This window comes from Anomaloglossus baeobatrachus, chromosome 1 (genome assembly GCF_048569485.1).
Source record: "Anomaloglossus baeobatrachus isolate aAnoBae1 chromosome 1, aAnoBae1.hap1, whole genome shotgun sequence".
Classification (NCBI taxonomy): Eukaryota; Metazoa; Chordata; class Amphibia; order Anura; family Aromobatidae; genus Anomaloglossus; species Anomaloglossus baeobatrachus.
Window position 1 is genome coordinate 509,262,395 of NC_134353.1, and position 144,179 is coordinate 509,406,573.

General features: G+C 44.6%; 1 protein-coding gene across 3 annotated transcripts; it reads right to left on the reverse strand.

Moving 5' to 3' along the window:
• Positions 1-42,136: 42,136 nt before the first annotated feature.
• ANP32B (acidic nuclear phosphoprotein 32 family member B) lies at positions 42,137-109,607 on the reverse strand. 3 transcript variants are annotated; one of them, XM_075316083.1, is made up of 7 exons: positions 109,265-109,603; positions 56,928-57,077; positions 53,607-53,729; positions 50,832-51,027; positions 46,296-46,432; positions 45,843-45,906; positions 42,137-42,844 (listed from the first exon to the last, which is right to left on the reverse strand). In XM_075316083.1, the coding sequence occupies exons 1-7, from the start codon at positions 109,316-109,318 to the stop codon at positions 42,771-42,773; spliced, it is 798 nt and encodes a 265-aa protein (XP_075172198.1). In that variant the 5' UTR covers positions 109,319-109,603; the 3' UTR covers positions 42,137-42,770. The 3 variants fall into 3 exon arrangements, with proteins under 3 accessions (XP_075172198.1, XP_075172193.1, XP_075172202.1); XM_075316078.1 differs by having other exon boundaries at positions 42,137-42,847; XM_075316087.1 differs by lacking the exon at positions 46,296-46,432 and having other exon boundaries at positions 42,137-42,847; positions 45,843-45,854; positions 109,265-109,607.
• Between the last annotated feature and the right edge of the window lie 34,572 nt (positions 109,608-144,179).

Consider the following 144,179-nt stretch of genomic DNA (forward strand, 5'->3'; position numbering starts at 1 on the left):
CTTATATATATATATATATATATATATATATATATATATATATATATATAGATATATATCTTTTTAAGTAGTTACAGCAGCTTTTTCTCCACTGTTCTCCTTGTGAGGGCCGGGGAGGACTGGCCTTCCCAGGAGGTGGATCCACTGGACGGAGCACCCCACCTGGAGGGCAGGGTACACAGTAGCTGGAGCACTAGCGTGGCAGGAACGGGAAGAACCAGGTCACCAGGGTCATGGAGTCCTATAGGACAGTACAGGAACAGGTGCAGGTATCAGGAAGCAAAGACAGGACCAGGTCACTAGGGTCACAGCGTACTTTAAGGCAGTAATACAGGAAACAGGAACAAAAGGACCTGAGCACCTAGCTAACAAGACAAAGCAAAGAAACACAAGCAATGATCAGGCCCCGCCCACATGGAAAGGCCAGTCTTATATACCCAGCACAGCCTCAGGTCATTTCCTGTTGCAGCAGTGCTGGGCCTATGAGACCAGGTGAGTGGGCGCGGCCCGGTCCTTTACAGAGGCATCAGTCAGAGTCAGACTCCTGAGACCTGGAACAGGACTCAGGGGAGCAAGAGCGGGAGCGGCAGGCATGACCGGTGGACGCATTGATTGGATTAGTGAGCAAGGAGCGGTGGTGCGATGGCAAGACTGGATCAGGTGAGCACGGAGCGGTGCAATGCAGGTGCGACCGGATCAGTGGGTACGGAGCGATGCTGGGACACTGGGAGCGTGACACTCCTACACTGCTTTTAATCATTTTTAATGTGTATAAATTATGTGTTTTTCTACAGTTACTTTTCCCTGTCACCTTGAGGAGAACTCTGTTTGTGAATCTGATCCCTATGGAATTCTGCTTGCCACCCGGAGACATCCTGATCTATATGAAAACAGTCACTATGATTGTGTGCAATTTTGGACATATAGTGCATTTTATTGTATATGCACATCTGTATACGTCGGTATTAATGTGATGATATGTAGAACATTGGATTATGTCCCCTCAAAAGGACATATTGAGTCCCAGGTGCATCCCTGTGCGCGTGTGCGCTGTTCTCCGCCTGCTCTCCTGGACGACGCTGCTGTCACAGGCGACGCATGTACGCATTGGCGTCACAGCCATTGATCACGCACGTGTGACGCCGACGAGCGGCGCTTCCAAGAGAGTGGTGGATGGCATTGCGCATGCGCCGGTGTGGGATCGCAGGTGGGACCTGACGCCGACGCATGTGCGCATTGGCGTCACAGCCATTGAGAAAGCACGTGCAGCGGCATCGCACATGCATCTGCGTGGGACCTGATTAAATCACAGCAGTATAAAAGGTGTGGGTGCATAGATTAATGGCAGCCCCCTGAGGAAGCGTTTTTCTGCGAAATGTACATTGGGATGGAGGTCTTACTGAGCTGATTCACCTATCCACAATGGGTAATATTATTTTGCTATGCTAGACTGAGTTATTTGGACCACATGTGCTATAATGTCGATCATACAATGTAAATCTGAATAATGACAGTGGACTTACATGTGTGGATCCATATTTGCCCAGCAATTATCCCTATGTTCAATCTGGAGATGTATTAACCTACACTGGTTCATATAAATGGTGATTGTATTTTTCTATATCCTTTTTTTTACCAGATACTGTGACTATATTCACTCTATAGGCAACATAGCAATTATTAACCTGTTGTTTGCATTAAGCACTTTAATTGTATCATCTAGGTGATTTGTATATATCTGTTGCTTTGTATTAGCAGGAAGAATAGACCTACTGTATGTAGGCCCTTCCTGTTTGTTACATCAATTACTTTACTGCAACGGAGATTCAGCCTGTATTTTTGTCCTCTGCATCTATGTGTGTTTTGAACACTGTTACACTTCATTTTTTAATGTTCATGTATGGTTTTATTATTGTCAGTATATATGTGTAATAAAATTTTGTACTATTGAAATGCACAATTACTCCGGTGTCCCCTCTATTTAAAAATATTGTAGTAGAGTTAGCATATTATTCTTCATAATGCAAATCTGGATATATGTATTAACTGACCTTTTTGGGACTGTGGTGTGGAGGAGTGTCCGAGGGCACTGTATCCAGAAGTTCATTTTGGTGGCGACCCTGAACTACCTGTATGAGGTCATGGTGACCGGTCTCAAAGCCTTTAACAATACACACATACCAGAGGTGACAAAGACAGAAGGATGGAGCTAATCTACAGCTGTAAGATTGACTTTAATAAAGAAAACCTGTTTAAGTTGCCTGGTTATCTTGGACGATTCCTTGTTGCTAAGGACGGTGCCGGTGATCAGGAGAGGACCAATGTGCTGGAGAAACCAGGTATTTCCCTGTGGGATGATCCCCAGCTCTCCATATTCCCCTTACTGCTTGCTCCATGTGCTCCCGTGTTTTCTGTGACGGCCGCGACTGGGGTGCGCTTGGTGCCCTCCGGGCACGGGACTACGACTACTGCTGAGGCGCCCCCTGCCCACCGTTACACTGACATCATGTGTTTAATTGCTTTTCATCCATGGAGAGAGCTCACTGACAATCTTTGAACTAACTTCTGAATGTCCTTTTTTTTTTCCAAACAATTTTTATTGATTTTACAAATTCTATACAATATCGTATCATAAGAAGTATGATTTTCAGGTTACATTGACATAAAATAAGTCAAAATTATAAAATTCGAACATAACATACATGAAACAAACCCTTGAGCCCCTGTGCCATTCTTTAATATTTCTAATGTTGTTGCCGTGCCTTGATCATGCCATACCATCTTATCTTTGTCCTTCACCTTAGTCCCCGCTAAGTAATCCTCAACTTTCCCAAGCTGCCCTGGATTTCATTCAGAAGGTACCACTCCGTATGCCTAAAAGGTGCCACTAAATGGTTTATTTCTTCCTGTTTGAAATAAACTTCAATAAAAGTTTTCCACCTCCTAAAAAACTTGGTAGTCTTATTGTCTTTGTCCCTTTCTGCTTCTAGTTTCTCCATCCTCAAAAGATTATGTAGTTCGCCAATGACTTCCCCTGTGGATGGAGCCTCCTCCTGTATCCAGTGCCTTAGGATGCACCTTTTAGCTATCATGGCTATGTCATGTATGATTGCAAATGTCTTTTTGTCCTGAGGATTCAGTCCCCCTCTAACTCCACCCTTAAAGAAGTGAAAAATCCACACCATTAACTCTGATTTGCAGGAAATTCTCCATGTTGTCTGGGCTAGTGCTCTGACTTGATTCCAGAACCTCTTTATCGTCCTGCATTCCCACAAGCCATGTAACATGTCTGTTTTTTCTTTGTGGCACTTAGGGCACCGTGCCTCTCTGCCCGGTATGTTGAAACCCAAAACTGCCCTGTGTAATATCCTAAATTGGGTGTCTCTCCAGCTCTCATTGGTGACTTGTTTCCGCATCTGAACCCATCCTTTCAGTATGACCTCCACCACTTCTTGCCCTTTCAGTTGTTTTTTCCATGCTAAAAGTGTACAACTATCTTCCCGGGATATTAACACACCTCTAAATGTTCGGTATATTCGAGAGACATTTAAATTTGTTGCATTGCCTTCCATAAGCTCGTCAATCATACTCTTGTTCAGTTCCCTTCCAATCTCACTCAGCCCTCTAATTATTCCATGTTTCAATTGTTCGTACTGAATAATGTGGAAGCCATTGAGGTTGTATTTATCAAGCACTTCCCGACCTGTCATCCACCTTCTCTCTTCCACATTCATAACATCTATCATTCTCCTAAAGCCCTTCTCTTTCCATTTGAGGAATAGTTTATTCTCTCTCCCCTGTGGGAAGTTTGGTGATGCCCAAGGATTTAGGTATTTTGATACCTTCCATGAAAGTCCCAATTTCCGTCTTACCAATCTCCAGGCCAACATGGTGTCTCGGAATATAACGGAGTTTCTTATGTGACCTTCAACCTTGGACAATGGGGAGTGAAGAATAGACGTCAGATCCCATGGTTCTACGTACTTGAGTTCCGTACCATAATCTGAGTGTCTACTCGTTCCTCTCAGCCAATCAATCACGTGTCTCATGATGCACACAACGTTATACCCTCTGACGTCCGGGAAATTTATCAATCCCTCCTCCACAGACTTCATCAGCGTACGTAGCTTTATTCTGGGTTTCCTTCCCCTCCAAATAAAATCTGCATACGCTGAGTTGAGTCTGTTGACATCCTTTAGTGTTAACAATAATGGAATCGTTTGGAAGGGGTACAGCAGCCTAGGGAAGCTCATCATTTTTATGAGGTGACATCTTGCCAATAATGGCAGAAGTAGTCCCTTCCAGCCCTTTAATTGATTTATGATTTTTCTGATCAGTGGACCATAGTTCATTTTATAAATTGATTGCACTGTCCTTCCTACATGCACTCCCAGGTATTTGACTGATGATTGTGCTACCGGAATTCCATTCACATGCCCCTCACTTAAGATATCCCCAGCTGGCCCTTGATCCCCGCTCAGGAATAGCAGCTCACATTTCTTTTTATTTAATTTAAAACCTGAAAAGGCGCCAAATTTTTCTATCATGCTAAGTGTCCGGGGCAAGTCCGCACCAGGGTCCTCCATAAATAGAATCACGTCATCAGCAAAAAGCGCTATCTTCATTTCTGCTCCCCTTATGTTGATCCCTTTAAAACTATTATGACCCTGCAGCACTCTTGATAGGGGTTCAATTGCCAGGTTAAATAATAGGGGGGATAGCGGGCATCCCTGTCTCGTCCCTTTCATCAGGGGGAACACGTCGGACAAAAAACCCGGGGTGTGGATCCTTGCTCCTGAGTTGGCATATAGGCTGTTAATATAGAGTCTCATCTTACCCAAGATCCCTGCGGCCTCCATCACCTTGTCTAACCAGCTAAAGTTAACATTGTCGAACGCTTTCTCAGCGTCGAGTGTGACTAATTCAGGACTTGCCCTCCCCTTCATGCGCCCCAATCTAACTGTGTCAACCACTAAAATCGTCTTCCTAATGTTGGTCACCGCATTTCTCCCTTTTATAAACCCTACCTGATGTTCTGAAATTAACCTAGGTAAGACCGTGGCCAATCTATCAGCCATGATTTTAGACATTATTTTTAAGTCCTGGTTGATGAGCGAGATGGGCCGATAGCTCGAAGGGTCGTCCAGGTCCTTGGTTCCCTTAGGTATTAATTTAATGTATGCTATATTGGCATTTTTAGGGATTTCTGTTCCCCCCAGAATAGCATTAAAGACTGAAGTTAGGTCCGGTGAGATCAGATCCTTGAGGGCTTTATAGAATTCGCTGTTGAAACCATCCGGCCCTGGAGCCTTATTAGTACTAAGTTCCCAAATTGTTTTTGAAACCTCCTCCTCTGTAATATCTGCGTTTAAGGCTTCCAGTTCCTTCTCCGTTAAGCTGGGTAGTTGGGCTTGTCTTAGCCACTCCGCCTCATCAGTCATGTCGTTATGTCCTGGCCCGTACAACTTTCTGTAATATTCTCCCAGCACCTTATTAATTTCCTTGGGATCCGATGTCACCCCTCCACCCTTTGTTTTCATTTTAGAGATTACCGTCATCTTTCTGTTGCCCCTTGCTAAATTTGCCAGCATCCTCCCCGCCTTATTCCCAAATCTATGAAGATAAGCCTCTTTATGTGACCAAAGTAATTGTTCCTTTTTTTTGCCCACTCGTCAAAGTCTCTCTTGGCCGCCAACCACCTATCTTTTGCCGTGGTAGATCTGACTGCCAGATAATTAGTATACGCTAGTCGCACTGCCTCACTGTGAAAGTTGTATTTCACGTTCGTCTTTCGTTTGACCATGGCCGCATACCCCACCAGACGCCTTCTCAGGACCGCTTTCGCCGTTTCCCAGAATAATACTGGGGTTGCCCTATGCTCCTTATTATTTTCTGAGAACTCTTCCCACCATTCCCTTATTATCTTGTGAAAATTGTCCTGTCTGAGGAGAAACGACGGGAATCTCCATATAATGTCTGATCCTCTCTTGAATTTCTCTCTAAGGCCCACTCTCACCGGACTGTGGTCTGAGATCACCATGCTCTCGATCATGCAGTTTTGCACACCGTTTGCCAGTTCCAAAGACAACCAAATCTGATCTATACGAGACCAACTGTTATGTGGATGAGAGAAGTGTGTATACTCTCTGTCATGTGGGTGAGTTAGTCTCCAAATGTCTTTTAGTCCTACATCCTCCAATGAAACCTCTCTGTGGGCTGAGCCCTTGTCCCCGTGTCCCATCTCACCCTCTCCCTTGCTTCTGTCCTCCGCTGAGTCTGGCACTGCATTGAAGTCCCCCGCCACTATGATGTTAGGTTCCTTGTCTGAGAGAATTATGGTTTTTATGGTGTCATGGAACTGATTCTGTTTCGAGTTTGGACCATAAACATTATATATACTGAGTGTTCCCGCTGGACTGGTAATTGTTAAATGCTGCCATCTTCCTTGATCATCCTCTTCCTGAGCCACCACTTCATGGCTAAGCTGTTTGTTTATCAAAATCATTGTGCCCGCCTTCCTTCCCTGTGCCGCTGCCCCATATACTGAACCCACCCAGTATTTTTTCATGCGGAAAAAATCTTCCCTGCCTAAGTGGGTTTCTTGTAATAGAGCAATATCAGTTTTTAGTCTTTTCAAGTGTCTTAGTATCATTGCTCGCTTGTTAGGTGATCTTAGGCCCTTAACATTCCACGTTGTTAGTTGCACCATGTTTTTCTAAATGGTTTGCTCTTGTCGATACTGCCCTTCAAGACCTCGACTGTAAGAGAGACACGACTGTCAACAATGCCCTCACAAGTGGTTCCTCCAGAATGACATTTCTTTTCCCCAACTCGTAAATAAACCCCTATACAACATATGAAAAATATAAATCCTATAACGACAGAACAGGTTTTCCCTTTAAAGGAACTTTCGGCTCTTTTTGCCATGTTAGTGACTTCCCTTCTTCCTGGCCAAAATATGAGTCTCCCTAATCACCCCCCTGATAAACAAATTCTATGTTTATTCCCCCGAGTAAATCACAACAACCTTAAGTATTATGCAAGGATTAAAACAATATGTCGTATATAGTAGAACCTTAGCGAGAGTTCATCTGCTGGATTAGTCCTGGTTTTGTGGGACCTTCCTTTCAACCCGTTCGGATCCGCTATATTTAGATCTGAAAAACAATCCAGAGAGAGAGAAGCAGAGCAGAGCAGAGAAAAGAGAGAAGAAGAAGAGAGAGAAGAGTAAAAAGAGATTTGGAGAGGAAGAAAAGAGAGAAGAAGAAGAGGAGAGCAGAAGAAGAGAGAGAGCAGAAGAAGAAGAGAGGAGAAGAAGAAGAAAAGAAGGCAGAAGAAGAAGAGAGAGGAGAAAAAGAAGGAGAGAGAGAAGAAGAAAAAGAGATAGGAGAAGAAGAAGAGGAGAGAAGAGAAGAAAAAGAGAGAGGAGAAGAAGAAGAGAGGGAAGAAGAAGAAGAGAGAGGAGAAGAAGAAGAGAGAAGAGAAGAAAAAGAGAGAGGAGAAGAAGAAGAGAGAGAAGAAGATGAAGAGAGAGGAGAGGAAAAAGAGAGAGGAGGAGGAGAAGGAGGGGGAGGAGAAGAAGCAGAAGGAGAAAGAGAAGCAGAAGGAGAAGAAGAAAGAAGAAGAAGAAGAAGGAGAAGAATAAGAAAAAGAAGAAGGAGAAGAGGAAGGAGAAGAAAGAGAGGAAGTAGAAGAAGAATCTCTCATCCTCTCCTTTCCCCCGCCACCGAAGGTAGGAAAAACGATTGGTTCTCTCTCCGTCCCCCTCACACCGGCCCTCCCCTCTCGGCCCGCTCTCCCTCTTTGGTCAAGGGGAACAGATAAGAACCAGTAAAAGTCAGTTCAAGAGTCATCACGTGTCTTGGTGGCTCTCAAGAATACTGCTCCCTGAAGCCCGGTCTGGGGCTGGGTTGCTGAGCTGGACTCCGATTCCCCTCTCCGTTGGTCTCAGGTTGTGTTTGCCTGCTGTGTTGTCCACCCTCTCTTCCTGGACCTGTAGGGGAGCCTTTTCTGTAATTTCCTCCTTCATTAGATCTCCTCTCCTGAGCCTCTATCCGGCTTCTGTCGTGTTCTGACATAAGGATGTTTTCCGCTTCCTTGTGGTCTTTATAATATGAGAATGATCCATTGGAGTTCCTAACCTTTAGTATGGATGGATAAAGTAGTTGGCATTTTACTCTTTTGCTGTACAGAAATGTGCACAGTTTGCTGAAGTCCTTCCTCCGCTTTGATACATCAACCGAATAGTCCCCAAAGATCAGCAGTCGATTTCCTTGGTATTGTAGGGGCCGTTTACGTTCTCTAAAAGCCTTCAATATTTCTTCTTTGTGCTTGTAGTCGAGGTACTTGACTATCACCTGTCTGGCTCTTGGCGGGGATTTACTGCATGGGCTTTGTCCTTCTCCTTTGTTCATCTCTTGTTGCCTCAATGGTCCCACTCTGTGGGCCCTTTCCACTCTAAATTTCGCTTTTATACCCAACGCCTGTGGTAGTTCCACCTCACAAATACTGTCTAGCTGTCCCAGTGATACCGATTCTGGCAGCCCCACAATACGAAGATTGTTTCGTCTCGACCTGTTTTCTAGATCCTCTGCCTTGTCTTTCAGGTATTCATTAGATTTTATTAAAGTTGCTATTTGTTCTTGCATGGTCGAGATTGCCTCCTCAGAATAAGAGATTCTCTGCTCTGTTTCTGTCAGTCTATTTGAGTGATCAGTCAATTGCTTCTGCATGGCGGCTAGTGAAGTTTGTATGGCTGCCTCTATGGCTATTTTTATTTCCTTAGACAGATGAGATGTCACTTCTATTGCCAATTTTTTATAATCCACATGGATCTCTTGTACTTGCTTATTTTGGCCAGCAGGTGGTGCTGTTTTCTTAGACCTTCTTGTTTGTGTGGAGCCTCTGCCTCCCTCTGCCGTCTTATAGGGCTGAGGTGGCAGTGGGTCTTGCTGCTTTTTGCTTCCTTTACCAGGAATGGCAGAGGATGAACTCCTCCTGTAGTGAGGTTGTCCCCATTTGCCTCCTCTCTCCCTCCTTTGCTGGCATGCATCTTCCTCCGGCCCTCCTGATCCTTCACTGCCCCCCTCCATATCGCCGGCCTCCTCCTCTCTCAGCTCTCCCTCCATATCTCCCTCATCCTCCCACTGTGAGCTGCCCTCCTCTGACCCCTGCATCCACCTCTCTCCCGCTCCGGATTCCTCTGCCTCCTCAGCCGTGTCCTCCGTTACTTTGCCGCTCCGGCATGAATCCATCTTGTCTCTCCCCTGCACCTCTGGCTCCGCCCCCGACAGGCTCGCTGGCGCCATGTTCATTACTTCCACTCCTTTCCCAGCCGCAGCATCGCCGCTCCTCCCGGGTCCCTCACCGCAGCCAGCGCTTCTCAGCAGGTAACGGTCCATCGCTGCTGACCTCTGCTTTCCTGCTGTGTGACTTTCGTCTTGTTCCCGGATGCGGGGGGGCTTCTTTCAGACTGTTTTTTCCAGGGGGTGGCGGGAGCTTCTCCCTCAAGCCTCCACCTCAGCCAGGACCGGATCCGGAAGCTGAATGTCCTTTTTAAAATGTGGAACCCAAAACCGGATCCCATATTCTAGATGTGGCCTTACAACTGATTTATAGAAGGGTAACAATATGTTGGGATCATTGGATCTCATAATACTTTTTATACACCCTAAAATCTCATTTGCTTCTGCCTGACATTGAGTGCTGCTGCTCAGCATTCTTGTAACCAGAATAAACAAGTCTTTCTCCTGTTCCCAAGTTTACTTCCATTTGATGTATAAGCAGTTATAGGATTACTCCATCCTAGGTGCATTGCTTTACATTTTTCAACATTAAATCTCATTTGCCAAGTGTCTGCCCATTCTGTCATCTTATCCAGATCGTTTTGTAATATTGTACTATCAAAGTCCATTTTTAATATCCTACATAGTTTGGTGTCATCAGCAAAGACTGACACTTTACTATCAATCCCATCCACAAGGTCATTAATAAAAGGGATTAAAAAGAATCGGTCCTAGCACAGATCCCTGCGGCACCCCACTGCTGACTATAGCCCATTTAGAGAATGTACTATTTATGACTACTCTTTGTTTTCCTATCTTTTAGCCAATTCCTTACCCAGTTGCATATAGTTTCCCCTAGTCCCTGCTTCTGGAGCTTCAGTATAAGGATATTATGTGGTACAGTATCAAATGCCTTTGCAAAGTCCAAATAAATCACATCAGCTGCATTACCAATATCCAGGTTTGCACTTACCCCCTCATAGAACCCCAACAGGTTGGTTAGACACGACTTATTTTTCATGAATACATGCTGTCAGTCAGTTATTATATTATTTTCTGCAATATAGTTTTGCATGTCATCCCTTAAAATGCCCTCAAAAACTTTGCACACGACTGATGTCAGGCTTACTGGACGGTAGTTACCTGGATCTACCCTTAGCTTTTTTAAATATCGGTATCACAGCAGCAATTTTCCAATTCTGAGGCACCAAACCTGTTACAAGAGAAAATCCTATATTAGACCAATTAGTAAGTGAGTGGCTCCACTCATAAATGACAAAAACCTACAGAACATACTGTATAACATGAGTGTATAAGCCATTTGATTACAAATATTTATCTTTATTCAAAGAAATCATTAAAAAGACATACATATAAAAACAAGGTCACTAGCAGGTCGCTTCAGGTTATAAAAAAAAGTTTTTTTTAAATTTAACATAGAAAGGTATGAAAAAGTATCCAAAAATGGTAAAGGATGTACATAGATTTACTCCAGATGGTATAAGGCCTGAAAACAGGGGCTGAAGAAAAATCCTCGTGTGTAAGAAGATGAAAAGATATGGACCCGATTATAATGGGCTGCTCAAGATCAAACAAGTAAAATTATCCCTATATAGGTTAAAAGAAAGAGAGAATGAGCTTGCAAATGACCAACCTGGCAACCTCCTAAGATAGAAAAAAGCTAGATATTAAGTCGCAGTGATAGAATAGACAAAATTATGAATGGAACAAAAACAAACTGCACCAAAAGGAGCTGGTATAATAAACAACACATTCAAAAATAAGTACAATAAGCCACAGATCTCTGCAGTAATGTGGAGGAAATATATGCCAATGGGCAGAGCACCCCGCAAAGGGTTTAGATATAAACAGAAGGTCCCATCAATTCCACATAAAGGTACAATGCATCAAAGGAAAAACAACGTACAAAATTTACAAGAATAATGTATACCAGAGCTAAATTAACTCAAGGGAGCCATGGAGGGTAGAAAGGAACACACAGGGAAAACACAGCCAAAAAGGACAACCTGAAGGTAAAAGAAGGTACCCCTACGCGCGTTTCGCATTTGCTTCTTCCAGGTGGTGTCTTAGTAGCGTATACCCAGGGTTTTTAAACCCCTACTCACCCACCATTTTCGGATACTTTTTCCTACCTTTGTATGTTAAATTTAAAAAAAACTTTTTTTTGATAACCTGAAGCGAGCAGTTAGTGACCTTGTTTTTATATGTATGTCTTTTTAATGATTTGTTTGAATAAAGATAAATATTTTTAATCAAATGGCTTATACACTCATGTGTTCTGTAGGTTTTTGTCATTTATGAGTGGAGCCACTCACTTACTAATTGGTCTAATATAGGATTTTCATGATTTTTTCTGTGTTTACAGATTGACCTAAATATGGATATTAAATCCTGTGACAAGACATGGTTGTCCAATATTGATTCGCTATTTAATGACGAGGTCACTACCAGCGATTTCACAGGAACTGGACATTCCTCTGAGATTAAAAATACTCTCAAATACCTTCTCAAGAAGTGGCTTATGATATGGTGGGGTAAGGCCATCTTAGAAAAATACTTAAGCAAAAATCTGATACCCAGGGGCCTCAGGGTCAGAATCTTACCCTCGTTTCCTGTGGAGGACTTAGATTTCAGAACAAAATGGGAACAAGTTTGTGATACTTGCTCTAAAGACCTCATTCGACTCTTAATTGAGATCAACCAAAAAAGTTTACTGTCTGTTGAGAACGAGATTGAAATCAATCAAACCAAACTTAATGAGATTTTATCTACATTAAGTATGGAATCTTTCAAATTAGAGATTGCTAAACAATTTTTGAATAGGGAAAAAGAAGTACAGGAAGAAAAGGTTAAAAAGTTTCAAAGAGACCTTCAAGATTATCAAACCAAGAGAGTATATAGATGACAGATGACAACGCATAAGAAAGGATCTTCCAGACGGCCTATGGCTTCCACCTCCATCTCTTCCACTGAAGTAGACTCAGAACCGTATAATTTAAGGAGCAATATCAACAATAGGGTTGGTAAACGAAAATATAACATCAAGAATGTCAGATATAACAAAAAAAAACCCAATACCTCGGGCACACCTAAACTAAAGGTAATTAATTTATCTAATGTATCCCTTACTGAGGATCAGGTTGACGTTTTGAGTTTGAGTTTGAGTTTTTCTCCTGCCTCTTCTTTTGATCCTTTTCTAGCAATAAAACACTTACATCTTTTCGCCCGTAAACTTGTTCTGAAGAAAATCCATGAGAAATCTGACTGCAGGTCTGGTGAAGCATTGCAAGCAATAGAAATCCTCAATGAGCTTGGTGGAGAACAAGATGCTCCAGCTGAACAACGTAGGTTTCTGGTTCCTAAACCCCAAATATTTCCCCCTCTTACCATGTACCCAGACATTGACGTCTTTGTACGTCTTGTTACTGAAGAATTCAGCAAGATTTCAACTAGGGTACAGAATAATAATTTGTCATCGGCTCAGAGAAAAGCGTTACAAGATCTTAAAAAGCTTCAAGACGTAGTCATCAAACCTGCTGATAAAGGGGGAAATATTGTGGTATGGCCCTTAGCAGTGTACGAAAAGGAGGCATTCAGACAGCTGAATGACAGTACTTGCTATAAAAAACTTACGTTTAACCCTACATCTTCCTATCATACACAGCTCTCTTCAATTTTGGAGGAAGCTTTTGAAGGAGTCATCATCAACATGGACACCAAGGAGGGCCTCATTCCGAAATTTCCCAGGACCGCCTGCTTATATCTGCTACCAAAAGTGCATAAGGATGTGACGTCACCCCCTGGTCGTCCCATCGTATTCGGGAATGAGAGCCTATGTGAAACTATAGGTAAATATATTGACTTTCATCTCAAACCTATCGTTGAAAATCTTCCATCTATTCTTAAGGACACCAACGATTTCCTTAAAAAAATTGAAAATATTCAAATGGACACAGACATGTCCTTGGTAACTTGTGATATTGAATCACTGTATACATCCGTACGACATCAGGATGGAATAAGAGCGGTGGAGACGTTTCTCAATATGACTATGATGGATCAGGGAGAGATTCATTTTCTTCTCTCCCTAACTGACTTTGCCCTCACACATAATTATTTTTTGTTCAAGGGCGCCCTCTACCTGCAGCTCCAGGGTGCTGCAATGGGAGCGGCCTTTGTGCCCTCCTATGCAAATCTGTTCCTGGGGCTGTGGGAAAGGGGTGTCTTCTTTTCTTCTGAGTATGCTGGGTATATTGAGCAAATCCTGTTATGGACAGGTTACATCGATGATGTTTTTATGATTTGGCAGGGTTCGGAAGAAGATTTCACATCGTTTCTGCACCAACTTAACCTGAATACCATGAACATCAAGGTAACCTACAGTTACAATCAATCCAATATTGAATTTCTAGATGTGCTCATTTCTAAGGATATGAATGGATTCCTGCAGACTGAAGTCTACAGGAAACCCACCTCCGTGAATGCATTTTTACATGCTACCTCCTCACACCCCTCTCCTCTCATCTCTGGTATTCCTACAGGACAATTCCTGAGAACCCGTCGCATTTGTTCTTTGGATGATACATTCTACAAACAAGCAGAAGATTTAAAAGATCGCTTTAGAGATCGAGGCTACTCTGGAAGAAGCATTAAAAAAAAAGGTTTTTTGAAAGCCAAGACCACTAGGAGGGAGACACTACTATACTCACGGAGGCAGCCTGGAAATGAACAATAGGTAAGATTCATTGCCACCTATAATAACAGATGGCAGGAGGTAAAAACAGTGCTTGAAAAATTTTGGCCAATTCTTCGGGCTGATTCCATTTTATCCAAATGTATTCCACCAAAACCCGCTATTACCTATAGAAGATCTCCCAACTTGAAGGATCTTCTTATCCATAGTTGTTATGATGGACCTGAAAAAAATTTATTTGGAACAACAGGCCCCAAGTGGTGTTTCTATCCAAGTCGCAGCTGTATCGCATGTCTGAATATCATCAGAGCTACCAATTTTAAATCCAGTGATGGCACTCGTGATTTTCTGTTCACCCAACATATAACCTGCAATAACACACATGTGGTTTACTATGTAATGTGTCCGTACAACTTGGTTTATGTTGGTCTAACTTCGAGACAACTCAAAACACGTATTAGGGAACACATATGCGACATTGGGAATCCATCAGCAATCCAAGATACCTCCATCTTGAAACCGATACCAAGACACTTTAAGTCCAAACATGGCTGTGATGGTAGCAGCCTGCGGGCTTTTGGAATTGATCGAGTAATCTTGGACAAGAGAGGATGGAATTTCAAAAAACGGCTAGCTCAATTAGAAACCCGTTGGATCTCAAAGATTGGCTGTGTCTGTCCACAGGGTCTTAATGATGTGATCAGTTTTGTCCCGCTCCTGTAGTTTTTTTTAGTGTTATTTTAGGGTATAAACTTTGGTATATAATATTCTTTTAACTATTTTAACAATGAAAAAAAATTCTGATCTTCATTTTTTGTTTTTCTCTTCTTTTAGCTTTTTTCTTCTGGTGGCATTCCTATCAAGTGGATCCTGTACTACCCAGCGCTTATGCACTTGTCACTTTTATGCACTTTATTTATTCCCTATGGTATATGTTTACATAAATTGTAAGCTTTCGAGCAGGGCCTTCATTCCTACTGTAGCTGTTGAATTATGTACTATTTTGTTTTTTTCTATACAACCCCCCACCAGATTGTAAAGTGCTGCTGAATATGTTGGCGCTATATAAATAAACTTTATTATTATTATGATTATTATTATTATATTTATTACATCATATTTGCATTTTAATATTTTTTTGCACTGTTATGTTTTTATTTTTTCTCTCTTTCTTTAGCTTATTTTCAGTATATATCTATGTGATTTTTATTTATATATATACACACACACATGCATCCCTCTTTCCTGTTTATTTTTGTTTTTTTAATTCACTTTATTCAAATATGTGTTTTTCCTATTTTTTCCATTTTTTTCTTTTCCCCCTTTTTATAATTTTTTTACTATCTTTAATGTTATCAGTAGGCATGTCATATCTATCAACACTATGTGATCGATTTTATTCTGGCTCACTATTAGTTATCATCCTTCTTGTCATCATTATTCATTTTCATTTCCATTTATTTTTTATTTTTCATCATTTTTTATTTTTATTTCTATATTTTGTTTTTCTTTTTATTATTTTTTCATCCACTTTTTATTTTCATTTACCTCTTATTTTTTCTCTGTATTTTCTGTATTGGCATATATCACTCCCCCTTATTCCATTATTTATTATTTTTTATCCATATCTGTATATTCATAAAATGGTGTCACATATCCATATATTTTTGAAATTATATATTCTATATATATATTTATATTTTTATATTGCATATATTGTATTTTTTTATTGTTCCTTTCACACTTCTGGCACTGTATTATGTTCATGCTATTTGGACATCGTCCTTCACACTATCAGCTTACTCACTGTTTACTTCTTATTTAATGGATTCCACGTCCTTATGCCATCTCTCACCGCCTTGATGTGCGCTCCCTCGTCCCACCCACTTTCCCGTCGTCTTGTTTACGCGTCGTTCCACCTTGCTGCTCCCCTCCCATGCGATGACGCGTCTGACATGGGCGGACCGCGGTGACGTCAGACGCTGGAAGTGATGCCGGAGGTAGGAGCGCCGACAGTAACATGGCGATTGGTGAGTAGGGGTTTAAAAACCCTGGGTATACGCTACTAAGACACCACATGGAAGAAGCAAATGCGAAACGCGCGTAGGGGTACCTTCTTTTACCTTCAGGTTGTCCTTTTTGGCTGTGTTTTCCCTGTGTGTTCCTATCTGCCCTTTATGTGGAATTAATGGGACCTTCTGTTTATATCTAAACCCTTTGCTGGGTGCTCTGCCCATTGGCATATATTTCCTCCACATTACTACAGAGATCTGTGGCTTATTGTACTTATTTTTGAATGAGTTCTTTATTATACTAACTCCTTTTGGTGCAGTTTGTTTGTTTTTGTTCCATTCATAATTTTGTCTGTTCTATCACTGCCACTTAATATCTAGATTTTTTCTATCTTAAGAGGTTGCCATGTTGGTCATTTGCAAGCTCATTCTCTCTTTCTTTTAACCTATATAGGGATAATTTTACTTGTTTGCTCTTAAGCTGCGCATTATAATCAGGTCCATATCTTTTCATCTTCTTACACACGAGGATTTTTCTTCAGCCCCTGTTTTCAGGCCTTATACCATCTGGAGTAAATCTATGTACATCCTTTACCATTTTTGGATACCTTTTCATACCTTTGCATGTTAAATTTAAAAAAAACTTTTTTTGATAGCCTGAAGCGACCTGCTAGTGACCTTGTTTTTATATGTATGTCTTTTTAATGATTTGTTTGAATAAAGATAAATATTTTTAATCAAATGGCTTATACACAAATATGTTCTGTAGGTTTCTGTTACAAGAGAGTCTAAGAAGATGAGATACAGTGGTCAGTCGATTACTGAGCTCAATTCTCTCAATATTTGTGGATGAATGCCATCTAGTCCGGGGGATTTGTCAATGTTTAATTTAGCATAAAGACTTCATATCTACATACATAATTGCCAGTTGTGGATGTAACCGTATTCCACAATGCACTGTGGCACTGTCAGTTGCGCAGCCGCAGTTCGCGCTCACATCATAGCCATGGTAACCAGGGACAACACTGCAGGCGGAACTCAGATTGTGGGCTGAGTAAGCACAATTCAGAGACCGTGCACAGGAGTGAAAGAGGTCAAATGACGCAACACATACAATACACAAATGCAGAGGGATGACATACAACAGATATATTGGAAAGCGCAAACAGTGTGACATATGTCCACTGCTCCTGTCAGCACCACTAAGCATAGACAGATTTTCATTTCACCGCACTCCCGATGCGATAGAGATAACTATTTCTAGTTTAAGGATAAAAATGAGTTTTGATTAAATAGAAAGGTTGATTCGCTCACAATGTTTAATTTAATCAGACGCAGGCGTACTTCTATTTGTGTTAGATTAATTATATCTGATGGTGAACTTTTCATTTTTGACTTGTTGAATGATTCCTGGAACAGTCAGTTCCTTGGGAAACACGGATGAGAAGGGCCTGTTTAATATCTCAGTCTTTTGTGTATCCTCTGTAATTACCTTGTTATTTTAATTTAAGGGGCTGATACCATCCTTTGTTTTCCTTTTGGCATTAATGTATTTATAAAAAAATGTGGGGATTTATTTATTGTCCTTGGTGATTTTTGTTTTTTGTTTCAGTAGCTAATTTTTGCTTGCGTGATTTCTTTTTTTGCATTTCCTATTGATATCTTTATACTTCTGAAATGCTATGTCTGTATTCTCAGCCTTTAAGATTTTAAACACCCTTTGTTTTTGTTTTATTATACTTTGTACTGTCTTATTTATCCATAGTGGTTTCTTTTTATTCCTGGACATTTTATTACCAGAGGGTATACGTTTTTTTACAGGATTCTAGTATTATTATAGCGCCATTTATTCCATGGTGCTTTACAAGTGAAAGAGGGTATACGTACAACAATCATTAACAGTACAAAACAGACTGGCATAGGAGGAGAGAGGACCCTGCCCGCGAGGATTCACAGTCTACAGGGAATGGGTGATGGTACAATAGGTGAGGACAGAGCTGGTTGCGCAGTGGTGTACTGGACTGATGGTTATTGTAGGTTGTAGGTGTGTTGGAAGAGATGGGTCTTGATGTTCCTCTTGAAGATTTCCACGGTAGGGGAGAGTCTGATATGCTGAGGTAGAGTACCGTATTTTTCGGACTATATGACGCACCTGACCATAAGACGCACCCTGGTTTTAGAGGAGGAAAATAGGAAAATAAAATTTTAACCAAAAAATATGGTCATGACACACTGTTATGGGGCGAGGATCTGCTGCTGGTACTGTTATGGGGGTAATGTCCCCAAATTCTCTACTAAGGTACCCCATTCTGATAAGGATCCTCCTGCCTTGTATATGATCCTGCTCATATACCCCCCATCCTGCTAATAATATACCCCCCATCCATCCTGCTCATGATATACCCCCATCCATCCTGCTCATGATATGCCCCCATCCATCCTGCTCATGATATGCCCCCATCCATCCTGCTCATGATATGCCCCCATCCATCCTGCTCATGAAATGCCCCCATCCATCCTGCTCATGAAATGCCCCCATCCATCCTGCTCATGAAATGCCCCCATCCATCCTGCTCATGAAATGCCCCCATCCATCCTGCTCAAGATATGCCCCCATCCATCCTGCTCATGATATGCCCCCATCCATCCTGCTCATGATATGCCCCCATCCATCCTGCTCATGAAATGCCCCCATCCATCCTGCTCATGAAATGCCCCCATCCATCCTGCTTATGAAATGCCCCCATCCATCCTGCTCATGATATGCCCCCATCCATCCTGCTCATGAAATGCCCCCATCCATCCTGCTCATGATATGCCCCCATCCATCCTGCTCATGAAATGCCCCCATCCATCCTGCTCATGATATGCCCCCATCCATCCTGCTCATGAAATGCCCCGACCCATCCTGCTCATGAAATGCCCCCATCCATCCTGCTCATGAAATGCCCCCATCCATCCTGCTCATGAAATGCCCCCATCCATCCTGCTCATGATATGCCCCCATCCATCCTGCTCATGAAATGCCCCCATCCATCCTGCTCATGATATGCCCCCATCCATCCTGCTCATGAAATGCCCCCATCCATCCTGCTCATGAAATGCCCCCATCCATCCTACTCATGAAATGCCCCCATCCTGGTAAATGGCGTGTATCCTGTGGCACAGGAAAAAAAAATAAACGTTTATACTTACCCTTCCTCACTCCCTGAAGCACCGATCTCTGTCTCAGCTGCAGCGCCGCTGTGTGGAGCCGTCACCGGTGTCTGCAGCATCGCGTCTTTCTGTCTGTGCCGGCGGTAAGCTGATCGATTCTGGTGGATACTAGTGGCGCCCACAGCGATGACGTCATCGCGGTGCGCGCCGCTAGTGTCCAGATCACCTGACCGCCGGCACAGACAGGAAGACGCGATGCTGCAGGGGGGCGGCTCCACACACGGTGACGGGTGAGTACACTGATTCACTGCACCCCGCGCTGATAATGATGCATGGGGGCAGTGAATACAGCCGCACATGATCACTCCAGGCTGTAGTTGCCAGGGGTGATCACGGCCGGCTGCTAATTATGCACGCACCTCCCCCCGCCCATCACCCCGCCCACCTGTCAGCGCCGGTTTCGCTGAGAGATGATGGGCGGGAGGATGGGCGTGCATATGTAATGAGCGGGCCCACGTGGTCACGGCAGGCTGTTACAGCCTGCTCGTGCCGCCGATGACCCGCGGCACCCTCATTCCCGCAGCCTTATAGTCAGACCATAAGACGCACCCCCCACTTTCCCCGAACATTTGGGGGGAAAAAAGTGCGTCTTATGGTCCGAAAAATACGGTATATCCTTAAACGTACCCCATTTATGTTCGGTATCCTCAGTTACCATAACATTGTCCCAATCTACACAATTAAGCTTTTCCCTTAATTTGTTGAAATCAGCTTTCCTAACATTCCAGGTTTTAGCATTTCCCCTTTTAAAAGATCTATGGAATATTACTTTGAAGCTTACCATATTATGATCGCTGGTGCCCAAGTGCTCCCAGACCTGTAGATCGGAAATTGTATCTGGTCTTTTTGACAGGACCAGATCTAGCAAATTATCTCCCCTGGTCGGTTCACCTACCATCTGAGAGAGGAAATTGTCTTGAATTGTAGATAAGAACTTATAACTTTTTTTGAAGATTCTATGTCCCACTGAATATCTGGATAGTTGAAATCCCCCATATTAAGGACCCAATTATTATTTACTGCCTTTTAAATTTGTTGCAGCATTTGTTTCAGCATTTCACCCTCTACCTGTTCAGGTACTATATGTTAGGAGGCTTATAACAAACTCAAATTAGCAGCTTTCCATTATTTCCCTTCCCATGTACATTTACCCATACTGACTTTACATTGTCACAACTCCCCCCTACGCGGTCATTGAGCACAGGTCTTAGGTTAGATTTGATAAATATACACACCCCACCACCTTTTTTTGTCTTTCCTGTCCTTTCTGAATGTGGTGTAACCCTCTACATTTGTCATCCAGTCAAGGCTCTCATCCAGCCAGGTTTCCGTAATGCCCACCACATGATAATCCATGGTTGACATAAGGGTCTCAATTCATTCATTTTGTTTGCAAGACTTCTTGCATTTGCCAGTAGACATTTAATACTATTAACACATTCCTTATGTGACGCCCTGACAAAATCAGGTTGTCACAGAACACTGCATCCATCTTCCAGATGCAGGATTCCCTCCTCCTTGGCATTCCAAAACAACCCCACACAGAGGTACATACACCAGCCACAAAGCCTAGTCACCCCCCCGGACAATAAGGACACACCAGTGGGCGGGGCCAAGCAGATGGTGACGCCCACCTAGGGGTCCTGAGGTGTCAGGGGAGGGAACAAGTCAGTCTGAGTCAGACAGAGTAGAGTGGAGGAGACAGAGAAACAGGCAGTCTAGTGCTGACAGTGGAAGTGAGAGGAGTGAAGTGGTAGTCGGAGGTTGTAGCTCCTGGACTACCTGAGCTGACTAGGTGGAAGACGGCAGAGCAGGGCCACAGGCGATGGAGATCCGGTTGCGGGAAACCTTAAGTGGATCGGGGCAGGGTTGTAGCCCACCGGTGCCGACAGCGGGAATCCGGTCCGGAGGCCGTGCACAGTCGGGGTACCTGGACCCTAGGGTGAGGACAGCTGCAAGCACCTTGTCAATTATCCAGCAGGGGACAAGATTCCAGGTCTTGTCCCACCAGCAGCCCAGATAGAGTGAGACGGAAGCCCAACGCGGGGGATAGAGCGTCTGCAAGTGCCTGCAAAGATCCCAAGGGTCAGATCTCGCAGGCCACAGCTCCCACAGCAAAGACACTGGGAGTGGACTTTTCCCGTTCCATGCGGACTAGTCAACACAGGAGACAGCAAATTAGAGTGCAGGAGGAAGGGCCCCTGTTCTGTTCACTGGTGTGTGGGACCTGAGCACACCCCTCCGGAGGCTACCGGTATCCGGCACTTGGTTTATTATCTGGACTCTGTGTGACTTTATTCACAGTGAGTACACCGGTATCATCCGGTCCAATGCTGCAAACTGCGTCCCAGCACTCCACCTACACCTGGGGCCCAGGACAACACCTCCCCTACCTGTGGAGGGGATACTATCCTGCTGCCCCGCTCCATCAGCCCCAGGCACCCCATACCAAGGCAGCGGTGGTGTCACTCTCCCCTGTAAATAGCCCCTTTATTAAGTTGTGGGCGATGGGCTGCTGCATGAGCCCAGGATCCGCCTGCCACTCGAGCCACAGCCACGATCCCGGATCTGAGCGTCTCGAGTAGCCCCCCTGCCGTGATCTGCGCCCCCGCCCGCGACACTTACTCCTAGCCTCCCTACTTTACTTGCATGTCCCAGCCCCCCCTAATCCTTCATTGACCCCTACAGTCTCACTGTCTCTATCTATCCCCTTATTTACTCCACTATCCTCTCTGCCCCCAGATCCTAGTTTAAAAGCTCCTCCAGCCGTCTGACCATTTTCTCCCCCAGCACAGCTGCACCCTCCTCATTGAAGTGAAGCCCGTCCCTAATGTAGAGCCTGTAGCAGACTGAGAAGTCGGCCCAGTTCTCCATGAATCCAAACCCTTCCTTCCTGCACCAATTTCTAAGCCATGTATTTATCTCCCTAAGCTCCCTCTGTGTTTCTAGTAACGCTCATGGCACCAGTAGCATTTCTGAAAACATCACCTTGGAGGTCCTGGAGTTCAGCTTCATCCTAATTCCCTGTAATCATTTTTAAGGACCTTCCACCTGCCTATAACTTTGTCACTAGTGCACCATGCCTGCTGGGTTTTACCCAGCCCCACCCAGTAATCTATCTAGCCAATCTGCAATATGCCAAACCCGAGCACCCGGCAGACAACACACTGTTCGGCATTCACGGTCTCGGCGACAGATGACTCTGTCTGTCTGCCTAAATATAGAGTCCCCTATCACCAACATCCGTCTGGCCTTTGCTGCACTCCTATTTCCCTCCTTCCTACAGCAGTCGTTTTCCCGGTTGCTAGGAGCAATGTCCTGCTGTAGTGATCCTAGTCCTGGGCCCACACTCCTAATATCAGCCAAACAGTCATATTTACTACGTTGTGCCAGATCAGGACTAGGCTCACTGACACTTTTCCCTCTACCTCTTCTTCTAACGGGCATCAAGCTACCTAAGTCTGGGTCCTGACCTTCCCCACCTCCACCTTTTTCCATATCACTCACTCAGTGAGCTCTAAACTCCTCTCCAGGTTTGCAATGCTCCTGAGTGTTGGAAGCAACATATTTAGATCAGATACCTGGGCTTCCAAATATGTAACATGTTAGCATCGAGTGCAAACATATTCACCCTCGAACGGCTTTTAAGGTATGAAGACATCCCACAAGATGCATTGGTAGCATTGTCCATGGAGCACCTATTAATTGGGGATAAACAGCAGAGATAAAAGTAGAAAAACAAAGAAAAATAATGGGAAACTTGTAAGGATAACTTCAAACTATGCTCGTGTCAAACTATGATATTGTGCTTAAACTATGGACTTACCTGCACTATGATATTGTGCTTAAACTATGGACTTACCTTCACGGTTGGACTTCATTGCACCCTCGCAAGGTCAGTCACCCTTGCTTACTGTGGCTGGAATATGTAGCTCAGGAACAATCTAGAAAGAGGTGGGTCTACTACAAACAATTAAGTCATAAGAAAGATCACAAGCACTTTTTTTTCTCTTTCACAGTAGCACAGACAAACAATACCCTATCAAACATTAAAGAATTACAAGTGATTAAGTGGTTCTGTGAACAATATTTTATATAATAGTATGTTTACTCCATTGATCAGGATGAAGCAAACTGAAGATTCTCACTCCACATATTTCCAATCTGAGGATAGATGATGAAGGGAACCAATCATCAAGATTTTCATATATAAAGTAAAGCCATTGCTATACTGGTGCAAGGATGCTGAATGTAACCATACCTTTTGTTCTGAGGTTGGAGGTTTAATTTCAGAAATATGTGCAAGTAAAGTTCCAGCAATGCACTGCTATTTGATTGACAGGTGCAACAAGAAGGGACTATGTGGGCTGGGTATTGCTATCTATTTCCGACCCTGCCTATTGCCTGTGCCGGAATTAACGTCTATGATGGCGACAGAGGGATGAAGGACAGGCAGGCAGACAGGGGTGGGAATAGAAAGCAAGATTAATTTAGGGGTGCAGTGAGCATATTGACACCACATGTGTCAAATGTTTTACTACTGGGCGGTGAAGAAAAAATAATTATATTTTTACAACTAAAATGTTTTTTAACCCCACATTTCCAATTTTCACAAGTAGAATGAAAAAAGTCCTTATAGTGTTGTTATACAATTTCTCCTGAACGTGGCACCCACAGGTGACTGTACAGTACTTTTTGGCCACACCGCAGGGCCTGGGATGGAAGGAGCGCCATTTGATTTTTGGAGCACAAATTTTCCTAGAATAGTTTGTGGACTCCATTTGCAGAGCCTAACAACCATAACTGTAGAAAACCCACAAGTGACCAGATTTTGGAAATTATACCTCTCTAGGAATTCATCTATGGGTGTAGTGATTTTGTCCCTAGAAAACACCCAAAAAGTCAACTGCAGTGAAATTTGCAGAATTAAGAATTGCAAATAAGCCCTTGTAGTGACCAGTACATTGTAATGCCTGTACATTGTGCCTAGCTCATGCTTTTAGAGACACACACCCCATAAATTAAGTGGTCTTCCTCACTACATCAGTGCCAAACACGTGAAAATTGTCGTTTAGATACATTGTGGTGCTCAGAAGGGAGGGGTGCTTTTAGATTTGGGAGTGCAGATTGTGCTGGTTTTCTTTTTTTGGGGGAGGCATATTGTTTTTACAGAGCCTTTGTGCTACCAGCAACAAGGAAGCAGTAATGTGGAGGTCACCTATATTTCTGTTAAAAGATGAAAGACCTGAGTGGGGACTTGTTTTTTTGTGGGTTGACTTGAATGCTATTCGTAGAAATTTGGGGTACATAATATTTTGCATAAGTTCACATTTATCCTGTGCTCTATGTAGAGCATTTACATTGAGGTTTCCATCTACATAATACGAGATTCAGGTGAAACCTCTGATGGATAGATTCACTATAGTGAGGCAGCAGAGTTACTTCGGACTCCTTTTGGCCTCTGGTCAGCGGTGTCCTGCTTTCCAAAGCTGCACAAAACTGTTGTTGATCACCCAGTTGTGCACAGCTAAAAAGACACGTAAAAAGATGGCCAACGCCAGGTCATGGGCCAAACGGGAGTTCAAAGTGACTCCCTCAGAGTGAAATTTGCGTTGGGAAATTTGTCTGAAACATGTTTTTTAGATATTTACACGTAATCCCGGGCGTAAGTGCTCAGGGTAGAGTACAGTATAAATGTGAGCTGTGCCATACTGCGATCTTTGGGATGTAAAATAAACAAATCAGCAGTTGAAGAATTGGCTTTATCTTTTACGCCGTTCACCGTCTGGTATGTGATTATACGTCTTTATTCCTCAGGTCAGTGCAATTACAGCGATACCAGGCTTATTTTGTGTTTTTAGATTTGTCTATCACACTAAAAAATGTTTTGTGTTATTTTACAAAATGAAGGTTTATTGGATCACTTAACTTTGAAGGTTATAGTTTTTTTTTAATTTTTCTGCTTAGTTATATGAGGGCTTGTTTTTGCAGGATGAGTTGGAGTTTTTATTAGTACCATTTTGGGCCACATAATATTTTATGATCTCTTACTATTCTACTTTTTGTGAGATAGAATGATGAAGAAACAGCAAATCAGGATTTTTTTTTCACGCCGTTAACCGTGTCATAAAAGTTATAAAACTGCTTTATTATTCAGGTCAGTGCGATTCAAGCGATACCACATTTATATAGGGTTTTTTTTTTAATGTTTTGCCACTTTTACAGCATAAAAATTATTTTATATAAAAAACTGCTGTATTCTGAGAGCTATAGCTTTTTTATATTTTGGTTGACGGAGGTGTATGGTGGCTTGTTTTTTTGCGGTTCAAGATAATGTTTTCAGCTGTACTATTTTGATTTACATATAACTTTTTAATCACATTTTATTTCACTTTTGTCAGCTGTATAATGAAAAGACAGTTTTGCTACGTTATTTTTTTTAATGTGTTCACTGAAGTGGTTAACTAGTGTGACAGTTTTATAGATCAGCTTGTTGCGAATGCGATACCAAACATGTACTTTTACTTTATTTTTTTACATAAATATACATGTTAATTGGAATATTTAATTTTTCTATTCTTTATTTTCAGATTTTTTTGCAATATAGTATAGCTGTCACTGCAGCACTTACAGCAGCATCTGGGATCATGGTCCTGACATGATCCCAGATGATTTCCATAGCTGGTGACCCGGAGGTCATCATGACCACATCACAATGGCAATGATTGGGCCCACGTGATTACATCACAGGAGCACCAATGAAAGGGGAGAAGGAGCGTGCTAATGCTCCCCTAAATGCTGCGATTGATATTGGGTTAAAGGGTTAAACAGCCAGGGACGGCGTGGGCACCATCTCTGGCTGTGAGAGCCGGGGCTCAGCTGGTAGATAAGCAGAGTTCCCAGTGGAGATCACAGAAGCCCAGCAACTGTGCCTCTGCAATTGCTAGTTCGTACTGGGTACGTCCTTGGTAGAGAAGTACCCGACTAGCAGGATGTACCCAAGTATGTCTAATGTCGGGAAGGGGTTAAGTACTAAAGACGCCTATTATGCAGGGGTTGAATAATTCTGAGACTGCAGTATTCAGTAAAAAGGACATTTTTGTGTACTCACTGTAAAATGTCTTTCTTGGAGCCTTTCATTGGGGGACACAGACAGTGGGTTATATGGTGTCTCCAGGGGAGGCTTGACACTAGGTTTGAAAAAAATGTTAGCTCCTCCTCCCACAGCATATAACCCTAGCTAGGCGGGAACTAGCTCAGTTTGGTGTAAAAGCAGTAGGAGAAGGACAACCAAAACCACAAGGACGGGAGCTGTGTCCCCCAATGAAAGGCTGCAAGAAAGACATTTTACGGTGAGTACACAAAAATGTCCTTTCTTTTCTCGCCTTTTCATTGGGGGACACAGACAGTGGGACGTCCCAAAGCAGTCCCTGGGTGGGAACTGAACTATTAACAGTGTAGAACATCAGCCTAAGAGCTGACTAACAACTGCAACTGCAGGGAATACATATCAAAACACTGTCAAGAACCGAGCAGTGGCCACTTATAAATGGGCCACTGCCGCCTGAAGGACTTGTCTTCCAAGAGCAGCATCCGCGGATGCATGCGTATGCACTCTGTAGAATTTTGTAAACGTGTGCACACTGGACCAGGTAGCGGCCTTGCAAAGTTGGGCCGCCGAAGTCTAATGGCAGATAGCCCAGGAGGCACCCACTGCTCGTGTAGAGTGGGCCTGCGCAGATTGAGGAGGAACAACACCTCGTGTTTTGTAAGTTTCACACATGGCAGTCCTGATCCATCGAGAAATCGTGGATTTAGAAGCCCGGTCGCCCTAATTGTGTCCTTCTGAGAGGACGAAAAGGGCATCGGACTTGCGCAACGCCGCTGTTCTGGAGATGTAGATCCGCAGAGCCCTGACAAGATCGAGAGTGTGAAGGGCTTTCTCAAAGGAGTGGACCGGGCCGGGCAGAATGACGGCAACACAATGTCCTCGTTCAGGTGGAAAGAGGATACGACCTTCGGAAGGAAGGCGGGGGAAGGCCGAAGGACCACCTTATCATGATGGAATATCAGGTAAGGTGAGCGACAGGAAAGAGCTGCCAGTTCGGACACTCGCCTGATAGAGGCAATAGCGACTAAAAAGGCAACTTTCCAAGACAGCCATTGAAGAGAGATTTCTCTCAAGGGTTTGAAAGGAGGAAGCTGAAGTGCTCCGAGAACCAAATTCAGATCCCAGGGATCTAAGGGGTGACGATAAGGGGGGACCAAATGCGCCACCCCTTGAAGAAAAGTACGGACCTGAGGGCGAGAAGCCAGCTGCTTCTGGAAAAAAATTGACAAGGCAGAAACATGTCCTGTAAGGGTATTGAGAGCAAGACCCGAGTCGATACCGTCTTGCAAAAAGGCAAGAACATTAGGGATTGGAAAGGTCAGGGGCGACCGATTATGACGGTCACACCAGGACAGATAGGTCTTCCAGGTCCTGTGATAAATGCTGGCGGAGGAAGGCTTGCGAGCATTAAGCATGGTATGAACTACCCTGGAAGAAAGATGAGACTTGGCTAGAATCAAAGATTCAAGCGCCACGCCGTCAAATGCAGCTGTGCTGTATTCTGGTGGAATATTGGACCTTGCGACAGAATATCCGGGCCGTCGGGAAGACGCCAGGGAGTGTCGCCGAGAAGGTGGAGGAGCTCTGGAACCAGGCTCTTCTGGGCCAGTCCGGGGCCACGAGGATCACCGGGATTCCCTCCGCTTTGATTTTCTTGAGTACTCTTGGAATGAGAGGGAACGGAAGGAAAACGTATGGCAGGCGAAACAGCGACCACGGGAGGACTAGAGCGTCGGAGCCGAGCGCTAGCGGGTCTCTCGACCGGGATAGAAAGGGATGTACTTTGGCGTTTAGCCGAGACGCCATGAGGTCCACAGCTGGGAGCCCCCAACGAAGAGTGATCTGATGGAACACCTCGTCGTGGAGGGACCATTCCCCTGCCGCTAGACCTTGCCTGCGGAGAAAGTCTGTGGCCCAGTTGTCTATCCCCGGAATATGGACAGCTGAAAAAATAGGGATGTGCTTCTCTGCCCAAAGAAGAATCCTGGAGACTTCTTTCATCGCTGCCCTGCTGCGAGTTCCTCCCTGACAGTTGACGTAAGCCACAGCCGTGGCATTGTCTGACTGGATCCAAACCGGGAGGCGCAGAAGCAACGGTTGAAAGGTCTGAAGGGCCAGAAATATGGCCCTGATCTCCAGAACGTTGATATGAAGGGATCGCTCGGGGTGAGACCAGCGTCCGTGAGCAGTGTGGTGGAGAAACACCGCCCCCCAGCCTAACAGGCTGGCATCTGTCATGACTACGTGTCAGTGAACAGGGCGGAAGGACTTCCCCTGAGATAGGGATGAGACCTGAGTCCACCAGACGAGGGAGCTGAGGGCAGTCCGAGATAAGCGGACTGACCGGTCTAGAGAGACTGCATTCTTGTCTCAAGAGGACCGAAGATCCAATTGCAGAGGGCGCAAATGGAATTGGGCAAATGACACGGCTTCCATGACTGCTACCATCTTGCCTAACACTCTCATCCCACTCCGGAGGGATGTGTAACGGTGGGAGCAGAGGGATTGGGCGGCCTGGATCAGGGAAGACCTCTTGTCTTCTGGAAGAAAAACCCCGGGCCTGAACCGTGTCTATCAGCATACCTAAAAAGGTGATGCGCTGATGAGGAATGAGGGATGACTTGTTGAAGTTGAGAAGCCACCCTAGCCTTGAGAGCGTGTCTGGGCAAATTTGCACGCTTTCTGAGCAAACTTGAGGAGAGCTCCCCTTGACAAGTAGGTCGTCCAAATAGGGAACGACCAGAACGCCTCTGGGGTGCAAAATGGACATGACGGCCGCCATGACATTTGTGAAGACTCGAGGCGCAGTAGCTAGTCCAAAGGGAAGGGCCCTGAATTGGAAATGACGGTGTCCTACAGCAAAACGAAGGAACCGTTGATGCGATACACATATGGGAATGTGTAAATAAGCATCTTGAATGTCTATGGAAGCTAGGAATTCTCCTGGTTCCATAGCAGCTAGTATGGCTCGCAATGATTCCATTCGGAAGGTCCAAATCCGTACGGACCTGTTTAGCCTTTTGAGGTCCAGGATAGGACGGACAGAGCCATCTTTTTTGGGGACGACAAAGAGGTTTGAATAGAAACCTTTGCCGCGCTGTTCCAGGAGCACTGGAATGATAACGTTTGCTTTCTGTAAAGAGGCTATGGCCTGAAATAAGGCCTGGCTTTGCGTTGTGGACTTTGGAGCCAAGAACGCAGAAACCTGTTGGCCGGTAGGGAATGGAAATCGATCTTGTAACCTGAGGTGACGATTTCTCGAACCCAAGCATCGTGAGTATGGTCTAGCCAGATATCCCGAAAAAGCAGAAGCCGCGCTCCAACAGGAGTCGGCTCTGAGGGGTACTCGGCGTCATGCTGAAGGGGCCTTCGCGGGGCGAGGTCCCTTGGGTTTAGATTGTCTGGAGTGGGAACGCCAGGAAGAGTCCCTTGAGGGACCGGATCCCCGATCTGAGCGTTGCGACGACCCCTGTGATGGTTTTTTGGGGGCGGGACGAAAGGACTGCCTGCGCCAAGAAGATTTTTTAAAATTTTTTGATACAAGCCGCTTTTGTGGTGGAATGGTACTTTTACCACCCGTTGTCTCAGATATAAGCTTGTCCAGGGATTCTCCAAACAGACGAAGACCCTGGAAGGGGAGTGTGGACAGGGACTTCTTGGAGGCACTGTCTGCGTTCCATATCTTTAGCCACAGGACTCTGCGGGCAAAAACAGCGTTGGCTGCCGTTAGGGCTGACAAACTAGCTGCATCTGAGGAGCCGTGAAGCAAGTAATTAGAGGCTAGAGAGAACAAATCTCAAGATCTCAAGAGCCTCTGAAGGAATAATACAAGAGCGAAGCAACTTGCGCAAGTTCCTACTCCACACACTCATAGCTCTCGCCACCCATGTCAAGGCAAACAGGGGGCACAGAGAGGAGCTGGAAGCCTGGAAAATAGATTTGACCGCAGCATCAATTGACCGGTCAGACGAGTCCTTGAGAGACGCGGTGTCTGAGACAGACATAACCGTGTGTTTAGCCAGCCTGGATACTGGCAGATCCACAACGGGGGGTACTGCCAGAGCTTAACCAGTTCCGATGGAAAGGGATAAGCGAATGAAGAGGAGGATTTTTTATTAAACCTCCTATCAGGGTGATCCCACCGTTTTAGATATGATTTGATGAAAAATCGGATCCTGGGCAAAGAACTTAGGAGGCTTCTTGCCCGCTTGATTGCCGACTGAGAAGTCGGGTCCGAAGGCTGATCAGAAATCGACAGAGAGTGATTGACAGCCGAAATTAATGTGTCTTCCATATGTCTAGACTCAGAAGGGACATCTGAATCAGAGTCAGAGTCTTGGGAATCGTGACTACTAAAGGTCACGGAGCCTGAGTCAGACTGATCATCGTCCGAGTCGGACGAGACGTAACGGTCACAATGGCGCCTTTTGGAGACAGCCTTTTTACGTACTGGGAACGAGACACCAGACGAAGGCGGGCTCTCCTGGGGGAGCTGAGCCGGGGGGAGGCTGTGAGCCTGTGGAAGGCTGGGATATCTGAGCGGCCAGGTCATCTAACCTCTTAGACATTAGAAGAGCCCAGGCAGGAATAACGTCATCAGACTGGGGTACTGCCTGGATAGTGGCCGCAGCCAAATCCACAGACTGCACGACCTCCTGGTCCGGCAGCGGAGGCTGTTGTGACATGGTAGTAGGGGCATCGCAGCCCTGGCATAGTGGATAGCTTCGGCCATTACAAAAACGAGTGTCCACAGGTGGTACAAGCATAGTACAGGTCCATAGAGGATGCCTGGGAAGCTTTATCACCCTTGCGGTTACGCATGTCAGCAACAGTTCCACAATAAGTACAGTGAGCCTCTAGCAGTATTATAAAGGGACTGCTGTGGGTGAGGAGCTGCTAGCAGTATTATAAATGACTGCTATGCAGAGCCGGTATATACCGAGTAAAGTAGCACACCCTGTCAAACAGTCGGTATATACCTACAGGCACAGTTAGTATATACTGCTAAAAGCTGATATACACCGCCAGCCAGCAGACACACACCGCTAGAAAGACAGCGATATATCACTGAGCAGAGCGGTATATAGTGCTGCAGAATCGCAGAGCCAAGGAGGCGATCTCACCCATGTCTGCTCCCCACATGTAATGGCGTCCAGTGTTCTCTGGCAGCATGGAGGGGAGAGACGGCCCACTTGAGGGAGCAGCTTCTAGAGCAGTGGAGGGGGCGTTGCTAGAATGCAGGCCGACGCGGAAGGTAAATTAATGATGCTTCCCCGGGATCATGGCCTGCATCGCCCCACCGGCGCCTTTCCAGGCGGCGGTTTGGATGCAGGGGACTGACTCATTGTCTCCCTACCTGCTCCTGGCTCCGTCTGAAGATGCGTCGGTCCTGGGATGCGGGGATCTCGGGGACGCATCTTCGGCTCAAGGCTGAAGCAGGTTCTCGGCTCTGCTAGCCCTCTGGAGCTACCTTTGTGAGGTGCTTCCAGGGAGCCTGGAGGGGTACGCAGACCCGACCACTTGGGCGCGAGGGAAGACTGACGGCTTGTGCACGCCAGGTTTCCTCTGCCCGTACACGGGGGGAACGGGGGTGGCAAGGCACCCTAGTATTGCCCCTATCAAAAATAGAATGAATAAGAAAAGAAAAAGAAAATAAAAAGTAAAAATAAGCTGGCCTGAGGCACCTCTAGTGGAGCTCAGTCCAGCCTCCCTGCTGACACTAGGAAAAAACTGAGCCTAGCTGGGGTTATATGCTGTGGGAGGAGGAGCTAACATTTTTTTCAAACCTAGTGTCAAGCCTCCCCTGGAGACACCATATAACCCACTGTCTGTGTCCCCCAATGAAAAGGCGAGAAAGGAAGTGGTATATTGTGTTGATTGTGGAGCAACCATTTGTCATATTGGCTGCCATTAGTTGCTATGGCCTAGTTAAATAGGTCTTTATTAAAGTTGAGCGAGTACCTAACTATTTGTACTCGCTATACTTAGTCATAACGAGCACAGTCTAATACTCGTGTATTCATCCTGAATAGCGTGTGCAATGCAAGTCAATGGGGAAAACTCACAATGTAACGAGTAACCCGAATGTCATACTATTCATGCGAGTAGCGAATAGTGCAGAATTCGGGTCACTCGTTACATTGCGAGTATTTCCCATTGACTTACATTGCACATGCTATTTGGAATGAATATGTGAGTATTAGACAGTACTCGTTATGAGTATAGCGAGTACAAATAGTTAGGTACTCACTCAAATCTAGTCTTGAATGATTGCTCTATTGTAAATAGTAGAACATTTGTAAATTTTGCTGATAAACCTAATTTGCACTGGAGGTTGAATACATTTGATTGCAATGGTATCCTACATCAATCTGAGGCATACACAGTACAGATTCTTAAACCCTCCTGATAAAGATTAAATGATTCCTAACTAGAGATGAACCACCCCCCTAGTGTTCAAGTTCGGTTCGGTTCGTCGAACAGCGGGTGTGTTCGGCGAACACCTTCGAACCCCATTGAAAACAATGGCAGGCAAACAGAAACACATACAAACACATAGAAACACCTTCTAAGCTATCGAAAAGGTGACAAACAACTCACAAGACACCACAAACACATGGAAAAGTGACAAGTACATATACTCGTGCTGAAACAAAAGAGCTGGACGAGTAAAATGATGAGGAGACACAGATATAGGAGTATCTGCAAGTGAACATCGATGCCTTTACTGTGCAACTTGAGCCTTTCTCATTCTGGGCTTCCAATCTGGAAAAATGGCCTGAGCTCGCCACTTACGCCTTGGGGATCTTGTCATGTCCCGCAGCCAGCGTTCTCTCGGAACGTGTCTTCAGTGCTGCTGGGTGTGTGCTGACAGATAGGCACACGCGTCTGTCCACTGACAATGTGGACAGACTAACGTTCATCAAGATGAACAAATCATGGATCCGCAAGGACTTTTCTACCTCTGTGTTATCCTGGGGAGAGTAAAGACTTGTGTATTTTTGAATGTGCTTCATGCAAATCAACATTTTAAGTTTGCAACTGTGGGACAATTGATGTTACTTAAGTGGTGTCTGTGGCCAAATTTTTGGAAAACATGAGTCTTGTTGGAGTCCCCTTGCTGTGTTTTACATTTTAGAAGGGCATGACATGCCTAAGAGGTTGACTTTCAGCATCTGCAAGCTGTTGGCTACAGAAATGCTGCCTTTCTGCCCGGTGGACAAAGAGGATTTTCGAAACCTTATGTCCATCGCAGTGCCCCAAGAGCAGATGTCCAGTCGCCACTACTTCTCCAAGAAAGGTGTGCCTGTGCTACACCAGCATGTCGCACACAACATCACCGCTTCCTTGAGAAACTCTGTGTGTGACAGGGTGCATTTCACCACAGATACTTGGACCAGTAAGCATGGACAGGGGCATTACATGTCGCTGACTAGACACTGGGTAACTATGGTGAGAGATGGAGAAGGGTCTGCTGTACAAGTCTTGCCATCCCCACGAGTTGTGCGTCAATCCTCTGTATGTAGAAGTTCCACCACTGCTTCTGCCTCGTCAACCTCGTCTGAGTCCTCCACCTCCACCCAAATCCTGCCTGGTAAGGCCACCCGCGTAGTAACTGTGTACAAGGAATCCCGCACACCTCCTTACTATGCTGGCAGCAGAGATAAACAGCATCAGGCAGTCGACTCTTTTCTTTGAAATGTATGGGAAATGTGAGTCACACCGCTGAGGAGTTGTGGACGGTTAGCTCTGGAGACCGATTTGCATCAATGGTTGTCTCCACTCAACCTGCAGCCAGGGAAGGCCATGTGCGATAAAGATGCAAAACTGGGTGCAGCCCTTCGCCAGGGCAATGTGACACACGTGCCTTGTATGGCTCACGTGTTGAACCTGGTTGTCCAGCAATTTTTAAACCACTATCCCGGCCTACATGGCCTTCTGCAGAGGGCACGCTCGCTATGTGCTCACTTCCACCATTCACACCCCACAGCTGAACGACTTGCATCGCTCCAGAGCTCTTTCGGCCTGCCGGTTCACCCCCTGAAATGCGATGTGCAGACAAGAAAGAATTTGAATCTGCACATGTTGCAGCATCAGTGGCAGCACCGCCGAGCCCTTCTGCAATACGTTATGACGTATAGCCTGGGCTAACGAGATCCAGAGGTGGGGCAGATCACTCTGCTGGAGTGGTTTCAGATCAAGGACCTATGCACCCTTCTTCACAGTTTCGAAATGGCGACGAAGATGTTTAGCGCTGACGATGCCATCATCAGAATGACAATTCCGGTCATCTACATGCTGGAGCACACTCTAAACATTATTCGGAGTCAGGTGGTGGGACAAGAGGAAGGGGAGGAAGTACAGGAGGAGTCATATGCGGAAGGGATAACAAGATCTTCAAGGTCCAGACGGTCAGCAGCACCAAGGCGGCAGGCATGGGACGGTGGGGGAGAGGAATTTTCAAGGACGCATGGTAGCAGCTAAACCGTTGAGAAAGGTGCAGGAGCCCAGAAAGAAATGGAGGATAAACTGGCGATGGGCATGGAAGATTCAGCAGATGAGGGACACCTTGATCACATTTCTGTTGTGCGAGGTTGGGGGGAGAAGGCAGAGGAAGGAAGCCTAATTCTCACCTTGCCGCCAACAACACAGCAAGGACTTGCACCTTCTTGCTGCACTACCTACAACATGACCCTAGGATTGTCGGAATTAGAAGTAATGCTGACTAATGGGTTGCCACACTCTTAGATCCCCGGTACATGTCAAAATTTGGCGAAATAATTCCTGCTATAGAAAGGGACGCACGTATGCAGGAGTATCAGCAAAAGCTGGTACGCAATCTTAGATCGGCTTTTCCACTAAACACCAGTGGTGCACAGAATGAATCTCACCGCTTTGTCATGGCTAGGAGGAAATGGTCTTTTACTTGTCCACATCTGAGGGACTGAGGGCTGGCTGCTGTGCTGAGACGGCGTTGAGTAGGGTGTCCCTGCAGACCTGCAAATTTGGTCATATACAAAATGAGTGGAAAAAGGCCAGATGCTGGTGGAAAGGGGAACAGGCGTGTTGGAAAGGGAAAAAAAAAGTTTGTGTCCGTGGGGTTGGTGGTAAAGCAATAGTAACATCTGCTGAAGAAACACCATCTGTTACGGGGGGACTGGCAGATTAGAATAAGGTGGTATATTTCCCAATCGCCAGTCGGGGTCCACCGTGCTACCAGATGGAAAAGGAGATGCTGGCAACCCGAAGATTAGGCGGAGGATACAGAGCTGGGTGGCTCTGAAACTAATAGGAGCCTGACCCGAGTTAGACGACACTTGGATCAGGAGACTGTGAACCCTGTTAGCATCACAGGGTCCACACACCCAGCCCACGAACTCCCTGTTAACAACACAGGGGTTATTTGGTACGCTGTCCGTGTGCGTAGGGGGCACACCTGTGGACAGCAGGCGCAGCAGCAGCCCAGTTAATGCCACTGGGCTGCACAAGCAGGACTGGTAGGACAGGAGCTGGCCGTAACCGTGTCGCGTTACCAAGTGTGGTGGCATCCAGCACAGACGCCCTATCCCTGCCTCTGTCCTAAAGCCGCAATAGGTTCAAAACATGGAGGTGTGCTCTGTCTGAGCATAATAGAAGACTGCGCACCTCCATGTTGTCTGCAGCCCCTTTTATAACCTGTGTCCGCCCCAAACCAGGGTGGACCACAATGCACCTCCAGGAGCCAATAGCAGAGTGCCACGTCATAAGTGACATAACCAGCGGCCTAGCCGTTACCGCCACTTCACTGATGACCTCATGGCAGCCACGCCCCAAATACCTCACCAGTCATCATCTGAAGAACAATGATGAGGTGCCAAGTCATAGGGGCGAGCCTCTACGAGCCAGTCCGGAGTGGCCACATCATCAGGACAACTGATGCCCTCTGGCCTATCAGGGCCTGCCACCTCACGGACATGGCCAGTGAGATCCTTACTGGACCTAGCCTCTGATGCACCAAGTGCCTGAGCATGCTCAGTAGCCTGAACAACAGTCTCAGAAAACAGACTATCAGCTTCTGCATGCTCTGTAGGCACAACACAGGACTTAAGCCTGCTTTACACGTTGCAATTTTGCATACGATTTCGTATAAGATTTGCAACGCCCCCATCGTATGTGTGGCACGTTCATTTGCACATACGAGTAACCCCCGTCACACGTACTTACCCGTCCATACGACCTCGCTGTGGGCGGCAAACGTCCACTTCCTGGAGTGGGAGGGACGTTCGGCGTCACAGCGACGTCACATGGCAGCCGGCCAATAGAAGCGGAGGGGCGGAGCTAAGCGGGACGTAAACATCCCGCCCACCTCCTTCCTTCCACATTGTGGGCCGGGAGCCGCAGGACGCTGGTAAGATCTGTTCATCGTTCCTGGTGTGTCACACACTCCGATGTGTGCCACACACTGCGATGTGTGCTACCCCGGGTACGATGAACAATCTAACGTGCAATTCTAGAGACAGGTACGATGTGTATGCGATGAACGTTTTAACGTTCAATCGCAATCGCACATACCTGTCACACACTGCAATGTACTTACAATGCTGGATCTGCGTCACTTACGACGTGACCCCGCCGACACATTGTAAGATACATTGCAGCGTGTAAAGCGGGCTTTAGACACGGCATGGAGTCCAAGTACCTGTGCAAAGAGGCTTTTCGCACTAAGTGTGGGAGCATGCTCAGTAGCCCGAACTGAGGACTTAGCCTCAGGAATGGCACAGTCAGTCTGAGCATGCTCACTAGGAGAAACACTGGACTTAGGCTGCGGCAAATCGGCACACGCATGCGCACTAGCCGCCTCTCCACACTTAGACGTGAAGGAGGAAGCAGCCAGCTGGACGACCCGAGGCACGGCCAAAAATGGCAGCCGACGCCTGAGCGCAACTGGAACCGCAGCAGGCTGCTTGCGGCTACGGCGGCACCGATTTGTAACACCATCTTCCAGCCAAAAAAAAATGTCTACTTCTTCCAGTGGATAATCTGATATGATCCCTTTGTTACAGACACAACCATCGCTACCAAATGTAGATGAGGCACCAAAACAGCAGGTGTTTGAATAGATTTCAAGTGCTCCATCAAGTGGCCTCTCTTCCACCTCAACTTCAATATCCCAAATACTCCATTCCTCTGTGGTGTCACCCCAATCGCACTTGCTTCCTACCAGCTCTCAAGCTTCCACCCGCCCTGCTGAGTATGGGGTAACAGAGATGGTTGAGTCTGCAGAGCTGTTCTGTCACACTATAGCCTGGGAATCAGGTCTGCTCCAAAGCTGCAGTGAGTCCAGACAAGGAAATGATCTGCACTGATGCCCAGAAGCTTTGCGAGTTGGATCCAGGCCCCGATGAAGGTTCTGAGCATAATGTAGACCCTCATTCCCAAACTGTAACTCCTCTTGGTGGAGACAATGGGGAACATGCTGATGAGACTCAGATACCTGACTGGAACGACAACTTTACTATTCAGTCAGGGCAGGAAGAGGTTGGCTCTGAGGAGTCAGGACGAGGGGAGTGAAAACACTCAGGGTGCTGATGAGGTTGGAAACCCCACTTACTGTCAAACCACAGTCAGTCAGTCGATGAGGTCAGCAGAGGAGGTGGAGGTGCTGTATGTGAACTGAAGGAAAAGCAAAAGGTGTGTGTAACAAAAAGGATCCACCGCGGAAACACTTCGGTGGATTGAGGAGACTCGTAACGACTGTGAGCAGCATCCTGTGCCGGAGACTGCCATTCTTCAGTTGCTGGCTATACGGATTACCGTGAGAGGTTTGTCAAGTCTGTATTTATGGCAACTGGACACCACAGTACCCGGGTACGGTAGGCTGGGCCCAGCCAGGACTGCGTGCACGCAACACTTTTTGTTAACAAAACACATATCTGTTCTGCTTAGGCCGACTATATAGACAATAAGACTTGCTGCCTCTGCTCTGTCAGTTTCAGTTAAAATCCTAGGCTATGTGCCCACGCTGCGGATTTGCCGCGGATTTACCGCGGATTTGCCGAAAATCTGCAGCAGCGGCACTTCCAAGCCATTTCAATGGCATTTTGGAAATGCTGTGCCCATGCTGCGGATTTTTCCGCGGATTTTGATCCGGAAAAATCTGCAGCATGTCAATTATTGTTGCGGATTTTGTTGCGGATTTTTCCCATGCAAGTCAATGCAAGGTGTAAAATCCGCAGGTCTGTTCCCACAGGCTCTTTTTCCTGCGGATTTGGTGCGGATTTCGCAAACAAATCCGCAGGAAGTGATGTAGGATAGTTCAGGAAGAGGAAGTTTCACAATTTTGTAGTGTAGAGTAGTGGCAGTGTAGTCGTGTTGTGTCCGGACTCTGGATTGCCAGCTAAAAGCAGCTAGTTACAGGCTGCTTGCTTTTAGCTGGCAAAACAGGATCCCAGGTCTTTTTTCACAATTCTTTTTTTAAAAAAAAAAATGTGCTCCGCTGTATTTTCACTGTCCAGCCCGATGCAAGCAAGCAACTGAGGGCTGTGCTTCTCAGCGGGATAAGGCTGAAGCATTCTCTGCCCCTCCCGCTGAGAAAAACAGTCCTCAGCTGCCCCTGAAAATGGCGGCTCCGTTGTGAAGCGCCATTCACAGGTGCTGTACCGAGGCTCATCCAGGCGGGTCAGCTGACGATGTGCACTCATGTGACCCGGGCACGGACGTCAGCCGGTCCCAGCAGCCGTCAGTGTTCGAGATGCTGCAAAGCTCTCTTCCGGCTGCTGGTACCGGCTGACGTCCGTGCCCGGGTCACATGAGTGCACATCGTCAGCTGTCGGTGTGCAGTCAGCTGACCCGCCTGCGCTCGCGAATTAAGTCAGCTGACCAGGGCTCTGATATCAGACGTTCCCAGCTGCCGGAAAAGAGCTGTGCAGCATTTAATAATACACTGACGGCTGCTGTCACCGGCTGACGTCAGTGCCCGGGTCAGCCGGGTGCACATCGGAGCCCGGCCCGGAGTTGTCATGGATTATCGTCGGGGGATTCAGGGAGTAATAAAGATGGCAATCAGGGATGTGTGTGTGTTTTTCTTTCAAATAAAATTTTTCAAAAAGTGTTTTCTTTTCTTTAGTACCAAACGGAGGTTCATAATGGCCGTGTCTACACAGGCATGACATTATGAACCTCGGGCTTAGTGCCAGTTTGCAGAAAACTGGCATTAACCCCGTAATATATTACCCAGCCAGCCAATGCATCAGGGCAGCTGGATGAGCCTCGGTACAGCACCTGTGAATGGCGCTTCACAACGAAGCCGCCATTTTCAGGGGCAGCTGAGGACTGTTTTTCTCAGCGTGAGGGGCAGAAAATGCTTCAGCCTTATCCCGCTGAGAAGCACAGCCCTCAGTTGCTTGCTTGCATCGGGCTGGACAGTGAAAATACAGCGGAGCACATTTTTTTTTTTTTAAAAAATACCAGTGAAAGGGAACATGGCACCACATTTTTGGCTGTAAGCTGCGGCCACCACCACTGGGTTATTATATACAGCCTGTTAAAATGCTGTATATAAGAGCACAGTGGTGTTAGCCACAGCTTTTTACAAAAAAAAGTGGCGACAGGTTCCCTTTAAACATTTCTGCCCCTTTATTACAAAATGGATAATGGAGAAGAAAGGAGGGTTGGGACAGGAAATGACATAAAGAGCCTTTTTTTTCCTTCAAAACAGACTAAGCTTTATTCAGAAACACAATAAAGTACAATGGACAAAATCCACATCAAAATCCGCAACGAAATCCGCGTCAAATCCGCACCTATGCTAAGGTGCGGATTCCGGGGGAAAGCTGCGGATTTTGATGCAGAAAAACATTCTACCGTGGACACATAGCCCTAGAGGGACAGCAACACATGTTTGCATTGTGACTGTTGCTTTACAAGATTACCAGGACTGTGTTGCTGAGCTGTGTGGTTTGCCTTACCACTTTTATCATCTGCCATATCTGTGAGGCATCAGCAAACAAGGGTATTCAGGGGGGTTAATGAATTTTGTCTATGTTTAGGTAGATAAGTTGTAAGCTCTTGTGATGCGCCACTTGTAGGTCGTGTTCGCACGCACACACACAATTACTCCTGCTACGCAGAGGGATTACCAGGTAGTAGGCAACTGTTTAGACAGTCCCTTGGTTAGGCAAAGGTTGGCGAGAAGGGAGTATAAATCGCCATTACGAGTGTCGCAGCATGGGGTGTAGGCTTTTGGACTTGTGAATAGATTGTTCTATTCTTTCAGTTTTATGCATGGTTGTTATTGTTTGTTTTGGTAAAGTTAAACAATCATTTATCAACCCAAGTGCCTAGAGGTCTTTTCCTAGTGCGTGGTTTTGCTGTATACTAGGGAGCCCACCCAGTACACAACTTTAAATGAAGCATAAGTCACGGTGGGAAGGTCACTGTGCTACAATGCGGCCTAGCGGGGCGGTGCAACCACCGTCTGCCCCATCAAGTGCTCTTCATCCTCTGACTGTGGGGACAGCAGTCACACATACTTTTGGACGCAGACCTTCCATCCCTTTAACCGCAACAGGCAGTGTGATTGGCAGGTCGTCAGTTGTTTTGGAAGTGGAAACAGCTGCTGGTGTTGAGCTCTATCAGACATCGAGAGCACCACCTTTGGATGAAGGCAACATTATATCTTCGCCTGCACCTTTCTCACAGATTGGCTGGACTACCTGCAGTTTAAAATTGCGTACCAGAAATGGAGAGGTAGTGTACAATGTAGAGGTGGTCTAGCTTTGTCAGCAGAGGAACCCTCATTTACTATCCCAGACAATGAAACTATGCCCCAAGGAACTGCCTGGACTTTTTGTGCTTAAAATGGCGTAGCAAAAATGGAGAGGTGGTGTACAATGCAGAGGTGGTGTAGCTTTCTTGTCAGCAGTGGAACACTCACTTACTTTCCCAGACAATGAAACTATGCCCCAAGGAATTGTCTGAGCTGATTTAGACAGACGCTGTGATAAACCCTTGCACAGCGCTGGCACAGACCTGCCTAGCAAAAATGGCTATGAACTGCTGTAATGTAGCCCTGAAAAGGGCTGAAATTACAAGTAGTCCCTAATCCATAAACCGATGTGTAGATTGCACTGTATAAGTCTATAGCACACACAGCAGCAGCAGCAGGAGCGGTGACTGTCACACACCCGCAGCAGAGCGATAATGGCGGCGATGGGGAAAATGGCCGGGTCTTATAGCTTATAGGGCAAGGACATGAGACATGCAGAGCCAATGACACATGCCCTTGCTTGTCTGGCAAAAATCCACTTTGCTGTGTGTGTGTGTGTGTGTGTGTGTGTGTGTGTCTGTGATTGGCTGAAAGCCTGGCCTGCCCCACTGTACGCGCGGTTAGGAAAAAAAAAATATGGCGATCGCCATTCTTTCAGCTCTCAGCAGCACTGATCTAAACCCCGTCCCCCCCGCACACTATATGCTGAATTTTGATAATATCATTATTAACAGTGACTGACTTTTACAGTGAAAAGCCAGCTAGTAACAACTAGCTACGCTTTTGGTGATCGAACCGTTATCAAACGGTAACTCGAACGGCCGAACTTGAAGCAAATCGTTCGAGTTCGTCGAACGACTAACACCGCCGAAAATCACTCGAATTTGAAATTGGCGAACGGTTCGATTCGAACATCGCTCATCTCTATTCCTAACTATTAGATGGCAGCGTATACACACTTTTGTGTATGCAAAACAAATTACAAAGCACGTTATAACTACATGAGCAAGAGTAATTTACTTCTTATTCAGAAACGTAATCATACAACTAGGGTTTACCAAATAGTAACATGTTTATTTTACTCATGTTGTTAAAAATAATTCATCTGCAGTTGTTGCAAAACAACCTACTGTAAAAAAATATTGAACTGTTAGGAAAGGAAAGCAAAGCAGGAAAACAAGACCCAAAATGTTAAGATTTTATTTACAAAGTTTTTTTTCCTTTTTTTTTTGTTATACAGAAAGTAAAAATGGTGCTCTGATGTCTATTTAGTAGGTAGTCATTGACAATCATGACTCCCCAAACACTAAATGTTCTAGATTGTTAACCCTTAAGAACCCAATGTAATAATAAAAGCGTTGACTCAGTTTTATTAGCCGAAAGTTTTGTATATATATTCTCTGTATACATATATATATATATATTTCTTTTATTTTTTTTTTGCCTTTTAGAGACTTAATTATAAACCAGGATGTAAGTTTCCAGTAGGGTTTATTGGCTGTAGGAATGTCACAGTAACAACTCTTTGGCTCTTTTTTTTTGGGGTGTTCAGGGGTAGGGCTTGTTTTAATTGTTACTTTTCATTTGCAGCTTGCTTTCAGTAATCCATGGATGGGGCCAGTTCAATCAATACTGTGTAATCCAAAATGTCCTTTTCAATTATTCTTTTTTTTTCTCTTGCAGACATTTAATCATCCTCTTCATCACCTTCGTCATCTGTGTCCCTCTTCCTTTTTTCTCCTTTTCCAGTTTCTTCCTCATCTGCTGAAAGAGACAGATGATGTATTTAGTTATCATAAAACACAACAAAAGCAGTAATAAAAAATAAGCAAAAAAGCACATTACAAGTAAGCTAAGCAGCATTACTCAATGTCAGGCAGCAGCTGCAAAAGCAAGCAAGATTTTAGGGTATATAAAAATAGATATGACCCTAATGTATTGTTACCCCGCTTTAAATCACTCGTAAGACCACGTCTAAAATATGGGATCCTATTTTGAGCTAAACATTTTAAAAAGGATATTTGGTAGTTAGAGTCCGATTAAAGCCGGACAACTAGATTATTTTTTGATAATTAGGAGTTGGGAAAGTTGGGCTTGTTTATCTTAGAAAAAAAAAACAAAAAAAAAAACGACACCTCAGAGCAGATATATACAGTATATCTATCTATCTCTATATGTCTATCTATCTATCTATCCATCTATATCTCTCTCCATCTCTCTATATCATATCTCTCTATCCATCTTTCTATATCTCTCTATCCATCTTTCTATATCTCTCTATCCATCTCTCTATCATACATATGTTGTCAATACAAAGGGCTGGAGCATTACTTATTCCTTCCAAAGGTTCAGCAGTTAGTTATGTGTGGAGGAAAGACTATTCGGGCAGCTGAATTGGAAAGGGTTCTACCTGGTGAGTCACTTCAGCCCTTGTCACCCATTCACAGAGTTAAAGGGGTTATCCAATGAATATAAGTTATCAGTTATCCATAGGATAGGTGATAACAAATTGGTGGGGGTCTGACCTAAAACAGAGTGGCAGAATAGGGCACTTTTATCCCTATCAGAATGGAGTGCCACTCAATTCATTCCCTTGGGGATGGTCGAGCACTGCACTCAGCTTTTCTAGCAGCCCTATACAATTATTTTTGTAGAAGCAATATTTTATTAGCACGATGATTGGTATAGTACGCTGTGTGTATAATTAGTATGCCTACTATGAATTAGATAAATTAACCTCTTAACGACCCATGACGTACTGGGTACGTCATGGATCGTGTGCCGGTAAGCCCCGCCCCCTGCAGGCAGCGGCGATCCGCGCACATTTCAGCTTTTATCAACAGCTGACATGTGTGCCTGCTAGCCGCGGGTGGAATCGCTTCCACCCACAGCCATTAACCCCTTACATTTCGCTGCCAAAATCTGGAAGCGATATGTATATGGGCGCCGCCATGACAGTGACTTACCCCGCCCCCACTGGAAGTCACGTGACATGATCACGTGACTTTCGGTGGTTGCCATGGTAGCACAGGGTCATGTGATGACGCCTGTAGCTAACATGACTCACTTCCTCTCAATGCCGGAATACAGCCGGCATTGAAAGTAAAGCAGCAAATCTGCAGTTCTCAGCTCTGTAGATGAGATCTGCAGATCGTGCAGAGCGATCAGATTGCTGATCGCTATAGCCCCCTAGGGGGACTAGTAAAATAAAAAAAAAAAAAAAGTAAACCTATACATGTTTGGTGTCTACAAACTCGCACTGACCTGAGGCATCACATAGATATCTCCGTTTTACCATATAGTGAACACAGTGAATAAAATATCCCAAAAACTATTGTACGATCACACTTTTTTTGCAATTTTTCCGCACTTGGAATTTTTTTTGCCGTTTTCCAGTACACTATATGGTAAAACTTATGGCTTCATTTAAAAGTACAACTCGTCCCGCAAAAAACAAGCCCTCATATGGCAAGATTGATGGAAAAATAAAAAAGTTACGCCTCTCGGAAGAAGGGGAGGAAAAAACAAAAAAACGGAAAGTGCCCAGGGGCTGAAGGGGTTAAAAAGCTATATTACAGGTATATAGCAATGTCAATAGCATTTATGTGGAACCACAAGTCCAAGGATATTAGAACGTAATGGTGTTTAGCCACATCCTTAGTGGCTATAAGTAAAGACTATTAAGGTCTGAAATGCGTCAGCCAGACCGATCTTCCTTGGGACTAGAGGTTCCACATGGGGACAAGTGATATTGTTTACGGCTTTTAATGGAGATTTAAGGTCCAGTCACACTAAACAACTTACCAGCGATCCCAACAACGATAGGGATCGCTGGTAAGTTGCTAGGAGGTTGCTGGTGAGATGTCACACAGCGACGCTCCAGCGATCCCACCAGCAACCTGACCTGGCAGGGATCGCTAGAGCGTCGCTACACGAGTTGCTGGTGAGCTCACCAGCAACCAGTGACCAGCCCCCAGCGCCGTGTGGAAGATGCTGCGCTTGGTAACTAAGGTAAATATCGGGTAACCAACCCGATATTTAGCTTGGTTACCAGCACACGCAGCTACACGTGCAGAGAGCAGGGAGCAGCGCACACTGAGCGCTGGCTCCCTGCTCTCCTAGTTACAGCACACATCGGGTTAATTACCCGATGTGTGCTGCAGCTAAATGTGCACAGAGCAGGGAGCAGCGCACACTGCTTAGCGTTGGCTCCCTGCTCTCCTAGCTACAGCACACATCGGGTTAATTAACCCGATGTGTCCTGCAGCTGTGTGCACAGAGCAGGAGCCGGCACTGACTGTGAGAGCGGCGGAGGCTGGTAACAAAGGTAAATATCGGGTAACCAAGGACAGGGCTTCTTGGTTACCCGATGTTTACTGTGGTTACCAGCCTCCGCAGAAGCCGGCTCCTGCTGCCTGCACATTAGTTGTTGCTGTCTCGCTGTCACACACAGCGATCTGTGCTTCACAGCGGGACAGCAACAACTAAAAAATGGTCCAGGACATTCAGCAACAACCAACGACCTCACAGCAGGGGCTGGGTTGTTGCTGGATGTCACACACAGCGACATCACTAGCAACATCGCTGCTACGTCACAAAAGTTGTTCGTTAGCAGCGATGTTGCTAGCGATGTTGCTTAGTGTGACGGGGCCTTTAGAATAAGTGATATTGCATTTTATTATCCCACCCAGGAGTTAGCACATACTGTACAAACAAGTGAGCAGACTACTTTTATTATACAATAATGAACTAGACAAACCTTCATCTTCCTCTTCATCTTCCTCCTCCTCATCTACTTCTCCATCATGCCCAAATTCTTCATCCTAGATGATAATAATAAAAAAATAAATCAATACTGGCGTTAAAACAAGAGCAGTTCACATTTTTGGTAAGGCTGCATGCACACAGTTGTTTGAAAGAGGAGTTCTTCTGGCCGGCATGATGTTATGTGGATCACAGCGTAAATTGGGAATGAAGTATTTGGGAGTGCTTCCATTCTCCCATTTAAGCATTTCATAAAAATTAGAAATACATTCCTTAATTACTCTTTCACCAAACCCCTTAAAATATTGGAGGAAATTGAATATTTAACCAACTTATAATCTGCATTACATGTAGTAGCCTAAGCTAGTCTACATTTGTGGACATTACTGGTCACAAAATGTCTATGGTTGTCTGACCTTGGCCTAACAGCACAAAATTCTCCACTAACCTCTTCTTCTCCACTACCATCTTCCTCTTCATCTTCTTCTCCAACCTCTTCCTCATCCTCATCATCTTCTTCCTCGTCATCTATATCTTCTTCCTCTTCACCTTCCTCCTCGTCATCATCTTCTTCCTCTTCTCCTTCTACAAATGTAAATATTGCAGTGAGTGCACATCATTAATACATATAGAAATCTCTAGACGTTTGGAATCTAATGGGAAATTAACGTTGATACTTTCTAGAAAAAGAATTCCAGGGGGCACCCATTGAAAAAGGGAATCAAATTGAGCATAGGAACTTAAAGGCAATGTATGATAAAACAAAAAAAATAAACCAACTTAAAAATTGTAAGTATTAATGTTCACTTTTTTTAAAATAATGAAATAGTTTTTTTTATGGTGAGAAATGATTCAAACACTTTTGACATATTTCACATAAACACTAAGGCTAAGTTCACACATCCTGTGTTTTCAATCCGTCAGGTCCGTCAGCAACGGATCAGTCATTTTCAAGATGTCAACTGATGCAACTGATGTGTTTTTCACAGGATTCCTTTCACAGGAATCCTGTGAAAAAACGGATAAGTTGCGTCCGTTACATCCGCTGTGCGTCCGTTTTTTGACGGATCAGTCATGATCCGTCTGTGTTTGGGACAGCCCAGTGGGCGTGCCAAGCATGCTGGGCATGCTCAGTAGAGCATGACGGAATCCTGCGCTGGATTCCGTTGTAAGACGGATTACGACGGAATCCAGCACCATAGACATGCATTACAAGCTTGACGGATGGCGACGGATTCCTGCGCGGCGCGTTAATTTTGACGGCCCGAAAAACGTTACATTCTGCGTTGCTCCCCGCTCGGCGGTCAGTCAAAAACGACGGACCGCGACGCAGCGGATGCAACGCAGGGTCATCAGTCGCAATCCGTCACTAATAGAAGTCTATGGGGAAATACAGGATTCCTGCAAAATATTTTGCAGGATTCTGTAATTCCTCAAGGCTACGGATTGTGACTGATGCAAAACACAGGATGTGTGAACTTAGCCTAAGGGGGAGCAGCTGCTGACCTCTGCCATGAAAAACTATTGCTAGCTCACATTTCAACTGGAGTAAAAGTGGGCAGGGTCTGCTCTTGTGTGTGTCTCCCTTCTCCTCCCCTTCTGGGTATTTGCAGAAGGAGAGGGGAGGATGAAGTTTTGGTTCGCATTACGGAGATATTTTGTCGGTAACTGCAAAGTAATACTGAGACGTGGAAAGTGACACCGAAGACCGCTGACAGCGCCAATTCTGGCTTTACTGCTAACTTAGGCAAAAATTGAAGTTGCACCCAATGCTTCCTCCTATGTAATTACTGCATTTTTCGGTTTATACCCCAAATTTAGAGATAAAAAAGGGGGCCATCTTATCTGGTGGTGTCTTACCGGGAGGCAGCGGTGGTGGAGCGGGGTCACAGGAGGCAGGGGCGGTCATGGAAAAGTGCGATGCTGAGGGGGCTGTGCTGGAGCTGCGGGCACTGGAGCTGTGCTGGAGCTGTCGGCACTGTGCTGGAGTTGCGGGATGAGGGGCCTGTGCTGGAGCTGCGGGCACTGGATCGGTGCTGGGGCTGTCGGCACTGTGCTGGAGTTGCGGGATGAGGGGCCGGTGCTGAAGCTGCGGGCACTGGAGCTGTGCTGGGGTTGCGGGATGGAGGGGCCTGTGCTGGAGCTGCGGGCACTGGAGCTGTGCTGGGGCTGTTGGCACTGTGCTGGAGTTGCGGGATGAGGGGCCGGTGCTGGAGCTGCGGGTACTGGAGCTGTGCTGGGGCTGTCGGCACTGTGCTGGAGTTGCGGGATGAGGGGCCTGTGCTGGAGCTGCGGGCACTGGAGCTGTGCTGGGGCTGTTGGCACTGTGCTGGAGTTGCGGGATGAGGGGCCGGTGCTGGAGCTGCGGGTACTGGAGCTGTGCTGGGGCTGTCAGCACTGTGCTGGAGTTGCGGGATGAGGAGGCTGTGCTGTGCTGGGGGCGCCATCCTGAAAATGTCATCAGTGCGGACCTCAAATAATGGTGCCCAGAATCAGCACGTGCGCAGATGGAGGTCTTGACTTAAGAACTCATCGGCACATGTGCTGCTTCTGCTCCATTAATCTCTCAGTAGCAGACTTAAGGAAAATGGCGCCTGGAGGTGCAGTGTGTGCATATGCGATCTTGAGCAGAGAGCTCCATCTGCACATGCGCCAACTCTACTCTCCACCATCCCCGGTAAGCAACATTCAGATTATAAGACGCACCACTCATTTTTTGGGAGGAAAAGCGCGTCTTATAATCCGAAAAATACAGTAGCTTCTTCAGCTGCTGTTAGATGTATCGGTTCCTGGGAAAGCTGAACCCATTGGAAAACTGTTCCTGGGAAAGCTTGCCTCCCAGCTTTCCAGGGATCAGATACAACTAACAGCATTAGAAGAGCCATAATTTCATGGATGGGGAAGGCAGTTATCTGACCCTGGTCACAGTCGGAGCTGATGCCCAGACCTGTGCTCATCACTAGCTACTGTTATAAGAGCACTGCAGCTGGCTGATTTGACTGCTCTAGTCTGATTGCAGTAACAGCTGGTGATATAGGGAGATTGTAGCCCAGTGCAAATGGCTGGGCTACAATAAAAAGTGCGCCAGACTCCACCAAAAGAAGCAACGTGAGCACAGCACTTCAAAGCTCTCATGGACTTTGCTGGGATAAGGAGAGACATTCAGATTTAGGCCAGAAACTGCACCAACAAACGCACCAAAAGCTGCACAATACGCACAAGGCTTTAAAAAGGTGTTAGCCAGAACCTGTTACTTGGAAAAGTGTTATTAACCTGCAGATATGGGGTTAATCTGCAGGTTAATAGCATTTGAATCCTGCCCTGTCCTGCACATTAAACCTCTCAGCCAAGACACAATTTAACCTTCTGGCAGCGGTCTGGTTTCAGTCATGGAGGCGGGCACGGGTTCAATCACCATTCTTTGTAGGAGAGCAACGGCTATAACCAAGCACCCACATTGACTGACAGTCACTCAGCATTAGAGGAAGCTGTCAGTCAGTGCGGACGGCATGGTTACAGATGCTGCTTTCCTACAAAGAAAGGTGATTGAACCCACGAGGTCTCCATAACTGAAACCAGAATGCTGCCGGGAGGAGTAAAGTTTGCACCCCTTTGCTGGGAGGAAGCTATGTGCAGGCGCTGGGCAGGTTCAGAATGCTATTACAACCTGCAGATTAACCCCACATCAGCAGGCTAATAGCATTTTTCCATGTGACAGGTTCCCTTTAAAGAATGTTTTAAAATAATACATGCACAAAAATAAAAATAGGAGCACATGATGCAAAAAAAAAATAAAAAAAAATAAAAACATTGCTTGGGCTGTGTTCAAATAGAGTATTGTCATAAGGTTAGTGTCTCCGTCGGGGGCTTACATCTGAACCCTCACAAAATGGGATTCAGGTGCAAAGGCTGATAGGGCCATTGATTATAGTGATGAATATGGAGTTACAATGTGCTCTATCATGTATAATTTGGCCGTATATGCTTGGTCAAGGGGGTGGGGGGGGGAAGCGCAGCAAGACATAGTTGGCTGTGTTTTGCTGACTACCCACAACAGGCACATATGGACGAAAATGGATGTCCAACAGAGCACACTGACCATCTGCATCATTACAGTCAAGGGCCCAGTTAGTGTATACACTCGAATCCTGTTTTGTGGGGGTTCAGAGCCTGACAAAGCCGATAACCACAGGGCCAAACGCTATTTAAAATAACCCTTACCCCTTCTTTCCCCTATCAAGTTATTGTTTATGTCAGGCCAGCATGTGACCAGCCTATACATTGCCTCATTGTTTACGTCCATGATACCAGCTGTATAGCACATGACCGCTTAGGCCACTGACAGGCTGCAGTGGTCACATGGAGATGGCTGTAAACAAAGACCAAAAGGACCACTGTAGAGTCTATAATAGATTGTCAAAAGAATTATTTCACAGCAAAGTGACTAATCCTTGCAAATCTGTTTGTGGAGGGGACAACTGTATACTTGCATATGGGAAGAAATCTAAGATAAAGAAATTCTGTATTGAGCCCTCTTCAGAAAACTACTTGTTTTCAACAATTCAGAGTTAATATGGTCTAAACTAGAAAAATGATTGGCATCCCAGTAAACATACTTTGTACTATTGGGCAGGAAATGATCACTAGACGTTGACATCACCTTTGACACTTCACAGTTTTTAAGGTTTGTATTTGAAGCCATTGATTGGGAACATTCTTTTTTTTATATCCAGAAATGCAAATCTGTCCTATCATGTAGTAATCATCCAGGTACAGGGCTAGCCATCAGAGATATCTTTGAACTGATGATTAGAAAGGTGCATGGATTTAAGATTTTCATTCCATAGAAATAAACAATGAAGGTTTCCATTCAATTAATACAAAGCAGGAAATTTTGGAAACTGTGAAACTTATTCAATATTTTATTTTTTGAATCTGGAGAAAATAACCCACAAACACCTTAAGTAAATATAGTAGCACACACCTTCATCTTCCTCCTCCTCGTCAACACCATCTCCATCAGCCTCGGCATCAGAGTCTGGTGCCTCCTTATCATCCCGGTCATATCCGTCTAGGTATGTCAGCTGCGGGAGGAGTTTGAATACACTTTCTCTGTAGTCATTTAGATTTGTTACTTCACAGTTAAAGAGGTCGAGACTCTTCAAATGTTCCAATTTTTTCTGAAATAGATGTTATTTTCAGGTCATTAGCATGCTTAACTGAATGCATTCCCTATTCTAATACTACAAGAAATGTCTGGCTGTAGTCATTCACGTGGCTTTTCAGGATAAGCTGCTCTATGTATACTTGAGAACCAACATTTCTGACAATTCTATGATTTGTTCCCAGCATTCTCAGTAAACTATTCCCTGTATGTATCTAGCTTCTTTTTCCCTTTCCCTGCTCTATAGACTTATGATCAGCATCTGGAAACATGGCCCTTAGTGAGCTGAAAACCTGTCTTCACTGAAGACAGATTTCAGCACTGAACTTGTGTAAGAATAGTTGTTGGAGTGGGGTTAGAGTTTTTTTTCTTCAATAAGATATATAGGGCCTAATTCAAAGCTTTCACAGGTGAATTGTGGCACACAAATTTGAAAAGTCCCAATATTTAGGGGCATCTTAGAGATGAAGCTAAATTTTGCAACTTTTAGAATTTTCACGCTAGTTTCTCCCAGCTCAGGACGGGGTCAGGACGCCACAGCTTGTCTAAATCATGACAAGCTGTGGCTTTCCGTACACCAGAAATTGATTTCTAGTACCCAACAGGTTGAGATTCCTGGTGTAGAGCATGGAAACACACAACACTTGCCAGCCATTCCAGATTCATGAAGAGGCGTGCATCTGTTCATGAGTAGGAGCGTCCAACACGCCACCTCATCAATATTGGCGGCTTGATGAATCGAGCCAATAGTCAAACAGTAGTAGAAAATGAAACATGTTACTAGAAAAAAAAGGGAGGCAACATGTGGAGTTTGTTCGTTAGTTTCTGCCAACTCTGCCACAATAGTTGGAGCGAGACGGGCAAAAGATATCTGGAGTGGAATAGGTTTTCTGGCGTGACGCACATAGGCGCAAACCGCCACTTGTCAGACGCTCCTAATTGATTAAAAAGCATGGGCCTATTAATGAACCAGAAGCACCTGCCTCCAACACACCCCTCAAGACTGGCGAGAAAATCACTGGTCTTGATGAATCGGGGCCTGTAAGTCTATTGGTCAGATATTTGCTATGTACAGTATAGCCCTGTAAACTTCAGAATTCAGGCAGCTGCTTCTGTCTTCAGTAATATCATCAATAAACACTAGTGATCCAGTGCCATTGGAAGCCATGCATGCCCATGCCATAACACTGCCTCCACCATATATTATGAAGGATGTGGTGAGCTTTAGACCATGAGCTGTTCCAAGCCTTTACCATACTTTCTTCTTTACATCATTTTGGTACATGTTCATCTCAGTTTCATCTGTCCAAAGAATGCTTTGACAGGACTGGACTGACTTCTTTAGATGTTTTAAGGCAAAGTCTAATCGGGCCTAATTTAAAGTCTGATTAAGGGTAAGTACATACAGTGCGTTTTTGCACGTTTTTCGTTTACGTTTTTGCCCTCAAAACTGCATGACTTTGCTTCCCCAGCAAAGTCTATGAGTTTTCATTTTTGTTGTCCGCACACAACTTTTTTTTTTTAGCTGCGTTTTTGAGCTTTAAAAAAAAATAAAAATGGACATGTCAATTCTTTCCTGCGTTTCCCCCCATGAAATGCATTGGAAAAACGCAGAAACGCAGAGATCAAAAACGCATCAAAACACAGCCAAAAACGCACCAAATCGCGGCAAAAACATGCGTTTTTTGCCGTGGCTGCATTTTTAGCGGCCAAAAACGCAGCGTCAAAAAAAGGCAGAGTGTGCACATAGCCTAATGTTTTGCCCTCGTGAATGCTATTTGCTCTTATAAAGTCTTCTCTTTATGGTAGACTTGGATACTGAAACACCTACTTTGTGAAGAATGTTCTTCTCTTGGGTAGATATTGTGAAGGGGCTTTTCTTCATCATGGAAAAGATTCTGTAATCATACACCACTGTTGTCTTCCGTGGACATCCAGACCGTTTTGATTTCCAAGCTCACTAGCGCGTGGTTTTTTTTGCAGAATGTACCAAGATCTTTATTTGACCACTCTTAACATATTGCCTATCACCCTGATGGATTTCTTCTTTTTTTTAGCCTTATGATGATCTGTTTTTCTTCCATTGATATCTCCTTTGACCACATGTGGATTTAGAATAACAGCTTCCAAATGCAAATGCCACACCTGGAATCAGCTCCAGACCTTTTACCTGCTTAATTGAGTATGCGTTAAAGAGAAATAGCTTATGCAACCCATTAAAGAGCTTTTTAAGATAATTGTCCAATTACCTTTGTTCCCTTGAAAAGAGGCAGCTATATACAGTATTTAGGAGCTGAAATTTTTAAAACCACCTATTCCAGTTGGGATGTGAATACCTGCAAACTAAATTTGAGAGTCTGCACTTTACGCCCACCTTGATAATATAACTGAATCCTTAATATATTTTAATAAACATAAAACGCCGAAACTTGTATCACTGTCGAAATATTTCTGGACCTCAACAGTTGTAGATCTAGATTTGTTTTGTGTATTCATTTTGTTACATATAACCAAATGTCACACTTAATGATGGAGATGGTTGGCAGCAAAAGAATAAACAAAGAAAAAAAAAAAAGAAAATGTGAAAAATCATACCAGAGGTTCCAAGGTACTAATATCTTTTAATTTATTTCCACTGAGGTTTAGATGTGTGAGATTGGGAAGTTTCTCTGCTAATACGTCCAGACCTCCAGAGATTCTATTGTCACTTAATTCAAGCTAAAAATGCAATGGAAAAAACATGTTTTATTTTAATTTTAGGAGAGAGACAAATGCAGATCCACTACTGATAAAACCATGACAAAGCAAATGTGTTTAAGAGTATATGTACTGTAATTCCTTACTGACATGCAGATTTTACTTTTTATTTTTTGTGTTGTAATTTTTTTCTCTTCCAAGAGAAATAATGTTTACATTTTTCCATCCACATAGCAATATGGTATTTAATGTGCGTCAAAAATGACCAGAATAGAATTCTCCAGATCACTATGATTACAGCAATACTAAACCTATATAAACAGTGAGTGAAATAACTATTGAACACGTCACCAATGTTACATTTCTAAAGGTGCTATTGACATGAATTTCTCACCAGATGTTGGTAACAACCCATCCAATCCACACAGGCAAAGAAATCAAACCAAAAATTTCCATAAATTAAGTTGTATAATAATGAGAAATGATAAAGGGAATAAAGTATTGAACTCACTTACTGAAATTAATTTTATACTTTCTACAAAAGCCTTTGTTGGTGATGCCAGTTTCAAGATGCCTCCTGTATGGAGAAACGTGTGATTTTGGCTCAATATTCTACACAAACACTTCAAATCCTGAAGGTTCCATGGGCTCCTTCTATGAGCTCTGAGTTTAGTTCCTTCCATACATTTTTTTATTGGATTCAGGTCAGGTTATTGGTTTGCCTTTCTAGCAGCGTTATTTTCTCTGAAACCAATTGAGTTTTTTTGGCTGTGTGTTTGGTATCATTGTCTTGTTGAAATTTCCATCCTTGTTTCATCATCATCCTGGTAGATGGCAGCAGATGTTCATCAACAAAGTCTCGGTACATTTGTCTGTTCATCCTTCCTTCAATTATATGAAGTTTGCCAGTGCCCTATGATTAAAAACAGCCCCACATCATGATGTTCCTACCTCCAAACTTCACAATTGGTGCTTTTGGGGGGATACACAGTGCCTCTTGGCCTCCACACATAGTGGGTATTATGGTAGTGAAAGAGTTGAATTTTGGTCTCATCTGACCAGCTTATATTCTCTCAGTATTTCACAGGCTTGTCTAAATGTTGCGCAAATGTTAAATGGGCCCAAACATTTTTTTTTCTTCTCAGCATTGGAGTCTTGCGTGGTGAGTGTCCATACAGGCCATGGAGGTAAAATGTATTACTTATTGTTTTTCTTGAAACAATGGTAACTGCTGATTTCAGGTCTTTCTGTAGCTCTCCACTTGTGGTCCTTGGCTCTTTGATGACTCTTCACAATTCTTTTCACTCCTCTGTGTGAAATCTTTTGGTGAGCACCTTGTTGTGGCCAGTATATGGTGAAATTATGCTATTTCTACTTCCAGATTATGGCCCCAAAAGTGCTCAGTGGAAACTTCAGTAGTTTAGAATTTCTTCGGTAACTAATGCCATCACTATATTTTGCAACAATAAAGTTGTGAAGGTCTTGAGACAGCTCACTGGTTTTACCCATTATGAGATGTTTCATGTGTGGAACCATGGTAATGAGACAACTTTATACAGGCCTTCAGTTGGACCAGATGATATTATTTTTGGCTAAGTGGCAAGACTGCTTTCTAATTACTGATAGATTTCAGCTGTTGTTACTTTTCATGGCTTTTTGCATCTCTTTATTTAGGTGTTCGATACTTTTCCATATGTCATTTCTGATTATAATACATCAATAAATATTTGGACATCTATAGTTTGATTTCCTTGTCTGTGTGGATTGGATGGGTTCTTACTGACAGCTGGTGAGAAATTTATGTAATCATCACCTGTAGAAATATATTTACTTAGAAAATTGGTGACAAGTTCATGGACATGAAAATATTAAGTATGCTTATTTACATTTCTTTAAATTTAGTGGGGGAAACGGGATTGATTTGAAATTTTATATTTATTTTTCTAACTTCTATATGGTTTGTAAACTTAGGGAACATAAACGAGCAATCCACTGGCTGCTTGTAACATACACTTCAGCAGACCCCCGGCTGCCATGTCAAGCTATCGGTTCCTTGTGATCATGTCACGAAGGGGTCGATGGGCACGTAGAGCAATGTGTCCTTTGGACCGACTGTTGTATATGTTGCCAATAGATACGGACGGCAGTATTTAATGATTTAACAGCAGTGGGCAGTCTTGGCTCCATTCGCTGTTGTTATATGCAGATGATAAATAAATATCTAAATTGTAAAATGTTGCGGAACATGCTGGTGGTATATAGAAATAAAATTATAAAAAAGAATGCCACCATCATACATAACACAGCTATTGTCTACAGGGAAAGATGCAGGCTCTCTCTTCTGAGCCTGCTTGAAAAAAGGGTACCCAACAAATGACATATGTCAGGAAGCGGTTAATATTCTCAATAATATGAATATATGGAGACTATTCAAATAGCTATTCATGTAATGGATGACTGGGGAGAGGGAAGCTCTCCATGACATCCATATAGACATCTTTAAAGGCGTTAAAGCATGATTAACAGGTGTTAAAGGGAACCAACCAGCAGAATTTTCATATATAAAGTAAAGCCAGTGCTATACTGGCACTAGGATGCTGAATGTAACTATACCTTTTGTTCTGAGACTGGATGTTTTATTTCAGAAATGTGTGCAAGTAAAGTTCCAGCAATGCACAATTTGATTGACAGGTGCAACGGGAATATGTGGGTCTGGTTTTGCCATTGAATCCCGCCTATGGCTGCCTGCCTGGCCTTCCTCCCCTTGTCACAGTCATAGACGTTAATTCTGGCGTAGGCAGATAGCCAGGGGTAGGAATAGATAGAAAGACCCAACTCACATATTCCCTTCCTGTTGCACCTGTCAATCAAATAGCAGTGCATTGCTAGAACTTTACTTGCACATATTTCTGAAATAAAACATCCAATCTCTGAACAAAAGGTACGCTTACATTCAGCATCATAGTGCTAGCTGGTTACTTCCCTTTAACTTGTGCAGTTATTCGCAATGAGGTCTTGAGTGGAGTTCCTACAATACGACAAGTGAGAATCTGAACAATCTTCATAAAAATGTAGTTTTACAAAGAAACATGGTTAAACACTGCAAGAATCACCCCCCTCCAGATGGCATCCCTAAAAATGACGGTATACATCAGCAATATATCTTTACATTCTAGGATGTGAAAATAGTGACATTTAAAACTTGAAACATGAACTTACCTTTTTTAACTTGGGTAACTTTGGAAGGTTTGATACGGACATCAACATGACATTTATTAGACTGAGGAACTCTAGATTAACAAACTCTGCTGTGAGGCCCTCAATTTTGCCTTCGCGTGCTCTGCAGTTGTCAAGTACCAGTTCTCGCACCTGTAATGTAATAATGCACACCATTTCAATATAATACAATACAAATGAAGAGGTAGATTACTGAGCGATGTGAAGAGGAGGGTCACTCGCTCGTGATATTTCTGCCCTGTCCTTCTGAGTACTGCTGCTCTATATTGTGCACCGATTTTTACTTTTTCCTGGAACGTTTGCACACAGTGAGACATTTTCTATTCTTGCTAACATTGATACACCATTATCTTCCCCCTGTGTAGGTAACACAAGGTATCTAACATAGGACTCATCCAAAAAAAAAAAAAAAAAAAAAAAAAAGGATACTTGTCACTGGTGCTGCCATCTCTTTATAAATCTAACATGCAGCATTGTGGAATAAATGTTTCTATACAATATAGAATATTTGGCAGCAATATGTATATGTATCTATGGAAACAAGTGCCTATCGACTAGAATATCGTTGCTTCTTATTAAGAGCAAAAATGACAGCGTAAACGCGCAATTAAAAAGAGTACCCATTCATTTTTATTTTATAAATAAAATACACACATTAAAGTTAGAAACTCTGTAATATACCTTAGATCCCGGATTGATCATTCAATCCTTAGTTCATGGGGAGATTCTGTATTCAGTGAAGACAGATTTTCCCATTACTAAAAAGGGAAGGAGCTTGTAACATTCTATGAAGGGTGAAGCTAGAGGCAAAAACAATCTGCTGCAAGGTCTCCATAGACCTTTATGAGCAACAACTGTCATCTCTGATCTCAGAAATGGGAATATCTGTATTCACATTCTACCCATGAATTAAGAGGAAAGGAGCAGTCTAAAAGATGAAAAAAAGCAGATTTCCCTAATAAGATACGGTATATTAAAACGTTACTAAAGGCCACTTTACACGCTGCGATATCAGTACAGATATCGCTAGCGTGGGTACCCGCCTCCATCGGTTGTGCGACACGGGCAAATCGCTGCCCGTGGCGCACAACATCGGACCCGTCACACTACTTACCTTCCCTGTGACGTCGCTGTGACCGGCAAACCGCCTCCTTACTAAGGGGGCGGTCCGTGCGGCGTCACAGTGACGTCACTAAGCGGCCGCCCAATCAAAGCGGAGGGGCGGAGATGAGCGGGACGTAACATCCCGCCCACCTCATTCCTTCCGCATTGCGGGCGGCGGCTGGTAAGGTGAGGTTCCTCGCTCCTGCGGCGTCACACGGAGCGAGGTGTGCTGCCACGGGAGCGACGAACTACATCGTACACGCTGCAGCAGCGATATTTGAGAAGTGACCCCCCATGTCAACGAGGAGCGATTTTGGACATTTTTGTAACGATGCAAAAATCGCTCCTAGGAGTCACACACAACGAGATCGCTACAGCGGCCGGATGTGCGGCACAAAATCCGTGACCCCAACGAGATCACTGCAGCGATCTCGTAGCGTGTAAAGCACACTTTATTTTCACAGGTATTGTTGATTTATAAAAAAAGATATAAAACGATGTAGCACTTTATATAACAGTATTATAAATCAGTGCATAAATCAAGTGATTGTCAGCTACCATAACAGTTCTCCCATCAACAGTGTGACAATTATAACTAGAATCTGCAAAGGTGATGAAGATCACACATCTGTATTATAAAGGATTTGTATCCAAATCTCACCAGCAATTCCAGAGAGCGCTTTATGTTCTTTGGAGTGCCGTACGTAAATGACTACACCATAATATTCACACTAATCACAGAATAATCACAGCAGGTTGTATTTGCACTAGACAACAGTGGTCTGGTGCCTAAGCGGAAAGTTCTAAGATACAGTGGCGGCATGAAAAACTATATTTTACTCTCCTTCCCTTCTACCAGCCCAAATAACAAAACCGGTCTCCTCCGAAGGGAAGAGGAGAGGAAAGGGGGGGGGGGGTAGAGGCGTGTGGCTGCTAAAAAACAGGACCAGATGAAAGAACAACTCCAATCACAGAAGGTCATCTATAAGATACCTGGATCTAAAGATGCATTTACAAATCATGACTTATAAAGCATCACTACAGCATTTTTTTTTTATTTCACTGCTGAAGTGGTGCTTTAAATCCAAGTCCCCTGCCTTGGTGATCAGGGGGTGACTCAGACGCCTGCCATCACTAAGCTATGACTTCGTGGCTGCTGTAGGCTGCCATAAACTCCTTATTAGCCCGATTGCCCTGGTGCGGTGGCAATCGGGATGAGCCGGGTAAAGTCCTGGGACTGTCACATCTAATGGATTCAGCAATTCCGTGTGGCTGCTGGCTGATATTCTTAGGTTGGGTGGCTCCCAATAACGTGGGTCTCCCCATTCTGAGAATATAAGCCCCCAGCTATGAGGCTTTATCTTGGCTGGGTATCAAAATTGGGGGAACTGCATGCCAGGTTTTTTAATTATTTATTGTACTGTACGATATAGACCCGCCCACAGGTGGCTGTCATTGGTTGCAGTTGTCACTCAGAGTGGGGGTGTGTGACTGCAACCAATTATAGGCGCCGGTGGTCGGGAGAAGCAGTGAATGAGATGAGCCTAATGAGCGGCCGGCACTTTCAGAAGCAGGAGAGGCCGCGAGAGCAGTGTGACAGTCGCTCCAGTGATCGGTGAGTATGAAGCCCAGAGAGACAAACAGAGAGACAGACAGAGAAAATGGAGAAAAGTTGGTGACCTGCGTTTTTTGTTGACAAAAATGCATCCAAAACGCAACCAAAAGGCAGTGCAAACGCACAGCTCAACATTTTAGTTGCGTTTTGACACCCCTCATTAATTTCAATTAGTGGAAAATGCAACCAAAACGCAATGAAGAAGGGACATGCTGCTTTTTTTAGGCAACAATTTTGACAAATATTTGTCAAACAAAAACGCAGCCGAAAAAAAAAGCAACGTGCGCATAGAATTTCTGATTTATCATAGACTTTGCTGGGGAAGCAAAACGCATGCATTTTGTCAATGACACAGTGTAGTTTAAAACCAACCAAAATGCAACGTGCGCACATGGCCTTATAGTAATGTAGACACAGCAATCATTAATATGTCAGATTTGACAATGGATCCGGTGTCTATTGCCCACACACGGACAACACAAAAGAGTGAAAATAAAGCCATTTAATGAGTCATGTATGTCAGTTGAATTAGTGTTCTCTAAAATGTATTTGGGTTTTAACCTAACTGGATGATAATTGGATGAATAACAGTTCAGATGGTCTTTCGGCTGGCAGCTTTCTCATCAAATTCTCCCATACACAGAAGCCCACTTTTTTTTTTATGAGAGCCAATGCTAGACTCCTCTAGCGGTAGCTGATCTATTAGGCTATGTGCCCACGGGGAAAGCGTCCTGCGGTTATATCCTCAGGAGCTCCCAGAAAACCGCAGCACAGCTTTCTGTTTTTATGCTGCGGTTTTATTGAGGAATATCCTGCGGATATGCTGCGGTCATTCTGCATTGAGGATACAGGACCATGGCTTCAGCACTGCATCCTCAATGCAGAACAAGTGCTGGAGTGATCGGTGAGTTCATACTTACCTCCATCATGCAGCACTTCTCTCCGGCCGTGTCTGTCTGCACATTGCCGGAGAAGGTGGGCGGGCCCGAACTAGCTCCAGCTGTCACATGAGCGGTGCTCATGCAGGCCCCGCCCACCTCCTGCTGCTCACACCTGGCTCCACTGCACTCCTCTGCACCGGAGGAAGTGACTCTGGTGTCTTCTATCAAGGCAGGTAAATATGGGATCGTGCGGAAAAATCAGCAGGAATAATTGACATGCTGCAGATTTTTCCGCAGGGAAATCCGCATGGTTTCCGCTGTGGAAAAAAACGCAGCATGGGCACAGCAGTTCCAAAATGCCATAGAAATGGCTGGGGACTCGCTGTACTGCAGATTTCTGAAAAATCCGCAGAATTTCCGCGAACAAAATCTCAGCAAATTCCGCAAATTTTCTGCAGTGTGGGCACATAGCCTTAGGGGTACTTTACACGCTGCGTCATCGCTCCGATATATTGTCGGGGTCACGTCGTTAGTGACGCACATCCGGCGCCGGTAGCGACATTGCAGAGTGTAAAACAAATAAGCGACGGTCAACGAGCGCAAACACGTGCAAAATCGTTGCTCGTTGACACGTTTATTTCCATAATATCGGTGCTGCTGCAGGTACGATGTTGTTTGTCGTTCCTGCGGCAGCACACATCGCCATGTGTGATGCCGCTGGAACGACAAACATCTCCTTACCTCTGTCCACCGGAAAAGGAGGAAGGAAGGAGGTGGGCGGCATGTTCCGGCCACTCATCTCCTCCCCTCCTTTTCTATTGGGCGGTGGTTCAGTGACGCTGCTGTGACGTCGCTGTGACGCTGAACGAACCGCCCCCCTTAGGAGGCGGATCACCGGTCACAGCGACGTCGCAGAGCAGGTATGTGCGTGTGACGCTGCCGTAGCGATAATGTTCGCTACGGCAGCGATCACCACATATCGGCCGTGTGACGGGGCCGGGTGCAATCGCGCTCGATATTGCTAGCAAATGCTAGCGATGTCGCAGCGTGTAAAGGTACCCCTTAGAGTACAAAAAGAAACTGCAATCCAAAATCGCCATACCGTATATTATCTCTCCCAATCATCTGTTGGGGATCCCAAACAAAACACAAGACTGTCGGCGAAACCTGTTATCGACCTACAGAAATCAAATGTGTATGGGGGTCTAAAATGCAATCTAAAGCAGGTGTTACCAACCTGTGGCTCGAGAGGCCCGTGATGCGTTCTAGGAGCGGCTGTCTGCCAGCTTGGTGCATTAGCAAAAGGTCAAGCAAACAGATATGAAGAGCAGGTCTCTGGATGGTGACTTGTGAGTAGCCCCACACAGAAGAGCAGATCTGAATGGGGGCAAGGTAAGATTGTGGAATAGTGCCTCAGTGTCGTTTCTGTGGGAAAGCTTTGGCTGTCATACTGGTAATGCGGGCTCTGGGTGGCACTACTGTGAGGGGGATGTGGCTTGTGACTCTCTCAGAGCTGAATGTGGCTGTCAAGATCAGAAAGAATGAGGACCTCTGATCTAATATGGTCACTTTTAGGCTATGTGTGCGCATGTTGCGTATTTGCATGCAGTTACGCTGTGATCTGCACCGCAGCGTAACTGCATGCGTCCTGCGTCCCCAGCATAATCTATGAAGATTATGCAGGAGACGTGCGCACATGGCGTATTAGAGCGCAGCGATTCGGCTGCTGCCCGAAACGCACGTTCTAAAAAGTGACATGTTACTTCTTTATTGCGCTCTGCATGCAGCGCCCGCTCTGTCTATGGGAGGGGCTGCACTCAGAGCACATGGAATAGGCTTTTTTTGTTTTTTTCATTACGGACTCTTTCTGCAGCGATTTGAAGCGCACGTGTGCTGTTCAAAATCGCTGCAGAAATTTCTGCAGGGACAAACGCTACGTGCGCACATAGCCTTAGGATGATTTATCAGTATGGAGCATGAGCATTTAAAGAGCCTAGGGCAGCATGAATGCCATATACAGTATTGCACTATACACCTGTTTTCTAATAAAACTAGACTAAACACAAAGGTCCAAATTGGTTTGCTAAAAAAAAAAAAAAAAGTGCTTTCCCATATCGATCAGTCAGTATTAACAAGTATCTCTTGATAAATTTGCAGATACCTACAAGGTTTCTAGATCCAGAGCAAGAAATCACTTATGATGACACTGCCATAGCCTGATAATTGAATAACTAAGGGGTCTGATATAAAATCAAAGATATAAGAGAAACAGCAGAACCGATTGCAGGGGCCGTGATCCAAAGCTCTCTCCAATACTTGGTCACAATACAAAGATATTGGCATTACACAGGTTCGGGTATTTGCCGCATATCCTTTTAAATCATTTAACTTTTCATTTTTTTTATACTGTAGACTATATTTGTGCAATATTGCACATTACTTCTTAATCCATGAAATTTCTGCCAAAACAAGGTGAAAATTGAAAAAATGAAAACCAAATGACTGAAGATCCATTTGTAAATATGTGCATATTATTTTCAGACACTAGAGGGCATCATACAACCCTTGTTACACAACAATACACACAATCCAGTATGTGAAGTATGTGAAATGTCATCCCTGAGCAAAGTATCAAAGGTGAATTTGGTGAATCATAAGGGAAACAAGTGTTACTAAGTCACAACAAGCAAGGTAACTTCCAATAATAACAGAACTTAATAGTGCTGTGAATAGATTCCCAGGTCTCATTCTATCGACCACGACAGTAGTTTTTGGTTGTAGCACGAAGTGGAAGTACTGCCAATTACTTTCCGGTATCCACGGCTATTCTTTTTAAGAGCTGGCAGGGTGAAATGTCATCTTTGTGACATCAAGAGTAGCTAGGAAATCAAAAGCAGAGCTACGGACATCAGCAAGTAAAAGAGAGTACTCCCACTTCCGTAAAGCGGCCACTAACCACTTTTGTTCCTAACGGAATGGGTTGTCTGAATAAACTCCCACCAACTAAGGGTATGTTCCCACGTTGCAGATTTGTTTGCAGTTTTTCTGCATCTAAGGCTAAGGACACATGGCAAGTAAAATGGAGCAAGTGGAAGGCGATAAAAAAAAAAAAAAATTGCATTCCACTCGGATGAGTGTTTTTTTCTCAGCGCTAATCGGACCGAGAAAACAATCGCAGCATGCTGTGGGTGGAATCAGATTAGTTTTCAATCCCACCCATACAAGTCTATGGGCGCAAGAGAAACAACGCATTGCACTTGTATTACACCGGAGTGCAGCGCGATATACCAATCAGCTGACAATGGAGGAAATAGGCAGATTAGTCCCTCCCTCTTTTCCGCTGCACCCGCCTTCTTCTACGCAGCTGTGCTCTGATCACAGGATATCATCACAGTGGCATGACACTTGGCTTACACTCCAGAGCGGGAGCCGAGTGTCATGCGATGCACTCAAAGTAGTGCTTGTGTGGCCCCAGCCTAAGGCTATGTGCGCACTAGAAAGTGCCATTTTTTAAGCAAAAAAACGGACCCCCTGAAAGAATCCTGCACCCGCGGTAAAAAACACGGTAAAACCGCACCCGCGTTTTTAACCGTGGATTTTCCGCAAGTTGGTCCCCGCAGTTTTTACAGTTATCTATGTCAAAAAAACCTGCTGAAAAGAAGTGGCATGCACATTTTCTCAAGAAATTCTGCAGAAAGAATGTTCTTGAGAAAAAAACGCAGTGTGCGCACAGCTATTTTTTTTTTCCCCATAGGTTTTGCTGGGAAATGCCTGCAGAAAGGTTACAAACATTTCTCAAGAAATTTCTGCAGCAAAACCACGGGTAAAAACGCAGTGTGTGCACAAGGCCTAATACTTTCATCTCTTGGCAGGAAAAAAATAAAACCGCGTGTTTTCAATGTGCTTTTTATGCATTATGTTAGGAAAACCACTGGACAAAAACACAAATAATTGACATGTGAATTGTTTGGTGCAGTTTTTTCCGCACCAAAATTTACAAGAAAAAATCTGCAGTGTGTGCATGGAACGTCAGGATTATCATATACTTTGCTGGGATGTGTTTTCCCTTGCATATTGATTAAAATATGCAAGACAAAAAACGTGAACAAATGCAGCGTGTGCACACAGCCTAAAAAATGTTTTCTGATAACATTAAACTGATCAGACATTTTTTATACTGTGGAGTTTTAAAATTCCTTAAAGGGAATCGGTCAGGTCCCCTGTTCCCTCCAACCCAGCAGCATTCACGTGTATGACAAAATTCTCTACCTAACCAGACCCTGTGTAATGCTATTTACTAAAATCAATGTTTAAAAAGCATTTATGAAGAGCATCGTTACTATGCTCATTAGGCCTTGACTAGTCACAGGGGTGTTAGTTCCCTAGACTAGTTGGCCCTATTTCCATGATATCATGCCCAAAGGGGAATGATTTCCAAGAGCCAGCATCACTGCCAGCTCCTGGAAATCTTGCGCATGCGCGTGACTTATTTCAACAAAGTCCGTGTGCCTCAAGCAGGGTGTACGCGTACCGGCTTCAGAGAGGTGTACAGCACATGATTGGAAGAAAAGCTTCTATGTGCTCACAGTGGCATGATAACATGGAAAGAGGGCCGACTAGTCTGGGGAAACAACGTCTCTTCGAATAGTCAAAAGCTTAGCATAGGAATGGCACTCTACAACTGTTTTTTTTTTGTTTTTTTTAAACAATCATATTTGTGAATAGCATTATACAGGGCTGGTTAGGCAGGGAATTTTGGCATACACATGAGAATGCTGCTGGGTTGGAGGGCACAGGGGACCTGACAGGCTCCCTTTTAAAGCAGATCTGTTAGGCTACTCTGTAAGGGCCGCTGTCCTATTAGCATAAAGCACACTTTTTTTTATCCACCGTTTTGGCGAATAGAAGCCAATACACTGGACATAAATTTTTGAGTTTAGTATATTATTTGGGGAAATGCAGAGCACAGGAAAAGGGGAGTGCTTCTTTAACCCCTTAAGGACGAAGCCAGTTTTGTACTTAATGACCAGGCCATTTTTTGCAATTCTGACCAGTGTCACTTTATGAGGTCATAACTCTGGAACGCTTCAACGGATCCCGGTGATTCTGACATTGTTTTTTCGTGACATATTGTACTTCATGATAGTTATAAATTTAGAACGATATTTTTTGCTTTTATTTGTGAAAAAATCGGAAATTTGATGAAAATTTTGAAAATTTTGCAATTTTCAAACTTTTAATTTTTATGCCCTTAACCCAGAGAGTTATGTCACACAAAACAGTTAATAAATAACATTTCCCACATGTCTACTTTACATTAGCGCAATTTCTGAAACAAAATGTTTTGGGGTTAGGAAGTTAGAAGGGGTCAAAGTTCATCAGCAATTTCCCATTTTTTCAACAAAATTCACAAAACCATTTTTTTAGGGACCACATCACATTTGAAGTGACTTTGAGAGGCCTGGGTGACAGAAAATACCCAAAAGTGACACCATTCTCAAAACAGCACGCCTCAAAGTACTCAAAACCACATCCAAGAAGTTTATTAACCCTTCAGGTGCTTCACAGGAACTAAAGCAAAGTGGAATGAAAAAAAGCAAAAAATAAAATTTTACCTAAAATGTTGCTCTACCCCAAATTTATTCACTTTTAGAAGAAATAACACAACAAAATGAACCCCAAAACTTGTTACCCACTTTCTTATGAACGCGCCAATACCCCACATGTGGTCAGAAACCTTTGTTTGGACAAATGGGAGGGCTCGGAACAGAAGGAGCAATATTTGAATTTTGGAAAGCAAATTTGGCTGAAATAGATTGCGGGCACCATGTTGCATTTACATGTCCGCCAAGGTACCTAAACAGCAGAAACCCCTTACAAGTGACACCATTTTGGAAACTAGACCCCTCAAGGCTTCTATCTAGGGGTATAGTGAGCATTTTGGATCCACAGGTACTTCACAGATTTTGATAACGTTACGTTGTCACATTGAAAAGTTTCATTTTTTTCTCAAAAATGTTGCTTTAGCATCAATTTTTTCACTTTTTCAAGAGGTAATTCCAAAAATGTGACCCCAATGTTTGTTACCCACTTTTTTATGAGCGCGGTGATACCTCACTTGTGGTCTGAAACCTTTGTTTGGAGAAATGGGAGGGCTTGGAACGGAAGGAGCAATATTTGAATTTTGGAAAGGAAATTTGGCTGAAAAAGATTGCGGGCACCATGTCGCATTTGGAGGACCCCTAAGGTACGTAAACAGCAAAAAAACACCACAAGTGACCCCATATTGGAAACTAGGCCCCTCAAGGAATTTATCTTGATGTTTGGTGAGTACCCTGAACCCCCAGGTGCTTTACAGAAGTTTATAACGTTGAGCCATGAAAATAAAAAAATAAAATTTTACCACAAAATTGTTACTTCAACCAGGTAGCTTTTTTTTTCACAAGGGTAACAGGAAAAAAATCACCATGAAATTTATTGCGCAATTTCTCCTGAGTTTGTTGATATCTTGTATGTGGTGGAAATCAACTGTTTGGGCACACTACAGGGCTCAGAAGAGAAGGAGTGCAATTTGACTGCAAAATTGGCTGGAATCAATAGCGGACGCCATGTTGCATTAGGAGAACCCCTGAGGTGCCTAAGCAGTGGAGGTCCCCCACAAGTGACCCCATTCTGGAAATAAGACCCCTCAAGGCTTTAATCTAGGTGTATATTGAGCATTTTGAATCCACGAATACTTCACAGAATTTGATAAGCTTAGGTTGCCATATTGAAATTTTCATTTTTTTCACAAAAATGTTGATTTAGCGACACATTTTTCACTTTTTCAAGAGGCAACAACAAAACGTGTACCCCACAGGTTATCTAATTTCTTGTGAGCGCAGGGATACCACACATGTGGCCAAAAACCTTTGTTTGGATAAATGGGAGGGCTTGGAATGGAAGGAGCACCATTTGAATTTTGGAAAAGTTGAAGTAAATTGCGCGCACCATGTCACATTAGCAGGGCCCCTTGGGCACCTATACATCAGAAACCCCCCACAAGTGACCTCATTTTGGAAACTGGACCCCTCAAGGATTTTATTCAGGAGTATAGTAAACATTTTGAATCCACAGGTACTTCACAAAACTGTTGCTGTAGCAAAAAATTTCTCACTGTTAAGGGGGCTTTACACGCTGCGACATCGCTAATGCGGAGTCGTTAGGGTCACGGAATTGGTGACGCACATCCGGCCGCATTAGCGATGTTGCTGCGTGTGACACCGATGAGCGATTTTGCATCGTTGCAAAAACGTGCAAAATCGCTCATCGGTGACATGGGGGTCCATTCTCGATTATCGTTACTGCAGCAGTAACGATGTAGTTCGTCGCTCCTGCGGCAGCACACATCGCTGATGCGAACACGCCCCTATCACATGACAAAGGGACGTCATCCCTGGAAGCAGCCCATACAGTCTAGCATCTACACTGAGCTCAGTGTGACGCTGGAGAGGTTTGCGCGCTCAAGAGATTATGGCCGGGTACTTGCTGATAACAGTCACAGCCCCGTCCATAATCACTTGCCTGCGCACACATCACCAGCAGTCACAGTGCTCAGTCCTGTGAGACTGGCACTGGGCATGCACGGGGATGGCTGGAGCAGTGGGCGGTGCATCAGATATGGAAAGGAGCGATGGGGGCGGCATACAGGACCAGGAGGCAGAATAACGGACGGCAGAGAGCCCGCCCCCGTGTCGGATTTACAGAAGCTGCATACAAAAAGGTAGAACTTTATAAAGGCTTTATTTTGGTCTCACATGGGGCACAATAATAACAGGGACCTTCCTAGAATGCAGCCCAGGAGCTGCAGAGGGGGAATCTTTTAGCTTTTGGGCGAAATTTCTGATGACAGGTTCCCTTTAAGAAATCCATATTTGAAGGCTTCCAGCTCTGCTGGGCTCTCTCGCTTTTCCCTGCATACCTCCAACGCACTCCTCTCTGTTACCCATCTCCCCTGCGCAGGCTCAGTCAGTGGCCAGATTCATACACAGTATAACCCTTATCATTTTGAGAGATCAATGGATATTTTAGGCCCCTTTCACACATCAGTTTTTTGCCGTTAGTCACAATCTGTCAAATTTTGAAAAAAAACAGATCTGGCGACTGATGCCGCTGGATCTGTTTTTTTCTCATCGACTTGTATTAGCGACGGATGGCTAACGTTTCATTTGTCGTTTGACGGATCCATCAAAAATGGTTTGTCTGGCGGACGGGGACAATGAACAAAGTAATCTTTTTTATCTACGTCGAAAAATCGGACAACGACGGATCAGTCGCCGTCCGTCGTTTGCTAGAATGGAAGCCTATGGGCGCAGGATTCATCGTAATTCGTGAAATGACGGAATCCAGTGACGGATTCCGTTTTTTACTGAGCCTGCTCCATTATATTTAGTATCAAATAGCCAGCCAGTCGGATCCTTCGAAAAACAGATCCGTCGCTGTCCGATTTTCCACAATCACAATGGTTTGTGACTGACGGCAAAAAACTGATGTATGAAAGAGGCCTTAAAGATCTTACTGCACAAGCGTCGCCCCTTCTGATGAGATGAGCAGTAATGGTGCCTGTGCAGAATCTCAGGCAGGGGAAGACAGGTCAGAGACAAAAAGTAAACCGTCAATCACAATTGAAGGTGGTGGTAGGCAGGGAAAAAGAAGTGCAGTTCACGCTTACTGCACTTACCATTAAAACTTCAAGGATGGGTTATTCAAGAATTCCGCAAGCAAGGTAGGGATATAATGAGCATTCAAAAGGGGCTTTACACTAATGCCTGTAGCTAAGAGTCTCGCATATCCTGCTGAAAGGCCATCTTTAAAGCGTACCAATCACCAGGTTTTTCCTATATAACCTAAAGCCTATCCTATATAACCTGGCACTATCAGGCTGATTCTATACATACCTTTCTTTAGGTGTCCGCTCGGGTGTATAGGTTTTAAAATCCAAAAAATGAAAGTTTGTAAAATTAGCAGCTTGTTGAGTGACAGCAGCTTGGATCAGATAATAGCTGGGTGGGTATTCAGAGTTGTTCCCTCCCAGTTATTTACACTAATTCTTATAGAATCAATTTAGTTTTTGACTAGAAAGACCTGTGCTGATGTCATACCCATGTGACCAGAAGGGGCGGGGCCTCAGCCAACAGAAAAATGTTGCTTCCTGGTATCATTTTTGTTGGCTGAGGCCCCGCCCCTTCTGGTCACATGGGTATGACATCAGCACAGGTCCTTCTAGTCAAAAAGTAAAATCGATTCTATAATAGAATTAGCATAATATGAATACCTACCCCAGCTATCAGCTGCTGCTGTCACTCAACAAGCTGATGATTTTACAAACTTTACATGCTTGGATTTTAAAACCTATACGTCAGAGCTGACAACTAAAGGTATGTATAGAATCAGCCTGATATAGCCTAAAGCCAGTGCTATACTGGCACTATAGGAAAATCTTGGTGATTGGTGAGCTTTAACAAAAAGCTTGTGACTTTGGAGCTCTACAAACTCATCACTTACTTGTATCACTTAATTGTGTGCTGACCCCTCATTTATTTGGAAGCTTAGATGTGATTAATACCCAAGACAGTAGATACCAATGGGGACTTCTACCTACTTTATCACTCATACTTTGAAATGAGGGAGCTACTATTTTTCCATATTTTGTAACATGACAGAATAATCTGATAAATGCACGTGTGCAGCATGAGTAGGGGGCCAGTCACCAAACCTTGATATATACCATGCAGAATTCAACTGCAATAACCAGCATAATGGATTCCATCCCAAAACAAATGTAATTGCTTTGATTACACTATAGGGAAATTGGTAGGACAAAAATTGCATACTGCCGCTTAAATATACTCTAATAACTTCCATTACTAATCACACATGCATATTTCTAAGGCCACAAGTTTTATTTTTCTATTTAATTGGCTACGCCACAGTATTGTTTGCAGGAATCTGTGACTTAAAAAGATTCTAGAGAACAGAAACTAGCATGAGTAAATAGGTTTAGGAGGCCGATTCCACTGGGAAGACTGCGTTCCCTAAATATATGACCGAAACGTCGCCATTCTTCATGGGCTATTGAAATCCACTGTTTCCTATTTTGTTTCTGGTGTGCTGCCTGCTATTTTGTCTACTATATTATCTGCCTTTGGATATATGATATATTGGGGGGCTTTCCACCCATTTCTCATTTTTTTAATGTGCTCTTCCAGTTTTCTAGCTATCCATCATCTACAAGGGGCTGCTGATAAGTCTTTGGTTTTACCCAGAAAGAAACGAGATAGGATGATGAAACTTTACATTTATTCCACATGCTCTCCACTGATGTCAATACACTTCTTACATTGGTATTCCAAGTTCTGCAAGCCTAGCAAAAAGGACTTCGGTTTATGTATAAATCCTTTATCTATCCCTCCATTATCTATCTACACACACGGCACATGAATACCTGTCTGTTTCCTCTTCAGCCTTAAAGGTGGTGTCACACATAGCGACGCAGCAGCGATCACAACAAGCGATCTGACCTTACCAGGATCACTGCTGCGTCGTTACACGGTCGCTGGTGAGCTGTCAACTGTCAAACAGGCAGATCTCACCAGCGACCAGCCCCCAGCCAGCAGCGACGCGTGGAAGCGTAACTAAGGTAAATATCGGGTAACCAAGGAAAGCACTTCTCTTGTTTACCCGATATTTACCTTAGTTACTAGCGTCCGCCGCTCTCACGCTGCCAGTGCCGGCTCCCTGCACTCCTAGCCAGAGTACACATCGGATTAATTACCCGATGTGTACTCCAGCTACGTGTGCAGGGAGCCGCCACTGACAGCGTGAGAGTGGCGGATGCTAGTAACTAATGTAAATATCGGGTAACCAAGGAAAGGGCTTCTTGGTTACCCAATCTTTACCTTGGTTGCAGCTTACCGCAGGCTGCCAGAAGCCGGCTCCCTGCTCGCTTCAGTTCGTCGCTCTCTCGCTGTCACACACAGCGATGTGTGCTTCACAGCGGGAGAGCAACGTCCAAAAAATGAAGCAGGACATTCAGCAACGACCGGCGACCTCACAGCAGAGGCCAGGTCGTTGCTGGATGTCACACACAGCGACGGGACGTCGCTGCTACGTCACAGAAAATGGTGACTTAGCAGCGACGTCGTTGTCGTCGCTATGTGTGACACCACCTTTAGACTCCTGCAATTAAGCGACTTTTTGGTGACAACCTAGTCACATGACGTGATGTCACAAAGCTCTTTAAGCACTGTTATCAGAATAGAAACGCTGGAGCCCCTAGGAGAATGGGGGCCTGTGATATTGCCCAGTTTGCTCTCCCTTCTCCATGCCAGTCCTTTTTTATCAACCTGTCTCCTGATCAGTTTTTTTAGACCCCTGCAATTAAGAGACCTTTGATTACCTCATGTCACATGATTGTGAAGTCATCAAAAGGTCTTTAAACAATCTTAACCTCAGACAAACTGCTGGGGTCCCTAAGAGAGAGTGAGAAATTGTGCAGTTTGACTCCCCCCAAATAGTAACTAGGGCTTATTTTTGGAGCTTATATTTCAAGCATACTCCAAAAATCCTGTAAAATGATGATAGGACTTATTTTCAAGCTACATAGTCATCTATCCTTGGTCTCTTCCATTGGCAGAGACGAGTTAACCTCTTATCTCCTGGTAAACTGTTTTTAATTCTTTGGGTCCGCAGCAGCCTTCTGCTTCTGTTCCATGGTTGTGGATAAGCAACTTCAACCAGGTGAGCATTTTGTCTTCTACACACCTCTTAACTAGCCTGGGAAGATGCTAGCGCGCTATTTCCATTTACTATTCATCATTGCTTACATTTTATGGCATTGAGCCATAAGTGTGCAAGGCTAAGTGGGTGTCAGCTGTACACTACAGTTAAACCCGTTTAATCGCAAAGATGCCACTGCTAATGGCAAATGCACCATCTGGATTGTTGCCAGGTATAGGGGCTCAGTCTTGAACCCGAGGACATATAATCACCTTGAGATCATCCAGCTACCGTAGCCTGTCAACCTCTGTCAGTATAAGCCCAACAGGTCTAATGCATTGTAGCAACGTATATGAGTGATCAGCAAACACTAAAATGTTTACTCTTTACTCGAGCAGGTTGTATGCTCGGAAGGACTCGACTTGAGTATAATGGAAGTCACTTATTGGGCAGTCCAGCTCTCCACCCACATACAGCATTTTCGGGGGAGGCTGGGTGTTTTTTTAATTTATTACACATGCCATACAAAAAGAGAATTTTGTTACTTACCGTAAGTTCTTTTTCTTATAGTTCCGTCATGGGAGACCCAGACCATGGGTGTATAGCTACTGCCTCCGGAGGACACACAAAGTACTACACTCAAAACGTGTAGCTCCTCCCTCCTAGCATATACACCCCCTGCTAGCCAGTCCTAGCCAGTTTAGTGCAAAAGCTGAAGGAGGACATCCACCCACAAGAAGAGACAGAGTAAAACCCGGAAGAACCGGAACCTCTGTCTACAACAATAACAGCCGGTGAAGACACACGGAACAAGAAAACCTGCCAACAGGCAATAGGGAGGGTGCTGGGTCTCCCATGACGGAACTATAAGAAAAAGAATTTACGGTAAGTAACAAAATTCTCTTTTTCTTTATCGTTCCTATGGGAGACCCAGACCATGGGACGTTCTAAAGCAGTCCATGGGTGGGAATAAACAGACAACTGAGAAGCAGGCAAAACCTAACTTCACAAATGGGCGACAGACGCCGGAAAGATGCGTCTGCCCAAGCCCGCGTCTACCAAAGCATGAGCATGCCCTGGGTAGTGCTTCGAAAAAGTATGCAGACTAATTCGAGCTGCAGTCTGACAGACCTACTGAGCCGTAGCCTGGTGCCTGAAAGCCCAAAAAGGCACCGACAGGTCTGATCAAATGTGCTCTGATCCCCGGCGGGGAAGGCACTTGAGTTCACTTGTAGGCCTCGGAAATGGCCGACCTAAGCCAACGAACCAGGGTCGGCTTAGATGCCGAGAGACCGCTACGCTGACTAGCAGTCAGCACCAGAGAGAGGTGCACCGCCTAATAACGGCGGTGTGAGACACATAGATCCGGAGCGCCCGCACCAGATCCAGGATATGCAACGCTTCCTCAAAGCGATGAACAGGAGCCGGACAAAAGGAAGGCAGGAAAATTGCCCCGGATAAGGTGGAAGCAGTAACCACCTTAGGGAAAAAAGTCCGGAGTCGGACGGAGACCACCTTGTCTTGATGCAAAAGACCAAAAAAGGGGGTGACTCCGAGAGAGTGCAGCCAAAACTCTCTGGTGGGAAATTATAGCCACTAGAAAGACTACTTTCTGTGAAAGATGAAACAAAGAAACCTCCCTAAGAGGCGCAAAGGGGGGGTTTCCGGATTAAGGTCCCAGGGCTCCATAGGCCGCCGGAAGGGCGGAATGATGTGAGATGCGCCCTTAAAGGAGCGCACCGGAGCCAGCCGGACGATACGCCGCTGGCACATACTGACAGAGCCGAGACCTGTCCCTTAATGAGGGATAGTCCTAGCTGTAGACCGGACTGTGGAAGGGACAGGAGGGTCGGCAAGGCCAAAAAGGTCAAAGGACACTTTGGAGCTCGAGTCATAGCGGAGATGACTTCAGGAAGGATACCAGAAGTCGCCAAGATCCAGGACTCAAGAGCTACGCCGTCAATCTGAGAATCCAGAATTCTGACGGAAAAAACGGACGTTTTGAGAAAAGGTCTGGACGGTCCGGAAGATGCCACGGCAACCCAACGGACAGAAGGAGCAGGTCAGAATCCCAAGCCTGCCTGGGTCAGTCTGGAGTATGAGAATGACCCGACGGCCCCCTTTACTGATCTTGCGCAGGACTCTGGACAAGAGGAAGAGGGTGAAATACGTAAAGAGACGAAGCTGGGATCAAACATGAACCAGTGTGTCTACCGCAAAACCTGAGGATTGTGGACCACGGTTGGACAGCTGGAATGGTCTGCCTCGCAGTTTTCACATCTAGGATGTGGGCTGCGGATACGGTGGACTAGGAGTCCCTTGTCCACTGAAGAATGTTGAGCCGCCAAGATTGCCAGGCGGCTGAGTGTCCCGCCCTGGAAGTTGATGTAGGAAAACGCTGTCACGTTGTCCGACTGGACTCGAATGTGCCTAGCCGCCAACAGATGGTGAAGGCTTAGAGAGCTAGAAATACAGCTCTGATTTCCAGCACATTGATCCAGAGGGCTGATTCGGACAGAGTCCAAGCGCCCTGCGCTCCACGGTGGAGATATACTGCTCCCAAGGTGGAAAGACCAGCATCCTGGTGAGGATCACCCGGGACGGGGCCAGGAAGGAGCGTCCCTGAGACAGAGTGGCCGAAGCCACCACTGAAACGAGCCCCTGGTCAGTGGCGAAGCAACCACCCCGTGGAAGGAGGGAGTTCGCGTGTACAGCGGAAAACATCCAGTCTCAGAGGACGCAGGAGAAACTGGGCAAGGAATCGCTTCCATTGACTCCACCGTCTGACCAGCACCTGTATTTGGTGTCTGATAGAACGACGTCGACCGCCAGCGGAGAAACTACTGATCGACTAAGAGCAGCTTCACAAGTGCCGACAGAGTCTCGAATTGCGTCCCTGAGAACCTCTGGTTCGAAGTCAGAGTGGACTTGGACAGGATGACAAGCCACCCGAATAGGTTAGAGTGGCGAGAGTGAGCGAAGCACTGTGCTAAGAGTCTGCACTGGATGAAGCCCTGACAAGAAGGCCGTCCAGGGCAAAAGATCACTGCCAATCCCTAGGGGTGCAGGACCCTAATCACAGCTGCCCCAATGAGAATACTCGAGGGGCCGTGGCTAACCCCAAGGGAAGAGCCACGAATTGGACCACTCCGATTGCAGAACGTAGTCAACGCTGGTGTGAAACTGCGATTGACCCCTGCAGATAGGCATCTCTGATGCCGATGGCTGCTAGGGAATCTCCTTGGGTTCTTGATTGATCCGGTGAAAAACACACGGAACAAGGCCGAGACTCCATGTGAAAACACCACACCTGACCATGCTTGAAAAGCTAAAGATCCAGGTCGGAAGGCATCGCCCTCTTCGGGGACTAGGAATAGATTTAAGCAAAAATCTCAGAACCGTTCCCAGTCGGGAACCGGTACAATTACTCCATTGGCCTGCAAGAAATGCCACGGCCTGTGAGAAGGCGGCGGCCTTGGAGCCGGGAGGAGTTTATAGAAAAAATCTGTTTGGCGGGTGGACAGAATTCCATCCTGTAGCCATGGGAGATATAATCCCGCCCCCACTGAACGGAGACGCGTTAGAACCATACGTCGCCAAGTGGAGAGAGCCTGCCACCGACCAAGGAGGTTGTTGGCGTGGCTAGATAGCTCGGAGGAGGCTGACTCAGTGGCAGCATCTCCTGCGGTCTTCTGAAGACGCAGCTTCGAGCCATTTGGTTCTATGAACCTAGGCCGAGCTAGAGGACGATCAGATGGAGGAACGGAAACCACCGAAACCTCAACTGATTCCTGCCCTGGACAGGTTCCCTGGTTTAGGTTTGTGGCAAGGAAGAACTCTCCCCGCCAAGAGCTTCCTTAATTTCATCCAGTTGGTTCCGAAGAGACTGGTCCCACTAAAGAGGAGCCCAGCAAGGAACCTTTATAGAGGCATCTGCCTTCCATTTCCGAAGCCACAGGAGCCTGCGGATAGCGAGGAAAGTAGCCAAGACCACCGCCGTGCGGTGTCCAGCATGGCAGACCTGGCCTAGGATGAAAAGACTGAAGTCTGGAAGTTCAGGCAACCGTTTTGGGCATAGAGTCCCTGTGAGGGAATGCATCTCCTCCAGAGAAGCAGAGAAGGTACAAAAAAACCGCACTGCTGTAAAGCTGAGGAGAACGAAGCTCCTGCCGCCCCCATACCGACTTGGCCAAAAGGACAACCGGGCGGACCGCAAAAACTTAAGTGAGGAGCCATCAGCCACTGACATAACGGTCCGGGCTGAGCCACCTGAGGTGAATGAGCCCACTTTTTGACCACCATTGGTGGACAGGGGAAACACAGTCCTCAGAATCACGCTTCATGGGAAGCGACTGTCAGAGCGGACCCTGGGCTTGGTCACAGGGGCCTGAAAACTGGAGTGATTAAGGAACACACGTTGTGTTCTCCTAGGTAAGGTAACTCCGGCGGATTGAGGTCCAGTACAAAATTAATGTACCGTGGGATCCTTATAGAGGTGCCGTCAGCCACTGATACAACTATCCGGGCTGAAAGTCTAGAGACCGGAGGGGCCACCTTTGGCGAATGAGTACACTCCTTGACCACCTCTGATGGGAGGGGGAAACAGGCAGCAGAACCCCGCTTTGGGGTCTGCAGGACAGGCTGTGGGCTTGGACGCAGCGGGCTGAAAACTGGAGTGGTTAAGGAACACACTCCTCGTCCTGTTAAAGGTATACTGATGCCTTTCTGCCAGCGGGGAATACTCCCCTGATACAGGCGGATGGAGGTCCAGTACAAGTATAATGGACGCAATCCAATCATTCGCATCTGAGTCACCTACGGACGGATCAATGTACATAAAGTAGCGTCCGAGCCCCTGGTAGAGACATCCTCCTCGTCCAGTGAATTAGCTCGTAATCGGAGCTGCGGGACGGGGAGGACAGGGGACCCTGCGTCTCCCTGTCAGGAGGACGGGGTCTGAGCCCAGAAGGAAAGTCCTTTGTGAGCTTTGCTGAGCGAGCTGAAGCAGAAAACGCCCTGAGAAGGGGGAGGCATGCTCAGCAGATACCGGGACAGCGACCCCTGGAAATAGGATTCCCCCAGGGGTCAGCCACCGAAACCGGAGCAGCTGGAGGGACCACTAATGAGCCTCCAAGCTGAGGGGCCACAGTGGTTATGAGCTCGGTACAGCCGTACGAGACTACCTGCAGTGAATAATAAAAACAGCCTGCAGCCTCGCTCTGTGAGACATGCTGCAGAGGTGGGGGCTCTGTCTAGAATGGCCCCCAGCATATATAAACAGATAAAATAAGCAGCTGCACAAACCGGAGGTTGTGGCTGCCAAGTCGTTTAAACAGACATGTCTGTGACCTCTAGTCCCTCCGCCCAGGTCCCCACTTGTCAAAATGTGGAATCTCTGTGCCTATGCAGGCACAGAGAACGCTGAGAAAATGGCGACCGGAGCGAGGAGAGGGGGCGGGGCCTACTCTGAGAGCGGCAAATGAGGTAGCCAGGGGAGGGAATCCTTCCTCAGTGAGGAGTGTCCCTTCCCTTGTGCTGCGCAGCCGCTGGGCGGAGCCACACTGTCCCTCTGCCTGACTGACATGCAGAGACAGTGGAAACCGAAACTAGGCCTCAGGCGAAGCCGGGGCCTAGAGTAAAACATGCGGCCGGCGTGCAGGCACCCTCGGCGCGGTTCTCCAGTGAAAACTGGAGAACCGGCCGGAAACGTTTACACCAAACATAAAACACACTCCCCCAATAAATAAACATAAAGGACCCCTGGAAAGACCACTTTCTGTGGTAATAACGTCTCATATACTTAGCTTGTGAGACGCAGGTTGCCAGGTTCCTGGGGGGTGATGGCTCCGTCCAGCAGGATCCTGCAAAAGGGCTGCGGATGGAGACCGGTCTCCTGCAAAGCAGTGAGAACCGTGTTGGCTCCCACTTCAAGCCAGAGCCCCAGCATGGGATGGTGAAGGAGCGCGGCATGAGAAGGCTCCAGCCTTGGAAATCAACCTTAACAGCACCGCCGACACAGTGGGGTGGGAAGGGACATGCCGGGAGTCCAGCTGGACCCGCTTTTCTTCCAAATCTTTGATCCAGAAGGAAAAATCAAAAATCAAAATCAGAGAATGCATGTGTGTGTGATCCTCCTGAAACACAAAGCATTGAACTGGCTAGGACTGGCTAGCAGGGGGTGTATATGCTAGGAGGGAGGAGCTACACGTTTTGAGTGTAGTACTTTGTGTGTCCTCCGGAGGCAGTAGCTATACACCCATGGTCTGGGTCTCCCATAGGAACGATAAAGAAACACATTATTTTCACCCCCACTCAGAGACTGCAAGCAATTTTCACTGGGCTGCCAGCTACATCACTGACTGAAGGTTCGTTTGTGTCGATCGTTCATGAATGACACATCCAAGCACCCACGATACTTGCCTGACAACTGAGTGTACCCAAGCACCCTGATGCTCGAACAAGTATAGCTGAGATAGTTCAATGAGTTTTGAAAAACTGTAAACCACCCCTCCCCAACACGACCCCCAAAAAAACAGAAAATGTTTTTTTTCCTCGCATTAACCCCTTAAGGACGGAGCCAATTTTGTCCCTAGTGACCAGGCCATTTTTTGCAGTTCTGAACACTGTCACTTTATGAGATTATAACTCAGGAACACTTCCACGGTTCCCAGTGATTCTGAGTTTTTTTTTACATATTGTACTTCGTGATAGTGGTACATTTAGGAAAATAATGTTTTTTCACAAGTAAAAGCAAAAATCGAAAATCTGATGAAAATTTAGAAATTTTCAAACTTTTCATTTTTATGCCCTTAAACCAGAGAGTTGTCACACAAAAGAGTTAATAAATTACATTTCCCACATGTCTACTTTACATTAGCGCAATTTTTGAAAACAACGTTTTTTGGGGTTAGGAAGTCAGAGTGGTTCAAAGTTCATCAGCAATTTTGAAACAAATTTATAAAATCATTTATTTTTAGGGACAACATTACATTTGAAGTGACTTTGGGAGACCTGACAGAAAATACCAAAAATTGACACCATTCTAAAGGCTGTACCCTCAAAGTGCTCAACACCACATCCAAGAAGCTTATTAACCCTTCAGGTGCTTCACAAGAACTAAAGTGATGTGGAATGAAAAAAATAAATAATATATATATGAACAGTCGCACACTGCGAAACCACAAAAATACTCTACCTAATAAAACATTTTTTGGAGGCATTTAGAATATTATAATATATATATTTTTTTTAATAGGTAGAGTATTTTTGTGGTTTTGCAGTTTCTCCTGAGCGCGCTGATACCCCACATGTGGTCAGAAACCTGTTTGGACAAATGGGAGGGCTCTAAACAGAAGAAGCAATATTTGAATTTTGGAAAGAAAAATTTGGCTGAAATAGACTGCGAGGAACATGCACCTAAACAGCAGAAACCACCCACAAGTGACCACATTCTGGAAACTAGACCCCTTAAGAATATTATCTAGGGGTATAGTGAGCATTTTGAACTCACAGGTACTTCACGGAATTTGATATTAAGCCGTCATATTGATTTTTTTTTTCACAGAATTGTTGATTTAGCACCAAATTTCTCACTTTTTCAAGAGGTAACACCTAAAAAAGAACCCTACTGTTTGTTGCCCACTTTAATATGAGCGCAGTGATACCCTACATGTAGTCAGAAATGTATGTTTGGACAAATGGGATGGCTCAGAACAGAAGGAGCAATGTTTGAATCCTGGAAAGCAAATTTGGCTGAAAAAGATTGCGGGCACCATGTCGCATTTGTAGGGCCCCTAGGGTACCTATGCGGCAGAAACCCCTACAAGTGACCCCTTTTTGGAAACTAGACCCCACAATGATTTTATTCAGGGGTATAGTGAGAATTTTGAATCCACAGGTACTTCACAAAAATGTTGCTGTAGCAACAAATTCCTCACTTTTAGGCTACGTGCGCACAATCCTGCGACACGTTTAGGACGCAGTGCCAGCCCTCTTGCAGAGATGCCAGTGTTGTACGTGGGAGAACTCAGTTGCCCGTGCCCACGATCAGGGTTCGGGCTGCTGCGGACTTTAGCTCTATTCTCTCCGCAAACACGCTAGTCTCCGCAGCAAACCATTGACAAGCTGTGGCTCGGGAAGCCACGCTGCCGTTCAGTTTATGCTGCGGAGAAAAGAAGCAAAGTGGGCTAGGGATTTCTAAAAATCCTTCCACTGCACTTGTACTGCACAACGCAGCATTATAGACGTAGTGAAAACACTCTACGTCCAAAACGCTGAAACCACATAGCCTAAAAATCTAGGATGGATGGATGGATAGACAGACAGACAGGTAAAACACATATATAATGTCCCACTCCCTACATATTCTAAGTTGGCACCCTTTAGTGACTTTCATGGGGCACTAAAGGATGCTTAGCCTTGTATTTAGCCAAAAAATAAAATAAAAAAAAAAAGTAGCCTGCAGACCCCAGCTGTCAGTTTCACCTTGGCTGGTAATCCAATTTGGAGATCACCCCATGCTGTTTTTTTTAATTATTAAAAAAAAAATAAAAACAAAAAAGTGTGGTCCCCCCCCAAATTGGATTACCAGCCAAGGTGAAGCTGACAGCTGTGGTCTGGTATTCTCAGGGTGGGAAGGGCCATGGTTATTTGGCCCTTCCCAGCCTAAAAATAGCAGGCTGCATCTGCCCCGGCTCATCCCGTTGCCCTGGTGCGGTAGCAAACGGGGTAATATATGGGGTTCATACCAGCTGTGTAATGTCACCTGGCATCAAGCCCAGAGGTTAGTTATGTCACGGCATCTATCAGATACCCAACATTATGAACCCAGTCAGTAATAAAAAAAAAATGACGACAAAAAATAAATTTGAAAAACAAATGCTCCCCAACACATTTCCCCTTTCACCAATTTATTGAAAAGGAAAAAAAAATCTATTTTCTTAGTCCCACGACGATTCTGGAGCTTCCAGAATATGGGGGGCATGCACAGTGAACGTATCCCCCATTTTGTGGAAGTGCAGGCACTCCATGTGAGAAGTGTGGCTGCAGTGATCTGAGTGAGAATACTGCAGCAATACTGTCACAGTCCAACCGAGAGCAGAGTGACATGCAGTATCCTCATTAAATATGGGGGCACGCTCAGAGAACACTTCCCCCATTTTCTGGAAAAGCAGGCACTCCTTGTGAGCAGTGTGGCTGCAGTGACCTGGGAATCTCTTATCTCTCTTTTTCTGAACTCCTCTTCTGAATTATGACGACAGACCAAATTAGAGCTGAATGTGAAATAAAAAGTGTGTAAAAGCCAAACAGGGCAAACTTTTTAATGAAACTTAACTGCAAAAAAAAGTCCCCAAAAGGTGGAAAACCCCTTTAAAGACTTTGTATAACTGAATCTGAATGATATACACATTTCATTAAACTGGTAATACTTTTGTCTATCTATAGTGATTTTAGTCTGCTAAGTGGTTGCTTCAGTGGACAGAAATATTGGTACACCTACCAGAGCTCAGGGTGGATAAAAATCAATGTTTTTTTTTTTTAAAAATCGGATTTTTTTTATTTAAATTGGTTTTTTTTTATTTAAATCAGATTTTTTTCAATAAACTGCTTTTTGAGGAAAATATTTTACCATCCAAAGGTTCTTCCATCATGAGATAAAGCTGAGTTGTTTAACTCAGTAGAATAAAGGCTGTATATGTGTAACATTCACAATGCCATGCTCTTCCAGAGGTTTCTGTAGGATTAGTGGGCAGTTTCTCTCCTATATTATCACAGACGCTCGCTTTACTTACGCAGTTCTCAAAACTGAATTTGACTCCGCAGAGGTCCCAGCCTCTTCTTCACGGCAAAAATATTACAACATGAACAGAGTTCAGAAAAAGACCTTAATCCTATTGTTCTACAAACCTATGAATACAGAATCAACCCCTTCAGTGCCAAGTCCAAGAAGTTAGACAATATGTTTCTGATTGTTTGGAGTGGAATAGATCTGCACAACACAAGAAGAATGTGAATCTAAGTGTGAGGAGGAAGGGCAAGCAGACAAGAAAATGAAAGTGAAACTTTGAGCACAATACTGCAGCATAGCCACAGACAGACAAGTCTGGATCTGTTTGTGTGTACGATCTGAGGTTTATTACATTCTTTCCTTATAATGGCAGCAGGCCGTAAAAGAGACCCAGTTTGGGAATATTTTAATGAAGCTCCTTCGCCTATCGGTAAGGCAGGCATGCGTGCAAAATGCAAACGATGCAACAAAGAGATGCAAGGCCTGGTGGCGCAAATGAGGCAACATCATGAGAAGTGCGGTGATGAAGATGACCAAAGAAACACTTCTGAACAGGCAGGATCTTCAGGTTGGTAAACATTTTTATTGAATCCTATTTCTAAAGACTGAACTGTCATGTGTGAGAAAAATTATATTTCTTATTATTACTGCATGTTACTGTCATTTGGTACAGTTATGAAGAAAAACAAATATTCCTATTGGGGCAGGGGCAGTGATGTGTTGTGTACAATAAGCAGAAATTGTATAATAAACAATAAAATAACAGGATTGACTTTTTTTGTTTAGGGGAATTCATGGATTCTGGAAACTATCCACCTCCAAGATCACAATCATCCTGTTCTACAGTTTCAGAGTTATCCATCCAGGATAGTGCTTCATTAGCAGCAGCAGCATCATCATCAGACACCCACAGCCACATATCACCATCACCCAAAAGGAAGAAAAAACCTTTACCTCCTGGAACCATCATACATAGGTTTGTGATAAGAACTAGCAGATTAGAAAAAGAGTTGATTGATGAAAAAATTGCCCAGTTTATTTATGCAACAAACTCTTCTTTCCGTCTGACTGAGAACCCACATTTCATTAATATGGTTCAGTCACTGAGACCAGGATACAGTCCACCCAGCAGAGCTGATGTTGCAGGGAAACTGCTGGATCAAGTGTATGACAGAGAAATGGAGCAATGTGCAACAGCTCTGGAGGGTAAAATTGTTAACCTAAGTATTGATGGGTGGAGTAATGTCCACAATGATCCTATTGTATGTGCTTGTATAACAACAGAAGAAGGTAAAGTCTTCCTTGCACAAACAACTGATACGTCAGGAAATGCACACACAGCAGAATACTTACAAGAAGTGGCAGTAAAAGCTATAACGACATATGGACAAAAATTCAAATGTCTAGTACGCAGTTTGGTCACTGACAATGCTGCAAACGTATCCAAGATGAGAAGAGATTTAGAAGAGCAGGGAGGGAATACAAAGCTGCTAATAACATATGGTTGCAGTGCTCATTTGCTGCACCTCTTAGCCAAAGACTTAAGGGTTCCAGAAATAAAGGCTAATGTTGTTGAAATTGCTAAATACTTCCGTAATAATCATTTGGCTGCAGCAGCTCTGAAAAGGATGGGTGGAACCAAGCTAACGCTCCCACAAGATGTTAGATGGAACTCTGTGGTGGACTGTTTTGAGCAGTATATCAAAAACTGGCCTATTCTGATGACACTTTGTGAAGAAAATCGAGATAAAATAGATGGCACTGTCACGGCCAAAATCCTCAACATTGGGCTTAAGAGAAATGTTGAACATATGCGGAGCTTCCTGAAACCCATCTCTCAAGCTTTAACCCCATTACGACCGCGTTACGTTTTAAAACGGCAGCAAAAAAGGGTACTTATTCCTTTCTGCCGTTTTAAAACGGCGGTCGGAAAAAAGGGTCTAGCGCCCCCCAGAGTCAGAAAATTTCCGGGGTCTCAGCTGCCGGGGGTAGCTGAGACCCTGGAGATCATGATTCGGGCCGGTTTTTCCGGTCCCCAGTCACGTGATGACCGGTATACACCGTATACCGATCATCAAGTTATAGTAAATGACCGCTCCGGTAAAAAATGATTTATCTCCCATCTGGCATGATCAAACATGCCAGATGGGAGATAAATCTTTTTCCCGGTTCCCTCCGGTCCCCTCGGTATCCCCAAAGTGCCCCCCCCGACCCCCAACCCCCTCCCGAAAATCCAAGATGGCCGCGCGCATCGGAGAGCACAGCAGCGCGCCGGCCGCATTTACAGTGTTCCTATGGTTTCTGTCGTATGTGCCATAACACATACGACAGAAACCTGCTCCCTAGGCCCTGCCGGGATCCCCCCTACCCCCCCCCCTGGTGTTCCCCGGTGTCATACATACCGGAGCGCTGATCCCCCGCGGCCCCCTCCTCCAGCTCCTTCTCTGCAGCAGACTCCGGTCACATGTGCCGAGCAGCTGACAGCTTCCTGTGTTCAGAGACGCTGCTGCTGCTCGGCACTGTGCAGCTGTGACCCAGGGAGGGTGGGTGCAGATTCTTTGCACCCACTCTCCTCAAATGGAGGGTCTGCCCTCCTAGAAAATGGGGGATACGTTCCCTGAACGTGTCCCCCATATTCTAGAAGGTCCAGAGTCGACGTAGGACGTCCAAATGGATTATAGTGGATTTTTTTTTTCTTTTCAATAAATTGGTCAATCAGGGAATGTTTTGGGGAGTGTTTTTTCAAATAAATTTTTTTTGTTGTCAATTTTTTTTCTTATAACTGTCAATTAGTTATGTCAGGTATCTGATAGACGCCGTGGCATAACTAATTGCTGGGCTTGATGCCAGGTGACATTACACACCTGGTATCAACCCCATTCATTACCCCGTTAGCCAACGCACCAGGGCGCGGGATGAGCTGGGGCGAAGCGCCAGAATTGGCGCATCTAATGGATGCGCCACTTCTGGGGCGGCTGCGGCCTGCTATTTTTAGGCTGGGAAGAGTCCAATAACCATGGCTCTTCCCATCCTGAAAATACCAGACCCCAGCTGTCAGCTTCACCTTGGCTGGTGATTAATTTGGGGGGACCCCACGTTTGTTTTTTTTTTTTAATTATTTATTTATAAATAATTAAAAAAAAAAAAACAGCTTGGGGAGCCCTCCAAATTGATCACCAGACAAGATGAAGCTGTCAGCTGTGGTTTGCAGGCTACAGCTGTCTGCTTTACCCTAGCTGGCTATCAAAAATAGGGGGGACCCCACGTCATTTATTTTAATTCTTTTTTTTTTTTTGGGCTAAATACAAGGCTAGGCATCCTTTAGTGTCACATGAAAGGCACTAAAGGGCGCCAGCTTAGAATATGCAGGGGGGTGGGACGTTATATATGTTTGACATCTATCCATTCATCCATTGTAGCATTTTACACTGTGTGCCCACAATCAGGGTTTGCAACGTTTTGGGCGCAGAGTGTTTTCCCTGCGTCCATAACGCTGCGTTGTGCAGTAGAAGCACAGTGGCAGGATTTTTAGAAATCCCGTGCCCACTGTGTTTCTTTTCTCCGCAGCATAAATCGACCTGTGGCGCAGCTTCCCGAGCCTCAGCATGTCAATTTATGCTGCGGAGATGTGTTCTTTGCAGGTAGAATAGAACTAAAGTCCACAGCAGCCTGAACCCAAATCGTGGGCATGGGCAGCTGCGTTCTCCCGTGGACAACACTCACATTTCTGCAGGAGGCTGACACTGGGTACTAGACGCCGTGTCGCTGGATCATGGCCACATAGCCTAAAGGCTACTTTACACGCTGCGATATCGGTCCCGATATCGCTAGCGTGGGTACCCGCCCCCATCTGTTGTGCGACACGGGCAAATCGCTGCCCGTGCCGCACAACATCGCGCAGACGCATCACACATACTTACCTGCCCGGCGACGTCGCTGTGACCGGCGAACCGCCTCCTTTCTAAGGGGGCGGTCCGTGTGGCGTCACAGTGACGTCACTGAGCGGCCGCCCAATAGAAGCGGAGGGGCGGAGATGAGTGGCCGGAACATCCCGCCCACCTCCTTCCTTCCTCATAGCGGCCGGGAGGCAGGTAAGGAGAGCTTCCTCGTTCCTGCGGCGTCACACATAGCAATGTGTGCTGCCGCAGGAGCGACGGACTACATCGTTACTGCTGCAGTAACGATAATCGAGAATGGATGAGCGATTTTGCATGTTTTTGCAACGATGCAAAATCGCTCATCGGTGTCACACGCAGCAACATCGCTAATGCGGCCGGATGTGCGTCACCAATTCCGTGACCCTAACGACTCCGCATTAGCGATGTCGCAGCGTGTAAAGCCCCCTTAACAGTGAGAAATTTGTTGCTACAGCAACATTTTTGTGAAGTACCTGTGGATTCAAAATGTTTACTATACTCCTGAATAAAATACTTGAGGGGTCCAGTTTCCAAAATGAGGTCACTTGTGGGGGGTTTCTGATGTATAGGTACCCAAGGGGCCCTGCTAATGTGACATGGTGCGCGAAATTTACTTCAACTTTTCCAAAATTCAAATGGTGCTCCTTCCATTCCAAGCCCTCCCATTTATCCAAACAAAGGTTTTTGGCCACATGTGGGGTATCCCTGCGCTCACAAGAAATTAGATAACAACCTGTGGGGTACACGTTTTGTTGTTGCCTCTTGAAAAAGTGAAAAATGTGTCGCTAAATCAACATTTTTGTGAAAAAAATGAAAATTTCAATATGGCAACCTAAGCTTATCAAATTCTGTGAAGTATTCGTGGATTCAAAATGCTCAATATACACCTAGATAAAAGCCTTGAGGGGTCTTATTTCCAGAATGGGGTCACTTGTGGGGGACCTCCACTGCTTAGGCACCTCAGGGGCTCTCCTAATGCAACCTGGCGTCCGCTATTGATTCCAGCCAATTTTGCAGTCAAATTGCACTCCTTCTCTTCTGAGCCCTGTAGTGTGCCCAAACAGTTGATTTCCACCACATACAAGATATCAACAAACTCAGGAGAAATTGCGCAATAAATTTCATGGTGATTTTTTTCCTGTTACCCTTGTGAAAAAAAAAGCTACCTGGTTGAAGTAACAATTTTGTGGTAAAATTTTATTTTTTTATTTTCATGGCTCAACGTTATAAACTTCTGTAAAGCACCTGGAGGTTCAGGGTACTCACCAAACATCAAGATAAATTCCTTGAGGGGCCTAGTTTCCAATATGGGGTCACTTGTGGTGTTTTTTTGCTGTTTACGTACCTTAGGGGTCCTCCAAATGCGACATGGTGCCCGCAATCTTTTTCAGCCAAATTTCCTTTCCAAAATTCAAATATTGCTCCTTCCGTTCCAAGCCCTCCCATTTCTCCAAACAAAGGTTTCAGACCACAAGTGAGGTATCACCGCGCTCATAAAAAAGTGGGTAACAAACATTGGGGTCAAATTTTTGGAATTACCTCTTGAAAAAGTGAAAAAATTGATGCTAAAGCAACATTTTTGAGAAAAAAAGGAAAATTTTCAATGTGACAACGTAACGTTATCAAAATCTGTGAAATACTTGTGGATCCAAAATGCTCACTATACCCCTAGATAGAAGCCTTAAGGGGTCTAGTTTCCAAAATGGGGTCACTTGAGGGGGGTTCCTGCTGTTTAGGTACCTTAGCGGACATGTAAATGCAACATGGTGCCCGCAATCTATTTCAGCCAAATTTGCTTTCCAAAATTCAAATATTGCTCCTTCTGTTCCGAGCCCTCCCATTTGTCCAAACAAAGGTTTCTGACCACATGTGGGGTATTGGCGCGTTCATAAGAAAGTGGGTAACAAGTTTTGGGGTTCATTTTGTTGTGTTATTTCTTCTAAAAGTGAATAAATTTGGGGTAGAGCAACATTTTAGGTAAAATTTTATTTTTTGCTTTTTTTCATTCCACTTTGCTTTAGTTCCTGTGAAGCACCTGAAGGGTTAATAAACTTCTTGGATATGGTTTTGAGTACTTTGAGGGGTGCTGTTTTGAGAATGGTGTCACTTTTAGGTATTTTCTGTCACTTAGGCCTCTCAAAGTCACTTCAAATGTGATGTGGTCCCTAAAAAAATGGTTTTGTGAATTTTGTTGAAAAAATGGGAAATTGCAGATGAACTTTGACCCCTTCTAACTTCCTAACCCCAAAACATTTTGTTTCAGAAATTGCGCTAATGTAAAGTAGACAAGTGGGAAATGTTATTTATTAACTGTTTTGTGTGACATAACTCTCTGGGTTAAGGGCATAAAAATTAAAAGTTTGAAAATTGCAAAAATTTTAAAAATTTTCATCAAATTTCCGATTTTTTCACAAATAAAAGCAAAAAATATCGTTCTAAATTTATAACTATCATGAAGTACAATATGTCACGAAAAAACAATGTCAGAATCACCGGGATCCGTTGAAGCGTTCCAGAGTTATGACCTCATAAAGTGACACTGGTCAGAATTGCAAAAAATGGCCTGGGCATTAAGTACAAAACTGGCTTCGTCCTTAAGGGGTTAAACAAAATACAGAAAAATAGCTGTTTTATTGCGGATGCTGTTGAAATTTGGAAGGAACTGAGTGAACACTTAAAAACAGAACTACACATGGACAAAATTAAATTACAAGCAGTAAACAAACGAATGGGACAAGCACTGACTCCAGCTCATTTTTTGGCAAATATTGTCAATATCCAATATCAGGGTCAAAACCTAAGTGCTGAGGTTAGCTATGACATGGGTATCCAGCAATCATCCATCTTTAATGCCAACTATAATAAACTTCAGAGCTAAGGGGGAACCATTCAAGAAATATATGTTTGCTAAAGATATTTTAAGGAAGGTCACACCAGTAAACTGGTGGAAGTCACTTAAGCGCTTGGATTTAGAGACTGTTCAAGTAATGATTTCACTTTTAACAGCAGTAGCTTCTTCTGCAGGCGTTGAAAGAATATTCTCTTCCTTTGGACTCATTCATTCTAAATTGAGAAATCGGTTGGGACCCAATAAAGCAGGAAAGCTTGTTTTTCTTTTCCAGATTATGAATAGGAACAAAGAAGAAGATGATGATGAAGATGACGACAAGTGAGCTACAGAGGACAGCAGGGACAGTAGTATTTAAGTTTTTCATGTGTCGGCTGGGCTGACAGTCTAAGTTTCTTAAAATATATATATATTTTGTTTAGCCAAATTAGTTAACAAACATGGATGTTTGTTTAAGCAAATAACTTCTGCTGTAATGTTGTTATTGTTTCAGTTGAATAAATCTATTTAAAATTGTTATTAAGGTCAGGATTATTTTTCTCCTTCCTAAGTACAACAGAACAGTGGTGTCCAAATATGAATGATTAACCCATTAAACTGGGGAGAAAAAAGTAATATAAAAAGTGATTCTAAAAATCTTCATCTACTTGCATGTTAAAGTAGCAAGAACTAGTTTAGGTAGAAACTTTGATTTAAATCACTGATTTAAATCAAGCCTTACTTACTAGTGATTTAAATCGTGATTTAAATCAGATTTAAATCCAATCCACCCTGCCAGAGCTTTTAGGCTACATGCACATGCAGCAATTTTGTTGTCACAAAAAACCCTGCACCTTTGAGACATCAAAATTGCACCAAAAACTGTATCTTGTCCCAGGAAGCCTGTAAATGTCATTAAAAAAAAAGCTTGTAATAATGGTGCATTTTTGGCCATTCCGATTTGATGTATTTTTTTTGTGAAAACTAGTGATGGGAGAACCGGCCCCCGCGGGTTCAAAAGCACCTGAGTAGCGGACCTGGGCCCGAATTCTCAGGTAATTATGGGTATTGATCTGGATTAGCCACTCTGAAAATAAAAAAATAACGTAAAAATAAAGAAAAAATAATAAAGCGAGCTATACTTACCAAGTCTCCAGCACAGCTATAACTGTTCCCGCCGCTGCTCATTCTTCTTCCAAGGCTGCTCATTAGGCTCATGTATATTCACTGCTTCTCCCGCCCACAGGTGTCTGTGATTGGTTGCAGTCAGACAGCGCCCCCAGCCTGTATGACAGCCTGTCTGACACTACCAATCACAGACCCAGTCTGCGGGACTATAGTGTACAGTAAAAAAACAAAACAAAAAAAAAAAAATTGGCGTAGGGTCCCCTCCGTATTATGATACCCAGCACAGATAAAGCATAAGGCTACAGGCTGCAGCCCCCAGTTGTGTGCTTATCTTGGCTGTGTATGAAAATAGGAGGAACCGCATGCGGCTTTTTTTTTTTCTAAATATATACATTATTTAAAAACCGGCATGCAGCCCCCACAATTTTGATACCCAGCTAAGGAAAAGCCCGACAGCTGGGGGCTGGTCTTCTCAGGCTGGGGATACTCATGCATATTGGATCCCCCCAGCCTAACAATAGCAGCCTGCAGTCACCCAGGATTGCTGCATCCAGTACATGCAACAATCCCATCCCTTTACTCTTCTTGATTGCCCTAGTGCGTTGGTAATCGGGGTAATAAGGGGTTAATGTCAGCAAATAGCTGCCATTAAGCCCTAGATTAGTAACGGGAGGCATCTATGAGACCCCCCCCCCCATCACTAATCTGTAAGTAAAAAGAAATGAATGCAAACACCCAAAAATCCTTTATTTGGAATAAAATCCAAAAGACCACCCTGCTTCACCACTTTATTAAACTCCAAAACACCCCTGCAGGTCCGACTTAATCCACACGATGTCCTGCGACGATTCCAGCTCTGGTACATCTGAATCACAGAGCCCGATCATGGTACATGACCGCATGCTGTAAACTCAGGCAGAGAATTAGCAGTGATCAGCGGTAACATCACTCAGGTTAGCCATGGCCACAGCTGTAGGTTTCGACAGCCCTCCACCTGTGGCCACAGGTAATATGACTTTTATATACCTGTAGCAATGCAACTGAGTACAAAACCTCAATTCAATGATTAAGAGAGATGTCCCAATACTTTTATTCAAATAACAATGGTTTAGCATAGCCTTCTGGGTCACAAGACTAATAGCACAAAAAATCTAAAAGATAAAAACAACAGTGTATATCTACTAACTTGTATGTCGTTTCAAACTATAGAATTAATTGCAAAGCTTAAAAGAATATAAATATCATTGGACACATTTTTTCATGTATGTTTTGGACTTAAAATTATTTTTACAATTAGGATTAGTTAGAAATTTTGAATTCTTTGAGTTTTACATGCACATAGCTGGCTGCTGAAAGTTAAGCAAGTATTTCCTTCTGAAGGACTTTGTATGGCTAAATTCTGACATCTATAAAACATGGTAGGAATAAAGACCATCCCGGTATAGTAGTCAGTTCTCTCCCTATAGTCCCTGTCTGACTCTTCAATCTGTTTTTTTCTGAAATGCGCAGCATTTCTGAATAAGGCTCTGTGCGCACACATTTTCTGCCGCGGTTTTGCTGCATGAATTGCCGCAGAAAATGTTCGTAACCTTTCTGCAGTCATTCCCCAGCAAGACCTATGTTAAAATAAAAAAAATAAATAAATACATGGTGTGCGCACACTGGTTTTTTTTCCCCTAGAGGTTTTGCTGCAGAATTTCTGCAGCAAAAAGAATGAACAGGTTACTTCTTTTCTGCAGATACCTGTGGTTTTTGCGATACATAATGGTAAAAAAAACGCAGGGACCAACCTGTGGCAAAAACACGGGTGCGGTTTTACCGCAGGTGCGGTATTCTGCCAGAGGGTGCGGATTTTTCTTAAGAAAAGTCAATTTTCTAGTGCGCACATAGTCAGGCTATTTGCACATGTTGCAGTTTGGTTGCAGACAATCTGAAAGTTCTGTCTGGTAAAACGCTCAAGAAAAAAAAAAAATGTGTTTGCAGCAATATGCCACATTTTTTGTTGCATTTTTTTCATGGAATATTGCACCTGACAGGTTCCCTTTAGGTCCGTTTCACACGTCAGTGAAAAACACAGACGTTTTTCACTGGCGTGTAAAACACACACATGTCCCTGCGTGTGCCGTGAATCTCGGCACACGTGGGTTGTCTAAGTGCAATCCGGGCTCCGTTCTCCGTGGCCCGTGATTGCACTTAGAGATTCACTCACCTGCGCCCGCTCCCGCTGTCCATGGTGCTGATCGCTCCCGCGGTGCAGCATCCGGCCGGCGGTGACCCCCGCAGCAGCTGCTTCCGGGTCGGCTGTATCGCGCATAATGAATATGCGCGACAGTAATCACCCAGCTTAGAAGCAGCAGGCTGCACCGGCTGCAGAGGACATCGCTGGAGCCAGGTGAGTTAAAATGTTTATTTTAAAAGCACGTTTTTTTCTGGCACGTGTTTCACGGACCACACCACTGCGTGGTCCGTGGAACATCAGTGATGCCAGAAAAAAATGGACATGTCTCCGTGCAGCAATCACGCACACGCGGGTATGCTGCACGGAGACACGTGCAGTGACAAATCACTGACGTGTGAGCAGACGCATTCATTAGAATGGGTCTGCGTATGTCAGTGATTCTGGTACGTTTAAAAAAAAGCACAAACGTACCAGAATCACTGACGTGTGAAAGGGGCCTTAAGACTATTCCCAAGATGAGCTTTTGGTGAGTTTTTCATGTAGCAGAATTTGTTAACCATTTCTGCACCTAGTATGTAAAATTAAGCTACTTGTGTTGTGTACTTTTTCTTTTTACATACAATTTTATGGTGGCTTTTTTCTACACTGTTTTTTGTCTCTTGTTGGCATGTTACATTTTAAATACAACTGCATTGATTTTGACACTTTCTGGTGTATGGCATTGACAAAACTGCATTGATATACTTTTGTGCAGATTACATGTGTTTCTAAGCAATTCCGCAGAGGAAACACGCTAACTACGCATGTGTATTGCAGATTTGAAACATGCATTTCGGGTCAGTATACACGATGTAAAGAAGAACAGTGGACAGGAGATTTCTATAAATTCTAGTTTTTGATGCAGCAAAAAATATGTAGTCAAAAACTTATGGGCACACAACCTAAGGCCTCCTTTGTGTTAAAATATATTTGAAAAAACAGTACTGGTAACATTATTTTCAATCAATGAGCCATGAATTTGTTATCCGTGTTTTTCCAGTATGGCTTAAATAAAAAAAATGAAAATATATATTACAAATCTTCTTCTATACCTTAGATGTTAAAAACGTACAGCACATGGATGATACACAGATGCTAGCCATGTGCTGTACATGTTTTTCACAGACCCATAGACTTCTTTTGGACCTGGTCATCCGTGCTGCTGAAAAAGAATCAAACATGTCTCTGTGTGGTTCATCTGGACACAGTCCGTGTGAAACCACAGACATGTGGGCAGCACTATAACTTATAATGTGCACTCGTGGAATCCATAAAAAAACAAAACAAAAAAAAAACCCTGAAGCCGCACATACTGGAAGCACAGACATGTGAAGGAGGACTGAAACATACCTAACTGCAATCGCGCAGCCAGGCCCCAATTCATACTGCCCTTTGGGTAACAAATCTGGTGGCTGCATCCCTTTCAATCAAAGCTTTTTGCTAAAAAAAATTCCTGTATACTGTATGTAATTTTATTGTATATTTTAGAAGAAAAAAAAATGATTGCACAGGAGTGGATAGCATTATTGTTCACCAAAGACATTACCACAAACCATATTAATGATTCTTAAAGGGCTAGACGATTTTCAAGAAAATTGTCTCCCCATGTGCAGTTCAGTCTAAAAATGTTTACACGTCCTCCCCAGGTCCAGTACTGGTTTGTATAACAAACTGCCTGGCTAAACGACTTTCATAAAATCGGAAAATTCCTTTGTCTGCGTTGCCGCGATGAGTACTTGGGGAGTGTTTAATGTTGCAGAATTTTTGCACTATTTCTGCACCTATTATGTAAATTAAAGTTACTTGTGGTTTTTAAATGCGTGGTTATGACATTTTGATGCTTCAGTTGGTCTGTCATGTTTTAAATAAAGCTGCTTTGTGTTTGATACTTCCTGGTATTTGGCTTTGACAAAACTTCATATGCGTATTTTATGCGTTTTTAGTGCAGCGGAGGTGCATTTTTCTGCATTATAATGCAAGTCTGTGGGAAAATTCTGCATATGAAACTCAGCATCCCCACAAGAGAAACTGACACTGTGGATGTGAAACAAGCATTGCAGGACAGAACAGGAAGCAGCGTAAAAGAAGCACAGTGAGAATGAGATTTTTAGAAATCCCAACCACTTTGCTGGAACTGTAGATGCTGCGCTTTTGATGCAGCAAGAATATGCGGCCTCAAAAACTCCTCTAAAGCTCACTGTGGGCCCACAGCCTAAGGGCACTTTCATAATGCATTTTCACCTACGTTCACTGGCCCCATCGGGGAATGAGTCCGAACCCTCCTCGCAAAACGTGTTTCAAACGCATATGCCGACGGGGCCATTGGCTATAATGGAGCAGAAGGAGTCAGCGTGTGCTGTGTCTTGCACCATTTTTGGGCATATACGTTTTCTGCAGGCGGACACCTGAACGTAGTCAGTAGATTTTTAATCCCCGGATTCTGGTTCCCATAGACTTGTATGGGTACCAGATTCCAGACCAGAATCGGATTTTTTGCAAGTCCACCCAACTCTAGCAGTATGTGAAGAAAAAAAAAAAACAAAAAACCCCCGGTATGCCTGATTTTCTTTTAGAAATTGAATGAGACCCACCCATTCATCTGTGTGTGTGAAAAAAAATTGGATGCCATAGTATGGTATCCGATTTTTATGGATACATTACAATTCTGTAATATGGGAAACAGTCCTGTAAATTATTAACAGCTGCTACTGTAATAAAACAGATTGCACACAGAAAAAAAATAAAAATTGTCCCACTTTTCTTGAAGAAAATTGGACGGATATTTTATAGTGTCGTGTGACCCTAGACTAAAGGGAATCTATCACCAGGTTATTCCCACCTCATCTGAGAGCAGCATAATGTAGGAGCAGAGACCCTGATTTCAGCTATGCATCACTTATGGGGCTGCTTTTTGTCATTTTGTTAAAATCACTGTTTTTCTGCTGCAAATTTAGCAGTTCTATGAAATCTGAGCTTTTTATAACGCCACCCACACCACTGAATGACAGCTTTCTGTATACATTGTCCATGTAAAAATCAGTGATAGGAGATGGGGGTGTGGATCGCTGCAGGTCAGTGTGGAATAAAAGGTATCCAAAGAATCCAGGGTAGAATGAATGAACGTGATTTTACTCTTAAAGGGAACCTGTCAGGTCCCCTATGCCCTCCAACCCAGCAGAATACAGACCTGTATGCCACAATTCCCTGCCTAACCAGGCCTGTATAATGTTAATCACTAATATGAATGTTTTAAAAACCAACTTATAAACCTTTCTTTTCCTATGCTAATTAGGCTTAACTAGTCGCAGTTGCTTTAGTTTGCCCAGACTAGTCGGCTCTCTTTCCGTGCTATCACGCTCCTGTAGGCGTGATAACACGATTTCCACAAGCCAGCGTCACCGGCAACTCCTGACATATTCACGGCTCATTTTGAATGTGTCAGTACACCTTTGAAGCCGGGTGTATGCTTCCCACCTTCATTAGGCCCACTGCGCATGACCGGAAATTCATAAGGTAGGTATGTGAGCAGTCTTCTGAACTTCCGGTCAAGGACAGTGCATCTAATAAAGCCAGGAAGCGTCCACCATTCTTCTGAGGCACACTGAAGATGATGAAATGAGCCACGTGCATGTGTGAGATAACTAGGAGCTGGCAATGACACCGGTTTGTGGAAATCGTGTTATCACACCCACAGGGGCGTGATAACACTGAAAGAGGGCCGACTAGAGGGCGAGGTTTATAAATGTTTTTTTAAATATTAATATTAGTGAATAGCATTATACAGGGCTGGTTAGGGACAGAATTTGGGCATACAGGTATGAATACTGCTGCTGGGTTGGAAGGCATAGGGGACCTGACAGGTTCCCTTTAATGCATTTCAAAGTATTTGCACCTTCTTCATTAGGAGAAACCACAAAAAGTTGGTTTCTGTTGACGAAGTTATGGATACTTTGAAACACGTTGAGAATAAAACCACTATAATTTATTACAGCCTGGATTCTCTGGATACCCTTTATTCCATACTGACCGGCAGCGAAGCACACCCACATCTCCTACAACTAATCTCTACAAGTTCAATCCAATGGAGAAGCAGCAGATGGATTTATATCTTGTTCCTAAAATTTCTTATATTTTCTCACAATACCAGGTGGAAACTGCTGCATCACCATTTGATGCTGTTGTATGGATAATGTTCTATTGCGCTTTGGTATCCCCACAGCTCTCCTGTAACACATTGTATATGGACATAAAGCTACCAATCAGTGGTGGGGCTATAAAGAGATCATGAATATAGTTTACTACCTTTCCTGGTAGCAAGTTTACTAGCCTAGTGATAATTGCCTACTAATAAAACTTTGATTTTATCAAAACTACAGCTCAAGTAGCAGCCAAGTAAGGGTGCCTTCACACTAAGCAACATCGCTAGCAACATCGCTGCTGAGGCACAACTTGCTAGCGATGAAGAAAAAACAAAAAAGCCAGCACTAAATGTGCACTACAGCACTAAAAATTCCAACTGTACTTATTATAAATTTGAGATTTTTGGCAAAAAATTGCAATTTCTTGAGTCACCCCGCCACTCCACGGCAAATCTCATTTGGGGCAGTCCTAACACTAAAATATTTTTATAAAATGTGCCATACGGCCTCACATATGAATAGTAGAACTGCTCTTAGCAGCACTCACCTGGTCTATTTCAATCCCGTACCCATGACTGAGTCATGGCTGTGGGCGGGACAGGTCCAAGCAAATGCTAAATAAAGGTATTTCAGCTCACCTGCCGACTCCACTGCTGTGATCTCCTGGGTGCACGGATCCGCTGGAAGGTCCAGGCCAGCCAAGGTAATGGGAAAATAGAACGAAGGAAGGAGGGATCCAGCACAAATCCTCGTGGTTAAAAGTAAAAAAACATCCTTTATTTCAAAAATTTAAAAGATCATCAGAGACCCGAAGTAGGGAACATATTTACAGTGGGCGCATAGGCAAACTTTACGTGTTTCGGACTGGGGGGGTAAAAACAACGGAGTCCTTAATCATAAGTGACCTATGCTTAGCTGGAAGCAACTCATATAGGGGAGGAAATGAAATACACACCAGGAAAAAAGGGGGCGGAAGTGAAAAAAGTCCATAGGTGGAAGGAACAAACCAAACCACCTGTACCCACTTCAATTAAGAGACAAAAGGACACTCAACATACATGAGATAGATATATAAATATACAACCATATTGTCATATACAAATAGACATCCAAATGTAGAAAAATCTTAGCCAAAAAATCACATGGGAATAAATGGGTTATAAACAGAAAAGCAAGCCTTCCCTAACCACAGCAAATAAACGAAAATCAATATAAGCTGATAAAAAAATGAACACCATACAACATGATTGTAAGATAAAATCCGACAAAAGGCAAGATAATTAGTAAGTAGAAAAATATATATATACATATATGCGTATAAATAAATATGAATTGTATAAGATGTTGATGATAAAGATGTCAATTTAAATGTCAATCTGAACAAAGGCAAGACCTTATGCATAAAAAATACGGGCATAATAATCCATACTAATATCCCTATGTGGTGATGTAATGCAAATCTAGGAGGGGGGGAGAAACAAAACAAAAAAAAAAAAAAAAATCATGTTACCGACTGTGCAAGCTCTCTTCGCCACAATATTAACTCCCTTAGAAAGAACAGACCTCAATGTAACATCCTGCTCGAGAAGGGGAAGAAACCGCAAAACCGCATCTCTAATGTGGAAAAAATCCACACTATATGGAGTGGAAAAAGTGATCTTCTCTTTATATGTGGTGGGTTTGATGCGATCTAGTAACAAACTGGAACGGGTCCGATTGTCCACAATGGACGATGCTCTATTGATTGTTTGGTTAGAATAGCCTCTGGTTCTCAATCTGTGTTTAATGTGGGAAGCTTCTTTAGAATAAGCTTGATCGGAGGAACAGAGTCTCTTTGCCCGAAAAAATTCTCCCACAGGAAGGTTGAGTAAAGTGTGGGGGATGTGGCAACTATCCGCATGAAGGGATGTGTTGCCACTAATGGGTTTCCTATAGAGAGTGGAACCGATGGTACCAGTAATGGAGTCGCCAAATAGGCAGATGTCTAAAAAAGGTGCTTGCTGTAAATGAACATTTATAGTAAATTTCAAATTTAGACTATTGTTGTTAAAATACAGACTGAGGGCTTCTGCAAACTCATGAGGTGTGCCTTGGTCACGGGTATTACATATCAATAACTGGTCATCGATATACCTGGCATACCAGGAGACCTGATGTAAGAAAGGGTTGGTATCAATGTGAACATAGTGCTCCTCCCAGTATGCCATATAAATATTGGCCAGGGCACAAGAAAAGCTGGCACCCATTGGGCACCCTGAAATCTGGAGATAATAAGAACCATTGAATTGGAAGTGGTTGTGTCTCAAAAGGAACCCAGTGACCATAAGAACGTATTCCTTAAAATGGTCATCTAAAGAACTGTATTTCTCCAAATGGAAGAAAAGGGCCTGTAAGGCTTTATCATGTGGAATACAGGGGTATAATGAGATCACATCACTAGTAATCCAAAATGAATTTGTGGTCCAATTTATTCTATCCAGATTTTGTAGCAAGCTTTTGGTGTCCCTAATATAGCCAGTTGCACGCTTCATAAGGGGTTGGAGGATGTTGTCCACCCAGTCACTGAGATTGCTGGTTAGGGAACCCGTACTGGCCACAATTGGTCTCAAAGGAGGTGGAAAAATGCCCTTATGTATTTTGGGAAGCCCCTGGAACACCGGGCATATAGGTTTGTCAATGAGGAGATAATCATAGGTTTTTTTATTTATGATGCCCCGGTCAAAACCATGTGTCAATATGTTCTGTAACTTGCCCAGGAAAGCAGTCGAGGGATCACTAGATAAACGCCTGTAAGTAGTGGCATCGTCTAAGGCCCCCTTCACACGTCCGTGATACACGTGCGTGTTTGGTCCGTTTCCGTATATACCGGAGACACGGCCAAACGTGCACCAATGTTAATCTATGATTGTGGTCACACGTCCGTTATTTCATTATGTCCGTGTGTGCGTGTCCGTGATCCGTATGTGTTTGCGTTTGGCACGGATGCATGTCCGTTATCTGCACGGAGCACGCACACGTGGACACAATGAAAGTCTATGGGTATGTGCACACACGTTAGTAAACACGTATGCATATACCTATAGTCCGTGTCCGTTTGGTGTTTTTATTTCTAGTGATGTCGGCTATTCTTTCTATTTCTGTGTATGTCGGTCAATCTCCCTGAGTCCGTCGGTCAGTCTCTCTGTCTCTCTGTCGGTCTCTCTGTCTGTCTGTCCCTCTCTCACAGTCTGTCGGTCAGTTTCCCCCCCTCTCTCATACTTACCGTTCCCCGATCTCCGGCGCAGCGCTGCACGGCATTCACACTGCTGCGGCGGCTTTTACTATTTTGAAAAAGCCGGCCGCCCATTAAACAATCTCGTATTCCCTGCTTTCCCCGCCCACCGGCGCCTATGATTGGTTACAGTGAGACACGCCCCCACGCTGAGTGACAGGTGTCACACTGCACCCAATCACAGCAGCCGGTGGGCGTGTCTATACTGTGCAGTAAAATAAATAAATAAATAATTAAAAAAAAACGGCGTGCGGTTCCCCCCAATTTAAAAGCCAGCCAGATAAAGCCATACGGCTGAAGGCTGGTATTCTCAGGATGGGGAGCTCCACGTTATGGGGAGCCCCCCACCCTAACAATATCAGTCAGCAGCCGCCCAGAATTGCCGCATACATTATATGCGGCAGTTCTGGGGCTGTACCCGGCTCTTCCCGATTTGCCCTGGTGCCGTTGGCAAATCGGGGTAATAAGGAGTTATTGGCAGCCCATAGCTGCCAATAAGTCCTAGATTAATCATGTCAGGCGTCTATGAGACACCTTCCATGATTAATCTGTAAGTTACAGTAAAAAAACACACACACCCGAAAAAATCCTTTATTTGAAATAAAAAACACACACACATTCCCTCATTACCAATTTATTAACCCCGACAAACCCTCCATGTCCGGCGTACTCCACGGACCTCCAGCGTCGCGTCCAGCTCTGCTGCATGGAGGTGACAGGAGCAGCAGAAGACACCGCCGCTCCGGTCACCTCCACACAGCAAATGAGTAGCGCGATCAGCTGCTGTCACTGAGGTTACCCGCGGCCACCGCTGGATCCAGCGGTGGCCGCGAGTTACCTGACTGACAGCAGCTGATCGCGCTACTCACCTCATTTGCTGTGTGGAGGTGACCGGAGCGGCGGTGTCTTCTGCTGCTCCTGTCACCTCCATGCAGCAGAGCTGGACGCGACGCTGGAGGTCCGTGGAGTACGCCGGACATGGAGGGTTTGTCGGGGTTAATAAATTGGTAATGAGGGAATTTGTGTGTGTTTTTTATTTCAAATAAAGGATTTTTTCGGGTGTGTGTGTTTTTTTACTGTAACTTACAGATTAATCATGGAAGGTGTCTCATAGACGCCTGACATGATTAATCTAGGACTTATTGGCAGCTATGGGCTGCCAATAACTCCTTATTACCCCGATTTGCCAACGGCACCAGGGCAAATCGGGAAGAGCCGGGTACAGCCCCAGAACTGTCGCATATAATGTATGCGGCAATTCTGGGCGGCTGCTGACTGATATTGTTAGGGTGGGGGGCTCCCCATAACGTGGAGCTCCCCATCCTGAGAATACCAGCCTTCAGCCGTATGGCTTTATCTGGCTGGCTTTTAAATTGGGGGGAACCGCACGCCGTTTTTTTTTAATTATTTATTTATTTATTTTACTGCACAGTATAGACACGCCCACCGGCTGCTGTGATTGGGTGCAGTGTGACACCTGTCACTCAGCGTGGGGGCGTGTCTCACTGTAACCAATCATAGGCGCCGGTGGGCGGGGAAAGCAGGGAATAGGAGATTGTTTAATGAGCGGCCGGCTTTTTCAAAATAGTAAAAGCCGCCGCAGCCGTGTGAATGCCGTGCAGCGCCGGTGATCGGGGATCGGTGAGTATGAGAGAGGGGGGGACACTTCAGTCAATCGGGGGATTAGCAGTCACCGGTGAATCCTTCACAGGTGACCGCTAATCAGTACTCGACACAGACAGAGCCGCGGTATGAGGATGAAGTCGGGTGAAGTTCACCCGAGTTCATTCTCATCGCGCAACTCTGTCTGCTGTCAGCCGACATTTATAAACGACATTGTGCATCACACACACGGACATTACACGTACACATACACGTTAATTCCACACGCACACACGGACGTTCTGCACACAAACACGGCTAGCATACGCAATTCACACAGGTGCCACACGGACCATAAAAACGGACACAAAAACGGGACACGGACCCGAAAAACGGCCCGTAACACACGTGCGTGTTTTTCACGGACGTGTGAAGGGGGCCTAATATGGAGTTTATCTCCCTTTCATAAAGTGAACTGTCCAGTATAACTACTGATCCCCCTTTATCCGCTTTCCGGATCACAATGTACTCATTTTTTTTTTTTTCGGTTTATGTAAATTTATGAATAACACCAAGATCATCACTAATGTTGATAATACAGACTATAGGATCAATTCATTTATTAATTGTGCCACTACTCATGTCGTGTATAAAGCCACATGTTCTATCTGTAGCATGAGTTACATCGGTTGTACATCCAGACCTTTGAGAACCAGGATATCTGAACACACTAGGATAACATCTTGCTTTGAACCGACTAATTCTAATAGTCTTCCGTCACAAAAACGTTCCCTGTCGGGCCTTACCCGACACTTCATGGAACACCATTCAGCGGATTTTTCGTCGCTCACAGTTACTGGCGTTGAGTTTGTTCCCAAGCCATTTCGAGGAGGGGACTGGTTTCAGGCACTTTTGCACACAGAGGCGAAATGGATACTTAAATTAAATACCAGACATCCGCATGGTCTGAATTATCGTTCCGATTTGAGATATATTTTCTGATTATTTATTCTGTCCATTCCCTCCATCATACCCCCTCCCTCTTCCCCCCCCCCTCCCTACCCTGTACAGCACATTATCACATCAGGATTTCTGCATAAATCATCTAGCCCGCATATTTATTTGCGAGATATTGTCATCTTTCAGATTGGCTTTTTTGCCATTGACATTATATGTATTTCACTTATATACATTTTACCTTCACCCTTTTTTTTTTTTTTTTTTTGTTTTGTTTCTCCCCCCCCCCTCCTAGATTTGCATTACATCACCACATAGGGATATTAGTATGGATTATCATGCCCGTATTTTTTATGCATAAGGTCTTGCCTTTGTTCAGATTGACATTTAAATTGACATCTTTATCATCAACATCTTATACAATTCATATTTATTTATACGCATATATGTATATATATATATTTTTCTACTTACTAATTATCTTGCCTTTTGTCGGATTTTATCTTACAATCATGTTGTATGGTGTTCATTTTTTTATCAGCTTATATTGATTTTCGTTTATTTGCTGTGGTTAGGGAAGGCTTGCTTTTCTGTTTATAACCCATTTATTCCCATGTGATTTTTTGGCTAAGATTTTTCTACATTTGGATGTCTATTTGTATATGACAATATGGTTGTATATTTATATATCTATCTCATGTATGTTGAGTGTCCTTTTGTCTCTTAATTGAAGTGGGTACAGGTGGTTTGGTTTGTTCCTTCCACCTATGGACTTTTTTCACTTCCGCCCCCTTTTTTCCTGGTGTGTATTTCATTTCCTCCCCTATATGAGTTGCTTCCAGCTAAGCATAGGTCACTTATGATTAAGGACTCCGTTGTTTTTACCCCCCCAGTCCGAAACGCGTAAAGTTTGCCTATGCGCCCACTGTAAATATGTTCCCTACTTCGGGTCTCTGATGATCTTTTAAATTTTTGAAATAAAGGATGTTTTTTTACTTTTAACCACGAGGATTTGTGCTGGATCCCTCCTTCCTTCGTTCTATTTTCCCAAGCAAATGCTGCATGAAGTAAATAGCCTGTGGACAAGGCCTGATGACTGAATGTGAACAGTCACCAATCGCCAAAATCTAGATTGCTAGCGATGACGCTGTGTGTGACATCCAGCAACAACCTGGCCCCTGCTGTGAGGTCGTTGGTTGTTGCTGAATGTCCTGGGCCATTTTTTAGTTGTTGCTGTCCCGCTGTGAAGCACAGATCGCTGTGTGTGACAGCGACAGAACAACAACTGAATGTGCAGGCAGCAGGAGCCGGCTTCTGCGGACGCTGGTAACCACGGTAAACATCGGGTAACCAAAAAGCCCTTCCCTTGGTTACCCGATATTTACCTTCGTTACCAGCGTCCGCCGCTCTCAGCTGTCAGTGCCGGCTCCCTGCACACGTAGCTGTAGTACACATCGGGTAATTAACCCGATGTGTAGTCTAGCTATGTGTGCAGAGAGCAGGGAAACAGCACTGACAGCTGAGAGCGGCGGACGCTGGTAACGAAGGTAAATATCGGGTAACCAAGGGAAGGGCTTCTTGGTTACCCAATGTTTACCGTGGTTACCAGCGTCCGCAGAAGCTGGCTCCCTGCTTCCTGCACACGTAGCATAGTACAAATCGGGTAATTAACTTGATATGTACTGTGGCTAGGTGTGCAGGGAGCCAGCGCTAAGCGGTGTGCGCTGGTAACCAAGGTAAATATCGGGTTGGTTACCCGATATTTACCTTAGTTACCAAGTGCAGCATGCTTCCACGTGTAGCGACGCTCCAGCGATCCCTGCCAGGTCAGGTTGTTGGTGGGATCGCTGGAGCGTCACTTAGGGTATGTGCGCACGTTGCGTACTAGCCCAGCACCGTGAATGATGCGCTTCAGAACGCAGCTGAAAAGCTCCGTTCTGAAGCGCATGGTGCCGGCGAGAACGTGCGCTCTGCCTGCAGCTCCTGCCATAGACAGAGCAGGACCTGCCGGCAAAGCGCACGGAAGAAGTGACATGTCACTTCTTTTTGCGCAGCGCTTCGGCAGTAGCCAAAGCGCTGCGCTCTAAAACGCCACGTGCGCACGGCCCCTGCACAATCTCCATAGACTGTGCAGGGGACGCAGGACGCATGCAGTTACGCTACGCTACAAAGCGCAGCGTAACTGCATGAATTTACGCAACGTGCGCACATAGCCTTAGTGTTTCAGCTCACCAGCGACCTCCTAGCAACTTACCAGCGATCCCTATCAGGTTGTATCATTGTTGGGGTCGCTGGTAAGTTGCTTAGTGTGACTGGGCCTTAAGTGACACATCACTGAAATCAATTCTGTTTATATATTATGCTGCGTTCAGATTAGCAAAAAACATTCTGAAAATATCCTGCATTGTATGACAAGTGCTGCTCAGTTTGATGGGAGTTGTCAAGAACATGACAAACTGTGCCTGGTAACACAAATCTCTGCCTTTGATTGATACCTCTTAGGGATAGCCTCAGAGGATCACAGGGCAGAATCACTTGTGCACCAATCTTCTTGTCAACAGCACAAATGCAAGAATTCAATCAGCGGAGGAGCAATGGTTCCAGGCATTAGGAGAGGTGTAAAGCAAAGTCCAGTTGGGGTGGAATAAGAAAATTTAAAGTACAAATTAGGGATTCATCTGGTCCCAACAAAATTATCTGGTTTGGCTGACAATCTAATGGGTATGACTACCTTTACTTGCTTGCTGCAGTAGTCCCAGCAGAAGGCCAGACAAGTGAAACAATTGTAGCATTTCTACACACACTATTGTTTTGAGGTTATAAATAGGGTTATAAAGATAATAAATGGTAAGATTCTGGTGGCACAAGCTTTTATGTTTCCATGATTGCAGCTACTAAATCTCAGTTATTCAATAATATGCAATCAAGTTCTTTTCCCTGTTCAGTTTTTATCCAAATCTGTCCCAGGATGTTGTGTGACTGCAATCTGACATTGTGGGTTTCCAGCACAGTACTGAGTATTGCCAGTCTAAATAGGAAACTTATTATTGCACTTCCTTACCAGGTCATCGTTGCAGATTTCAAAACTTTGCATCCATGCAAGAAATTTAGCTCATTTGATTGTAAGGCTGGATTACTATAATGGCAAAAGGGTGGGGTTTCATTTGGTTATTATAGAAGACTATCAGTATTTGTGGAGTTTCTTACCTCAGTATTTGAAAGGCAAAACCAGGAGTGGGTAATAAATACAGGAGTGGTGCACGTGTTTCTATTATACTTTCCTCTGCCTGTTCCACTCCTGGTTCTGGTGCACAAATACTGAGGTAAAAATTCACTAAGTACTGAGTGTGTGTGCACATGGCCAAAGGAAGGCCAAGGCAAAGTGTGACCCATGGGCCACATCTGTCCATTAGGCTGTTCCTTGACAACCAGCAGACAGAATAGCAAAGAGATTGGAAACAGTAGCCCATTGATCGCCCCGACCTGGTGTCAGATAGGGGAAGCAAAAACGTGGTGACAAATTCTCTCAGAAAGCAGCATAATATAGAGACAGAGACCCTGATTCCAGCGATACATCACTTACTGAGCTGTTGGCTGTCATTTTGATAAAATCAATGTTTTCTCTGCTGCAGATCTAGCAGTAAGGATACGGTTCCACTTGAGTTTTGCACGGACAAGTGCAATCCAATAAAGCATCGGATTGCACTCTCAGTGGGGCAGTGTTCATCTGCGATTGAATTATTCAAGCCATATCGGCCTGAGAAATGAATCGCAGCATGCTGCGTTTAGCAGCGAGTCTAGGCTCAAGCACCCCCATACAAGTCTATGGGAGCGTGTGAACATCGCATTGCACTCACATGTCATCCGACTGCAGTGCGATGTACGCAGAGACAGACAACAGAGGAGATGGGAGAAAGTGCTCCCTCCCTCTCCTCTGCAGCTGTGATACGATCGTAACACAGTCGCATGACCCTCGGCTGACGCTCGCAGCAGAGGGTCATTAGCATATCGCTTCCAATGCTCTCGCATCAGAAGCGGTACGCAAGTGGAACTGTGCGCTTATACAGAGCTCATGAATATGCTGGACTACCTGGCACCAGGCCAAGTAGTCCTCGAAAGATAAAATCACTGTTTAATCAGCAGTAGATTATCAAAACTACACTAAGCAGTCTAATAAGTAACATCGCTGAAATCAGGATCTCTGCCCCTACATTATGTTATGCTGCTCTCAGATTAGGTGGTAAGAACCTAGTGACACATTCCCTTTAATTTCACCGGTATCTAAATCCTCAGGATGCAGATACTGGTAAACAGAGCATGAGGCCCTTGGCTACATCTTCCACCATTCTTCTTGTGCGGCTAAAGTCACAGGTAGAGTTGAGCAAGTACCTAACTATTCGTACTCGCTATACTTATGAGTACTGTCTAATATTCGCGTATTTGTTCAGAAAAGTGCGTGTAATGGGAAAAACTCGCAAAGTAACGAGTAACCCGAATGCCACACTATTTGCTACTCGCACGAAAAGTACAGCATTCGGGTTGTTACTTTGTGAGTTTTTCCCCATTGACTTGCATTGTACACGTTATTCGAAACAAATAGGTGAGTAGTAGTCAATATTCGTTATGAGTATAGCGAGTACTAAAAGTTAAGTACTCACTCAACTCTAGTCACAGGGCGTTATGACTCACACGTGGATCGCATCAGACTGGCCATTGGCTCGCCTGACTTGAGCATGTCAGCATGTATTTCTATGCAGTAGACACATTCAGATCAGGAGAGCCAATGCCCAGTCCGGGGGATGCTCACGCAAGTCAATGGCTGCGTGACACCAGTCTGAGACTGAGACACAGCGCAGCAATGATGTGACTAGATCACGCCTGCTATGTATAGTCTCAGTCTGCACACAGCAAGACTGATGTAGGACGATAGGAGAGGAGATTCATATTTTTTCATTTACTTGTGGGGTGAATATATGAGACCATCCACGCTGTTTGCGGGGAGCTGTTGGGCCATGATACTGTGGTGGGACCATTATTCTGAGTGTGGTGGGAGGATGCTGTAGTGGGGACAGCTGTTGATCAAGGTAAAAGACGGAGTTTATATATAATAAAAATAAACTTTATATTCAGCAGGATGTTATATGGTTTCGATTAGGTGCTACTGATAAGAATATGTGTTACAATAAGCCCTATAGTAACATGTATTAGCTGTCGCAGCTAGTCAACAGACTTGATTCTGCAGAATTAATTCCTGCCTATTGGTTCGGTCGTCCTGTCCAGTCCTGGTGTCATGTGGGACCTCCGGAAAATTAATTGCCCACCGCCGCTATAATACTTATTTCTACACAAGCATGCCCTCACAAATTCTTAATAATGACAACATAACATATTTCAGTAAACACAAAATTCGATCATTTTAACGACCGTAGGCACGTCACAATTTCTTCGAGCCATGGTAATTCGTAGTAAACCATGTGACCTTGACCGAGTCTTTGCCTATATTGTGAGCTGGCACAAACAGCATGGCAAGGGGATAATAATCCTCTGTGGCATGTCACGCACCCACAGCTCTGTTACCAGCCAATGACATGTTTATAGAACAGCTCCTAATGAGCTTCATATACCATGATAAGGATGGTATACACCAGTAATGGGTGTGATTGGCATCTCCTGCCCACTGAGGTAAAATACATGGCGTTATATACAAGTAATGGAAGCTTTAGGGAAGGGATACAAGTAATGAAACATTCAAGGACTAGTTAAAAGATGTACTCAGAGACAGGGGGAAAGAAATATCAAGGACTAGGCACATGGAGGGTGTGATAGGGGACTACAGGGAGCAGCCACAAGGCACAGTGCATGGAGGGGAGAGGACGCCGCCCGGGCTTGGTTTGCACAGTCATTTTGTGCTGACAGGCTGCCTTTAGCACAAGGGAGATGGCAGACAAAGGCGCTGAGGGGGGAGGAAGGCAGCCGAATGCAAAGGAAACCAGGCAGCGCCATGCCGGGGCACATTCACACACGGTGAGCAGGGCAAAATGGAGGCTGGAAGGCGGGCACTGCAGCTGTCACCACAGAAGGAGCCCGACAGCACGACATACTCAACATGGAGAGCGAGGAGGAAGAGGACAACATGGCGATGTCTCCTCCACGGAGGAAATGCTGGATTAGCCCGACATAACCCGCAGTAACAGAGCTGGGCGGGGATGTAGTCTCCACACAGTGACGGTTAATGCATTTATTTCTCTGTGATTTAGACCCTTCACATTCTCCTCCCCTCAGCTCTGCTGCGCTTTCCCGCCCGACTCGCTGAGAAAGAGGAGGGGAACATGTCGCCCGGACACAGAGGCGGCAGAGTACTGGGCGGACGGTCAGGAAATAAGACTACAAGCCAGCCCCATCGTACGCCGTAATGGCAGCAGCGCTGTGGGCCACGCTGGGTGATACACAATGGGCGCTTCACCACAGAGGGCACACTTCGTATGGCCACTTCTGCCATGTTACCTCACGGCCGTGTCTCTCAGCGGAGTCACGTGACACCGCTTATATATTTGTCCGTTGGCAGCAACTTTCCAGTGGACTTTCCGTCCGCCCGTGTGAGCGGCATACGGTGAATGCGCGCCTTTCCCGAGGGCCATAACCGTCTCTTCGCCATAGTTAACCGAGCCTGCAGTTCTGTGAGGAGACTCCTCACGGCTCCACCATAACACGCAGGGTGGAAACAACTCCTCACCACTTATTTCTGAGACCTAGAAGGACGGTCAGGTAATGCACAACATGGCTACCGGTCTGGCAGCTACAGAGTGAAGAGTAGAGGAAAAAAAAATAGAAGAACTTCAAACTTTGCAAACCAATGAAACCTTCCAGCTAAGCCTAATTTTCCATGCCGCCATCCTGCCTCCTCCCCTCACTCTGAATAAGCACCTTCCTGGCTATAGGTATAAGGGAATCACATAGGCGCAAAGTTTAGCACGGCCAATGGCATAGGCGGTGTAATGTGGCGAGCTGCCAGGCACTTCCAGGGACATGACACAGAGAAGTGCTCAGGTGCTAGCGAGCCATGTGCCACTGGAAGGTGCCTGGCCAGCAAGGCACGAGTAATAAAGAGCAGCTTACATCAGTCGGCGTCCTGTTCCTGAGCTCCAGGTGAATTCTTTTTTTCATGTCCATCTTCTCGCTTTTCTCTTGAGTCGTTCGTCCCTTGCGCTCTTGTCTATGGCTCTGTGATCTATCTGTCTCCCCCCGTCCTGGCTGGCTTTTCTAGGTGATCCAGCCGAGAAATAAAAGTTTCAAAGGGAGGAGAGGTGGGAGACTGCAAAGCAAAAGAGCAGTCCGAGGTGTCCTTAATGGAGGCAGGGAATCTGAGCGCTCTCTGTATAGGAAACGTGTGGAAGCTGCTGAGACCAAACGCCAAGTTACTCACAAGAGCGAGGAGGAGAAACCATGGAGGGAAAAAAAAGGCACTGAAAAAAAAGACATTGATACTGCTGCCCCCCGTGGTCACAGGCGGTATTGCAGGCTGAGCAAGCAAATGCTGCAGCAAACAGCAGAAAGCGACACCACAAAAAAACAGGCTTGCATAAGAAAGCTACTGGGAGGAAGACACGGCATTTTACAGCGGTTACATCGCGCTGTCTTCACTGTACATCTATTTCACCTGATCCTCATAGCTATAGCATCACATTACTGCTCTTACAAGCCCCAGCCCTAGGGCCAGAGAGCTGAAAGGAGTGGCTCACATCCCCTGCCTTACAATTCTTATGATTGCAAGTTTTCCTGGTCCCTATATGTGAAAATTAGGCTTATATAATGGCTCTACTAGAAGTTTAGTAAAGCAGGTTACCAGGTCATGCTAGTATTCTCAGTTGGGTTACTGGCTGCCAGATTTAGTACAATGTGATGATCATCAACCAGTATGCTTCACCACTGATATCCTCACCATGGCCCTACCGTAGTAATCTTCACTTATGAGATCATCTGAAAACCCCATTATCCCCATGGCCATATCATATTAATCTTATGAGACCATTTTAAAACCCCATTATCCCCATGGCCATATCATAGTAATCTTATGAAATCATTTTAAAACCCCATTATCACCACGGCCATTTGAAAACCCAATTTTTATACAGCTATATAGTGTGTGTGTGTGAATTTTCAGTTTTTGTGATTTTTCTCTATAGGTATATTTTTGAGTACAATGTAAATTGTTCTTTTAGGGTATGTGCGCACGTTGCTTTTTACCTGCTTTTTACCTGCTTTTTTGCTGCTTTTTCTTCTGCGCTGTTTAATGCCAAAATGGATGTGTTCTTCTCTTCAAGCAAAGTATGGGAATTTGGGTTTCTTGTTCACACTATGTTGTTCAAAATGCTGCCTTTTTGTGGCAGAACTTTGGTCAAAAACTCAGCTTTTCAAAGAAGCAACACGTCAATTGTTTTTGCCATTTGGGTTTTGCACTGCAAAGCTGAGTTTTTGACCAAAGTTCTGCCACAAAAAGGCAGCATTTTGAACAACATAGTGTGAACAAGAAGCCCAAATTCCCATAGACTTTGCTTGAATAGAAGAACACATCCATTTTGGCATTAAACAGCGCAGAAGAAAAAGCAGCAAAAAAGCAGGTAAAAAGCAACGTGCGCACATACCCTTATTCTGTAAACTACTGACATGTCTCCGAATTTCCAAGCAAAATTTTTTTTTTTTATATATTTTCTGAAAATAGTTTATAGAATAAAAAACAATTTACATTTTACTCTAATATATAAAGCTGAATGTATGTATGTCCGCTAAAGGAATCCGCACCGTCGCATTTACAATCACAAAATTTTGCACAGACTCCTCATGTGACTCAGGGAACATCATAGACTATGTTTTGATGGGAAAATATAACACCGCGCTTTACAGTTACACTCCAAAAAAAACCTGCCTCCATTAAAGTCAATGGAGCTGGTTCCAAGACACAGGTTATTAATAGCAGCTGTGATTGGTTGCTATAGGAATGAAAGACATTCATAGTTTAACAAGTTTATGTGTGAGGTAATATATCGGTGGGGAGTCAGATAGAGACAGACACAGATTGGGAAAGAGACACACCTGGGAAAGAGGCAGATAGGGAAAGAGACAGAGACTGAGACAGAGAGAGAGACACAGAGACAGTTACTATCCTGGACAACGCCGGGTACTACAGCTAGTATACCTATAAAGAGAAAAAAATCAGAAAAACTGAAAATTTGGAAGTAGTCGCTTAATTTTTGCAAGAGCTGTATAATAGTATAATTTATAGTATAAAAATAATTTTAAAAAATGATGTAGCACTCCGCGGTATTTTTGATTTTCAGCGCAGATAAAGCGGACGGCTACTCCCATTTGCCTGGCTTTACCTTGGCTGGCAATTAAAATATAGGAAAGTCCACTATTTTTTTTTTTATAATTATTTAAAAAAAATAACTAAAAAAAAAATGTGTGGGGTCCCGCTGTGTTTTGATTGCCAGTCAGGTAAAACCAGGCAGCTGGGGGCTGGGATTCTCCGCTGCCGCTCCTGGAAATGGCGCATAGTTTCTTAGCGCCTTTTCCAGGTGCTTTACCCTGATGGCAGTGGCAGCTGGGTAATAAAGGGGTTAATACCAGCTTTGTATTCTCAGCTGATACTAAGCCCGAATTTCATGGTGTCACACCAAATTAGACATGGCCACCATGAATTTCTAGTAAACGGTAAAAAGAAAAATAGCACATAGAAATTTTTTTTTATTACAAATATAACAAAAAAAATTTAGAGACTCCATCTTTATTATAAAAAAAATCCTTAGCCCGACGTAGTCCACAGGTAAAGCAATGTCAGCTCTGCTTCATCGTTATGTAATGACAAGCGTCTATACCAGTGATGGTGAACCTTTGGCACACTTGCCAGACAGATGCAATCGCGCTAGCAGTTCGCATTTGTGTTGGAGCGGAGGAGACTTTTCTCCTCGGTCCGATACTCCTCTCCTAGGCCGCAGACCTGTTGCCTACGATACACTGAGAGCGTCATTAAGTAGCGCCGTCGCATAACATCTTGTGGAAGCGTTATGATGTCTTGTTACCGCGCGGCATCTGAGGGCCCAGCGGCGCGCAATGGTAGAGCAGGTGTGGAAAGGTGAGTATGTTTTTTGTTTTTTTTGTTATAAACTGTATGCGTCTGTACCAGAATGGGGGTAAATGCTAGGATGGAGGAACATAAAAGGGATGTGGAACATACTAGGATGGGGCCTATATAAGCATGGGAAACACGTAAGTATGGAGCACACTTAAGCATGGGGCACATGTAAGCATGGGGCACATGTAAGCATGGGGTACAATTACCAGGATATTTACCAGGATGGGGTACAATTACTAGGATGGGGTAAAATTACCAGGATGGAGGACATTTACCAGGATTGGGTACATACCGGGATGGAGGACATTTACCAGGATAATTACCAGGATGGGGGACATATAAAGATGGAGGACATACCAGGATGGGGGGACATTTATCAGGATGAAAAACATTTACCAGGATGGGGTACAATTACCAAAATGGGGGACATATAAGGATGGGGAACATACCAGGATGATGGGGTACATTTAAAGGATGGGGTACGTTTACCAGGATGGAGGACATTTACCAGGATGGGGTACATTTACCAGGATAATTACCACAATGAGTTACATTTACCAGGATATTGTATGTTTACCAGGATTGGGTGATATACCAGGATGGGGAACATTTACCATGATATTTACCAGGATGGGGTACATTTAGCAGGGTGGGCAACATACAAAGATGGGGTACATTTACCAGGATATTTACCAGGTTGGGGTACATTTACCAGGATGGGGAACATACAAAGATGTGGGATATTTACCAGGATAGAGGACATTTACAAGGATGGGGAACATACTAGGATGGGGTACATACACAGATGGGGGACATTTACCAGGTTGGGGGACATATTTACCAGGAAGTGGCCCAGAAAGAGGGACATTACTGCATAATGAAGGGGGATGGAAGCAACTCATATGTCTTTATGGAATTTAGAGATGTTCAGACTTTGAAATGTAGATGTGGATTTCAGGGTCGAATCTTATTGCAAGCCATGCTAAAATCTGTCTATCTATCTATCTATCTATCTATCTAATATTCTGCATTTTTTTTCATAATGATCAATCCAACTGCTGTGTCTGATTAGGGCAGTGATAGTGGCTCAGCTTCAATGTGTGCTAAGCATGCATGAGCATGATGCCCCGCTGCTGAAGAGAAGAGAAGACGGCAAAGGTAAGTTTAAAATCAATTAGTTGTTTACATAATAGAATTAGTTACAGTTAGGTCCAGAAATATTTGGACAGTGACACAATTTTCGCGAGTAGGGCTTTGCATGCCACCACATTGGATTTGAAATGAAACCTCTACAACAGAATTCAAGTGCAGATTGTAACGTTTAATTTGAAGGTTTGAACAAAAATATCTGATAGAAATTGTAGGAATTGTACACATTTCTTTACAAACACTCCACATTTTAGGAGGTCAAAAGTAATTGGACAAATAAACCAAACCCAAACAAAATATTTTTATTTTCAATATTTTGTTGCGAATCCTTTGGAGGCAATCACTGCCTTAAGTCTGGAACCCATGGACATCACCAAACGCTGGGTTTCCTCCTTCTTAATGCTTTGCCAGGCCTTTACAGCCGCAGCCTTCAGGTCTTGCTTGTTTGTGGGTCTTTCCGTCTTAAGTCTCGATTTGAGCAAGTGAAATGCATGCTCAATTGGGTTAAGATCTGGTGATTGACTTGGCCATTGCAGAATGTTCCACTTTTTTGCACTCATGAACTCCTGGGTAGCTTTGGCTGTATGCTTGGGGTCATTGTCTATCTGTACTATGAAGCGCCGTCCGATCAACTTTGCGGCATTTGGCTGAATCTGGGCTGAAAGTATATCCTGGTACACTTCAGAATTCATCCGGCTACTCTTGTCTGCTGTTATGTCATCAATAAACACAAGTGACCCAGTGCCATTGAAAGCCATGCATGCCCATGCCATCACGTTGCCTCCACCATGTTTTACAGAGGATGTGGTGTGCCTTGGATCATGTGCCGTTCCCTTTCTTCTCCAAACTTTTTTCTTCCCATCATTCTGGTACAGGTTGATCTTTGTCTCATCTGTCCATAGAATACTTTTCCAGAACTGAGCTGGCTTCATGAGGTGTTTTTCAGCAAATTTAACTCTGGCCTGTCTATTTTTGGAATTGATGAATGGTTTGCATCTAGATGTGAACCCTTTGTATTTACTTTCATGGAGTCTTCTCTTTACTGTTGACTTAGAGACAGATACACCTACTTCACTGAGAGTGTTCTGGACTTCAGTTGATGTTGTGAACGGGTTCTTCTTCACCAAAGAAAGTATGCGGCGATCATCCACCACTGTTGTCATCCGTGGACGCCCAGGCCTTTTTGAGTTCCCAAGCTCACCAGTCAATTCCTTTTTTCTCAGAATGTACCCGACTGTTGATTTTGCTACTCCAAGCATGTCTGCTATCTCTCTGATGGATTTTTTCTTTTTTTTCAGCCTCAGGATGTTCTGCTTCACCTCAATTGAGAGTTCCTTAGACCGCATGTTGTCTGGTCACAGCAACAGCTTCCAAATGCAAAACCACACATCTCTAATCAACCCCAGACCTTTTAACTACTTCATTGATTACAGGTTAACGAGGGAGACGCCTTCAGAGTTAATTGCAGCCCTTAGAGTCCCTTGTCCAATTACTTTTGGTCCCTTGAAAAAGAGGAGGCTATGCATTACAGAGCTATGATTCCTAAACCCTTTCGCCGATTTGGATGTGAAAACTCTCATATTGCAGCTGGGAGTGTGCACTTTCAGCCCATATTATATATATAATTGTATTTCTGAACATGGTTTTGTAAACAGCTAAAATAACAAAACTTGTGTCACTGTCCAAATATTTCTGGACCTAACTGTAAATTGATATTTTGGCACTTCGCAAAAAAATGTGGGGTTTGGGTTGCAGTTTGGGCACTCGGCCTGTGAGAGGTTCGCCATGACTGGTCTATACAGAGCCAGAAGCAGGCTGACACTGAGGGTATGATTCCACTTGCGTATGACTCGTGCAGTCTCGCATCAATATCACCCGCACGGCGTGACACTCCTGACAGGATCGCCTCAGCTGCATGGAAATACATGCAGCTGACCCGCTCCTGTCGGGAGAGTGTGCACCGTGCCGGGTGATGCGATGCGATGCGAGACTCGCACAGTGACAGTCAAAGTTTAATCAAGTCCATGGATGCCATGGACTCGGGTGAACCCTGACTTCACCGCGAACACGGCCGAAAATAGCCGAAGCCTGCCGAGTGACAAGCAGTGCAGTGAATACCCCCGGAAGTTAACAGAACCTTCCATGACGTCATAGCCAATGTCTGTACAACATTCACACCAGACTGGTTACATGGCTATCATGTCATGGAAGGTCCTGTAGTCATTGGTGGTTACCCAGTCGCATAGCAATGATCGCATGCGGAAGCAGAAGCGGCCGGGAGACAGTCTGCAGGACGCGTCACAGGACCAGTAAATATAATCATAATTTTTTTAATAATGTGCTTTTTTTTTTTACAGCCCCTGGACACGAACTGTAACACGAGCTTCCCAGGAAAGCTCACGTTTGGGATCGTGTGCACGAACACGGTACGGACCCCGAACTTTACAGTTCAGGTTTGCCCATGACTAGTTTTGATGCCATTTTACTGCAGTTTTCTGCCAGAAGATGCAAATATGATGAAGAAATCTGTTGAAGATATTTCAGCACCTGGTGCAGGAATTTGATGTATAAATTTCAGCACCAAATCTGCATCTCCTGGCAAAAAAACACAGTTTAGGTGCGGTTTTCTGCCAGGAGATGGAAATTTGGTGCTGAAATGTCTGCACCAGATTTCTGCACTAAATTTGCATCTCCTGGCAGAAAACCGCAGTGAAACAGCATCAAAATCGTGGTTTTGTGTGGTTTTCTGCCAGGAGATACAGATTTGGTGATGGAGTCTATACACCAAATCTGGCAAAAAAACGCATCAAAACTGCATCGCGTTTTGATGCATTTTTTTTTGCAGGCGATGCAGTATTGGTGCAGGGATTTGGTGTATAAATTCCAGAACCAAATCTGCATCTCAGGGCAAAAAAACCCTGCAGTTTTCTGCCAGTAGATGCAGGTCTCATTGAACTCAATTAGTTCAACTGAGGTGAGGTCACTGAGTTCAATGAGTTTACCTGAGGTAAGTTTACCTTCGATCATGGGTGGGGTACCATGGGAACCTCCAGCTGTGACTGCAGGTAGACACGGTGATGTCACCGTTCACAGCTGTGACTCCGTCAGTGTCTGTCTGAAGCCGCAGCGGGCGGTCATGTTCTCTAATGTGCCTGCACACTGCCATTTCAGTATGTAGCAGAGCCGGGATCGTCATGGAATATTGTGGTGTGGATTACATCAGACCTGGGTGTTTTGGGGATTAATAAATTCGAGAAACAAAGGGTGTTGTTTTTTTTGTGTTTGTTTTCTATTTTTTAAAAAAATGATTTTTCTCTATGTTTTGTGCTTTAGTTCTTTTGACTTACAGGGTTAGTAAGAGGAAAGTCTTATAGACTCCTCCCCAATAACTAACCTTGGGCTTGATGACAGCTGGGATTTTTTGAAAAATCACAGCTATCATTAACCTCTTACATTACCCCAATTGTCACTGCACCAGAGCAATAAGGATGAGCTAGGTAAAGCGCCGGAATTGTTGCATCTAATGGGGTCTCTTGTATTTTAATACACAGCCAAGAAAACGCACACAGCTGGGGGCTACAGCCTCTAGCCATCTGTTTTATCAGTGCTTGGTATCAATACACAGGGGACCCCACGCCAAATGTTTTCTTTATTTATTTTTTTGCAGTCAGACACTGTCACAGGCTGGGGGCGCATCTGACTATTCATTTTTTTAAATTTAGTTTTACACCACTATAGGGTGTGTGATTCCAACCAATCACAAATGCTTTCACAAAGAATGGGGGTGCAGTTTGACTGCAGTCAATCACAGACGCAGGAACTGACGATGGACGGCGAAAGCAGTGAATATGCATAAGAGCTAATGATCAGCCGTGGGGAAGATCGGAAAGTATAATTTTCCTGCTTTGTTCCTTATTTTCTTTTTTTTGATGCTCCCCTAGCCCTCACTAACACCATTTTATAGCACATAAGTTTGGGTTACTAAGACGTATATGTGGTTCGGCATCCGGGGTCAAGTTCAGCTGCCAAACCTGATTTTATTTTTAGCCCGTACTGGTTCAGCATGCCGAATATCCACAGGTTCGCTCATCACTAATTGTGTCCACTGTATCCTAGTAGTGATGAGTGAGCACTAAAATGCTCAAATGTATGCTCGAGTGCTCGGAACTCAAATTGAGCAGATTAGGCTCAACTCAAGTAATGAGTAAAATGGAAGTTTTTGGGAGACCAACCCCCAGGAAGGTTGGAGGGGTAGGAAAATCGCTGAAGTGGATGGAAATAGCTCTCAAATGGAATGGCAACAGCATGGAGAAAATGCCGGGATGCATCTCTGACTCCCAGGTCGCTGCTGGGAACAATGTTGTCAAAGTATTAGGCTGTGTGCACATGTTGCATTTTAATTGCTGTTTTTTTATGTGTTTTTGAGTGCAGATTTGTCACAAAAGCTGAGGAGAATCCAGATGCCAGCAAAGTCAATGAGAATACTGAAGTGACATGAACACGCTGCTTATTGGTGAATTGTAGATTTGGTACAGAAAAAAATCTGCAGCATGTCAATTCTTTCTGCGATTTTGCAGTGTATTTTCACTCATTTACTTAAGCCAGCTTTACACCTTACAATTAGGTGTGCGATCTCGTATGCGATGTGACACGCCCAGGTCGCATATGCGATTTCATGAGATCGCACGTAGGTCGTTCATTTGCTGTCACACGTGCGTTAGTAGTCTGTTAAATTGATCAATTTTGTGTGCGATCCTTTAGATCATGTGTTCTGTGACGTATGCATTGGGCACCCTTTTTTTTTTTATTGACTTGCCAAGCATGTGTAATGTGTAGGGATGCGTTTTTACTATGTCATCTGCCATTCAGCTCTGCTACATGGCCGCTAACAGCAGACACAGACAGCCATGTAGCAGAGCTGAATGGCAGATGACAGCAGACACAGAAAGAGCCGCACGATCAGAATGAACTCGGGTTAACTTTACCCGACTTCATTGTCATGCTGCGGCTCTGTCTGTGTCGCGTCCTGATTAGCGGTCACCAGTGAAGGACTCACCGGTGACCGCTAAACTCCTGAGTAACTGAATTAAGCAGCCCTCTCTCATATGCTTACCGATCACCGGCGCGGCGCTGCACAGCATTCACACTGCTCCGGCGGCTTTTACTATTTTGAAAAAGTAAATTAAACAAACAATCATTAAACAATCTCGTATTACCTGCTTTCCCAGCCCACCGGCGCCTATGATTGGTTGCAGTGAGACACGCCCCCACGCTGAGTGACAGGTGTCTCGCTGCACCCAATCACAGCAGCCGGTGGGCGTGTCTATACTGTGCAGTGAAATAAATAATTAAATAATTAAAAAAAACGGCGTGCGGTCCCCCCCAATTTTAAAACCAGCCAGATAAACCCATACGGCTGAAGGCTGGTATTCTCAGGATGGGGAGCCCCACGTTATGGGGAGCCCCCCAGCCTAACAATATCAGCCAGCAGCCACCCAGAATTGCCGCATACATTAGATGCGACAGTTCTGGGACTGTACCCGGCTCTTCCCGATTTGCCCTGGTGCGTTGGCAATCGGGGTAATAAGGAGTTATTGGCAGCCCATAGCTGCCAATAACGCCTAGATTAATCATGTCAGGCGTCTCCCCGAGATACCTTCCATGATTAATCTGTAAGTGACAGTAAATAAACACACACACCTGAAAAAATCCTTTATTAGAAATAAAAAACACAAACATATATCCTGGTTCACCACTTTAATAAGCCCGAAAAAGCCCTCCATGTCCGGCGTAATCCAGGATGGTCCAGCGTCGCTTCCAGCTCTGCTGCATGAAGGTGACCGGAGCTACAAAAGACACCGCCGCTCCTGTCAGCTCCACACAGCAACTGAGGTGAGTAGCGCAATCAGCTGAGCTGTCACTGAGGTTACCCGCGGCTACCGCTGTATTTAGTGACAGCGGGTAACCTTAGTGACAGCTCAGCTGATCGCGCTATTCCCTTCTTTAGCTGCGTCAAGCTGACAGGAGCGGCGGTGTCATAGGCGCCGGTGGGCAGGGAAAGCAGGGAATACGAGATTTAATGAGCGGCCGGCTTTTTCAAAATAGTAAAAGCCGCCGGAGCAGTGTGAATGCCGTGCAGCGCCACGACGGTGATCGGGGATCGGTGAGTATGAGAGAGGGGGTAAGAGGGATAGACTGACATGGACAGAGAGAGAGGGACAGAGATAGTGACCGACTGACAGAGATTAGTGAATGACAGACATTGTGAGGCGCTTCAGAACGCAGCTTTTCAGTTGCACTCTGAAGCGGACCTTTTTTTAAGCTGCGGTGCAGAGCGCACACCTGCGCACATAGCCTCAGACATCAAAATCGTATGAGGGATGTCACACGTTTCAATTGACTAGGTTCGTACAACAAAACGTCCAATGTATGAGGAATGAACGACGTGTATGTGATCACCGTATTTGCGTTCAATCTTGATCGCACGTAGGTGTCACACGCAAATACGTCACGAACGATGCCGGATGTGCGTCACTTACAACTTGACCCCGACGACGGATTGAAAGATCTATTGAAGCGTGTAAAGCAGGCATTAAAGGTAGGGTGTCGCTGTTTTTTATTTTTGTATTAAAAATAGTGATTATGAAATTAAGTATTTTTAATACAAAATTAAAATCACTGCTTATTTAGTTTTTATTTAATTCTAATTTTACTGAAGGCACTGGGGGCTGTCATGCTGGATTTGCTTGTGTGTAACGACAGTTACTCACTCCTTTATGGCAGCCCCTGTGCATAGAGAAAAGTGGTCGTGATCCGACCCTATTTAGTAACGTTAGAGTAGGCATCTGCTGTGACCTGGATGCGCCCCCTGGCCAGTCCAGATCACAGCAGAGGGAGGAGATCGGCGCCATCATTGTGGAGCTCACAGCGTATGCTGTTTGCTCCACTTTATCCCTGTCAACCGCCGGGATATGTGAGTACGGGCCGCCTACCCTCCCCCCGCCATTACCGTCTCCAATGACACCCCCTCCCTCCGCTCTACCGAGCCCCCGCTACTGCCGCCGCCCCTTCCCCCGCCGTTACCGTCTCCAATGATACCCGCTCCCTCCGCTCTACCGAGCCCCCTCTCTGCCACTGCTACAGCCGTCGCCCCTCCCCCCGCCGTTACCGTCTCCAATGACACCCCCTCCCTCCGCTCTACCCAGCCCCCGCTCTGCTCCCCGCTGCCGCTGCTGTGTGTGTTTATGTGCCTCTGCATGTGAGTACCGCCGCCCCTCCCCCCCACCACCGCCGCTGCTACCGTTTCCAAAAACACCCCCCGCTCTCCCCCACCTTCCGCCTGCCACCTGTCGGCCTGTGTGTGTACCGGTGATACTGTCTGTAGAGCTGTGCATCTAATCCTATCCTGTGATACTGTCTGCTGAGCTGTGTATCTAATACTATCCTGTGATACTGTCTGCTGAGCTGTGTATCTAATACTATCCTGTGTAAGGGTACCTTCACACTTAGCGATGCAGCAGCGATCCGACCAGCGATCTGACCTGGTCAGGATCGCTGATGCATCGCTACATGGTCGCTGGTGAGCTGTCAAACAGGCAGATCTCACCAGCGACCACTGAACAGCCCCCAGCCAGCAGCGACGTGCAAGCGACGCTGCGCTTGCACGGAGCCACCGACTGGAAGCTGCGGAGACTGGTAACTAAGGTAAACATCGGGTATGGTTACCCGATGTTTACATTAGTTACCAGCGCTGTGTGCAGAGAGCAGGGAGCCGCGCACACTGAGCGCTGGCTCATTGCTCTCCTAGCTACAGTACACATCGGGTTAATTAACCCGATGTGTAATGCAGCTACATGTGCAGAGAGTAAGGAGCCGCGCACACTGCTTAGCGCTGGCTCCTTGCTCTCCTAGCTGCTATACACATCGGGTTAATTAACCCGATGTGTACAGCAGCTACATGTGCAGAGAGCCGGAGCCGGCAGCACAGGCAGCGTGAGAGCTGCGGAGGCTGGTAACTAAGGTAAATATCGGGTAACCACCTTGGTTACCCGATGTTTATCTTGGTTACAAGCTTACCTCAGCTGTCAGACGCCGGCTCCTGCTCCCTGCTCGCTTCATTTGTCGCTCTCTCGCTGTCACACACAGCGATGTGTGTGTCACAGTGGGAGAGCGCCTTTGAAGAAAACGAACCAGGGCTGTGTGTAACGAGCAGCGATATCGCAGCAGGGGCCAGATCGCTGCTCAGTGTCACACACAGCGAGATCGCTAATGAGGTCACTGCTGCGTCACAAAAAGCGTGACTCAGCAGCGATCTCGGCAGCGAGCTCGCTGTGTGTGAAGCACCCCTAATACTGTCTGCAGAGCTGTGTATCTAATCCTATCGTGTGATACTGTCTGCTGAGCCATGTATCTAATCCTATCCTGTGTGATACTGTCTGCTGAGCTGTGTATCTAATCCTATCCTGTGTGATACTGTCTGCTGAGCCATGTATCTAATCCTATCCTGTGTGATACTGTCTGCTGAGCTGTGTATCTAATCCTATCCTGTGTAATACTGTCTGTGAAGCTGTGTATGTAATCCTAGCCTGTGTGATACTGTCTGCTGTGCATCTAATTCTATCCTGTGTGATATTGTCTGCAGAGCTGTGTATCTAATCCTATCCTGTGTGATACTGTCTGCAGAGCTGTGTATCTAATCCTATCCTGTGTGATACTGTCTGCTGAGCCGTGTATCTAATCCTATCCTGTGTGATACTGTCTGCTGAGCTGTGTATCTAATCCTGTCCTGTGTGATACTCCAGCTGTCCTTGGTGACACTTTAGACATTTCTGGTCACCAAAAAAACGGCTACGCTCTATGTCCCTACATTTCATTCTCTCTTATCCCCTAGGAACACCCAGATTTGGAGGGGGAGGTGTGACATCACACACAGGAGAGCAGACTCTGCCCACTTTACTGCAGCTGTAATCCAGGCTATTTCTACAGTAGGATTTCTGTAGGATTTCAGCAGCTGCTCCCCCTAGTGTTTAACAGTGGAAAATATCAAACTTTTTATTTTTTTTTTATATTTTGCTCAATTAAAAACAAATAATAATATGTAAACAAAACATTAAAACATTAATACTTTAAATTTTTTCAGTTATTGATTTTTTTTTTTTGAACGACACCTTCCCTTTAAATGAAATCAGTCAAAATAAAATAAAATAAAAACACAGGTGAAAAACGCATGCAAAAATGCATTGAAAAAGCGGCTTGTTTTTACTGCTGTTTTTCCTGCCAAAAGTTGCAGAAATGTCTGCAACATAATACTCAATATTTACACATACCCTTACATTACCTGTATAGGTATACTGCTACTGCAACCTAAATACAAACTCATTTTCAGGGCTAGGGGTTTTGTTTTCCCTATTAATACTGGAAAGTTTGGAGGCATATGTTATATACCTAATTTAAAATGCAGAAGGTGTGCAGTAAGGGACGGGGAAGTGCTGCTGATGGTGCACACAGAGGTCAAGGGTCATTTGAACAAATGTAACTGTGTGTGCTGTGGGCACACAAAAAAACACTCATCCACGAGACCTAGCTTCCTGCCACACTTTGCAGGGGGTTGCAGGACACCACTCTTGATGCCAGAAGAGTGTGACCAAGTGGTAGGTTGGATGGCAGATAATACTTCCGTTATTTTTCCTAGCACTACCCTATCTTCCACACGGTCCAGTCTCACTAGCCAAAGTCTGGAATGTGGTCCTCACTCATGTAGTACTTCCTCTCACCATCCTAAGTCCCAGGAGACAAGTGATTTCACACTCGGAAACTCCTAAGAGATCTTTACATTTCCATTTATTGACACTGGCCTGTCATTGTACACATTTCAAGAGGGACATGAGGAGATCATGTGTTCTGATGCCTAAATAGTTGAGCAGCCACAGTCGCAAGACGATGGTGGGGAATGGCAATTCGTGTCACAAGAAGGCGATGATAATGAAGCACAGAAAATCGATATATTTCAAAAAGAAAAAATGTGAGGAACCATAGTAAAATTCATGTACCTTTATTCATAGTTAAAAGCAGATGGCTGGAATGCCCTTCTGACTCGTTTCCGGCGCTACCTGCACCCTTATTCATAGATACTAACTCCCAGCTGAATACACACATTTAAAATCAGCCAATGAAAATTTACAATACAAATGCATGAATATAACAAACAAATAATTAATACAAAAACATGGTATCTCTATGCAAATTCATCCCATTACACTGTTTGGTATCTAGCAGTAAGATCCAATGCATTTCTCTTAAATACCCAGTACAGTAATCAATATTATGACAAAAAGATCAGTAACATCCTATATTAGGATGACATATTGAGTAAAATTTTAGATAATGGTCACAGGATTGTGGCTAAATAAGGTAGTAGTCTTTGATGTACAGTACAGAACAAAAGTTTGGACACACCTCATTCAAAGAGTTTTCTTTATTTTCATGACTCTGAAAATTGTAGATTCACATTGAAGGCATCAAAACTATGAATTAACACGTGGAATTAAATACTTAACAAAAAAGTGTGAAGCAACTGAAATTATGTCTTATATTCTAGGTTCTTCAAAGTAGCCACCTTTTGCTTTGATTACTGCTTTGCACACTCTTGGCATTCTCTTGATGAGCTTCAAGAGGTAGTCACTGGAAATGGTTTTCACTTCACAGGTGTGCCCTGTCAGGTTTAATAATTGGGATTTCTTGCCTTATAAATGGGATTGGGACCATCAATTGTGTTGTGCAGAAGTCTGGTAGATACACAGCTGATAGTCCTACTGAATAGACTGTTAGCTGCTTTTTTCTTGCCATAATACAAATTCTAAGTAAAGAAAAATGAGTGGCCATCATAACTTTAAGAATTGAAAGTCAGTCAGTCTGAAAAATTGGGAAAACTTTGAAAGTGTCCCCAAGTGTAGTGGCTAAAACCATCAAACGCTACAAAGAAACTGGCTCACATGAGGACCGCCCCAGGAAGGGAAGACCAAGAGTCACCTCTGCTGCGGAGGATAGGTTTACCCGAGTCACCAGCCCCAAAAATCGCAGGTTAACAGCAGCTCAGATTAGAGACCAGGTCAATGCCACACAGAGTTCTAGCAGCAGACACATCTCTAGAACAACTGTTAAGAGGAGAAATTGTGGAGCAGGACTTTATGGTAAAATAGCTGCTAGAAACCACTGCTAAGGACAGACAACAAGCAGAAGAGACTTGTTTGCGCTAAAGAACACAAGGAATGGACATTAGACCAGTAGAAATCTGTGCTTTGGTCTGATGAGTCCAAATTTGAGTTCTCTGGATCCAACCACCGTGTCTTTGTGTGACACAGAAAAGGTGAACGGATGGACTCTACATGCCTGGTTCCCACTGAGAAGCATGGAGGAGGAGGTGTGATGGTGTGGGGGTGCTTTGCTGGTGACACTGTTGGGGATTTATTCAAAATTGAAGGCATACTGAACCAGCATGGCAACCACAGCATCTTGCAGCGGCATGCTATTCCATCCGGTTTGCGTTTAATTGGACCATCATTTATTTTTCAACAGGACAATGACCCCAAACACACCTCCAGGCTGTGTAAGGGCTATTTGACTAAGAAGGAGAGTGATGGGGTACAACGCCAGATGACCTGGCCTCCACAGTCACCAGACCTGAACCCAATCGAGATGGTTTGGGGTGAGCTGGACCGCAGAGTGGAGGCAAAAGGGCCAACAAGTGCTAAGCATCTCTGGGAACTCTTTCAAGACTGTTGGAAGACCATTTCCGGTGACTACCTCTTGAAGCTCATCAAGAGAATGTCAAGAGTGTCCAAAGTGGTAATCAAAGCAAAAGGTGGCTACTTTGAAGAACCTAGAATATAAGACATTTTCAGTTGTTTCACACTTTTTTGTTAAGTATTTCATTCCACGTGTGCAAATTGTCTCTCCAGGAAAGGAGACAAACTCTAGCACAGCGCCATCTATTGGAAGTGGTGATCCTAAAAGTCAAAAGTGGATTTTTAACAATCCTTTGCATATGACTTAGGATTTATGCCAGATCAGAATCCCAATTTGCAGACACGGTGTTTCGGGGTGCTTGCCCCTCGTCAGTGCAAAGTATGGGGTGAATGATCTGGCTCATGAGAAGCTATGTGGGGACCATGGGTTAACACTATTCTCCTTAAGGAGACTTTGCAAGCCAGTCTGGCTGCCAGTAAGGGGACTTATAGCTGCAATGCCCCTCTGGGAAATATTCAAATTGTCTCTCCAGGAAAGGAGACAAACTCTAGCGCAGCACCACCTATTGGAAGTGGCGATACTAAAAGTCAAAAGTGGATTTTTAACAATCCTTTGCATATGACTTAGGATTTATGCCAGATCAAAATCCCAATTTGCAGACACGGTGTTTCGGGGTGCTTGCCCCTCGTCAGTGCAAAGTATGGGGTGTCTGATCTGGCTCATGAGAAGCTATGTGGGGATCACGTGTGTTAATTCATAGTTTTGATGCCTTCAAAGTGAATCTACAATTTTAAGAGCCATGAAAATAAAGAAAACTTTGAATGAGAAGATGTGTCCAAACTTTTGTTCTGTACTGTATGTTATCACCTAGCGTTTTTGACCAAAATAATGCCCCTTAAAAGACTTGGTTATCACTTTGTGGTTTTTTAAGTGTGGTAAAAATTGTAAAGTGCCCCCCCTAACTGTCAAAAAAGGAAGTTTTGCTGACCAATATTAAAACATATGGCATGCGAAGTTTCATCAGTTGTGATTCGGATCATTTAATTTACTGCATTGAATGCACCATATGTAACTTAAAATATATTAATAAAAAAATGTTATCAGAACACGTTTACAACATTTTAAATAAAAACAATACATATTCATGGACAGTAAATCATTTTATTGACATACATGGAGGTGATATGCAGGTTTAACTTAACATGCTATGGTTTGGAGAAGGTCACCTGCCCTGTTCGGAGTGGTGATTGGAAGAAAAAGTATATTTAAGAGAAATGCATTGGATCTTACAACTAGATACCAAGCAGCCTAATGGGATGAATTTCCATAGAGATACCATGTTTTGTATTAATTATTTGTTTATTATATTCATGCATTTGTATTGTAATTTTTCAATGGCAGTTATATTGTAAATTTTCATTGGCTGATTTTAAATGTGTGTTATGAATAGCAAGAGTGAGAGAAAACCGGGCACCGCTAATTCAAAATGAAAGACTGCTGTTTGTTCATTCCTAGAAAGCATAGGAGCTGGGTGCACATCCTAGGGCGTAGACCATGTTGACCCGTGGACGCACAAAGGTGTGAAACGGCTCGCCGTCGTCCGGCGCTGTGACTTTTGTCCTCACCCTCCCCCACCACTTGTACCCCTTGGTATGAATTATTTTGATTAAACCTACCATCTAGATGCCGCTGAGTGTCGCCTGATTCCGTCTTTCTTGCATCATTAATATTTATGACTAAGGGTGCAGGTAGCGCCGGAAACACGTCAGAAAAGGCTTTCCAGCTAATTGTCTGTTTTTACATATGTTTGAATAAAGCTACAAGGATTTTACTACAGTTACTCCCATTTTTTCCTTTTGGAATATAAATCGATTTTCTATACCTTACTGCCTAGGGCAGCAGCTTCATGTGAGGACCATTATATCTATGGAGTTTGGACTTATATATTTGTGGTGAGTTCCCTATTTTCCTCTTTTTTCCTGGATAATGAGACATAGTTACTAACAAAGTGATGTTGTTAAGTCAACAAGTAAGGAGGACCAGAGTGCAAAAGTGGACGACGAGGTGATGGACGATGAAGTCACTGACCCAACCTGGCAAGGGGCCATACCGAGCGAGGACAGCAGTGCAGAGTGGGAAGGATCCACATCACCACAAGAAGCAAGAAGAGGCAGTGGAATGGCCAGAGGTAGAAGGTGGCCCACTGTTCCCAAAAATACCCACACGCGGCAAGTTCCCAGACCAAGAGTTAGATGTTTTGCAGTCTGGCGCTTTTTTAAGAAAGTACAGATGAGAAATGAACAGTCATTTGCAACCTGTGCGATACTGAGATCAGCACGGGTCTGACCACAACCGACCTGACCACCACCAGCATACTCAGGCACATGTTATCAATGCACATGCAGAGATGCATCTAGGCTTTCCACCACCCGGGGCAAGAATTCAGTTTGGCGCCCCCCGCCCCTGGGCAGTTTGGGTGGTCATCATGTGACCAATCACTCATATGTGATTTGCATACTTACAGTCACATGATAACGAGCTGCTCTTAATAATTCTCTCAATGTTCAATAAGAAACGTAGGAAGAAAAGCTAATATTCACATGCAAGTATGAATATCACGTATGAGTAGAGCAGCCATGTGATGATTGCTGGAACCAGCGAGCAGAGCTGAATTCTGACAGGGAGTATAATACACGCTGTTAGAACTGAGTGTACTACACTGTTTAATTTTATCATTCAAGGGGTTGTCCAGATTTGAGATGAAAGTCTGCAGTGAATCTATTTGTGACTTCAGGCTTCTGAATCCTTACAGTGTATGTTCTGCACACTTTTAGGATTCTCTGGTGTCAGTGACGAGAGTGGACAATCATGTAAGCACAAGTATGAGATATGTATACTTCTGGCCACATTCTGATTTGATGTGTCCGGCTTCAGTCAATTCATTTTTATTGAGTGAGCCCATGCATGTCTGTTTAGCATGTGACCACATCTATGTAAATCTCATACTTGCAGCTTCGTAACCTCCTACTCTCACTGCCTGTACCAGAGAATCCTGACCTCGTGCAGCGTGCGCACTGTAAGAATTCAGAAGTATGCAGTCACATAGCGTAACACAGAGTGACTGCAGGCTCATCACAAACTTGGACAACCCCTTTAATGCTCCTAACAACATAAATAAAAAAATAGTAACCCTTAACTTGTCAGACGGCACAAGACTTTATTAAGGAGATTATCCACTACTTTAACATTGAAGGCCTTTCCTTAGGATAGGCCACCAATGTCTGATAGGTGACGGACCCTGACCAGGCACTCCCGCCAATCGCCTGTTCTAGATGCCATGCCAGTGGCCACCTGGACCAACAACAGCTGATCAGTGGGGATCCCGTTGCTCTCATATCAGAAGCAATGCGCAAGTGGAACCAAGGCCTAATGATGAGACATAGACAGTATCACAAATAAATATTTACATTCAAGTACCTTATAGATGATGTCTCTGAGTCGTTTCTTTCTATTCTTCATCTTGTCCAGACGCCATGATTACTTTTCACATTCACAGCTCATCTCTGCAGATTTCCATCTTCATTCTTCTGCAGCACATCTCGACACAATGCCCCTAAAAATAGCAAAATGATTATAATACTCCTATTTAAAAATACCTGCCCCAGAATAAATTATTGCCCCTCACTGTGTTCTCTGCACAAAATATGACCCACACACTGTCCCTCTTATGGTACATACCCCACACACTGCCCTCCTTTCCATACTGAGCCTACTCTTCACACTGTCCTCTCACACTGTATCACCCTATACTGCCCAGTCTTTATACTGTGCCCTCTCATACCAACCCATCCTTGCTATGGCCTCACACTCTCCTCCCATTCTGCCCCCTCTCCATACTGCAACCCCTTCACTACCCAGTCTCTATTCTGTGCCCCCTCACATTTTTCTCATCCCTTACTGTCTCCTCACTAGCTCCTGTGTGTCAATATAATTTTCCCCTCACTCCCCATCCTGCCCACTTGCTCCTCATACCATGTCACTCTTTATTGTGTCCTCAAAATTTCTTTCCCGTTTGCTCCCCATACTAGGTCTGTATACATTGCCCCAATCGCTCCACATACTATGTCTGTATACATAACCCCTCACCCTCTCTCCCCATACATCACCCATAACTCCTTATACTATGTCTATATACATCACCCCTCACCCTCACTCCCTATACTATGTCTGTATACATCACCCCTCACCCTCACTCCATATACTATGTCTGTATACATCACCCCTCACCCTCTTTCCCCATACATCACCCCTCACCCTCCCTCACACCATACTGTGTCCAAAGATACTTCCCTCTCCCCATCCTCTCTTCCCACCACACTGTGTCCACAGATACGCCCCTCTCTCCCCCATACTGTGTCTAGATACTTCCTCCTCCCCACTCTCTCCCCATACTGTGTCTATAGATACTGCATCCACCACACCCTCTGTCCCCCATACTGTGTCCACAGATAGTTCCCTCTCCCTACCATCCCTCCCCCATACTGTTTATAGATACTTCCCCCTCCCCACCGTCTGTACCCCCATACTGTGTCCACAGATAGTTCCCTCTCCTCACCCTCTCTCCTCCATCTGCCGCTTCTTTGTACCAGCACAGCGTTCAGTTGTCCCTACCCCAAGCCTTGAAACACAAATGTAAATACCCAGCCACCGACCCACAGACCCAAACAGTAAATGGCCACATTTCCAGACTGCTTGGGCTAGAAATGCTAACATTTGGCTTGTGGACACAGGCTTTCCACAACCTCAACGGTCGAGGCCATCCCTTTCGTGCTCAGCCACCTTCAGTCAATAACTGCCACTATTTCTCCTGGTGTGCCATCACCGCATGACACCAGTACGTGTCCCATAACACCCATGCCCTGACCAACAAAGATACTGGGAAGGTCCACTTAACGACTGACATGTAGACAAGTGCTTGTGGCCAAGGATGCTACATTTCCCTGACAGTACACTGGGTGAACCTTGTGGAGGCCGGTACTGAGTTGGACCCTGGGATGATACATATTCTGCCGCCACCGAGGATTTTTTTTGTCCCTATTTCCATCAGGGTTTTCTCTGCCTCCTACACCATATAACTTTAATGTGCATGGGTGTGGACCCCCTGTGCCATGGAACGGGCTTACCCTTGAGGGTCGTGACTACTGGGTATTCATTAGAGCCTCTGATGGTGATGTTGGACTTGGCTGCTGGCAGACACCAAGTACCTCTCCAGTGCAGTCCCCGTACTGCATTGACTCAGGTACAGACATAGAGTATCAGGCAGGACAGGATCACAGCAAAGGTGGATACTGGTACAGGTTCAGACAGGATGGCTGGTACAGACTGAACAGGTTTGGGTAAGGTGCAGATAGAACAGGTTTGGTTCTGGTGCTGACAGGAAAGGGTTGGGTTCAGGCAGAATAGGTTTGGGATCAGGTTAGACAGGTTCAAGTTCAGAAGAGTACAAGGTCACAAGGACCTGACAACACATTAGCAGGTACAAACACTAGATACGGAGGTTATTCAGGCACCTTCCTACAGGGGAGGGTGCCTTAAATAGCTAGTGCCTCTCAACCATAGGGTGAGGATATGTCATGCTAGGTATGGGGAAGTTCCAAGAAAATAGTGGAATGGAAAAAAGAGGGAGATAGTGACCCCCTGACCAAACCTACTGCTGGTCACTGGGGTCCCTCACCACCCTAGATAGGTTCCGAGCCGGATACCTGACCCTAGGTTTCCCTAGTGCTTGACCCTAAATAGGGAATGGGTGGGATGAACTCTTTGTCAACCCACTAAACACTAGAGAAGACACAAGGAGGACACACAGGGGGAAAATGCATGATACTTATCCACAGATGACTCAGGTAGAAGTTCAGCAACGTTTCAGGAATGATACCACAGATGAGTACAAGTCACCTGCTTTCAACCAGAGCTTGAATGAGCTGAATAATACCAGCACAAGTCCAGGGAAGATGGAAGTATTTAAGCACATGGAGAATACTGGTAATCAGCAACTGGATGGAAGGAAGGCTCCGCTGGGTCCGAAAGTGGAAGAGATGAAAACCCAGCAGGACAGCTACCTAATACAATGATTACTTACAGCAGGAACAATAGAAAGTCAGGGAACATTTTACGCAGCTAAACACTGTGACCTTCTATTGCCAGAAACCACGTGACTGTTTGTCACCCGTAACACACCTGTGACAGTAATAATAATAATAATAATAATAATAATAAAAAAAATCTTTATTTCTATAGCATCAACATATTCCGCAGCGCTTTACAATTCAGGAGGTTCATATACAAACAAAAAACAGTTATAGAAAATATAATAATTAGAGGGGACAAAAAGAAACAACCCTGCTCGTGAGAGCTTACAATCTACAATGTGATGGGGGTGGTACAAGGTACAAGTGCTTATTTACAATGGAAATCCACCCATCTCAAGGAAATGGGGAATAGATAATGGCTGCCTGGACCAGCTGGCCAGAATCTTGAGATGCATTTGGGTGCCATGGAGTTTGACGTGGGGTTATGTTCTGAGAAGATGCAGAGGGAATATGTGCATTTAGTTCGGCTAGGGAGTGTGGTAGGCCGCCCTAAAAAGATGCATTTTTTAGGGAGCGTCTGAAGCTGAGTAAGTTGAGTCATTTGTCCTAGCTTCTTGGGGTAGAGCGTTCCAGAGGATTGGTGCAGCTCAGGAGAAGTCTTGGATCCGGGAGTAGGAGGTTCGGATTAGTGTGGATGTTAGTCGAAAGTCATTTGCAGAGTGTAGAGAACGGGAGGGGTGACAGAGAGGAGGGTGGAGATGGAGGTGGGTGCTCCCTCCCTTCTATGAGAAGTCTCTGGACACTCACGACCAGGCCTATTTGTTTGGGCAGCAATCTTGTGGCATTCACTCTGATGCTGGGACCCACATCCTCTCCTCTAGTCCGTAACCCCTCCAATGCACCAAGTATTAAAGAGTAGAAAACGAGAGTCAACAATTTTATGTATTTGGAACTCCAGATTACTATCAATCATGATTGGGGCCTGTGGCAAGGGGGATGGCTCCAAAGGTTCCACATACTTTTTGAGTAGTGCCCTGTGGTACACATTGTGGATCCTAAGAGCCTGAGGTAACTCACTTAAGTGAATGAACTTCAACTTATTCTGCACTAGTTGCTATACAAAAGAGAGAGATGAGAAAAAATGGTCCTCCTTATGAACTCCTGAAGCACTCATACCACTAAAGGTACCAAATTGTGGATGAATACCGTATGCACCAAAGTATGGTGACTTGCCAGTAGACTCCTGGTGATGATTATTTAAAGCAAATTCGGCAAATGGTAAATAAGATGCCCATTCCTCCTGGTTCTCAGAGACAAAGCACTTAAGATAAGCTTCCAAACTTTGATTTATGCGCTCGGTCTGCCCATTCGACTGAGGATGGAAGGCAGAAGAAAAAGACAACTGCACCTCCAGTTGAGCACAAGAGGCTCTGCGAAATTTGGAAACAAACTGGGTTCCCCCATCTGAGACAAAATCGGATGGAACCCCTTGAAGCGTCACAATATCATTGATGAACACCTGAATCAGTCTTGGCATTCGAAAGTGCTGGCAACACGATGAAATGTGTCATCTTACTGGACCTATCCACACCACCAAAATCACAGTCTTTCCCTAAGGCCTGCGACACACATCCGTGCCGCCGGCACGTGTTTGTCATTTTTTGCACGTACCAGCGGCACGGAGACACATTAAGCAATGCTACCCTATTGTAGCAGGCACACACACGTAAAACCACACGGAACGTGTGTCTGTGTGCGTTTGTACGTGTGTACGTTTTTCTAAACGCTGACATGTCAGTGTTTTCTTCGGCAGCACGGGTGTCACACGGCCCGCACCCGTACCACACGGGTGTAGTGTGGATGCGGTCCCATGTGACACGCGCTGGAGAAAACACACGTGTCAGTGAAAAAAAAATAAAACATTTACTCACCTTCTCCAGCCCTCCTGCCTCTGCCGCTGCTGCCTCTTGCTGCCGACTGCCGCTCATTATTCTCATTTAATATTCACTTCACTGCCTGGCAACAGCAGCAGCGGCGGGGAGATGGGAGGGCTGGAGACCAAGGATCAGCACCACGGACAGCAGCGCGGACAGCAGGAAGGACCACGTGAGTATGTAAATTACCGATTCTACGTGTGCTATCGCGGATAGCACACATAGAACACACGTGGCCTGCACGTACCAGAGACACGTACTTACCTGCACGCAACACGCAGGGGAAATATGTGTCTCTCGGCACGTGCGTGATTTTCACGTGAGTGTGGCAGAGGCCTAAGATGAAGCCAGATCACTAATGAAATCCATGGATTAATGCGTCTATGCTCTATTTGAGATAGTCAATGGCAGGAGAGATCCCTATAGACGAGTATGTGTTACCTTGGAACATGCGCAAATACTGCATGCAGACACATAGTTAACCACATCCTGATGCAAGCTCGGCCACCAAAACCAACGAGAAAAGAGATCTGAGGTTGCTTTACTACCTGGATAACCCGCAAGTACAGAATTGTGATGTTCCTCAATTAGTTTACAGTGCAAATTGGATGGCAGAAACAACCTCCCTGAAGGGACTCCCCCTGAGCCTCCAACACCTCCCCCTCCAGGTCTGGGCACAAGGAGGAGACGACCACCCTCTTCTGCAAAATGGGTATGAGGTTCATATGACCACTACCACCAGAGAAGCTCTGGGATAAAGCATCTGCCTTGGTATTTTTTAATCACTGGACGGTATGTGACAGTAAAATTAAACCAGGTAAAAAAAGAAAGATCATCTGGTCGGCCTGAGATTGAGACGTTTGGCAAACTCAAGATATGACAGGTTTTTATGGTCTATGGTTAGCGTAATGGGAGAACTGCCTGCTCAAGCCAATTGCACCATTCCTTGAAAGCTAACTTAATTGCCAAGAGTTCTTTATTGACAACATCATAGTTTCTCTCGGCCGAGGACAACACAGCCCCAACCCCCACCGCAGATGCATCATCCTCCAGAAGAAAAGGCTACATCAGGCTGACTGAGTATAGGTGTAGTGACAAAACATTTTTTTAAAGAGGAAAAAGCCTGCTGGGTGGAGTCTGACCATTCAGAGAATACCATCTCATTCTTTGTCATGTTAGAGAGAGGTTTTAAAATTACTGATTAGTTTTGAATAAACTTCCGGTAAAACTTGGTAAACCCAAGAAAGCGCTGTAACGCTTTTAGGTTTTCTGGACAATCCCAGCCAAATACAGCACAGACCTTTTCTGGAGCCATCTGAAAACCCGAAACAGACAGCAAGTATCCCAAATATTGTACCTCTTGGACAGCAAAAACACCCTTCTCCAGTTTGGCATACAATTTGTTATCTCTCAAGGTCTGTAGCACCTGTTTAATATGTACCTGATGTGTTTCTATATTGGTTGAGTAGATCAAGTTATCGTCCAAATAAACCACCACAAACCTGCCCATCAAATGGTGAAAAATATTCACAAAGTACAGGAAAATGGCGGGGGCATTAGTGAGACCAAATGGCATGACCAGGCTTTTGAAGTGACCCTCAGGTGTATTGAAAACCGTTTTCCATTCATCACCTTCTCTGATTCTTACCAGATTGTAAGCCCCCCTTATGTCCAACTTGGAGAACCATTTAGCTCCCACAATCTAGTTGAATAGATCCGGAATAAGAGGAAGAGGATAAAGGTCTCGGAAAGTTATCTGATTCAATTCCTGAAAATCCAAACAAGGGCGGAGTCCCCCATCTTTCTTCTTAACAAAGAAGAATCCTGTCGCCACAGGCAAAGAGGAGAGTCTGATATGTCCCTTCTTCAGACTCTCAGTAATGTAATCTTTCATGGCTTGTCTCACTGGGCTAGACAGATTATACAGTCTGGACTTGGTAAGTTTTGCTCCAGGAAGAAAATTTTTGGGACAGTCATATACACAATGGGAAGGCAAATCCTGACACCGCCTCTCTAAAAATACATCTGCAAACCCAGAAAAAAATGCAGTTAAGGTCTCCATAGAGACCGCAGAGAGAGCAGTATTCAGACAGTTGTCAAAACAGTAGTTTCTCCATTCCACAATTTCCCTGGATTGCCAATCCACTACAGAATTAAGCCCACTTTACACGCAGCGACATCGCTAACGAGATGTCATTAGGGTCACGGAATTCGTGATGCACATCCGGCCTCGTTAGCGATGTCGTTGCATGTGAAACATACGAACGACCTCTAACGATGAAAAATACTCACCTTAACTTTGATCGTTGTCCGGTCGTTCTAATACCGATTATCGTTGCTGTTGCAGGATGCAGGTTGTTCGTTGTTCCTGCGGCAGCACACATCATTACGTGTGGCACTGCAGGAACGAGGAACATCACCTTAGCTCCGGCCGCCGGCAATGAGGAAGGAAGAAGGTGGGCGTGATTTTATGCCCGCACATCTCCGCGCCTCCACTTCTATTGGGCGGCCGCTTAGTGACGTCGCTGTGACGCCGCATGAACTGCCCCCTTAGAAAGGAGGCGGTTCGCCGGCCACAGCAACGTCGCTAGGCAGTAAGTACGTGTGACCGTTCATAGCGATGTTGTGCGCCACGGGCAGCGATTTGCCCGTGACGCACAACCGATGGGGGCTGGTGCTTTCACCAGCGACATCGCTAGCGATGTTGCTGTGTGTAAAGCCCGCTTTATGTTTCCCCAACCAGGGTAGACCAAGTACAATGAGAGTGGGAAAGCCTTCCAAGACATAGAAGAAATTACTTCATAATGCAGGGGTGCTACTCTCAGTTTTATGTGTCATCTGTATCAGGGACAACTGAGCAAGCAGTGCTGAGTCAATGGAGTTGGACTTAGCCAATTTACCGCAAGTAAGCTTGTGAGTTCTTACAAACAGGGAAGGGCGCAATATTCAATTAAGTAATGAGCATGCCCGAGCACCCCGATGCTCTATCGAGTATCGAGCAGCAGCGAGTTCGCTCACATATCACTATATCCTAAATTCCACTTACATGCTTCTTTTAAAGGAATTGTCTTATGCGGATAGTTACAGTTCATATGCGGTACATGTGAATATACGCTGGAGATCAAATTTAGAGAATAACACACAATTTCCTAAATGTTAAGGTCAATATGTAGTCTTATGAGATTATATCCTAACATGAGTAAACTAGCAGTATTTTAAGCTTATATCATAAATTGAATTAATTCAGAAGCACATAATAAAAATGGAAATGAGATCAATGAAAAAGAACACGGATCAAAATTAGAGAAGACTTTCAGATACCTGCAAGTTATTGGTGTTAATCTGGCACCCAGTGCTAATTTCCCTTATCTGACAAACCCTGTATATTTGGCAACCTAACTTTCCATTTGCACCTAACTTTCCACCTTCCGTTTGCGCTGACTTTGCAAAAATGGTGTGCCATTCCAAAGTGACTGAAACCCTCCGGCAGCAGATTGTCCAGGTTAATGCCAAAGGGGTAACCTTATAAGCCATAGCAAGTCTGTGATTTAGACAATATTGCATCTTTACAACATCACAAACTCTTTTAAGTCCCCCAAGAAGGCTGATCGCCCTCGAAAGACAAATGCAAGATAAGACAGGATAATGCAGAGAATCTCCATGTGTAATGTTTCAACACTGTAGCTGGAATTGCTCACCAGTTCAGCACTCAACATGGAAAGGATCTGTCTCGTCATACAGTATCACAATGTTTAAGAGCATTTGGACTGAAAGCTCACTCTGCAGTGACCAACCTCTCATTAGCAAAAAGAATCAAAAGGCTAGACTTACCTTTGGTGAGGAGCTTGTTGTATGGACAGAGAAGTGGTCCACAGTTCGTTTTAGTGATGAAAGCAAATTTAATTTATTTGGGGTTTATTTGGGGTGATGGGAAACATTATCTTCATCGACAAACTGTGGAAAGACTGAACCCAAAGTGTGTTAAGAAGTCAGTGAAAGGTGGTGGAGGAAGTTTCATGGTTTAGAGGATGTTTTCGGCAGCAGAAGTTGGACCTCTCATACAGCTACATGGCAGAGTGAATGATACATAGAGTCCAACATTACATTAGAGACACACAGCAGCTGCCCCTCACTTGGGACGCTGCATTGCGTGTCAGAGCTACTCAAAGGTAGGAATGAAAACAGGAGAAAGACGAGTAGAACTGCTTCGCAATATATGTTTTTTTTATTCTATATTATTATCTTACTTTATAAAAGTTGGTAGACAAAAACACAAAACACATATATGATGTAGATACAATAATGGAGAAAGAGGCAAAGAGGAGGGATGTTAAAAAAGAGGCACAGACAAAACCTTCATGAATAATTGTAAAAATACTATCATAATACCATAATATTGTCACAGAGGCTATATCAGACAAAATGAACAATAAAGAAACAACAAAGAGCCAGCACCATTGTGCACTAAGGCATCAAATATTCCAAACTGCATTATAAAAATTTTTTTTTTTTTTTTTTTTTTTTGAGATTTTTGGCAAAAAATTGCAATTTCTTGAGCTGCTTCGCCACGTCACGGCAAATCTCATTTGAAGCAGTCCTACACTAAAATATTTTTATAAAATGTGCCATGCGGCCTCACATATAAATAGCAGAACTGCTCTCAGCAGCACTCACCTGGTCTATTGCAGTCCCGTACCCATGACTGAGTCATGGCTGTGGGCGGGACAGGTCCAAGCAAATGCTGCATGAAGTATATATATAGCCTGTGGACAAAGCCTGATGACCCAATGTGAACAGTCACCAAACGCCAAAATCTATACAGATGGAATACATCCCAAATTGGGGTGCATAGCAAGGTGGAGGTCAACCACCGACCAATTCAACAAAGAAACAACAAAGAGCCAGCACCATTGTGCACTAAGGCATCAAATATTCCAAACTGCATTATAAAAATTTTTTTTTTTTTTTTTTTTTTTTTTTTTTTTTGAGATTTTTGGCAAAAAATTGCAATTTCTTGAGCTGCTTCGCCACGTCACGGCAAATCTCATTTGAAGCAGTCCTACACTAAAATATTTTTATAAAATGTGCCATGCGGCCTCACATATAAATAGCAGAACTGCTCTCAGCAGCACTCACCTGGTCTATTGCAGTCCCGTACCCATGACTGAGTCATGGCTGTGGGCGGGACAGGTCCAAGCAAATGCTGCATGAAGTATATATATAGCCTGTGGACAAAGCCTGATGACCCAATGTGAACAGTCACCAAACGCCAAAATCTATACAGATGGAATACATCCCAAATTGGGGTGCATAGCAAGGTGGAGGTCAACCACCGACCAATTCAACAAAGAAACAACAAAGAGCCAGCACCATTGTGCACTAAGGCATCAAATATTCCAAACTGCATTATAAAAATTTTTTTTTTTTTTTTTTTTTTTTTTTTTTTGAGATTTTTGGCAAAAAATTGCAATTTCTTGAGCTGCTTCGCCACGTCACGGCAAATCTCATTTGAAGCAGTCCTACACTAAAATATTTTTATAAAATGTGCCATGCGGCCTCACATATAAATAGCAGAACTGCTCTCAGCAGCACTCACCTGGTCTATTGCAGTCCCGTACCCATGACTGAGTCATGGCTGTGGGCGGGACAGGTCCAAGCAAATGCTGCATGAAGTATATATATAGCCTGTGGACAAAGCCTGATGACCCAATGTGAACAGTCACCAAACGCCAAAATCTATACAGATGGAATACATCCCAAATTGGGGTGCATAGCAAGGTGGAGGTCAACCACCGACCAATTCAACAAAGAAACAACAAAGAGCCAGCACCATTGTGCACTAAGGCATCAAATATTCCAAACTGCATTATAAAAATTTTTTTTTTTTTTTTTTTGAGATTTTTGGCAAAAAATTGCAATTTCTTGAGCTGCTTCGCCACGTCACGGCAAATCTCATTTGAAGCAGTCCTACACTAAAATATTTTTATAAAATGTGCCATGCGGCCTCACATATAAATAGCAGAACTGCTCTCAGCAGCACTCACCTGGTCTATTGCAGTCCCGTACCCATGACTGAGTCATGGCTGTGGGCGGGACAGGTCCAAGCAAATGCTGCATGAAGTATATATATAGCCTGTGGACAAAGCCTGATGACCCAATGTGAACAGTCACCAAACGCCAAAATCTATACAGATGGAATACATCCCAAATTGGGGTGCATAGCAAGGTGGAGGTCAACCACCGACCAATTCAACAAAGAAACAACAAAGAGCCAGCACCATTGTGCACTAAGGCATCAAATATTCCAAACTGCATTATAAAAATTTTTTTTTTTTTTTTTTTTTTTTTTTTTTTTTTTTTGAGATTTTTGGCAAAAAATTGCAATTTCTTGAGCTGCTTCGCCACGTCACGGCAAATCTCATTTGAAGCAGTCCTACACTAAAATATTTTTATAAAATGTGCCATGCGGCCTCACATATAAATAGCAGAACTGCTCTCAGCAGCACTCACCTGGTCTATTGCAGTCCCGTACCCATGACTGAGTCATGGCTGTGGGCGGGACAGGTCCAAGCAAATGCTGCATGAAGTATATATATAGCCTGTGGACAAAGCCTGATGACCCAATGTGAACAGTCACCAAACGCCAAAATCTATACAGATGGAATACATCCCAAATTGGGGTGCATAGCAAGGTGGAGGTCAACCACCGACCAATTCAACAAAGAAACAACAAAGAGCCAGCACCATTGTGCACTAAGGCATCAAATATTCCAAACTGCATTATAAAAATTTTTTTTTTTTTTTTTTTTTTTTTTGAGATTTTTGGCAAAAAATTGCAATTTCTTGAGCTGCTTCGCCACGTCACGGCAAATCTCATTTGAAGCAGTCCTACACTAAAATATTTTTATAAAATGTGCCATGCGGCCTCACATATAAATAGCAGAACTGCTCTCAGCAGCACTCACCTGGTCTATTGCAGTCCCGTACCCATGACTGAGTCATGGCTGTGGGCGGGACAGGTCCAAGCAAATGCTGCATGAAGTATATATATAGCCTGTGGACAAAGCCTGATGACCCAATGTGAACAGTCACCAAACGCCAAAATCTATACAGATGGAATACATCCCAAATTGGGGTGCATAGCAAGGTGGAGGTCAACCACCGACCAATTCAACAAAGAAACAACAAAGAGCCAGCACCATTGTGCACTAAGGCATCAAATATTCCAAACTGCATTATAAAAATTTTTTTTTTTTTTTGAGATTTTTGGCAAAAAATTGCAATTTCTTGAGCTGCTTCGCCACGTCACGGCAAATCTCATTTGAAGCAGTCCTACACTAAAATATTTTTATAAAATGTGCCATGCGGCCTCACATATAAATAGCAGAACTGCTCTCAGCAGCACTCACCTGGTCTATTGCAGTCCCGTACCCATGACTGAGTCATGGCTGTGGGCGGGACAGGTCCAAGCAAATGCTGCATGAAGTATATATATAGCCTGTGGACAAAGCCTGATGACCCAATGTGAACAGTCACCAAACGCCAAAATCTATACAGATGGAATACATCCCAAATTGGGGTGCAGGGAGTGATGAAGCAACCACGCACAAGCTAGGTTATCTGTGAAACGTACGTCGGAGTTTCTGGGGGACTTAACCCTTCCACACCTGACAAGCCTTCCTGACTGGACCTACACTTACTGACTGCATAGTGTGGTATGTATGGGGCTCCCGCCTATGTCTGTGTTTCCTTTACTGCAGTAGTATGAGGCAACTTCCTTTTAATGCTGATTCAGTGTATTGACACATGATTAGTAGTAAGGGACACTGGAACTGGCGGGACTCCACTCATAACCACCTTATTGTCATTTGTTATATGCCTATTAAACTGAATGCACGTACATGTGATTTTCACATTAGGTGATAAATGCCGTATTGATATATAGCCAGCCTGGCAGACCCCCTTTACACCCTTTGTCTTATATATGTAAAATGGGCTACTTACCAATGGTGCCTGCTGATGGTGTGGTTATAGGCTTGATGAAATAAATGTACACATGTGCGGTCTTTTGCTCTGGGCGTTTTAGAGGTTATATTGGACACATAACTGGCATAGATAGATTTTTTATGCCCTTCTGTTTTGTCCTTTCCCGTGTGAGATTGCTGCACTGTTGTAATCACATATAGGTGCGATAATCATACATGATAGCACACAGGAAAGGGGTTTGTCAGCATTATTGTTCATTTTGTCTGATATAGCCTCTGTGACAATATTATGGTATTATGATAGTATTTTTACAATTATTCATGAAGGTTTTGTCTGTGCCTCTTTTTTAACATCCCTCCTCTTTGCCTCTTTCTCCATTATTGTATCTACATCATATATGTGTTTTGTGTTTTTGTCTACCAACTTTTATAAAGTAAGATAATAATATAGAATAAAAAAAACATATATTGCGAAGCAGTTCTACTCGTCTTTCTCCTGTTTTCATGGCAGAGTGAATGCAAGTGTGTATCAGAACCTTCTTCAACAACACGTAGTTCCTTACTTGCGTTCAGTCAATCAGCCAGAAATTTTCATGCAGGACAATGCCCCCTGTCACACAGCAAAAATAGTTAAAGCAGTTCCTTGAAACAGAAAACATTGAAACAATGAAATGGCCAGCCCAGAGTCCTGATTTAAACCCAACAGAAAACCTCTGGAAAATCCTTGGTGACAAAGTTATGGTCAAGAAACCCCCAACAGTCAAAGAACTGTGGCAGAGACTGGAAAAAAAGTGGACCAAAATCACACCAGAGAAGTGTGAGAGACTAGTAATGTCCTGTGGCCGCTGATGTGCTGAAGTCATTCAAAGCAAAGGCCTGTACACTTTTTATTGATTGGTTGTTACCTTCAGAAAATTTACTTATAATCTTTCACTGTGCCACAGTCGTTGTTCTCTAATTATGATAATCATGTTTTGGGCAAAATAAAGGTTTTATGATGATAAACTTTGGATCGTGTAGAAAACACTGTTCTAGTGCCATGGTGTATACCTTACAAAAAACCTTTAAATGTTGATCAATGTACATTACATTATTTCTGAAAAAAGCAAGTGATCATACATTGTTCCCTAATTTTGATCTCCAGTGTACATGTAGCGCCCCTAAGACCCTCAGGGCTCTACAGGGAATTGCATCCTCTTGGGGATGCAGGACCTACCCCCTGGGACCTGGAGTACCAGTGCCGATTCCACCAAAACACAACCAAAATCCTAGTTCTCCACTCCAGACTGGGCATAGAGGGTTAACCATGTAAGTGGATGGTCGCCATGGAAACGAGTCCCTGGGTAAAGCCAGCTTGGTGGGAGGGGTCATGCAGTCAGTCGGTAGAGTTGGAGAGTGCAGCATACAGGAGAGGTGTGCGTATGTGCCTGAGCTGGGTCCATGTAACATTAACCCCGGGGGCACATGAGAGAGGTCGCCAGGACGGGTACTGGAGATACCGCTGGGACCGGAGCACGAACGGGGCACAGGGCCCTAGGTCAAGCGCAAGTTTTAAACTTTTTAGCAAATCCCTGCCCGGTGAGGACACCTTCATAGAATTCATCGAACCAAATAATCCGGGGGCATTAGGAGTAAACTAGGATCGGGATTCGGACACTTACCTCCCCGCAGGGTCCACACTCCCCACCGTACGGAGAAGGAGACTATACCCCAAAAAGGACAGTCGGGGCCCCCAAACGCTCTACACTACGGGGACTCAATCTACAGTGAGTGTCGGGGACAGAGCAACCTGGATCACTATATTGGCACTGGTCCTCCAAGGGACCTAAAACAGCAACCCCTGGGTCCACAGTGAGTAGAGACTGTAAAAGACAACCTGGTGTGGTCTCCGTTATTGCCCTGTTACATCTCCCAGACACAGTCTTACCTGCGGAGGGCCTACCATCACAGCTGCCACTACCATTAGCTCTGGGAGTTCCCACATTTAGCAGCGGCGGTTCTCCACCCTTAACCGCAACCCGCAGGTGGCGTCACATGGCAAAAACTCTTATCTCCCCTGTAAATACTCCCCATTACAAAAGGGGCCCAGGGCACGAGACCAGGCAACGGCCACCAAAGTGACATTCCCAAGTATCAGTACTGCCCAGGACTGCGTACCCATATCCCTGGGCGCTACATACATGCTCCATCCTTTAATGAACAATTATTTACTTCTTGACCATGAAAAGAAATAAACAGCTATTTTATCATACTAAAGTAATTGGTGAGTTCCAATTTACTTTTTGATGTTACATTTGAAATCTCTCAAATATTGTGCACCACACGTTAACAACACCTATTGTAATTATCCTGTTTTTGGAGCAGTGCTGAACTTTTTTTCAACTATATGGACTTAGAACTATATAAGCCATATCTTTAAATGGGTCATTCCCTTTCAATTGTGTTTCTATCTAAGCTGCAACAGCAAACGTCACTGTTGCACCGCCAAGAGCAGCGGTGGAAATTTGTTGGTAGTCCAAAGGAAGGTATGGTGAGTATAATATGGTTTATTGTTTTACAACAAGGTGCCGCCTGAATAGTAAGTTAATTGAAAGGGAAATACCATTTTAAGAAGAATTGCTATTCATTTTCATTTTTTATATCAAATATGAAATATACATAATACATTCCTCCTCTACTATGTCAATGTTGCATATGTTCAGAGACGTCAGCATTATGAAGAATGTTATGCAGCAGTATTGAACAGTTTATCTGGGTATGCAGATGTGGCAACCTGGACAAGCCAGGGGCCACAGAGAACAACACCAACACACCCCACACTCCCGGTCAGGCACACCTAAGTCAGACAAAACCCTTGTTGCCTCCCTCCAGGGGCTGATGTCCACACCAGGGGGTGGGCCAGGTGGTTGGCCCCGCCCACCGAGGAGTTCACAGTCCTGGAGGCGGGAAAAGCAGGCAGATTAGGTTTGGAAGTGAAAGTGGAAGGAGGGAAGTAGCAGT

Excerpts from the sequence above, each read along its gene's own strand:
- ANP32B (XM_075316078.1), bottom strand. The coding sequence starts at position 109,318 with ATGGACATGAAAAAAAGAATTCACCTGGAGCTCAGGAACAGGACGCCG. Across the intron at positions 57,078-109,264 it reads GGAACAGGACGCCGACTGAT|GTGCGAGAACTGGTACTTGA; the intron begins GTAAGCTGCTCT and ends ATTACATTACAG. Across the intron at positions 46,433-50,831 it reads CGAGGAGGAGGAAGATGAAG|AAGGAGAAGAGGAAGAAGAT; the intron begins GTGTGTGCTACT and ends TTACATTTGTAG.